This window comes from Juglans microcarpa x Juglans regia, chromosome 1D (assembly GCF_004785595.1).
Source record: "Juglans microcarpa x Juglans regia isolate MS1-56 chromosome 1D, Jm3101_v1.0, whole genome shotgun sequence".
NCBI lineage: Eukaryota > Viridiplantae > Streptophyta > Magnoliopsida > Fagales > Juglandaceae > Juglans > Juglans microcarpa x Juglans regia.
Window position 1 is genome coordinate 15,594,120 of NC_054594.1, and position 121,551 is coordinate 15,715,670.

Genomic DNA, 121,551 nt, shown 5'->3' on the forward strand with positions numbered 1-121,551 from the left:
TGTTCCATCAGTGCATTTACAGTTCTTACTGGGGTCACTGCAATTCTTTCAGCCTATCATTTACACTGACAATTCTAACTAAGACTACTTAGTGGAAATTTTTCTATTTTATCATTAATAGAAATGAAGACTAATGTCTAATTATTGAAGCCTAACATTCATAGATGATAAAATAATCACATATCTACATGTTAAATTCACATATACATGTAATCACATTTAATCTAAAATATTAAATAAAAAATCACATGTAATATAACATTATGGAATTAAAACAAAATGGCAAGAATATAACCATATATTCACATGTAATCACATTTAATCTAAAACATTAAATAAAAGATCACAAGTAATATAACATTATGGAATTAAAAAAAATAGCAAGAATATAACCATATATTCACATGTAATCACATTTAATCTAAAACATTAAATAAAAGATCACAAGTAATATAACACTATATCTAACAATAAATTAAATGATGCAAATATATATATATATATATATATTCTCTTTATAAACAAAACAAATGTATAACCAATACATTTATAACCCCCACCTAAATTAAAGGGAAGTCGCAACCCAGTAGTGCGCCTATTACCTTAATTTCACTAGGTGGTCATGGGTTTGAGTGTCACTTTTATTATTTTTATTTCTTTGCATAAAAAATGAGCTCATACTTATCTGGGCAGCAAAAAAAAAAAAAAAGAAGCCCAAACACCCTTTTTCTTTTTTTTCTTTTCTTTTTTAAACAAAGTTTTGGGTCGAAAAAACCCAGCCCAACTCTAGATTAAAAAAAGAAAAAAGAAAAAAGGAGTTGTGAGCCCAGGCCCATGTGAAAGACAGATGATTAAGATCATCTTCTACCTCCAGCTAGGGCACTGTTCACATGAATACTGCCTCTTCTTCATCAACGACTTGCAGTGGCTCAAACAACTACCCATCGCCAGAAGAAGGATGTTCGGAGTCGTCGCTGCACCCTTGTGGTGCTTGCGGGACCCATGTGGTGCGCACGACACCCCCAAGGTGAGCACAACACCCCCAGGTGCGCATAGTACCGCTGAGTGCAAGCTGAGTGGCACCCCCCAAGGTGCGCACAGCACCTCCAATGGAGGTTTTTTTTAAAAAAAAAAAAAAAAACAAATAAGAAAAGAGGGATAAAAATGACACCCAGACAAAATCCAAACAAATCTCAAGCATATGCCAGAAAATAAAAAATTATAAACTGGAAGCAACTATAAAATCTCTTATACCAATGTAAGAAAGCACAACGGAAAAATATCTCAAGCTCACTTGAGCGCCCCTCCTACCCTCTTGCTAACAGGAGGAAAGGCAGAGGAAGCAGGAAAGAGAGCCTTAGGAGGGGCAGAGAGATACAAAAAGGAAAATAGAGGAGAGAGGGGGAGGGAGTGGAAGAGAGAGAGAGAGAGAGAGAGGAGCAAGAGAGACAAGGGAGATGGAGAGAGGAAAGGAGGGGGAGCAAGAGAGAAAAGAGAGATAGAGAGTGAAAGAGGTAGGGAGGGAGGGGAGGGAGTAGAAGAGAGTGAGACAAAGAGAGAGAGAGAGAGGGGAGGGAAGAAAGACAGATCCTACTAAAATTGCAGTAAAGACATACTCCCACTATCTTAAACCTCAACCATACTCCCACAATCTTAAGTAGTCACTAGTCCTAGTCACGCGTAAAGACAGATCCTATTAAAATCGCAGTAACCTTTTGGGCCAGTCTACAAGGATAGCTACTCCAACCACAGCAACATGTTGGGCCAGTCTACAAAGATGGTTCATATAAGACCATTACAATCTATTTTTCTTGTTCCATCAGTGCATTTACAGTTCTTACTGGGGTCACTGCAATTCTTTCAGCCTATCATTTACACTGACAATTCTATCTAAGACTACTTAGTGGAAATTTTTCTATTTTATCATTAATAGAAATGAAGACTAATGTCTAATTATTGAAGCCTAACATTCATAGATGATAAAATAATCACATATCTACATGTTAAATTCACATATACATGTAATCACATTTAATCTAAAATATTAAATAAAAGATCACATGTAATATAACATTATGGAATTAAAAAAAAATGGCAAGAATATAACCATATATTCACATGTAATCACATTTAATCTAAAACATTAAATAAAAGATCACAAGTAATATAACATTATGGAATTAAAAAAAAATAGCAAGAATATAACCATATATTCACATGTAATCACATTTAATCTAAAACATTAAATAAAAGATCACAAGTAATATAACACTATATCTAAGAATAAATTAAATCATGCAAATACATATATATATATATATATATATATATATATTCTCTTTATAAACAAAACAAATGTATAACAAATACATTTATAACCCCCACCTAAGTTAAAAGGAAGTCGCAACCCAGTAGTGCGCCTATTACCTTAATTTCACTAGGTCGTCATGGGTTTGAGTGTCACTTTTATCCTTTTTATTTATTTGTATAGAGGAGAGAGGGGAGTGGAAGAGAGAGAGAGAGAGAGAGAGAAGGGAGAGAGAGAGACAAGGGAGATGGAGAGAGGAAAGGAGGGGGAGCAAGAGAGAAAAGAGAGATAGAGAGGGAAAGAGGTAGGGAGGGAGGGGAGGGAGTGGAAGCGAGTGAGACAAGGAAGCAAGAGAGTGAGGAGGGAGGGAGAGAGAGATGAAGAGAGACATGCTCTTATGAAATGTGGAACTAATGTTAGGTGTCTCTCCTTGTGATTATTTTCATGAAAATTTTGTTTGGGTTGGAATCTAAATTATAAATTTAAAATCTAATACAAGAACTAAAAATGAAAAACGTGAACCAGAAATGGAAAACAACTAGTCGTTACATGAACAATTTCCCTGTAAAGATAAAAATGAATTATACACACAAACTTAATCAATATAGTAAAGCGCATTCATCCAGAAATTTGTGTAGTTAAAAAAATCAACATAGAATGAGCAGATGGGACAAATATCCTGGTACCAGATCTACAAAAAGGTATATGTTTACTATGCAGATACTCAAATCTAATCTCATCTTTTATTTAAGGCTTTACAAATCACCAAGCCATGAATTATTCCTAAATACCCTTTTTGCAGATATTCGAATCACCAAGCCATGTTTATTATGCAGATACTCAAATCTAATCTAATATCCTGCAATAAAATTATTGCTAAATATCAAAATATACAACAAACTTCTAGCTAATGTTCCTAAATGTAGTGCAATTGTAATTGTCATCTTTCAAAAAATGGGACACCTAAGTGTCACTTTTGAACCATCATCATCATCTGCAAAACTTTCACATCATTGCACTAAGACTTTCCGAAAAAATAATGCTGAATACCTGTTTAATGACGGTAGCCGTATGTATTTAATATTGTTCATGGCTTCTTGATCACGTATGAGCGAGGTATGTGGTCAGCATCATCATCCATATACAAGATTTGTATCACCTGAATAAAGAAACAAACTTTAAAATAGACAGCAGCAATTATCTTTGTTATTTATTTTTTTATTTGTTTGAAGAATAGAATTTCTATTGGTGAAGCAGTTGAGCATTTGGTATTTAATTTATCAAGAAAAGCAAATAAGAAGCTACACAGAAAATAAATCAAACAACAAATGCGTAACTAAAATACATTTTACCTCCTGATGTTTTCTAATGTGTCATAGCCAAGTTCAGTTAAGGAACACAAACGACGATTGTACTTTAAGCATTTGAGAGTCATGACAGACCCTCAAAGATCAAAGACACCGAATCTTTGTTTTCTTTAAAACACGACCCAATTCGCAAACCCGTAGATCAAAAACAAGATTAGACCAGAGGAGAAAACGAAAACCTCAATACGAACGATCTGATAATAATAAGCTTCCTCTCTCGTTCTTTACACCTTTCTGTGAGTCCCATTGCCATGCCTTCTTCAACTTTTTGTACGCTTACATTGTTGCAAGTACACCCGCATTCTCTCTCTCTCTCTCTCTCTCTCAAACGGGCTGACGGGTTGTGAGGCAAATTACAATGTATGTAATCAATATATAGACCTTGGGGAGAGTAGGTTGGTGACTGCACCGGCTACTTTTCCCTTTTTTGTTTTATTTTAAAATTTAAATCCGATGATACGGTGCCAGTTCCCTCAATCAATTGGGCTTAAGGCTCTGGTTCTGATCGTTGGATTAATATCAAATCATACTGGTGCCAGTTCCATTCGTTATATGTTTTATTTAAGAAATCCTCCCCTGCATTCTCTTCATGTTGCTGACAACTTACAACACCTCGCTACGTGATCATACAAGTTTATTCGGCAAAAAGTGATCATTTGATGCGCACAAAGAGCTGCAGAAGGTTTCTGCTGATTGCTGTTGGAGGTCTTGCAGCTTGGGATAAGCCTTCGGGTTCTGGAGAAAAAGATGACTGGGTATCAAATTGATGGACAGAATTCCAGAGGATGCATGAATTGGTTGCTCTAGCATTGTTTGTAATGGGGTGTTTTATGTTTACTCAGAGACTGATAAACTTGCGGATATGACATATAAATGTTAGTGGATTGGCGTCCAAATGACTCCTTTCCCATCCCATGTTCAAGAGTACCACCCAAGTCTTTTATCTTGTAGTGGGCAGCTGTTCTTGCTTTCTATCTCCTGGTGTGAAGGAGAGGGTCAAATAGGGCTGGGAATCAAGGCTATTAGGACTGGAATGCTGCATTTGATGGGCACAGAATAATGATATTTGGGGTGGTTGAAATGTTAAGAATATTTGGTCAGCTCTTAGATTTCTTGATTGTATGTATGTGACTCATGAATTTGATGCTTCATCATGCACGTCGACCTATGAAGTTCATTGCAAACTGTTTCTCAATCTAACTTATTTACTATTGAATTGTAACTATAAAATCTAGTACTAGATAATATATTATAAAAATTTTGCCTCCAATTACTTATATTTGTATCAGTGAAACTTTAGCTTGATAGAAAAAATAAAATCTCAGCCCAATAAAATTGCTAAAACATTATAAAATCAAGCTTAAATAAAAAAAGAAAACGCACGAGTCTATCACAATGATGTGTCTAATTAATCTTAAGCCCAGCCCACTAAAATAAATAGCTCACTAGATTTAAATACCAATCAGATAATACTAAGCCCATCAGCATAAGTCTTGTAGTCCATTACAAGCCTTTCCAAAATTTAAAGCATGTTTTAGAAAATGAAAGGGTGGGAAGGTAAAAACAAACTCTTCTTAACTGATATACCTGATATATAAAGTTTTCCTTTTAGTAAACTATAACAGACACTAAAGAAGACTAAAACATGCTCGGCTGCAGGGGCTGACTCAAGGAGAAATCACGTAGAAACGTGCGACGACTGGACTGGGTAGGCAGTGGCGACGCGGCTAAAGAGCAGGAGTGCGACGGAGATGCCGTTCAGCTGGCTATGCATGAGAGAAAGAATCCTAGGCCCGTACTCTCTTCTAAAAACAATTTACTCATAATTTCGAGTGGGCTTTTCATGTCTATACACCCCTAAAACAGATTGAAAAGCAAGCCTACTTGGAACCGGGTGTTATGTCTAGGAGACAAAAACTAAAAGATGGGCGCCCACTGTTCCAACTCTAGTCTATGCTTAAATTAACTTCTACATTCATTGCTTTCTCATTCCACTGAAGCTGTCAAATCATGAAGTTTTTGGCTTGTATTTAGATATTGTTGCGTGCCATGTGTTCTTTTGAGGTCTCGTTTGGATTCAGAAAATATTTCATCTCATTTCATCATTATAATTTTTCTAAATTTCTATCCAAAATATAATAAACAATTCAACTTTTTCAAATCTCAATTTAATTTTTTCAAATCCTAAAAGGAGAATTAAATTATGCATTAAAAAAATACATAGACAAGAACACTTAGGGTGTGTGTGGATGTTGAAGTGAGTTGAGTTGAGTTGAGTTGTGATGATAAAATATTATTACAATATTATTTTTTAATAATATTATTATTTTGAAATTTGAAAAAGTTGAATTATTTATTATATTTTGTATTGGGATTTGAAAAAGTTGTAATGATGAGTTGAGATGAGTTGAGGTGAGTTTGGTAACCAAACGAAGCCTTATAATACATATAATCGATCACGTTTTCTATTCTGGGAATATTATATTAATATCCATATCAAATAAACACACTATCTAATATGTCCAGCCTCACTCCCCTCAATTATCACAAATCTATTAGAAATGATCATTCTTCTAATTGACTCTTCAATAACCTAAAAAGAAATGAATGGAATACATAATAAAAATAAATAAACATAACAATTGTTTCTTTCTTCTTCTAATGAGCTAAAACCTTCAACTCAAATGGTCAACTATAATGAAAAATTATTTTATTTATTAGCCAGTGTGGAGGACACCCTCTGCGTGCACTGCTTATAGGCAAAATTAATTTACAATAGATTTAATTTTAGAATTTATCTTATAAATCAAGTCATGCTAAGTCAACTATGTGAAGGGTACTGTGCTCTCTACACCATTTGCAAATAGAATTTTGCATAATAAAATGTAACAAATGGTGAAAGAAAGAAAATGAATGCTAACCTTTCTCAACTAAAAAAATAAAAATAAAAAACAATTCTAATGTTGATGGTAATGACTCAGTGACCACTAGACTACGCCTATTGAATGCAAACATAATATGTACTGTTCATTCATTTTTTCTTGTCCACAAACACTCAGTGGAGTATGAGACATGGCAATCAATGAATTTTTCAGTCAAGTTGTAGAGCATTCAAAATATTTGAAACTACACGTTCTGATCATCGACATCTCCATTAGATATGAATAAATCTTCTCCCAACACAAAATGAATTGGAGAACCAACAAGACATATAGACCTCGTACATATGGTTTCTTGATTTCTGTAACCATAGACCCACACAAAATTTAATGCCAAGATCTTACTTTTCCTACACAACCTTCAAATTGTCAGTTGAAATACCTAAATGGAATATGAATGCTGAATTCCTTTGGGTTCTTAAATGTTGTTTTGTGCGCTGTAAAGCATTTGTGTAGCAATGTGCAGTTCTTGATGGAGGTCGGATTGTTGGCTTTCAACTTTCTAGGATGGGTGTGCGAGAGCTAATGACAATTATTCATTCATGTTTTTTGTTTCGTGGCAAAAGGTGAATATCTCAGAATTGAAGTAAAATTTTTAAAATATACAAACTTTACAATTCTTCGAGCTACATGCCATATTAATTCTGTCATCACAGAGTTATGCCGCGTTAAAGGACTCTGACAGCAGGAATAGTAAGAGGGGCACGAACTCCGTGGAAACAAACACGATCTGCACCTCCCCAGACCCATGGTATAAATAGCAAGGCCCAGGTATAAGAAAGCTCTCTGATCCCTTGACTATTTACTTATTTACAAACTTCCAAGAGAATTTATTAACTTTGGCATCGGAGACTCCCCAGTCCCAAGGCCGCCCTCTCTTAATTGTCTTCTCCCATATCTTTTGCAGGCCCATTTCTAAAGACCTGAGTTGTCGGAGTCTCACTCAAAAACATGCGAACACGACGTTAACAAGGATTATTCTGACTGGGAAATTATACAAACAAAGATAAGATTGTAAGTAAATTATTGAGAAAATTTGAATTTGAGTTCTGGAACGTACAAACTAGGCTCAAATAGTTATGATAATCTGAAGTTATGGGAATTTTATCCAAAAACACAAAATCTTAATTATTGCATAAAATTAAAATACGTAATAAAATAATAAAATTTTAATAAACCTAGCACAAATCATAATTAAAATCATCTTTAAAAGTAAAAGCAAAATATTTTCATAAAAGGCGAAAATTAACTTAAACTGATGATTAAAAGTGAAAAACGATTGATCTGGGGATCAAAACATGAACTACCAAGAGATTTCTAAATTGAGGTCATATGCGCAATTTTGATACTCGTAGCCACAAGTATGACCAAAATACTATTATCTCAATCAGGTAAATCTTTACCATTTCTTATCATTGTGCTGATCTACCTTCTTAAGATAGTACAACATTATCAATGTAGAATATGTCAAATCAGCATCATCTAGGAGCAAATTAAACATATAGATTGCAAATTCATCGTTCGTATTCGCCTAATTATGTATTCCACGTTGAGAGAGAGAGAAAGAAGTTGTAGACCTTTCTTAGGAGACATAAAATATATGTTTCTTGAGATTTTTAAATATTATATAAAATAAACAATGAGATGAGATTATATGAGAAATCTATAAAGGAAAATTTTATACACTAAATTACCATCACACTTTTATCTCACTATATAAGATGTGACACATTTATCACTCATTACAAGAAAATAGATCTAATGTAGTGAATTTGTTTTCATTGTAATTGTAATCGCCGCAATAGCATACTATTTGCAACGACTTTGAATTCGCCGGTCGCTTTTTGTAGCAACTTCAACTGTTCTGATTTTATGGGTATTCATCCCTTTTTTGTAGCGATATTTTACTCTATTGCGTCGAAATAGTTCGTCGCAATAAAAACAATGATTTTATGACCTTTTTTTTTTTTTTTCGTCGGAAGCTTGTGGTTTAACGAAAGATATATCAACACAAAGCGCCATAATGCACCAAATTGTTCTTAAGCCCTCGAAAGCCAAAACGAAAATTGAAGGCACTGAAGATTCTCTTCCATTCCCGCACACTTCACAGTGCTCAAACCAAAATTCCAAGCCAGTAGACTATGGACTTCCACAGGAATCTCGTGATGGACTGGGTTGTGATTGTTGCTAGTGCCTCTGCTTCCACCCATTTCCTGAAATAGTTGACCACCACCACAACGAACTTCACTCCTCCTTTGCTCCTGGGAAACGGGCTGATGAGGTCGAGTCCCCATTGTGCAAAGGGCCAAGGGGAGAGAATGGAGGCCAACTCTTCTAGTGGACAATGAGGGATCAGTGCATGCTCTTGGCACTTAGAGCATTTCTTCCTCCAAGAGGGAGTTGGGCCAGCTGTAACCCGCACGCATCACGCGCACGGCCAATGCTCTTCCGCCCGAATGGTTTCCACAGATTCTTTCACATTTCTCTACCAGCAAGATGGGCCATTAACGTAAACCTGTCAGGCCTTGCCTTCGGGTGTAATGGCTATCTCTTGAGGGAAGTTTGAGAACTCAGCCACAAAGTCTGTCAGGACTTTCCCTTTATCTCTGTTTGGGGTATTGCCAAATTCATCATCAGGCCAAACACGTCGGGCTTTTGTAGTACATTCTTGAAGGGGACATCGATGAGTACCTTTATCGAGTGAGCCTGTAAATATGAACTCAATCGTCTTGCGGCGATGGCTAACGTAAATGCCAACATCTCCGTCCGGGGGTACCTAGCCTCGGCTCTTCGAAAGATGCAGAACGTGTAGTAGACAGGTCGCTGGTCTCCCCCCTTGCAGCAGACTAGGACAGCAGACATAGCATTTGGGGTCATTGCCAGGTATACAATCAAGTCTTCCCCCAGGCTAGTTCGGCTGAGAAGTGGTGAGTGGGCCAAATACTCATTTAGTTGACCGAAGGCCTAGTTGTACTCGGCATCCGACTCTTGTGCCTTCCTGAGGACCTTGAAAAATGGAAGGCAGCGGTCGTTCGACCTTACGATAAAACGGATCAGAGCAGCCACTCTCCCTGCCAACCTTTAGACCTCGTTTATGATTCGTGGTGGCAACATATCCACAATCACCATGACATTCTCACGGTTGGCCACGATTCCACGTTCTGAGACTATGAAGCCCAAGAACTTCCCCGACTCGACACCGTAGGCACACTTGAGCATGTTGAGCTTCATCTTATACCTTCTCAGCACTGCAAAGGCTTCCCGAAGGTTGTCGAGATGCAGCTTAGGCTTCTTGCTTTTGACCAAGAGGTCATCCATATAGACTTTCACGTTTCGCCCATTCTGTTCCCTGAACATCAGGTTGACCAGCCATTGGTAAGTTGCACCTTCATTCTTAAGACCCAACGTCAGCTTTGTAGCAATAGAGCCCCCAGTTGGTGATGAAGGTCATCTTCTCCTCATCGTCCCCGTTCATCTTCATCTGGTTGTACTCAGAGTATGCATCCACGAAACTGAGTAGGGGGTGTCCGGCCGTCGAATCCACTATCAGATCTATGCATGGGAGAGGGAAGTTGTCTTTTGGGCAAGCCTTGTTCAGGTCGGTAAAGTCTATGCACATCCTCCAATTTCCACTTGCCTTCTTCACTAAGACTACATTGGAAAGCAACATGGGAGAGTGGACTTCCCTAATGAACCCCGTGGCTAGGAGCCAGTCCACCTCTTCGATGATTGCCTCATACTTCTCTGCATAGAAGCTACAATGCTTCTGCTTGATTCTCTTTGCCTTGGGATCCACACTGAGGTGATGCTCACTGATAGATGTGTCGATCCCAGACATTTCTTAGTGACCCCAAGCAAACACGTCTCGGTGCTCGACAAGGAGCCACTTCATGGATTGGCTCAACTGAGGGGCCATTTTGGTTCTGACCTGGATAGTTCGTTCGGGTCTCTGCGGATCCACTTTCACTAACTCCGCTTGCGGTAAGGCCTCCTTATCCCTTACTTCCTTGTCCAGCTCCATCAAGGTTAGAGTCGGAGGTGGGCCTGCTTCCTCTCGCATTCCTTCGAAAACTCTAACCCCGATAGCCTCAGGCTTCAGCTCCCAAGTGTAGCAGTCTCTCGCAAGTTTCTAGTTGCTGCATATTTCCCTCACCCCCATGGGGGTTAAGAACTTCAACTTCAGGTGATAGGTGGATGTCCTCACCTTTAGTTGGTTCAAGGTTGGATGTCCCTAGATTGCATTATAGGATGAGGGAGACTTTATCACAAGAAAATCCACCATGGTAGTCGTCGTTCCCACCAGGATGGACAAGGTGATTGCTCTAATTAGCTGGATCACATCTCCACTGAAGCCCTTGAGGGGTGTCGGGGTTGGGCGCAAATGATAGGGTGTGATCTCCATCCGAATGAAAGCTTCCCAGAATTTGATGTTGACTGAGCTACCGTTGTCGATCAGGACTCTCCACGTCAAGAAGCTAGTGATTTGCATGGTCACGACAAGGGCGTCATTGTTGGAGCGCAGCATGCATTCTTCATCCATTTCGCTAAATGTTATGACAGCCTCCCTCGAGTGGCTCTTGGGGCCCGGGTCTGCCCTGTAAGTGGTGAACACTTCCTTGTATCTGGCCCCCTTGACATGGGCCCTCCTTGCCGATGAGGTGGTCCCTCCTATGTATCCCCTGCTATCGTGCGAATTTCACCCATCGGGCAGCCCCCTCTGGTCGGGCTTCTTCAATGCTAGCTTGCCCTAGGTTTCCCTCCAACCATTCTTCTTACAGGACTTTCACTTCTGCACAGCTGATCCTTGGTTCTTTGGCCATGCCACTCGTCACCCTGCAGGTCCAGCAAGGCCTCTAACTCCTCCATCTTTCGCTTTCTTGTGAACCAATCCTCCGTTTGGTGGCTATCGATTTCGTGATAAGTGCAATACTTAGTGCGGGTTGTGCATGATTGCTGCTCGCCCTGCGGGCACAGATCTCTATCGGCCTCCACTATTAGGCTGGAGTGGTTGTGGGGGCCGACCAGCCTTCACGTGGGTTGTTCCTCCACATGTTTGGCCTCACATGTCTTCTTCTTATTACCTTCTCGGCTCGTCCTACTTCCCTGTCCAATCGCTTTCCTGTATGCCTTCACGAACTTGGTCTTTCTAGGAGCCGTCAACTCCCAAAGAGTATCTTCGGCGTTGATAAAACTTTTGGCTCAGTCCATGAATTCTCTCAAGGAAGTCGGGCTCTTTTGCGCGATCTCTGTCATGAATGGGTCGCAAGGCCAGATTCCCCCCAATAGTGCTGCAAGGGTGATTTTTTCATCCTAGTTGTCTGTCCTCATACGCTCCCTGTTGAACCGGGAGAGGTAAGACTTTAGGCTTTCATTGTCTCTTTGTTTCACGGTCAGGAGGGAGGTTGCAGGTCACCTCCTCTTTTGGCTAGCCATGAATTGCGTCAAGAAGAGTCGGTCCAGCTCCGCAAAGCTATCGACCGCCTCGGGTGGCAAGGAGCCAAACCATGCTCTTGTTGTTACCCTCAGAGTGAGAGGGAATGACCTGCATGCAACCTCTCCCAGGAATTCATGTAGGGTCATGTGGGCCTTGGATGTCTCCAGATACTCCAAAGGGTCCTTTGACCCATCATACGCGTCCATCTTGAGGACTTTAAACCTTAGAGGGAGAGGGACTGCCATGACTTCTGAGCTATATTGTAGCTCCGTGCTGGTGATTAGTTGGTCCACGAACGATGCTGTGCCTAGCTATTTGACCATTTTTGCATACTTGTCCATGAGCTCCTGGAGGTTGAAGCACATTTTGTGTTGTTCTTCAGCCGTTGCTACCTCGGGGGGTCGACGGCACTCAGAGTGGTGGTTCTGCTGGTCTCCCTCTGGTTCTCTGCCGGCCCTTGGCAAGGGATAGGTTTAGAAACAGACTGCCTGAACAAATTACCTCCCTGCAGGATACCATAGGGAAAGCTACACCTAACGGTTGCCTTATCCCTCCCATAGTGAAGAGTGGGATCAGCTTCAAAGCTACCCGAATAACTTTCCTCGCCTCCGCTACCACAAAGTGTGGGATCAACGCTAGCCTGACCCAAACTTACCCTTTCAGTGAACTCAAGCGATAACCTGGCTTTTGAGGACACGATAGTTCGGAGGGAGAACTAGCTTGGGTTGCAAGTCGTCATGGGAACAACATTAGGGAGGACTAGGACTATCAAAGCAATGACTATCTCAAGGAAAATTCGAGAAAGAAATGGATGGGGACGTGGCTTGTCCCTAGCCAAACTCGATAGAGGACCTAGCCTATGAGGCCACGATCACCCCAAGGCAAACTCAAGGAAGGACCAAGCTAACCCGCAAGTTTCCCTAAAGAAAAATCGATGGAGGACTAGGATTGTTGAAGTTGCGATCATCATGATGCAAACTGAAGGAAGGATTTAGGTAATGCTAAGGGTTGTCTTAAGACAAACTCGAGAGAGGATTAGGTGAGCTCGCGAGTTTTGTACATAGGCAAATTCTGAGAAGGAACTTAGCTGCCGAGGCCAGGATCGTCTAAATGCAAACTCAAGAGAGGATAGAGCAGGACCACAATCATCCCTAGGGAAACTCGAGGGAGTATCAGATGCACAACAATTCACGCTGAGTGAAACTTGAGGGAAGACCGAGAACGGTTGTTGATTATCCTCAGGCAAACTCAAGGGGATGCTGTCATGAGCGTGCCATGGAAAACTTGTCGGGGGATCCAAAATGTTCATGGTTATCCCGAGACAAACTCAATGGAGCACAGAGATGCAACACAACTCATTTGAGGCAAACTCGAGGGGAGTTGCTTAGGTCGTTATCGGCCCGAGGAAAACTTGAGTGATGTGACCTAGGCCCCAAGTTGCCACAAGGGAAACAAGAGAGAGGACGAGATTTCATGGAAAGAGAGTCTATCGAGGTTGTGGGTCATCCTTTGGCAAACTTGACGACAGACCAGGCAAGTGGGATCCTGAGCAAACTCAACAAAGATCGGGCTGGTCCAAGGAAACCCAATGGAGGATTCGGGTTATGTAGGTTGCAATCTTTCCAAGCCAAGCTCGGGGGAGGATCATGCGAGGTCTTCCCTCAAGTTTGCCTTGGAGCGACTTACAGCCTAACTCGGTCCTCTCTTAAGATGATAGGGCCTCACCTAAGATCCTTCCCCAAGTTTGCCTCAAGATGATTGTGGCTTTAACAACCTTACTCCCTCAAATTTGCCACGGGATGACTTGCAACCCATCCTAGTCCTCCCTCGAGTTTTCCATGTGACAACCCATGACCTCACCTGATTCTCCCTTGAGTTTCCCTCGGCATGACTTGCAGCCAAGCTAGTTCCTCCATTGACTTTACCTAGGGATGATTACGGACTCAGCAACCCTAGTCGCCCTTTGAGTTTTCCTCAGATTTATTCACGACCTAGCATTATTCTTCCTCGAGTTTGCCTCGAGAAGATCTGCAGTCTTGCCAGATCCTCCCTCGAATTTGCTTTGGGGGTGACTTGCATACTGCTTGGTCCTCCCTGGAGTTTCCCTTAGGGTGGCTTGCAGCACATCCTGATCCTCCCTCGAGTTTTCCAAAGGACGACCAATGTCCTCGCTTGTTCCTCCCTTAAGTTTGACTAAGGACTATCTACAACCATGTCCATTTCTCCCTCGAGTTTTCCTAAAGATAATTGCATCCCAGCGACCCATGACCTTAAAGGCCCTAGTCCCCTTTGGCTTTGCTTCTGGGTGTCTTACGACCCAACCAGGTCCTCCCATGTATATGAACCTCAAGATGATCAAAGCCTCAACAGCTCTAGTCCCCTATTGAGTTTAACTTAGGGTGACTTGTGGCCTTGGTCGATCATCCCTCACTTTTTCCTTAGGATGAGCCGGGCTTTGCTCAATTCGCCCTTGAGTTTGCCTCGAGACAATCTCAACCTCAGTCATCGTGGGGGAGCAACATGCATTCTTCAACCTTTTCGCTAAATGTTATGACAGGCTCCCTCGAGTGGCTCTTGGCGCCCGGGGCTGCCCTGTAAGTGGTGAACACTTTCTTGTATCTGGCCCTCCTGGCATTGGCCCTCCTTGCCGATGAGGTGGTCCCTCCTCCGGCGTATTCCCTGCAATCGTGCGAATTTCACCCACTGGGCTGCCCCCTCTGGTCGGGCTTCTTTGACGCAGGCTTGGCTTGGGCTGCCCTCCAACCCATCTTTTTACTGGACTTTCACTTATGTGCAGCTGTACGTGATCCTTGGTTAGTTAACCATGCCAGCAGGGCCTCTAACTCCTTCATCTTTCGCTTTCTAGTGAAGCAATCCTCTATTCGGTGGCTATCAGTTTTGTGATAGGTGCAATACTTAATGTGGGTCGGGCCCTATTGCTGCTCACCCTGCGGGCTCAGATCTTTACCGGCCTCCACTACGAGGCTGGAATGGGTGCTGGGGCCAACCGCGTGTGGGCTGTTCCTCCGCGTGTTTGGCCTCATGTGTCTTCGTCTCATTACCTTCTCGGCTCGTCCTACTTCCCTGGCTAGCCACTTCCTTGTACGCCCTCTCCAACTTGATCTTTTGGGGAGCCTTCAGCACCCAAAGAGTATCTTCAGTGTTGATAAAACTGTCGGCTCAGTCCATGAATTATCTCAGGGAAGTCGGGGTCTTTTGCGCGATCTCTATCATGAATGGGTTGCAAGGCCAGATTCCCCCCAATAGTGCTGCCAGGGTATTTTTTCATCTTGGTTGTCTATCCTCATATACTCCCTATTGAGTAAGGAGAGGTAAGACTTTAGGCTTTCATCAACTATTTGTTTCACGGTCAGGAGGCAGGCTACAGGTCACCTCATCTTCTGGCTGGCCATGAATTGCGTCAGGAAGTGTTGGGCCAGCTCCGCAAACCTATCGACTGCCCCGGGTGGCAAGGAGCCAAACCATTCTCTTGTTGTTCCCCTCAGAGTGAGAGCGAATGACCTGCATGCAACCTCTCTTGGGAATCTGTGTAGGATCATGTGGGCCTTGAACATCTCCAGATACTCCAAAATGGGTCCTTTAAACCTTATAGGGAGAGGGACTGCCCTGACTTCTGAGTTGTATTGCAGCTCCATGCTGGTGTGAGTAGTTGGTCCACCAAGGATGTCATGCCTAGTTGTGTGACCATTTCTGCGTACTTGTCCACGAGATCCCAAAGCTCGAGGCACATTCTGTGTTGTTCTTCAGCCACTGCTACCTCAGGGGGGTCGACGAGACTCAGAGTGGTGGTTTTGTTGGTCTCCCTCTGGTTCTCTGTCAGCCCTTCGCAAGGAGATATTTTCCTGGTGAAGAGCCACCACTTCCTCTATAAGTTTCCATATCTCTTTAGTTTGCTCGTTGATTCTTCCTTCATTACATTAGTTGTTTTTCTTCACATAGAGAGGCTTGAGAGAGTGTCGTTGCCGACATACAAAGGACATGCTACTACAGGAAACAAAATCCCATAGACGGTGCCATTGTTGATGTCGTGTTTCACGGCCTGGGCAACTCCACATTATTGAGCTCAAGCCTGGTTCTTGCTAAGATGGAGAATGAGGGGCTTATGGGTCGTGGTACCTCTGATGCACAAGTTAGTAACCCCTTTCTCGGCACAGAGAGAGGGTATTTATATTTGGTCCGAGTGAGCCCTAAGGTGATAGTGACTAGTATGCGGCTTCGTACAGGGATTAGGTGTCCATGCCAATTTCCTGCCTCCCTACAGACCTGCCAAGCCTAAACATGGTTGTCGCTGGCACCTAGGGGGTTTGCTATAGTGTGCCAACCCCAGGACTAATTGAATGCAGCATGGCCCTAGCCATGGCGTGCCCGCTCCTGTTCTATTAAATGCGGCGTGGTCCTAGCCAGGCACGTTCATCCCCTTGCGCCGTCTGGACAACTGTGTCAGGAATAAGGGTGTCCCTGATAGTCAGCCAGTTATGGTCTCAGGTAGTCCTACCCACCTCCCATCTCTTTGTAAGTGTACCCTACCATGTGTCCCTCTTCCTGGGCCTCCTGGGCTAACCCGGCCCATCCAGGCTTTATATGTGGGCTTGGGCCCAGGCTTTATCACAGGCTCGGCGCACAGGGGATTTCTCCCCCCCACAATGCTCGTAAAGAAGTCGAATGGAGAATGTGCTTCCCCGACCTCAACAAAGCCTGCCCGAAAGACACCTTCCCACTTCCTCGAATCAACCTGATTGTCGACTCCTTGGCGGGTCACCGTATGCTCTGACTTCATGGATGCTTTATCTGGGTATAACCAAATCCATATGAACCCCAAGGACGAAAAGAAGACTTCATTCATCACTGACCGAGACTTGTATTGTTACACTACGATGTCTTTTGGGCTTAAGAACAAGGGTGCCACCTACCAGAGGCTGGTCAATCTTTTATTCAAAAATCAAATAGATAGGAACATTATGGTCTACGTGGACAACCTACTGGTTAAAAGTGGGACCACGAAACCAAATGAAGCTGAACCCGGCAATATGCATTTTCGGTGTTGGATTAGGAAAGTTCTTAGGATTAAAGACGTCCAAACGCGGAATCAAAGCCAACCTCGGGAAGGTGGAGGCCATCCTCAGCATGGCCCGACCCCGAAACATACATGAGGTACAAAGGCTAGCTGGGCGAGTGGCAGCTCTCAACAGATTTGTGTCAATATCCATCGACAAATGCCTACCTTTCTTCAAAGTCCTGCGGAAAGCACAGGCATGGGATGACGAGTGCAACCTGGTGTTTGAAGCCCTCAAGAAGTACCTCATGAGCCCACCACTCCTCAACCAACCTTGGTGTGGGGAAACACTAACCATGTACTTGGCAGTCTCCCCAAAGCACCTCCTCAACGTTAGTGCGCGAGGATAATGGGGTCCAAAGGCTGATCTACTACAACAGTCGAGTGTATCAAGGGGGCGAAGCTAGGTACCCTTGCATAAAAAAGCTGGCCTTTGCATTGGTAGTAACCACGCGCAAGCTGTGCCTATACTTTCAAACTCACCCAGTAAGGGTTCTCACAAAAAACCCCCTAAAAAGAGTACTACAACGACCGGATGCCTCAGGCCGCCTCATGAACTTGGCAATGGAGTTAAGCAAATTCAACATCGACTATGCATTGTTGAACACCATCAAAGGACAAGTGCTAGCAGACTTCATCGCTGAGTTTACTGATTTCCCGACAGAGAATGATGACACACCTCCCGTGAAGCCCTAGCAAGTATTTGTCGATGGCTCATCTTGTCGGGCTGGAGGGGGAGTGGGAGTGCATATCGTTATGTCCGAGGAAGAGGAATACATTTACACCATCATTCTAGCATTCAAAATTATGAATAACGAGGCAGAGAATGAAGCGTTGCCATGTTATTCATCACACGATTCCTACGGAGGACGATAATTTGTAGGTTTGACATCTGCGTACTATCATATCGGATAACGGGAGACAATTTGACTCCGACCACTGCTGCAATTGGTGCCGGGAATTGGGGATCGAGTTCCGGCACTTATCCTCAAGACACCCCCAGTCTAACGAGTAAGTCGATGGGAATGCTCAAGAAGCGGCTCGACAACAGGAAGGGGGCGTGGGAAGAAGAACTCCCTGCCGTCCTGTGGGCCTATCAGTTCACAGTGAAAATACCAATTGGGGAAACTCCCCTCCATCTTATGGCCCTATCAGGTCACTGTGAAAACACCGATTGGAGAAATTCCTTTTTCCCTCACTTACGGCCACTAGGAGATGCCATAAGTGGAGATCGAAATCCCCCACCTACAAAGTTTAGGACTTCGAGCAAGAATCCAACGATGGGCGACTAGAGGAACACTTGGATTTATTGGAAAAATTCAGACTAGAAGCCGAAATAAAAACCACAACCAACAAAAGAAGGGTCGAGAGATGCTTCAACTAGCGCGTGCACCCGAGAACGTTCAAGTTTGGGGATCTCATACTCAAAGAGACAGGAGGACGAAAGAAAGCTTAGCTCCCGATGGGAGGGCCCCTACGTGGCCACCGCCAAATATTGCCGAGGCTCTTACCGTCTCTGAAACTCTCAAAGAACGAGCTACCGCATCACTAGAACGCCGAACATCTACGAAAATTCTACTGCTAAGATTATTCATTGTCATAAATTTATATATTTCCATGCACACGTTAGAGGCCCTAATGAAAGAAGTGTTGTATTTCAATGGCAAATTTTAGGAACATAACGTAACCAGAAACGAACCATCTCCACCAACAAAATCAACTTAGTCTTCATCTGCAAAGTCAACTCCGTCAATGTGATCTACATCGAAAAAATTAACAAAATCTCTATCAACAACATACATCCTCGCCAGGCGAATGGGGCGAGTGCAATGCCTAAGGCTGCTCTGCCACTCTCGCGAGTCTGCCCTTGGCCACGCGAAAATAAAAACTTCCTCGTTAAGCATCAATAGGCGAGAACGAGTTCAATAACAGACTACCCGAATTACTTTATTCCCTGCGAGATACCATAGGTAAAGGGTAGGCCTAAAGGTTGCATTGTCCCTCCCGCAACAGAGAGCGAGATCAGCTCCACAGCTACCAGAATGAATTACCCGATTTCTGTTGAAATGAAGTGTGGGATCAGCACCAGCCTTACCCAAACTTACCCTTCCCTGTAATGTGAACGGGTGGGAGTGAGTTAGACCTAAACTACCAGAACAACTTACCTCCCCACAAAGGATGATAGGTGAGCAGGTGGCTCAACCTCCTCGTCCGGGAGAGCTAGACCAGCTTCCACGGCAGCCCGAATAACTTACCCCGACCCCTATCACAGCAAAGGAACAGACCAACAACATCATTGTCCGAATTATCTCCCCACCCCCATGGGGCACTAGAGGGAAAGTTAGGCCTAAAAGTTACCTTATCCCTCCCGCAACAGAGTGCGGGTCAGCCCTCAACTACCAAAGAAAAGTTTTTCCTTCCTCGTAAGCGTCAACGGGAGGGAGCAGATTTAGAAACAGAATGCCCAAACAAATTACCTCCTTACACCTAAAGGTTGCCTTATCCCTCCCGCAGTGAAGAGTGGGATCAGCTTCAAAGCTACCCAAATAACTTACATCGGCCTCTGCTACAATGAAATGTGGGATCAATGCCAACCTGACCCAAACTTACCATTTCTGTGAACTCAAGCGAGAACCTGACTTTTGAGGCCACGATAGTTCGGTGGGAGAACTAGCTTGGTCTGCAAGTCGTCATGGGGAACAACATGAGGGAGCACTAGGACTACCAAAGCAATGACTGTCTCGAGGAAAATTCGAGAAAGAAATGGATGGGGACATGGCTCGTCCTTAGCCAAACTCGATAGAGTAGCCCATAAGGCCGCAATTGTCCCAAGGCAAACTCGAGGAAGGACCGAGCTGACCTAAAAGTTGCCCTAAAGAAAACTCGATGGAGGACTAGGATTGTTGAAGCCACGATCATCATGAGGCAAACTAAAGGAAGGATTTAGGTAATGCTAAGGGTTGTCTTAAGGCAAACTCAAGAGAGGATTAGGCTAGCTCGTGAGTTGTGTACACAGGCAAATTCTGGGGAGGAACTTAGCTACGAGGCCAGGATCATCCAGAGATCATCGCAAGGAAAGCTCAAGGGAGTATCAGATGCACAACAATTCACCCTGAGTGAAACTTGAGGGAGGATCGGGAACGGTTGTAGGTTATCCTCAGGCAAACTCGAGAGGATGCTGTCGTGAGCGTGCCATGGAAAACTTGACGGGGGATCCAGCAAGTTCATGGTTACCCGAGAGAAACTCAACGGAGTACAGAAATGCACCACAATTCATTCGAGGCAAACTTGAGGGGAGCTGCTTAGGTCGTTATCGGCTCGAGGCAAACTTGAGGGATGACCAAGCTGGACCCCAAGTCGCCACAAGGGAAACTCGAGAGAGGACTAGATGTCAAGGGAGAGTCTATCGAGGTTGTGGGTGGTCCTTTGGCAAACTTGACGATAGACCGGGAAAGTGGGTCGTCCCTTACTTTTTCCTTAGGACGACCTGGGCCTTGCTCAATCCACCCTCGAGTTTGCCTCTAGACAATCTCGACCTCATTTGCCTTTAACCCTCATCGACTTTGCCTCGGGGCAACTTGTGTCAGCTTGGTCCTCCTTCATGTTTACCTTAGGGAAATTTGTAGCCTTATGAGATCTTCCCTCGAGTTTTCCTCCAACCTCAATAGCCCTAGTCCCTCATCGAGTTTTCCTCGAGCAGATTTGCAATGCTTCCCGAAGCTCTCTAGAATTTGCCTCGGGACAATTTATGACTTGCAGCACAATCTGGTCCTCCCTCAAGTTTTCCTGGGGATGACCCAATCCCAAGTGTCCCTCAAGACTATCACTTGGCAACCCTTGTTTCTAGTTGAGCTTGCGTCAATGCCCAACCCCGTCCTCCCTCTAGTTTCTTCAAGACAACACACAGTCCTGTTCGATCTTCCTTCTAGTGTCCCTAGAGAAGATTGCGGCCTCAATGGCCCTAGTCCGCCCTTGAGCATGATTCGAGGCACACTCCAGTCCTCCCTCGAGTTTGCCTCAGGATGACCAATGGTCTCGCCCTAAACTCTCCTGAGTCTCGCTCGAGGGAGCAAGAGCGAGAGGTAGGGAGAGAGTGAGACAAGGGAGAGAGAGAGAGAGAGAGAGAGAGAGAGAGAGAGAGAGAGAGAGAGAGATGGAGGGAGGTAAAGAGGGAAGGAGAGGGAGGGGGAGGGAATGGAGAGCGAGCAAGAAAGAGAGCCCTAAGAGGGGCAGAGAGATACAGAGAGGGAAATAAGGAAGAAAAGAGGGGGAGGGAGTAGAAGAGAGAGAAGGGAGCAAGAGAGATAAGAGAGATGGAGAAAGGAAAGGAAAGGGAGCAAGAGAGAAAAGAGAAATAGAGAGAGAAAAAGGTTGGGAGGGAGGGGAGGGAGTGGAAGAGAGTGAGACAAGGAGAGAGAGAGAAGGGAGGGAGGAAAGACAGATCCTACTAAAATTGCAGTAAAGACATACTCCCACTATCTTAAACCTCAACCATACTCTCACAATCTTAAGTAGTCACTAGTCCTAGTCACGCGTAAAGATAGATCCTATTAAAATCGCAGTAACCTTTTGGGCCAGTCTACAAGGACAGCTACTCCAACTACAGCAACATGTTGGGCCAGTCTACAAAGATGGTTCATATAAGACCATTACAATCTATTTTTCTTATTCCATCAGTGCATTTACAGTTCTTACTGGAGTCACCATGGTCTTTTGGCTATACAGTGCATTTACAGTTTTTACTGGGGTCACTGCAATTCTTTCAGCCTATCATTTACACTGACAATTCTAACTAAGACTACTTAGTGGGAATTTTTCAATTTTATCATTAATAGAAATGAAGACTAATGTCTAAACATTCAAGCCTAACATTCATAGATGATAAAATAATCACATATCCACATGTTAAATTCACATATACATGTAATCACATTTAATCTAAAATATTAAATAAAAGATCACATGTAATATAACATTATGGAATTAAAAAAAAATAGCAAGAATATAACCATATATTCACATGTAATCACATTTAATCTAAAACATTAAATAAAAGATCACAAGTAATACAACAATATATCTAAGAATAAATTAAATCATGCAAATATATATATATATATATATATTCTCTTTATAAACAAAACAAATGTATAACAAATACATTTATAACCCCCACCTAAATTAAAGGGAAGTCGCAGCCCAGTAGTGCGCCTATTACCTTAATTTCACTAGGTGGTCATGGGTTTGAGTGTCACTTTTATCCTTTTTATTTCTTTGTATAAAAAATGAGCTCATACTTATCTGGGCAGCAAAAAAAAAAAAAGAAAAAAAAAAGCCCAAACACCCTTTTTCATTTTTTTTCTTTTTTTATTAAAACAAAGTTTTGGGTCGAAAAAACCCAGCCCAACTCGAGATAAAAAAAAAGAAAAAGAAAATTGAGTTGTGAGCCCAGGCCCATATGAAAGACAGATGATTAAGATCATCTTCTACCTCCAGCTAGGGCACTGTTCACATGAATACTGCCTCTTCATCATCAACGACTTGCAGAGGCTCAAACAACTGCCCATTGCCAGAAGAAGGATGTTCGGAGTCGTCGCTGCACCCATGTGGTGCTCTCGGGACCCATGTGGTGCACACGACACCCCCAATGTGAGCACCGCACCCCCCAGGTGAGCATAGTACCGCTGGGTGCAAGCTGAGTGGCCCCCCAAGGTGCGCACAGCACCTCCAATGGAGGTTCATTTAAAAAAAAAAAAAAAAAAAAAAAAAAAACCAGATAGAAAAGAGGGATAAAAATGACACCCAAATAAAATCCAAACAAATCTCAAGCATATGCGAGAAAATAAAAAATTATAAACTGGAAGCAACTATAAAATCTCTGATACCAATGTAAGAAAGCACAGCGGAAAAATACCTCAAGCTCACGTGAGCGCCCCTCCTGCCCTCTTGCTAACAGGAGGAAAGGGAGAGCGAGCAGGAAAGAGAGCCCTAGGAGGGGCAGAGAGATACAGATAGGGAAATAAAGGAGAGAGGGGGAGGGAGTGGAAGAGAGAGAAAGAGAGTAGGGAGCAAGAGAGACAAGGGAGATGGAGAGAGGAAAGGACGGGGAGCAAGAGAGAAAAGAGAGATAGAGAGGGAAAGAGGTAGGGAGGGAGGGGAGGGAGTGGAAGCGAGTGAGACAAGGAAGCAAGAGAGAGAGGAGGGAGGGAGGGAGAGATGAAGAGAGACATGCTCTTATGAAATGTGGAACTAATGTTAGGTGTCTCTCCTTGTGATTATTTTCATGAAAATTTTGTTTGGATTGGAATCTAAATTATAAATTTAAAATCTAATACAAGAACTAAAAATGAAAAACGTGAACCAGAAAGGGAAAACAACTCGTCGTTACATGAACAATTTCCCTGTAAAGATAAAAATGAATTATACACACAAACTTAATCAATATAGTAAAGCGCATTCATCCAGAAATTTGTGTAGTTAAAAAAATCAACATAGAATGAGCAGATGGGACAAATATCCTGGTACCAGATCTACAAAAAGGTATATATATGTTTACTATGCAGATACTCAAATCTAATCTCATCTTTTATTTAAGGCTTTACAAATCACCAAGCCATGAATTATTCCTAAATACCCTTTTTGCAGATATTCGAATCACCAAGCCATGTTTATTATGCAGATACTCAAATCTAATCTAATATCCTGCAATAAAATTATTGCTAAATATCAAAATATACAACAAACTTCTAGCTAATGTTCCTAAATGAAGTGCAATTGTAATTGTCATCTTTCAAAAAATGGGACACCTAAGTGTCACTTTTGAACCATCATCATCATCTGCAAAACTTTCACATCATTGCACTAAGACCTTACGAAAAAATAATGCTAAATACCTGTTTAATGACGGTAGCCGTATGTCTTTAATATTGTTCATGGCTTCTTGAACACGTATGAGCGAGGTATGTGGTCAGCATCATCATCCATATACAAGATTTGTATCACCTGAATAAAGAAACAAACTTTAAAATAGACAGCAGCAATTATCTTTGTTATTTATTTTTTTATTTGCTTTGAAGAATAGAATTTCTATTGGTGAAGCAGTTGCAGGATTTGGTATTTAATAAATCAAACAACAATTGCGTGACTAAAATACATTCTACTTCCTGATGTTTTCTAATGTGTCAGAGCCAAGTTCAGTTAGGGAACACAAACGAGAATAGACATCGATGATTGTGGCTGTCCGTATTGAACTTTAAGGATTTGAGAGTCATGGCAGACCAAGTTAAATGTTCCAAAGATCAAAGACACCGAATCTTTGTTTTCTTTAAAACACGACCCAATTCGCAACCCCGTAGATCAAAAACAAGGAGAAAACGAAAACCTCAATACGAACGATCTGATAATAATACGCTTCCTCTCTCGTTCTTTACACCTTTCTGTGAGTCCCATTGCCCTGCCTTCTTCAACTTTTTGTACGCTTACATTGTTGCAAGTACACCCGCATTCTCTCTCTCTCTCTCTCTCTCTCTCAAACGGGCTGACGGGTTGTGAGACAAATGCAATATCAATATATAGACCTTGGGGAGAGTAGGTTGGTGACTGCAACGGCTACTTTTCCCTTTTTTGTTTTATTTTAAAATTTAAATCCGATGATACGGTGCCAGTTCCCTCAATCAAATCGGCTTAAGGCTCTGGTTCTGATCGTTGGATTAATATCAAATCATACTGGTGCCAGTTCCATTCGTTATATGTTTTATTTAAGACATCCTCCCCTGCATTCTCTTCATGTTGCTGACAACTTACAACACCTCGCTACGTGATCATACAAGTTTATTCGGCAAAAAGTGATCATTTGATGCGCACAAAGAGCTGCAGAAGGTTTCTGCTGATTGCTGTTGGAGGTCTTGCAGCTTGGGATAAGCCTTTGGGTTCTGGAGAAAAAGATGACTGGGTATCAAATTGATGGACAGAATTCCAGAGGATGCATGAATTGGTTGCTCTGGCTTTTATCTTGTAGTGGGCAGCTGTTCTTGCTTTCTATCTCCTGGTGTGAAGGAGAGGGTCAAATAGGCCTGGGAATCAAGGATATTAGGACTGGAATGCTGCATTTGATGGGCACAGAATAATGATATTTGGGGTGGTTGAAATGTTAAGAATATTTGGTCAGCTCTTAGATTTCTTGATTGTATGTATGTGACTCATGAATTTGATGCTTCATCATGCACGTCGACCTATGAAGTCCATTGCAAACTGCAACTCATGCAGAAAATGAAAGCCACCCCCTCTCACTAATGAAATCATTTAATTAATGAGACCAGAGAAAGGATCCCATGGCGAACTCTCTCTTCTGTTCAACATCCCCAACAATCGTTAGCCCATATTCTTTAAGCAAGCAATCCAGATTCCACTCCGGCATGGTTTCGTAATCGGCTTTGGTGTATCTTGGGTAATGCAACGGCATTTGGAAGTGTCCGCATGGATCCTTCCCTTGCTGTCCATTGGCTCTGCTACCTACGTTTGTTGAAGCCCAGCTTGTCACTGACTCCATTGCCCCGCCCCCAACACCAATGTTTCTCAATCCCTTCTTTCTTCTTTACTCTACTCTCTCTCTTGTTATGCCCAGTTATGGCAAACTGGTGGGCTATTTATGGGAAGTCCTTTACCAAAGGTTTTTGGGTTAAAGTGATTATAGTTTTACCACAAAATCAAGTAGATCTAGGCTACAATTTTGTTGCTTTAAGAATCGTAAATAATCATTCTCTTGATGTTATTATGTTTTATACTTTGTGAAGCATTAGATCTTTTTTTCCTGGGCATTTAATCTCAAGCGTTTCAGTCATAGTTATTACTTTTTCTTGATCCTTCGTACCTGATGTATCGTTCCGATCTCGGAGATCCAGAGAGTTAGCTCTTAATACCTAATATCAACTTCAATAGTATAACTATAAAGTCCAGAAAATTTCATAAAATATTAATTCATTTACTCAACCAAAAAATCTAAGTTCCTTCATAGGAACAACAAAGAAATTTTCAATAACATAAATTAAAAATTCTCTAAAAATTCAAAAATATCCTTAATTCATCAAATCTAAATAACCGAAAATAAATAAATTTACTAACTAGGACTCTCAAATAAGCACTTCTACCCTCAGGCACTAATTTCACTATGATCATCGCACATTGCTAAAACTTCCTACTCTTGTTCTCCAACTGAACCATCAAAATTATCTAAAATATTTGGAGATAAGAGATAACTTATCAACAACTCGGTAAGCAGAAAATATATACTAGTGTGTAAATACGAGCATTTATCAGAAGTCAGAATGCTAAACAAAATATTTTCTTTCAGAATGTAAAATCAGAATACTTGTTTACAGAATGCAAAATTATAACATATTACTAAAAATATAAGAGCGAAACTTCCAGAAAACATTGTTATGCAAAATTTCCTTTGGCAGAGCATAACTGAGCATATTCATCTTATCTTATCATATCAGAATAGAGACAATGTTTAACCCCCGTAGTAGGGTTGTCTAAACCTCGGTATGTGAATCTTCCACTTATTCATTCTCGGAGCCTTGAGTGTGCATATAGGAAAGATCATGCAGAAAATAACTTTGTTTCCAAAGTGGGTTCACCAATAACAGAAAAGTCAGTACCAACCCGAATAGACGCCACAGTTTTACACCTGTGGTAAGGTCAGATGGAACAGAAACAAAAATAGAATGTTATGCCAGATGTTTTCAGAATAGAACAAAATCAGATCACAAAAACACAATTTATGCACAAAATTACTTATTCGCTCACTTATGCACAGTTCAGAAAACAGAATGTCAAAAATAAGCTCATACCTACACCAGTCATGCCAGAAAATACTTTATTCTTAAACAGAATCTCATGAGAAATACAAAACAAATAACTGAGATTGTTGAAATTTCTTTTCATAACAAAATATGCATACTTCTCAAAAATTTAACCACAGCCCATTTTATTTTTATACAAAGAGTATAGGAACCTTGCTTACCTGGATTTCTTAGTTTTTTTCAGAATTTTTCTCAAAAAGGCCGAACAATAATTAATCGTCACCCATAAAATAATCACGTTATCCTCGTAAATTCTCAATCAATCACGTATTTTGATATTTAATCTTAAGCTTCTAAAATAACCTATTTAATTCCTCAAAACCTAAAATTTCATAACCTCAAAATATATCATTACTTTCTAAAATCATCAACGTCAATTTAATAACTTCGACTAAAACCATAAAAATCTAACTTAGTAACTATTGAATTGTAACTATAAAATCTAGTACTAGATAATATATTATTAAAATTTTGCGTTTAATTACTTATATTTATAACAGTAAAACTTTAGCTTGATAAAAAAAATAAAATCTCAGCCCAAAAAAATTGCTAAAACATAATAAAATCAAGCCTAAATAAAAAAAGAAAACGCACGAGTCTATCACAATGACGTGTCTAATTAATCTTAAGCCCAGCCCACTAAAAAAAATAGCTCACTAGATTTAAATACCAATCAGATAATACTAAGCCCATCAGTATAAGTCTTGTAGTCCATTACAAGCCTTTCCAAAAATTAAAACATGTTCATGTTTTAGAAAATGAAAGGGTGGGAAGGTAAAAACAAACTCTTCTTCTTCACTAATATACCTGATATATAAAGTTTCCCTTTTAGTAAACTATAACAGACACTAAAGAAGACTAAAACATGCTCGGCTGCAGGGGCTTACTCAAGGAGAAATCACGTAGCAACGTGCGACGGCTGGACTGGGTAGGCAGTGGCGACGCGGCTAAAGAGCAGGAGTGCGACGGAGATGTCGTTGAGCTTGGCTAAGCATGAGAGAAAGAGAAAACGGAGAGTGAGAGAGCGAGGGCCACGGCGTGAGGGATAGATGTTACCGAGAAGGAGGGTGGTGGTTTGAAGCAGAGGCAGTGCAGTCCTGTGGTGCAGGGCGTAGCAAGGCCGGGTTGTGGCCGTTTCCGTCGAGAACAACGGTTGTCACTGGAGATAAGTGGGGTCTTGTTTCCTTTGGTAGTGCTCTGTTTTTAGAAATAAAAACAGAGGTGCATATGGTGGCCAAGCAAACTAGTTTGGCTGACAATGGAGGGACATGAGCATGGAGTTGGGTAGTGGGAAGGCGACTTCTGTCCTGCGAGAGAGGTCTCATCACATTGCTCGGGCTGTTGCGCTGTGGGGTGGAGGAAAGGGTCCGAGAAGGTTAATCTGGTGGTGCGGCGACAATGAGAAATAGAGAGAAAAAAAATGGAGAAAAAGTGAAGCGGCTACTATTCTCCCACGGTGGTTGAACGTGGGGCATGCGGGTTGAATGGTTTCTCGGGTGCGGTAGTGAAAGGCAGCGTTGTGGAGGATCTCGGCACTTTGTTTCATTCGGCTGAGTGCACATGGGCGTTGGTTTTCTGCATGGGGCACCCTCCACGGCTGTGAGTTACGACGTTTTGGGTTTAGGTTGTGGAGGGCTTCAGCACACAAGAGGGATGGGGAAGGTGACGGCCGCGCTATTCCTAGGTTTCCTTCACGCACAAAGGATTAAATACAGGTCAACAAAAACAAACCCTAGAAGGATGAGAGAGTCACGTGCATGCAGGTGTATAAGGTGGATTTATATATGTGATGGAAACCCTAAGGGAAATACTGAGAGAAGAAACGTGCATGCCAAGGATGTGAGGAATAACTCTAGGGGAGAAAATAGACGTAAAGAAAACGTGCACAAAAAGGGCTTGAAAAAAAATTCTCATGACTTGGGCTTTTTCCATGAATTATTGGTCCCGACAAAATACTACAACTTTTCTTATAAATTTTCTCATCCCGCAAAAAAAATTCGATATCTGCCGGAAAAGAATCCTAGGCCCATACTCTCTTCTAAAAACAATTTACTCATAATTTCGAATGGGCTTTTCATGTCTATACACCCCTAAAACAGATTGAAAAGCAAGCCTAGTTGGAACCTGGTGTTATGTCTAAGAGACATAAAAACTAAAAGATGGGCACCCACTGTTCCAACTCTAGTCTATGCTTAAATTAACTTCTACATTCATTGCTTTCTCATTTCACTGAAGCTGCCAAATCATGAAGTTTTTGGCTTGTGTTTAGATATTGTTGCGTGCCATGTGTTCTTTTGAGACCTCGTTTGGATTCAGAAAATATTTCATCTCATCTCATCATTAAAATTTTTCTAAATTTTCATACAAAATATAATAAACAATTCAACTTTTTCAAATCTCAATTTAATTTTTTCAAATCCTAAAAGGAGAATTAAATTGTGCATTAAAAAAATACATAGACAAGAATACTTATAATACATATAATCGATCACGTTTTCTATTCTAGGAATATTATATTAATATCCATATCAAATAAACACACTATCTAATATGTCTAGCCTCACTGCCCTCAATTATCACAAATCTATTAGAAATGATCATTCTTCTTATTGACTCTTCGATGACCTAAAAAAAATGAATCGAATAGATAATAAAAATAAATAAACAAAACAACTGTTTCTTTCTTCTTCTAATGAGCTAAAACCTTCAACTTGAATGGTCAACTATAATGAAAAATTATTTTATTTATAAGCCAGTGTGGAGGACACACCCTCTGCGTGCACTGCTTATAGGCAAAATTAATTTACAATAGATTTAATTTTAGAATTTATCTTATAAATCAAGTCATGCCAAGTCAACTCTGTGAAGGGTACTGTGCTCTCTACACCATTTGCAAATAGATTTTGTATAATAAAATGTAACAACTGGTGAAAGAAAGAAAATGAATGCTAACCTTTCTCAACTAAAAAACTAAAAATAAAAAACAATTCTAATGTTGATGGTAATGACTCAGTGACCACTAGACTACGCCTATTGAATGCAAACACAATACGTACTGTTCATTCATTTTTTCTTGTCCACAAACACTCAGTGGAGTATGAGACATGGCAATCAATGAATTTTTCAGTCAAGTTATAGAGCATTCAAAATATTTGAAACTACACGTTCTGATTATAGACATCTCCATTAGATATGAATAAATCTTCTCCCAACACAGAATGAATTGGAGAACCGACAAGAAATATAGACCACGTACATATGGCTTCTTGATTTCTGTAACCATAGACCCACACAAAATTTAATGCCAAGATCTTACTTTTTCTACACTACCTTCAAATTTTCAGTTGAAATACCTAAATAGAATATGAATGCTGAATTCCTTTGGGTTCTTAAGTTAAGTTTTGCGCTGCAAAGCATTTGTGTAGCAATGTGCAGTTCTTGATGGAGGTCAGATTGTTGGCTTTCAACTTTCTAGGATGGGAGTGTGAGAGCTAATGGCAAATTCTGAGAAGGAACTTAGCTGCCGAGGCCAGGATCGTCTAGAGGCAAACTCAAGAGAGGATAGAGCAGGACCACAATCATCCCTAGGAAAACTCGAGGGAGTATCAGATGCACAACAATTCATCCTGAGTGAAACTTGAGGGAAGACCGAGAACGGTTGTTGATTATCCTCAGGCAAACTCAAGGGGATGTTGTCGTGAGCGTGCCATGGCAAACTTGTCGGGGGATCCAAAATGTTCATGGTTATCCCAAGACAAACTCAATGGAGCACAGAGATGCAGCACAACTCATTCGAGGCAAACTCGAGGGGAGTTGCTTAGGTCGTTATCGGCCCGAGGCAAACTTGAGTGATGACTAAGCTAGGCCCCAAGTTGCCACAAGGGAAACACGAGAGAGAATGAGATTTCAAGAAAGGAGAGTCTATCGAGGTTGTGGGTCATGCTTTGGCAAACTCGACGATAGACTAGGCAAGTGGGATCCAGAGCAAACTCAACAAAGATCGGGCTTGTCCAAGGAATCCCAATGGAGGACTCGGGTTATTTAGGTTGCAATCTTTCCAAGCCAAGATCGGGGGAGGATCATGCAAGGTCTTCCCTCAAGTTTGCCTTTGAGCGACTTACAGCCTAACTCGGTCCTCTCTTAAGATGTTAGGGCCTCACCTAAGATCCTTCCCCAAGTTTTCCTCAAGATGATTGCGGCTTTAACAACCTTACTCCCTCAAGTTTGCCACGGGACTACTTGCAATCCATCCTAGTCCTCCCTCAAGTTTTCCATGTGACAACCCACGACCTCACCTGATTCTCCCTTGAGTTTCCCTCGGCATGACTTGCGGCCAAGCTAGTTCCTCCAATGAGTTTACCTAGGGATGATTACGGACTCAGCAACCCTAGTCGTCCTTTGAGTTTTCCTCAGGATGATTCACGACCTAGCATAATTCTCCCTCGATTTTGCCTCAAGAAGATCTGCAGTCTTGCCTGATCCTCCCTCGAATTTGCTTTGGGGGTGACTTGCATACTGCTCTGTCCTCCCTGGAGTTTCCCTTAGGGTGGCTTGTAGCACATCCTAATCCTCCCTCGAGTTTTCCAAAGGACAACCTATGTCCTCGCTTGTTCCTCCCTTAAGTTTGACTCAGGACTATCTATGACCATGTCCATTTCACCCTCGAGTTTTCCTAAAGACAATTGCATCCCAGCGACCCTTGACCTTAAAGGCCCTAGTCCCCTTTGGCTTTGCCTCTGGGTGTCTTATGACCCAACCAGGTCCTCCCATGTATATGAACCTCAAGAGGATCATAGCCTCAACAACTCTAGTCCCCTATTGAGTTTAACTTGGGGTGACTAGTGGCCTTGGTCGATCATCCCTCACTTTTTCCTTAGGATGAGACGGGCCTTGCTTAATCCGCCCTCGAGTTTGCCTCGAGACAATCTCAACCTCAGTCATCGTGGGGGCGCAACATGCATTCTTCAACCTTTTCCCTGAATGTTATGACAGGCTCCCTTGAGTGGCTCTTGGCGCACGGGGCTGCCCTGTAAGCGGTGAACACTTTCTTGTATCTGGTTCTCCCGGCATTGGCTCTCCTTACAGATGAGGTGGTCCCTCCTCCGGCGTATCCCCTGCTATAGTGCGAATTTTACCCACCGGGCAGCCCCCTCTGGTCGGGCTTCTTTGACGCAGGCTTGGCTTGGGCCGCCCTCCAACCCATCTTTTTACTGGACTTTCACTTATGCGCAGTTGTATGTGATCCTTGGTTAGTTAGCCATGCCTCTCGTCACCCCGCTGGTCCAGTAGGGCCTCTAACTCCTTCATCTTTCGCTTTCTAGTGAAGCAATCCCCTGTTTGGTGGCTATCAGTTTTGTGATAGGTGCAATACCTAATGTGGGTCGGGCCCTATTGCTGCTCACCCTGCGGGCTCAGATCTCTACTGGCCTCCACTACAAGGCTGGAATGGGTGCTGGGGCCAACTGCGTGTGGGCTGTTCCTCCGCGTGTTTGGCCTCATGTGTCTTCGTCTCATTACCTTCTCGGCTCGTCCTGCTTCCCTGGCTAGCCGCTTCCTTGTATGCCCTCTCCAACTTTGTCTTTTAGGGAGCCTTCAGCGCCCAAAGAGTATCTTCAGCGTTGATAAAACTGTCGGCTCTGTCCATGAATTCTCTCAGGGAAGTCGGGGACTGTTGCGCCATCTCTATCATGAATGGGTTGCAAGGCCAGATTCCCCCCAATAGTGCTGCCAGGGTGATTTTTCATCTTGGTTGTCTATCCTCATACGCTCCCTATTGAGCCGAGAGAGGTAAGACTTTAGGCTTTCATCAACTATTTGTATCATGGTTAGGAGGCAGGCTACAGGTCACCTCATCTTCTGGCTGGCCATGAATTGCGTTAGGAAGAGTTGGGCCAGCTCCGCAAACCTGTCCATTCGTTATATGTTTTATTTAAGACATCCTCCCCTGCATTCTCTTCATGTTGCTGACAACTTACAACACCTCGCTACGTGATCATACAAGTTTATTCGGCAAAAAGTGATCATTTGATGCGCACAAAGAGCTGCAGAAGGTTTCTGCTGATTGCTGTTGGAGGTCTTGCAGCTTGGGATAAGCCTTTGGGTTCTGGAGAAAAAGATGACTGGGTATCAAATTGATGGACAGAATTCCAGAGGATGCATGAATTGGTTGCTCTGGCTTTTATCTTGTAGTGGGCAGCTGTTCTTGCTTTCTTTCTCCTGGTGTGAAGGAGAGGGTCAAATAGGCCTGGGAATCAAGGCTATTAGGACTGGAATGCTGCATTTGATGGGCACAGAATAATGATATTTGGGGTGGTTGAAATGTTAAGAATATTTGGTCAGCTCTTAGATTTCTTGATTGTATGTATGTGACTCATGAATTTGATGCTTCATCATGCACGTCGACCTATGAAGTCCATTGCAAACTGCAACTCATAATAATTTTGCATGATATAGTGTGTGTGTATATATATATATATATAACACAAAGTACAATTCTAATTGATGAGACCAGAGAAAGGATCCCATGGCGAACTCTCTCTTCTGTTCAACATCCCCAACAATCGGTAGCCCATATTCTTTAAGCAAGCAATCCAGATTCCACTCCGGCATGGTTTCGTAATCGGCTTTGGTGTATCTTGGGTAATGCAACGGCATTTGGAAGTGTCCGCATGGATCCTTCCCTTGCTGTCCATTGGCTCTGCTACCTACGTTTGTTGAAGCCCAGCTTGTCACTGACTCCATTGCCCCGCCCCCAACACCAATGTTTCTCAATCCTTTCTTTCTTCTTTACTCTACTCTCTCTCTTGTCATGCCCAATTATGGCAAACTGGTGGGCTATTTATGGGAAGTCCTTTACCAAAGGTTTTTGGGTTAAAGTGATTATAGTTTTACCACAAAATCAAGTAGATCTAGGCTACAATTTTGTTGCTTTAAGAATCGTAAATAATCATTCTCTTGATGTTATTATGTTTTATACTTTGTGAAGCATTAGATCTTTTTTTCCTGGCATTTAATCTCTAGCGTTTCAGTCATAGTTATTACTTTTTCTTGATCCTTCGTACCTGATGTATCGTCCCGATCTCGGAGATCCAGAAAGTTAGCTCTTAATACCTAATATCTACTTCAATAGTATAACTATAAAGTCCAGAAAATTTCATAAAATATTAATTCATTTACTCAACCAAAAAATCTAAATTCCTTCATAGGAACAACAAAGAAATTTTCAATAACATAAATTAAAAATTCTCTAAAAATTCAAAAATATCCTTAATTCATCAAATCCAAATAACCGAAAATAAATAAATTTACTAACTAGGACTCTCAAATAAGCACTTGTACCCTCAGGCACTAATTTCACTATGATCATCGCACATTGCTAAAACTTCCTACTCTTGTTCTCCAACTGAACCATCAAAATTATTTGAAAAATATTTGGAGATAAGGGGTGAGTTATCAACAACTCAGTAAGCAGAAAATATATACTAGTATATAAACATGAGCATTTATCAGAATTTAGAATGCTAGACAAAATATTTTCTTTCAGAATGTAAAATCGGAATACTTGTTTACAGAATGCAAAATTATAACATATTACTAAAAATATAAGAGCGAAACTTCCAGAAAACATTGTTATGCAAAATTTCCTTTGGCAGAGCATAACTGAGCATATTCATCTTATCTTATCTTATCATATCATAATAGAGACAATGTTTAACCCCCGTGGTAGGGTTGTGTAAATCTCGGTAGCTAACAGAGCAGAATCAGCATGTGAATCTTCACCTTATTCATTCTCGGAGCTTTGAGTGTGCACATAGGAAAGATCACGCAGAAAACAACTTTGCTTCCAAAGTGCGTTCACCAAAAACAGAAAAGTTGGTACCAACCAGAACAGATGCCACAGTTTTACACTTGTGGTAAGGTTAGAACGAAACAGAAACAGAAACAGAATGTTATGCTAGAGGTTTTCAGAAATCACGTCATATCATATTAGAGTACAAAACATCTTCAGAACAGAACAAAATCAGATCACAAAAACATAATTTATACACAAAATTGTATATTTGCTCTCTTATGCACAATTTAGAAAACAGAATGTCAAAAATAAGCTCATACCTACACAGTCATGCCAGAAAATATTTTATTCTTAAACAGAATCTCATGAGCAATACAAAACAAATAACTGAGATAATTGAAATTTCTTTTCATAACAAAATATGCATACTTCTCGAAAATTCAACCTTAGCCCATTTTATTTTTATACAAAGTTCTAGCATAGGAACCTCGCTTACTGGATTTCTTAGCTTTTTTCATAATTTTCCTCAAAAATGCCAAACAATAATTAATCGTCACTTATAAAATAATCACGTAATTCTCATAAATTCTCAATCAATCACCTATTTCGATATTTAATCTGAAGTTTCTAAAATAACCTATTTAATTCCTCAAAACCTAAAATTTCATAACCTCAAAATATATTATCACTTTCTAAAATCATCAATGTTCATTTAATAATTTCGACTAAAACATTAAAAATCTAACTTATTTACTATTGAAGTGTAACTATAAAATCTAGTATTAGATAATATAATTATAAAATTTTTGTGTCCAATTACTTATATTTATAACAGTGAAACTTTAGCTTGATAAAAAAATAAAATCTTAGCCCAATAAAATTGCTAAAATAGTTTATAAAACATAATAAAATCAAACCTAAATAAAAAAAGAAAAAAGAAAACACACGAGTCTATCACAATGATGTGTATCTAATTAATCTTAAGCCCAGCCCACTAAAAAAAATAGCTCACTAGATTTAAATACCAATAAGATAATACTAAGCCAATCAATTTAAGTCTTGTAGTCCATTACAAGCCTTTCCAAAATTTAAAGCATGTTTTAGAAAATGAAAGGGTAGGAAGGTAAAAACATACTATTCTTCTTAACCGATATATCTAATATATAATGTTTCCCTCTTAGTAAACTATAACAAACACTAAAGGAGACTAAAACATGCTCGGTGGCAGGGGCTTACTCAAGGAGAAATCACCTGGCAACGTGCGACAGCTGGACTGGGTAGGCAGTGGCGACGCGGCTGGAGAGTAGGAGTGAGGCGGAGATGCCGTTAAGCTGGGCTAAGCACGAGAGAAAGAGAAAACGGAGAGTGAGAGAGTGAGGGCCACAGCGTGCGGGATAGATGTTAACGAGAGGGAGGGTGGTGGTTTGAAGCAGAGGCAGTGTAGTCCTGTGGTGCGGGGCCTAGCAAGGCTGGGTTGTGGCCGTTTCCGTCGAGAACAGTGGTTGTCACTGGAGATAAGTGGGGTCTTGTTTCCTTTAGCAGTGCTCTGTTTTTAGAAATAAGAACAGAGGTGCAAATGGTGGCCAAGCAAACTAGTTTGGCTAACAACGAAGGGACACGAGCACGGAGTTGGGTAGTGGGAAGGCGACTTTTGTCCTGCAAGGGAGGTCTCGTCACGTTGCTCGGGCTGTTGCGCCATGAGGTGGAGGAAAGGGTCCGAGAAGGTTAATCTGGTGGTGCGGCAGCAATGAGAAGCCGAGAGAAAAAAAAATGGACAAAAAGTGAAGCGGTTGTTATTCTCCCATGGTGGTTGAACGTGGGGCTTGCAGGTTGAGTGGTTTCTCGGGTGCGGTGGTGAAAGGCAGCGTTGTGGAGGATCTCGGCACTTTGGGGTGGTTTCCGTTCTGCTGAGTGCACATGGGCGTTGGTTTTCTTCATGGGGCACCCTCCACGGCTGTGAGTTACGTCGATTTGGGTTTAGGTTGTGGAGGGCTTCAGTGCACGAGAGGGATGGGGAAGGTGACAGCAACGCTATTCCTAGGTTTCCTTCAAGCACAAAGGATTAAATACAGGTCAACAAAAACAAACCCTAGAAGGGTGAGAGAGTGATGTGCATGTAGGTGCATAAGGTGGATTTATATACGTGATGGAAACCCTAAGGGAAACACTGAGATGAAGAAACGTGCATGCCAAGGACGTTAGGAATAACTCTAGGGGAGAAAATAGACGGAAAGAAAATGTGCGCCAAAAAAAAAATTCTCACAAATTGGGCTTTTTCCTTGAATTATAGGTCCCGACAAAATACTACAACTTTTCTTATAAATTTTCTCAACCCATAAAAAAAATTTGATATCTGCCGGAAAAGAATCCTAGGCCCGTACTCTCTTCTAAAAACAATTTACTCATGATTCAGAATGAGCTTTTCATGTCTATACACCCCCAAAAACAGATTGAAAAGCGAGCCTAGTTGAAACCGGGTGTTACATCTAAGAGACATAAAAACTAAAAGATGGGTGCCCACTGTTCCAACTCTAGTCTATGCTTAAATTAACTTCTACATTCATTGCTTTTTCATTTCACTGAAGCCGCCTAATCATGAAGTTTTTGGCTTGTGCTTAGATATTGTTGGGTGCCATGTGTTCTTTTGAGACCTTGTTTGGATTTAGAAAATGTTTCATCTCATCTCATCACTACAATTTTTTTAAATTTCCACAAAAAATATAATAAACAATTCAAATTTTTCAAATCTCAATTTAACTTTTTGAAATCCTAAAAGGAGAATTAAATTATACATTAAAAAAATACATATACAAGAATACTTATAATACATATAATCGATCACGTTTTCTGTTCTGGGAATATTAGATTAATATCCATATCAAATAAACACACTATCTAATATCTCCAGCCTCACTCCCCTCAATTATCACAAATCTATTAGAAATTATCATTCTTTTTGTTGACTCTTCGATGACCTGAAAAGATATGAATGGAATACATAATAAAAATAAATAAACAAAACAACTGTTTCTTTCTTCTTTTGATGTGCTAAAACCTTCAACTCGAATGGTTAACTATAATGAAAAATTATTTTATTTATAAGTCAGTGAGGAGGACACACCCTCTGCGTGCACTGCTTATAGGCAAAATTCATTTACAATATATTTAATTTCAAAATTTATCATGCCAAGTCAACTATGCGAAGGGTACTGTGCTCTCTACACCATTTGCAAATAGAATTTTTCATAATAAAATGTAACAAATGGTGAAAGAAAGAAAATGAATGCTAACCTTTCTCAACTAAAAAAATAAAAATAAAAAACAATTCTAATGTTGATGGTAATGACTCAGTGACCACTAGACTACGCCTATTGAATGCAAACATAAATACGTACTGTTCATTCATTTTTTCTTGTCCACAAACACTCAATGGAGTATGAGACATGGCAAACAATGAATTTCTCAGTGAAGTTATAGAGCATTCAAAATGTTTGAAACTACACGTTCTGATCATAGACATCTCCATTACATTTGAATAAATCTTCTCCCAACACAGAATGAATTGGAGAACCAACAAGACATATAGACCACGTACATATGGTTTCTTGATTTCTGTAACCCTAGACCCACACAAAATTCAATGCCAATATCTTACTTTTTCTACACTACCTTCAAATTCTCAGTTGAAATACCTAAATGGAATGTGAATGTTGAATTCCTTTGGGTTCTTAAGTTAAGTTTTGCACTGCAAAGCATTTGTGTAGCAATGTGCAGTTCTTGATGGAGGTCGGATCATTGGCTTTCAACTTTCTAGGATGGGGAGTGTGAGAACTGATGACAATTATTCATTCATGTTTTTTGTTTCGTGACAAAAGATGAATATCTTGGAATTGAAGTAAAATCTTTAAAATATACAAACTTTACAATTCTCTGAGCTACACATCATATTAATGATGTGATCGTAGAGCTACGCCGTATTAAAGGACTCTGACAGCAGGAATAGTAGGAGGGACACGAACTACATGGAAACAAACAAGATCTGCACCTCCTCAGACCTATGGTATAAATAACAAGCCCCAGTTACGAGAAAGCTCTCTGATCCCTAGACTCTTCACATATTTACAAACTTCTAAGAGAATTTACTAACATTGACATCGGAGACTCTCCGGCCCCAAGGCCACCCTCTCCAAATTGTCTTCTCACATATCTCTTGCAGGCCAATTTCTAAAGACCTGAGTTGTCGGAGTCTGACCCAAAAGCATGCGAAACACGATGTTAACAAGGATTATTCTGATGGTTGATTAATCAATAAAATTAGAGATTGAGATTGGGAAAATATACAAACAAAGATAAGATTGTAAGTAAATTATTGATAAAATTTGAATTTGAGTTCTGGAACGTACAAACTAGGCGCAAATAGTTATGACTATATGAAGTTGTGAGAATTTTGTCCAAAAATACAAAATCTTAATTATTGCATAAAATTAAAATATATAATAAAATAATAATATTTTAACAAACCTAGCCCAAATCATAATTAAAATAATCTTTAAAAGTAAAAATATTTTCATAAAAGGCAAAAAATAACTTAAATTGATGATTAAAAGTGAAAAACAGTTGATCTGGGGATCAAAACATGAGCTACATGCCATAACACACTGAAGAGAGATTTCTAAATTGAGGTCATATACGTAATTTTGATACTCATAGCCACAATTATGACCAAAATACTATTATCTCAATCAAATAAATCTTTACCATTTCTTATCATATTTGTGCTGATCTAACTTCTTGAGATAGTACAACATTATTAATATAGAATATGTCAAATCGACATCATCAAGGACCAAATTAAACAAGTAGATTGTAAATTCAACGTTCGTATTCGCCTAATCATGTATTCCGCATTGAGAGTGAGAGATAGGAGTTGTAGAACTTTCTTAGGAGACATAAAATATATGTTTCTTGAGATTTTTAGATATTATATAAAATAAACAATGAGATGAGATTAGATGAGAAATCAATAAAAGAAAATTTTATATACCACATTACCATCACACTTTTATCTCACTATAAAAGATGTGACACATTTATCACTCACTATAAGAAAATAGAGCTATTCCAGCGAATTTGTTTTCGTTGTAATAGTAATCGCCACAATAGAATACTATTTGCAATGACTTTGAATTGGCCAGTCGCTTTTTACAGCAACTTCCACTATTCTGATTTTATGGGTATTCATCCCCTTTTTGGAGCGATATTTTACTCTATTGCGTCGAAATAGTTTGTCACAATAAAAACAATGATTTTGTGACATTTTTCCCGTCAGAAGCTTGTACTTTAACGACAGATATATCAACACAAAGCGCCATAATTCACCAAATTCTCTTTCTCAAGCCCTCAAAAGCCAAAACGCAAATTGAAGGCACTGAAGATTCTCTTCCATTCCCGCACACCTCACAGTGCTCAAAACAAACCGAAATTCCAAGTCGGCAGACTATGGGCTTCCATAGGAATCTCGTGATGGCCCGGGCTGTGATCGTTGCCAGTGCATCTGCTTTTACCATTTAGTGTAATAGTCGACCACCACCACCACAAACTTCACTCCTCCTTTGCCCCTAGGAAATGGGCTAATGAAGTCGAGTCCCCATTGTGCAAAGGGCCAAGGGCAGAGAATGGAGGTCAACTCTTCTGGTGGATAGTGAGGGATCGGTGCATGTTGTTGGAAGTTTGAGCATTTCTTCATCCAGGAGGGAGTTAGGCTAGTAGTACCCCGTACGCATCAAGCGCGCGACCAACGCTCTTCTGCCCGAATGGTTTCCACAGATTCTTTCACGTATCTCGACTAGCATGATGAGCCATTGACGTAGACCTGTCAAGGCTTGCCTTGGGGTGCAATGGCTATCTCTTGAGGGAAGTTTGAGAACTCGGCCACAAAGTCTGCCAAGACTTGCCCTTTGATTATTGTTCGAGGAGGTACTTGATGTCGAACTCACTCAACTGGATTGGAAAATTCATCATCTGGCCAGACACGTTGGGCTTCTGCTGTACTTTCCTGCAGGGGACATCGATGAGTACCTTCATCAAGTGAGCCTGGAAATATGACCCAAATCACCTTACAGTGATGACTAATGCAAATGCCATCATCTCCATCCAGGGGTACTTGAACTCGGCTCCTCGAAAGAAGCGGATCGTGTACTACACGGGTCACTGGTCTCCCCCTTGCTGCAAACCAGGAAAGCTGACATAGCATTCGGGGTCCCTGCCAGGTATACTGCCAAGTCTTCCCCTAGGTTGGTTTGGCTGAGAAGTGGTGAGTGGGCCAAATACTCCTTAGTTCACCAAAGGCCTAGTTGCACTCGGCATCCCACTCTCGTGCCTTCCTGAAGGCCTTGGAAAAGGGAAGGCAACATTTGGTCGACCTTGCAATAAAGCGGATCAGAGCAGCCACTCTCCCTGCCAACCTCTAGACCTCGTTCATCGTTTGTGGTGGCGACATATCCACAATCACCTCGACATTCTCGGGGTTGGCATCGATTCCATGTTATGAGACCATGAAGCCCAATAACTTCCCCAACTCGACACCGTAGGCACACTTGAGTGTGTTGAGCTTTATCTTATACCTTCTCAGCACTATAAAGGCTTCTCGAAGTTCATCGAGGTGCTGCTCGGGCTTCCAGCTTTTGACTAAGAGATCATCCATATAGATTTCCATGTTTCACCCGATCTGTTTTCTGAACATCCAGTTGACCAGCAATTGGTAAGCTGCACCTGCATTCTTAAGACTGAACGACATAGCTTTGTAGCAGTAGAGCCCCCAGTTGGTGATGAAGATTGTGTTCTCCTCATCGTCCATGTTCATCTTGATTTGGTTGTATCCAGAGTATGCATCCATGAAACTAAGTAGGGGGCGTCCAGCCGTCGAATCCAATATCAGATCTATGGGCTGGAGCAGGAAGCTGTCTTTTGGGCAAGCCTTGTTCAGGTCGATGAAGTTTATGCACATCTTCGACTTTCCACTTGCCTTCTTCACTAAGACTACATTGGAAAGCCACACGAGATGTTAGACTTCCCTAATGAACCTCGCGGCTAGGAGCCAGTCCACCTCTTCGGCGATCGCCACATACATCTCTGCATTAAAGCTGCAATGCTTCTGCTTGATTCTCTTTGCCTTGGGATCCACAATGAGGCGATGCTCAATGATAGATGTGTTCATCCCAGACATCACTTAGTAACTCCAGGCGAACACATCTCGGTGCTTGACGAGGAGCCACTTCATTGATTGGCTCAATTGAGGGGCCATCTTGCTTCCTACCTGGACTGTGCGTTCGGGTCTCTGCGGATCCGCTTTCACTAACTCCGCTTGCGATAGTGCCTCCTCATCCCTTTCTTCCTCGTCCAGCTTCATCAAGGTTAGAGCTGGAGGTGCACCTGCTTCCTCTCGCATTCCTTTGAAAGCTCAGACCTCGATAGCCTCAAGCTTCAGCTCCCAAGCGTAGCACTCTCTCTCAAGTTTCTGCTTGCCGCGTATTTCCCCCACCCCCATGGGGGTTGGGAACTTCATCTTCAGGTGATAGGTGGACGTCCTCGTCCTTAGGTGGTTCAAGGTTGGATGTCCCTAGATTGCATTGTAGGAGGAGGGAGCCTTTACCACAAGAAAATCCACCACGGTAGCCATCGTTCTTAGGGTCGTTCCCACCAGGATGGACAAGGTGATTGCTCTGATTAGCTGGATCACATCTCTAGTGAAGCCCTTGAGGGGTGTCGGGGTCGGATGCAAATGATAGGGCGTGATCCCTATCCGAATGAACGCTTCCCAGAATATGATGTCAATCAAGCTACCGTTGTCGATCAGGACTCTCCATGTTAAGTAGTTGGTGATTTGCACGATTACGACTAAGGCGTCATTGTGGGGGCACAACATGCATTCTTCATCCTTTTTGCCGAATGTTATGACAAGCTTCCTCAAGTGGCTCTTGGCACCTGGGACTGCCCTGTAAGTGATAAACACTTCCTTGTATCTGGCCCTCTTGGCATGGGCCCTCCTTACTGATGAGGTGGTCCTTCCCCCAATATCGTGAGAATTCCACCCACCGGGCGGCCCCCTTTAGTCGGGCTTCTTCGACATGGGCTTTCCATGGGCCGCCCTCCAACCCCTCTTCTTACTGGACTTTCACTTCTGCACAGCTGTGCACGATCCTCGGTTCATTGGCCATGCCTCTCAACACCTTGTTGGTCCAGCAAGGCCTTTAACTCCTCCATCTTTCGCTTTCTAGTGAAGCAATCCTCCATTCGGTGGTTGTCAGTTTTGTGATAGGTGCAATACTTAGTATGGATCGTGACCTATTGTTGCTTGCCCTGCAGGCACAGATCTCTATCGGCCTCCACTACTCGGCTGGAGTGGGTGCGGGGGTCGACCAGTCCTCGAGTGGGCTTTTCCTCTGCGTGTTTGGCCTCATATGTCTTATTCTTATTACCTTCTCGGCTAGTCCTACTTCCCTGGCCAGCCTCTTTCTTGTATGCCCTCTCCAACTCGGTCTTTCAGGGAGCCGTCAATGCCCAAAGAGTATCTTCGGCATTGGTAAAACTATCGGCTCAGTCCATGAATTCTCTCAAGGAAGTCGGGGTCTTTCGTACGATCTCTGTCATGAATGCAAGGCCAAATTCCCCCAATAGAGCTGCCAGGGTGATTTTTTCATCCTGGTTGTCAGTCCTTATACTCTCCCTATTGAACCGGGAGAGGTAAGACTTTAGGCTTTCATCATCTCTTTGTTTCACGGTGAGGAGGTAGGTTGTAGGTCACCTCCTCTTTTGGTTGGCCATGAATTGCGTTAGGAAGAGTCGGGCCAACTCTGTAAACCTGTCGATTGCACCGAGTGGCCAGAAGCCAAACCATGCTCTTGTCGTTCCCCTCAGAGTGAGAGGGAATGACCTGCATGCAACCTCTCCCGAGAATCCGTGTAGGGTCATGTGGACCTTGAACATCTGTAGATGCTCCAATGGGCCCTTTGACCCATCATACACGTCTATCTCGAGGACTTTAAACCTCAGAGGGAGAGGGACTGCCATGACTTATGAGTTGTATTACAGCTCATGCTAGTGAGTAGTTGGTCCACCAAGGATGTCGTGCCTAGCTGTTTGACCATTTCTGGGTACTTGTCCTTCGCAAAGAGATATTTTCTTGGTGAAGAGCTGCCAGTTCCTCCATAAGTTTTTGTATCACTTTAGTTTGCTCGTTGATTCTTCCTTCCATCACTTTAGGTTGTTTTTCTTCCTGTCGTGAGGCTTGAGAATGCATCGTTGCCTGCATACAAAGGACACGCTACTATAGGAAATAAAATTGCACTGACGGTGTCATTGTTGATGTCGTGTTTTGCGGCCTGGGCAACTCCATGCTATTGAGCTCGAGCCTGGTTCCTGCTAAGATGGAGAATGGGAGGCTTGGCGCCCGTGGTACCTCCGATGCTCAAGTTAGTGCAAGGTATAAGATGAAAAGAGAAAGTGAGAGCTTAGAGTTTAGAGTGTAGAAGCATTCAAGAGTGTGAGTAACCCCATTCTCGGTGTAGAGAAGGGGTATTTATACCTGGTCGGGGTGAGCCCTGAGGTGATGGTGACTAGTATGCACTCCGTACCGAGATCAGGTGTTCATGCCAACTTCCTGCCTCCCTACAGACCTGCCAGGCTTAACCATGGTTGTTGCTGGCACCCACGGGGTATGTTGTAGTGTGCCAACCCCTAGACGCATTGAATGTAGCGTGGCCCTTGCCATGGCGTGCCCGCTTCTATTCTATTAAATGCAGCGTGGTCCTTGCCAGGCATGTTCATCTTCCTACGTCGTCTGGACAACTGTGTCAGGAACAAGGGTGTCCTTGATGGTCGGCCAATTATGGTGTCAAGTTGTCCTGCCCACCTCCCATCTTTTTGTCAGTGTACCGTGCCTTGTGTCCCTCTTCCTGGGCTTCCGGGGTCGACCAGGCCCAGTCCAGGCCTTATATGTGGGCTTGGGCCTAGGTCTTTTCACAGGCCCGGCCATAAGGGATTTCTCCCCTCACAGTGCTCATAATGAAGTCGAATGGCAAATGGAGAATGTGCTTCACCGACGTCAACAAAGTCTGCCCGAAAGACAGCTTCCCACTTCCTCGCATCAACTTGATTGTCGACTCCATGGTGGGTCAGCGTATGCTCAGCTTCATGGATGCCTTCTTTGGGTATAACCAAATCCGTATGGACCCCGATGACGAAAAAAAGAGCTCATTCATCACTGACCGAGGCTTGTATTGTTACACGACAGTGTCTTTTGGGATTAAGAACGGGGGTGCCACCTACCAGAGGCTGGTCAATTGTTTGTTCAAAAATCAAATAGGAAGGAAGATTAAGGTCTACATGGACAACCTGCTGGTTAAAAGTGGGACCACAGAACAGTACATGAATGATTTAATAGAGGCTTTCCTGATACTATTACAGTACCAAATGAAGTTGAACTAGCCAAAATGCATTTTCGGTGCCGGATCAGGAAAGTTCTTAGGATTCAATGTGTTCGAACGCGGAATCAAAGCCAACCTCGAGAAGGTGGAGGCCATCCTCAGCATGGCCCCACCCCAAAACATACATGAGGTACAAAGGTTGGCTGGGCGAGTGGCAGCTCTTAATAGGTTCATGTCAAGATCCACCATCAAATGCCTACCTTTCTTCAAAGTCCTTCGAAAAGCACAAGCGTGGGATGGCAAGTGCAACCTGGTGTTTGAAGCCCTCAAGAAGTACCTCATGAGCCCACCACTCCTCAACCAACCCCGGTGTGGGGAAACACTAACCATGTACCTGGCGGTCTCCCCCCAAAGCACCTCCTCAGCGTTAGTGCGCGAGGAGAATGGGGTCCAAAGGCCGATCTACTACACCAGCCAGGCGTATCGGGGGGGGAGGGGGGGGTGCGAAGCTAGGTACCCTTTCATAGAACAGCTGGCCTTTGCATTGGTAGTAACCTCGCGCACCCTGTGCCCATACTTTCAAGCTCACCCAATAAGGGTTCTCACAGAAATCCCCCTAAAAAGGGTACTGTAATGACTGGACGCCTCAGGCCGGCTCATGAACTTGGCAATGGAGTTAAGCAAATTCGACATTGATTATGCATCGCGAAACACCATCAAAGGACAAGTTCTAGCAGACTTCATCACTAAGTTTACCATTTTTCGGCAAAGAACGATGATGCACCTCCCGTGAAGCTCTAGCAAGTATTTGATGATGGCTCATCTTGTTGGGATGGAGGGGGAGTGGGAGTGCATATCGTTATGTCCGAGGGAGAGGAGTATAATTACGCCATCAAACTAGCATTCAAAATTATGAATAACGAGGCGGATTATGAAGTGTTGCTTTCGGGGCTAATGGTAGCCAGGTCTCTACTCACCACCGAAATCGAAGTACAAGTTGATTCTCAAGTAGTGGTCAATCAAGTGCGTGGGGAGTTTGTTGTAAAAAGTGAAAAGTTGAAAAAATACGTAACACTAATGGAGGCTGAGCGCCCCCATTTTAAGTATTTTCAAATTTAGCAAGTGATTTGAACCATGGAAGTACTTATTGTAGGGATCAAGGTAATGGAAATACTGCTTGGAGTCCAGCTTGGGCCGAGGACATACTCAGGTATTTGGAAACCAATGAGGTGTTAGAGGACAGATAGGATGCTAGAAAGATTAGAAATAAAGCAGTGCGCTACACTTTAATCGAGGGATTCTGTATCAGAGGGGCCACTCGGTGCCACTTTTGAGGTGCATCTCCTTGGAAGAAGTGCAATACAAGTTGGCAAAAATACACGAGGGGATCTGTAGAAATCACTTAGAAGGAAATGCGCTGGCCAGGAAGATAATGAGAACAGGGTACTACTGGCCTCGAGTCCTGTGGTATGCCAAGGAATATGCAAGAAAATGACAGGAGTGCTAAGAATACGCCAAGGTGCCCCATTGCCCACTGGAAGAGTTGACATCAATCACGTCACCTTGGCCTTTCGCCCAATGGGAAAAAATTGACTTGGTTGGCCTGCTTCTCCTGGGCAAAGGAGGAGTAAAGTTAGTGGTGGTGGTTGTAGACTACTTCACCAAGTGGGTCGAGGTTGAGGCCTTAGCAACCATCATGGCGAACAACATCACACAGTTCCTATGGAGGACGATAGTTTGTAGGTTTGTAGGTTTGGCATTTGCGTACCATCATATTGGATAACGGGAGACAATTCGACTCCGACCACTACTGCAATTGGTGTCGGGAATTAGGGATCGAGTTCCGGTACCCATCCTTAAGACACCCCAGTCTAACAGGTAAGTTGATGGGAATGCTCAAGAAGTGGTTCAATAACAGGAAGGGGGCGTGAGCAGAAGAACTCCCTACCGTCCTGTGGTCCTATCAGGTCACAGAGAAAATGCTGATTGGAGAAACTCCCCTCTATCCTATGGGCCTATCGGGTCACACTGAAAACGCCGACTGCAGAAACTCCTTTTACCCTCACTTATGGCCACAAGGCGATGCCTTCTGTAAAGATCGAAATCTCCACCTACAGAGTTTAGCACTTCGAGCAAGAATCCAATGATAGGTGACTAGAGGAATAGCTGGATTTGTTGGAAAAATTCAGACTAGAAGCCGAAATAAGAAGCACGACCAACAAAAGAAGGGTCAAGAGATGCTTCAACAAGCGCGTGCGCCCGAGAACATTCAAGGTTGGGGATCTTTTACTCAAAGAGACAGCAGGATGAAGGAAAGCTTGGCCCCCAATGGGAGGGCCCCTACGTGGTCATGGCTACAAATTGTCAGGGCTCCTACTGTCTCCGAGACTCTCAAGGAACGAGCTGCCGCATCCCTCGAACACCAAACATCTACGGAAATTATATTGGTAAGATAATTCATTGTCGTAAATTTATATATTTCCATGCACACTTTAAAGGCCCTAACGAAAGATGTGTTGTATTTCAATGGCAAATTTTAGGAACAAAATGTAACCCACCAACAAAATCAACTTAGTCTCCATCCGCAAAGTCAATTCTGTCAATGTGATCTACATCAGAAAAATTACAAAATCTCCATCAACAACTTACATCCTCGCGAGAAGAAAGGGGTGATTTCAATGTCTAAGGCTGCTCTGCCCCTCTTGCGGAGGAGTGCGGGTCGACCCTTGGCCACTCGAAAATAAAAACTTTCTCGTTAAGCGTCATCAGGCGGGAGCGAGTCCAGTAACAGACTACCCGAATGACTTACCTCCCTACAAGATACCATAGGGAAAGGTAGGCCTAAAGTTGCATTGTCCCTCCCGCAACGGAGAGCGAGATCAGCCCCACGGCTACCCGAATGAATTTTCCCGAACTCTGTTGCGACGAAGTGTGGGATTAGCACTAGAACAACTTATCTCTCCATGAAGGATGATAGGTGAGCAAATGGCTCAACCTCCTCGTCCGGGAGAGCAGGAGCAGCTTCCCCAGCAGCCCGAGTAACTTATCCCTACCCATATCACCATGAAGGTACAGACCAGCAACATCATTGTCCGAATAACCTCCCCACCCCCGTTGGGCACAAAAGGTAAAGGTAAGCCTAAAAGTTGCCTTATCCCTCCCACAGCAGACTGCAGGTCAGTCCTCAGCTAACCGAAGAAAAGTTTTACCTTTCTCGTAAGCCTCAACGGGAGGGAGTAGGTTTAGAAATAGACTGCCCAAACGACTTGCCTCTCTACATGATACCATATGGAAAGGTAGATCTAAAGGTTGTCTTATCCCTCCTGCAGTGAGTGGGATTAGCTTCAAAGCTATCCCAATAACTTACCTCAACCCCTGCTAAGACGAAGTGTGAGATCAGTGTCAGGCTGACCCAAACTTACTATTTCTACAAACTCAAGCGAGAACCTGGCTTTTGAGGCCACGATAGTTCGGAGGGAGAACTAGCTTGGTCTGCAAGTCGTCATGGGAACAACATGAGGCAAGACTAGGACTATCAAAGCAATGACCGTCTCGAGGAAAATTTGAGAAAGAAATGGATGGGGGGACATTGCTCGTCCCTAGCCAAACTCGATAGAGGACCTAGCCTATGAGGCCGCGATCGTCCTGAAGCAAACTCAAGGAAGGACCGAGCTAACCCGCAAGTTGCCCTAAAGAAAACTTAATGGAGGACTAGGATTGTTGAAGCCGCGATCATCAAGAGGCAAACTGAAGGAAGGATTTAGGTCATGCTTAGGGTTGTCTTAAGGCAAACTCGAGAGAGGATTAGGTGAGCTTGTGAGTTGACAGGCAAATTTTTGGGAGGAACTTAGTTGCTGAGGCCAGGATCGTCCAGAGGCAAACTCAAGAGAGGATAGAGCAGAACCACAATCATCCAAGGAAAACTCGAGGGAGTATCGGATGCACAACAATTCACCCTAAATGAAACTTGAGGGAGGACCGGGAACGGTTGTGGGTTATCCTCCGGCAAACTCAAGGGGATGCTATCGTGAGCATGCCAAGGCAAACTTGTTGAGGGATCCAGCAAGTTCATGGTTATCCCAAGAGAAACTCAATGGAGCATAGAGATGCACATACAATTCATTCGAGGCAAACTCAAGGGGAGCTGCTTAGGTCGTTATCGGCCAAAGGCAAACTTGAGGGATGACCGAGCTAGGCCCCAAGTAGCCACAAGGGAAACTCGAGAGAGGCAAGATGTCAAGGGAGAGTCTATCGAGGTTGTGGGTCATCCTTTGGCAAACTAGACGATAGACTGAGTAAGTGGGGTCGTCCAGAGAAAACTCAACAAAGGATCGAGCTTGTCCAAGGCAAACTTAATGGAGGATTCGGGTTACTTAGGTTGCAATCTTTCCAACCCAAGCTCGGGGGAGGAACATGCGAGGTCTTCCCTCAAGTTTGCCTTGGAGCGACTTGCAGCCTAGCTCAGTCCTCTCTCAAGATGATGGGGCCTCATCAAAGATCCTTCCTCAAGTTTGCCTCAAGATGATTGCGACTTTCGCAACCTTACTCCCTCAAGTTTGCCACGGGATGAATTGCAACCCACCCTAGTCCTCTCCCTCGAGTTTGCCACGTGACAACCCTTGACCTCCCCTGATTCTCCCTTGAGTTTCCCTCAGCATGACTTGCGGCCAAGCTAGGTCCTCCTTTGAGTTTACCTAGGGATGATTACGGACTCGGCAAGTCCCCCTTTGAGTTTGTCTCAGGATGATTCACGACCTAGCATAATTCTCCCTCAAGTTTGCCTCAGGAAGATCTGTAGTCTTGCCTAATCCTCCCTCGAATTTGCTTCGGCGATGTCTTGCATATTGCTTCGTCTTCCTTAGAGTTTTTCCCTTAGGGAGGCTTGCAGCACATCCCGGTCCTCCCTTAAGTTTTCCACAGGACAACCTGCGTCCTCACTTGTTCCTCCCTTAAGTTTGACTTAGGACTATCTGCGACCATGTCCATTTCCCCCTCGATTTTTCCTAAGGATAATTGAGTCCCAACAACCCACGACCTCAACAGGGTCCTCCCATTTATATGAACCTCATGACGATCATAGCCTCAACAGCTTTAGTTCCCTATTAAGTTTAACTCATGGTGACTTGTGGCTTTGGCTGATCGTCCCTCACTTTTTCCTTAGGATGACCCAGGCCTTGCTCATTCCGCCCTCTGTCGCCTTTAACCCTCAAGAAAATCTCAGCCTCTGTTGACTTTAACCCTTATCGACTTTGCCTCAGGACAACTTATGGTAGCTCAGTCCTCCTTCATGTTTGCCTCGGGGAAACTTGTAGCCTTGTGAGATCTTCCCTTGAGTTTTCCTCCAACCTCTGTAGCCCAAGTCCCTCATCGAGTTTGCCTCGAGGTGATTTGCAGCACTTCTCAGAGCTCTCTAGAGTTTTCCTCAGGACAACCGATGGTATTGCTTAATCCTCCCTTGAGTTTGCCTCGGGACGATTGCGGCCTCAGTAGCCTTAGTCCCCCTTAAAACTTTACCTCAGGGTGACTTGCAACACAGTTTGGTCCTCCCTCAAGTCTGCCTGCAAATGACCCGTGATGTCACCCAATCCCAAGTGTCACTCAAGACTATCACTTGGCAGCCCTAGTCCTTAGTTGAGCTTGCGTCAGTGCCCAACCCGGTCCTCCCACGAGTTTCTTCAACAAGACAAGCAGTCTTGCTCGATCCTCCTTCTAGTGTCCCGAGAGAAGATTGCGGCCTCAATAGCCCTAGTATGGCCTTTGAGTATGGTTTGAGGCCCACTCTAGTCCTTCCTCAAGTTTGCCTCGGGATGACCAATGTTTCGTCCTAAGCTCTCCTAAGTCTCGCTCAAGAGAGCAAGAGCGAGAGGTAAGGAGAGGGAGAGACAAGGGAGCAGAAGAGAGAGTGAGGGAGCACAAGTTTCTCCAGATTGACAAATCCCCAAAGTTTCCTCTTAGTGATGAAGTGAACTACGTAGTAAAAAACTAGAGTAACACTTAACAAATCTACAGCCTAAATATCTTATCAATAGAGAATAAAAAGAGAGAGCTTTTGTGTATTTCAGATGATGCCAAAACCAAACTGATGCAGACTATTTATAGTCCACCAACACATGGTTGGCCTTCAAGGCCAGCCATTACACTACAATCAAATTGCAGACGTTGCAAGCTGCAATGTAACGTATGGCATGTGGCATACGTTACTCTAAGAATGAAGGGAGGGGGTCAGCTCACGTGGGCGCCACTCCTGCCCTCCTGCTAACATCTCCCACTAGCACAGAGTGGGCATGACCCCAGGTCTGCATCTCTCTAATCTTCTCTCCCAGAGAAGACCAGCATAGTGACATCCCTAAAGTGTCTGGTCATGTCCTAGACTCATTCGATCGCATCAAGATCAAGCATTTTCGAACCCTCTTGAGTTAAAAAACTCAAAACAATGCTTGACTACCACCAAATCATTTCAATGTGTTCACAACCTTTAGCCGCTACCAAGATGTAGCATCATAGTTTGACGACAGCAAATACTATCAAAGAGCTGTTTTCCCAGCAATGCCTCTTTAGACCGTTTCAATCATGACCCTAGACAGCATGTCAAAGTAGAAGACATCACAACCTCCATCTCGTGACATAGTCAAAAGTAAAGGATAATTAAAAAAAATGAGATTCTCACTTACTCATATGGTCGTATAAGCACATGTAGTATGAAAGAATTGCTATGATGGATTTCTCTTTCTCAAAAAGCATATGTCTATATCAATACCGTACAGATCTTAGTCTAGCCACTCCTTAAGCGTCTACTTGCTAAAGGACACAATGTCTCATCTCTACTCGCTACTCAAGAGCTAGAGGCGATCGGTCGTGTGAGTGAGCCGATCTAAACCTATTGGCATATCTTGTGTGTGTATTAGAAAAAACAATACGATAAAAACAAAAACTGAATTCTATTGTATTAATATCCCAAAGGAATGGTTAAATCTCAATGTCATTTGAAACATAAATTGCATTTACAGTCTACACAATCTTAGATTCATAACATGAGTCTCAAAGACATCTCTTGCAATAGGCATCGTTAAGGGATCAGCAACCATCCGACTCATAGAAAGGTGTTTTAGAACCACTTCCTTTTGCGCTACCATGTCTTTGATGTAGTGATATCTGATATCTATGTGTTTAGTTCTTTCATGATACTTTAAGTTCTTAGCATATGTGAGAGCTGCCATGCTATGGCAGAATATCATCACCGGATCTGAAGTATCCATGCGAATGTCTAAATGCTTAAGGAACCTCCGTAACCAAGTAGCTTCTTGAACTACTGCAGAACAAGCTATATATTCTGCCTCCATGATGGATAAAACTATACAGAGTTGTTTCTTACTGCTCCATGTAATGGCGCCTTTGTTGAGCAGAAAGACATACCCAGTAGTTGATTTGCATTCATCTAGGTCACTACCCCAATCGGTATCACTATAACCTCTTAGCGGCAAATATGAACCCTGATAGCACAGCACATAGTCTACAATTCCCTTGAGATATCGCATAATCCTCTTGACTGCTTTTTAGTGAGCTAGTCTGGGGTTAGATTGGAATCTACTCACTAAGCCAATGGCATAGCATATATCAGGTCGAGTACACATCATTGTATACATCAGACTACCCACAACATTAGCATAAGGGACACGGGCCATCTTTTCCTTTTCTCTTTGAGTCTTAGGACACAACTCTTTGGACAAGTTCTCACTTCTTGCAACAGGGATGTCAATGGGTTTACTTCCACTCATTAGGAAGCACTCGAGAACTTTCTTTATGTAAGTTGTTGGGACAAATACAAAAGTCTCTTTGAGCGATCTCTATAGATTTTAATTCCCATAATGTATTATGCCTCATCCATATCATTCATCTCAAAATTGAAGGATAACCACTCTTTTGTGGCCACTATCGACCATTTATCATTTCCAGCTAGTAATATGTCGTCAACATACAATGACAATATAATGAAACTCTTCTTAGACCTTTTGACATAGACACAATGATCCTCTGTGATCATCGTAAACCCATTCGAGAGAATGGCTCGATAGAATCTGAGGTACCATTGTCTAGATGATTGCTTTAGGCCATATATAGATTATTTGAGCTTGCACACTTTGCGCTCTTGACCTTTGACCACAAAACCCGTTGGTTGATCCATATAGATCTTTTCATCTAGTTCTCCATTGAGAAATGTTATCTCAATATCCATCTGGTAGAGTTCCAAATCCATGTTTGTTACTATAGCTAGAATCAGGCGAATTGAGGCAAACCTCACCACTAGTGAAAATGTTTCCTCATAGTCTATACCCTCTTGCTGAGTATATCCTTTCACCACTAAGCGAGCTTTGTACTTATCTATTGATCCATTCGACTTGCGTTTGACCTTAAGAACCCATTTGTTCCCAATAGTCTTACGCATTGTCGGTAGATCAACCAGATCCCAGACCTGGTTAAGTTTTCATAGACTCAATCTCATCATTAAGAGCTTTCATCCACTCATCTTTAGTAGAAGATGAGAGAGACTCATGAATTGACCTAGGCTCGTCATCATCATGCGAAGCTACCATAAAAGCTTCCCCTTCAATCTCAAAAAGACGACGGAGAATACTTTCACATGTGCTTCTACGCGGCTGAGGTTGTTGCGATTGATTGACAAGTGGTGTGCTCCCACTCGGATTCAAATCCATTTTATAATTTGTAGGAGCCTGAAGAATTTCTTCCTTATTCTCAACTAAATTCCTTGGAGCACTTTCCTCTTGTTCCACAATCTCATGAAGTTATAAACTTTTATCAACCTCACCTCTACTTGGAAACTCATCTTCAATGAAATCCACATCTCGTGACTCACTCTCAGTCACACATCCATAAGATTGTTCACCTATTAACACATATCATTTAGAGTGTTCTGAGTACCTTATAAAGATACTCTTCTTCCCTCTAAGGCCTAACTTCTCATATTTACAAGAAAAATCATGAACAAAATTCGTTGAACCCCATGGCCGCAAGTTACTCAAATTGGGTTTCTCGCCGGTCCATAGTTCATATGGGGTGGAAGTTATTGATTTGGATGGCACTCGGTTAAGAATGTAGACAACTGTCAAAAGTGCATCCCCCCAAAAAGAAATTGGTAGGTTTGCTTGCACCATCATTGACCTCTAACCATCTCAAGTAGTGTTCAATTTCTTCTTTCCATCACGCCATTTTGCTGCAGCGTACTCGGCATCGTTAACTATTTTTTTATTCCTTTTTCATCACAGAGCTTTTTAAATTGGTCAGAAAGATATTCTCGTCCTCGGTCAGTTCTTAGAGTTTTTAAACTCTTGTCTAACTGATTCTCAATCATTCTTAGATATCACCTAAAACATTCCAATACTTCGGACTTATGGGAGATTAAGTAGATATGACCGTAACGTGAAAAATCATCTATAAATGTGATTAAGTAGACACCTCTGTCCTTACCCTCACACTCATTCGACCACAGATGTCTCAATGAACTAATTGCAGTGCAAAAGATGCCCTAGTAGCTTTTCCAAACGATTTTCTCTTAGCTTTTCCCATTATACAATGTTCACATGTGGGCAAGATGACCTTAGCGAGATTGCCTATTAGGCCTTCTCTAGCTAACAGAGCCATTCTATCTTGCCTTATATGGCTAGCCTAGCGTGCCATTTATATGAATCTCAATTATCCGATGCAGAAAGAAAAGCAATAGACTCATTTATATTTGAATAATCCAAATCCAATATCATAAAACACATGGCCTACATAAAAGGAAACATAATTGTTTTCAAATACAATTTGAAAACCAAATCTTAATAGAATGACTACAAAAAGTAAGTTTCGTCGGATCTTGAGAGCGTATAGCACATTGTGGAGGAAAAGAGTGCGGCCACCCCGCAAGCCCAGCTTGTAGGTACCAAGTCCCAGTACCTCCATGCTAGCTCCATTCCTCACCTTGATATCACGGCTCCCAGCTAGAATTCAGCAATACTCCACAAATCCGACTTTGTCTCGCACTATGTGTTCAATCGCTCCTGAATCAACAGTCCACATAGGATAGAAGTGAGCAACCATCGCATGGCTAGTTGAAACACATTAATTTTGACTTGTTCTTCCCACGCTTGCCCCTCTTGCTGCGCTAAGAAGTTCCTGACACCTTCTTAATTTGTCCAGCAGCTACCACATTCTTGGACTTCTTGCGTGATGCCTTGCCCGAATCTGATGCGAGACATTATCAAAGTCTTTGATATTCTCGTTTGCATCAGGTTCTGGCTCATATTTTTCCAAGAATTAGGCAATGATCTTATCAATGTCTGGACTTGCTGTTCATCAGTCAGGTTTTTTCCTGTTGACTTAAGTTCACCGATCATGGTCGACATAGCCCTAAGATGTTGTTTCATCGTGTGATCAAAATGCATCTTGTAGGAGTCAAATCTCATGGTCAATTCCATGCAACCTAGTGGCTGAAATTCCACCAAACTTCAACTTCAAAACTTCCCACATGCTTTGGGTAGTGTCATAGATCTCAAACTCACACATTAAATCATTGTGCATGCTGCTTAACATTACTATGCCAACGCACCGACTTTTCTTAGCCCATTAAGTATAGGCTAGTTGATCTATCTTGTAATGTTCTGAGGTCCCTTCCACGGGCGTAGTAAGGGAGTGAGATAAGGCCTCCAAGACCTCTTGCTCATCTAAGACATATTGGATCTTGCGATGCCGATGCCATATGTCATAGTTTTCCCCAACTAATTTGTCCCCTTTGTTTAAGTCGGCAACAATCTCTTGGATGACATTTTACTACAATACGTAAAGAAGGAATATTACACACACACACTTAAGAAATATGCCGCGTCCATCCAAGCTAGAAGAAGAATAATTTAGACATGTCGCAAGATCAAAAAATTGCTAGGCTTCAGAATCATCTCTTACACCACAATATCCAATTATTAAATTTCTAACCTAATTCCCGCTCAAATTTAAAACAAATATGGAAGAATTAATCATCATAAATTTCAACCATACTCCCACTAGCTTAAGTAGTCACCTAGTCCTAGTCATGCATAAAGACAGATCCTACTAAAATCGCAGTAACCTTTTGGGCCAGTCTACAAGGACAGCTACTCCAACCACAGCAACCTGTTGGGCCAGTCTACAAAGATGGTTCATATAAGACCATTACAGTCCATTTTTCTTGTTCCATCAGTGCATTTACAGTTCTTACTGGGGCCACCATGGTCTTTTGGCTATACAATGCATTTACAGTTCTTACTAGGGTCACTGCAATTCTTTTAGCCTATCATTTATACTAACAATTCTAACTAAGACTACTTAGTGGGAATTTTTCTATTTTACCATTAAAATAAATGAAGACTAATGTCTAAAATATTCATAAATTTTAACATAATCACATATCCACATGTTAAATTCACATATACATGTAATCACATTTAATCTAAAATATTAAATAAAAGATCACATGTAATATAACATTATGGAATTAAAAAAATAGCATGAATATAACCATATATTCACATGTAATCACATTTAATCTAAAACATTAAATAAAAGATCACATGTAATATAACAATATATCTAAGCATAAATTAAATCATGCAAAAAAAAAAATATTCCCTTTATTAAACAAATGTATAACAAATACATTTAAAACCCCCACCTAAATTAAAGGGAAGTTGTAGCCCAGTAGTGCACCTATTACCTTAATTTCACTAGGTGGTCATAGGTTTGAGTGTCACTTTTATTTCTTTGTACAAAAAATGAGCTCATACTTATCTGGGCAGCAAAAAAAAAGGCCCAATTAAAAAAAACAAAGTTTTGGGTCTAAAAAACCCAGCCCAACTCCAGATAAAAAAAAAAAATGAGTTGTGCGCCTAGGCCCATGTGAAAGACAAATGACTTAGCTGTCGAGGAACTTAGCTCGTGAGTTTTACACAGGCAAATTCTGGGGAGGAACTTAGCTACCGAGGCCAGGATCGTCCAAAGGCAAACTCAAGAGAGGATAGAGCAGGACCACAATCATCCCTAGGAAAACTCAAAGGAGTATCGGATGCACAACAATTCACCCTGAGTGAAACTTGAGGGAGGACAAGGAACGATTATGGGTTATCCTCAGGCAAACTCGAGGGGATTCTATCATGAGCGTGCCATGGCAAACTTGTCAAGGGATCCAACAAGTTCGTGGTTATCCCAAGAGAAACTCAACGGAGCATAGAGATGCACCACAATTCATTCGAGGCAAACTCGAGGGGAGCTACTTCAATCGTTATCAGCCTGAGGCAAACTTGAGGGATGATTGAGCTGGGCCCCAAGTTGCCACAAGGGAAACTCGAGAGAGGACGAGATATCAAGGGAGAGTCTATCGAGATTGTGGGTCATCCTTTGGCATACTTGACGATAGATTAGGCAAGTGGGGTCGTCCAGAGCAAACTCAACAAAGGATCAAGCTTGTCCAACGCAAACCTATTGGAGGATTCAAGCTACTTAGGTTGCGATCTTTCCAAGCCAAGCTCAACGGAGGATCATGCGAAGCCTTCCCTCAAGTTTGCCTTGGAGCAACTTGCAGCCAAGCTAGGTCCTCTCTTAAGATGATGGGGCCTCACTGAAGATCCTTCCTCAAGTTTGCCTCAAGATGATTTTTAGCAACCCCCCTACTCCCTCAGGTTTGCCACGGGACAACTTTCAATCCATCCTAGTCCTCCCTCAAGTTTGCCATGTGATAACCCCCGACCTTGCCTGATTCTCCCTTGAGTTTCCCTCGGCATGACTTGCAGCCAAGCTAGGTCCTCCTTGAGTTTACCTAGGGATGATTATGGACTCGGCAACCCTAGTCCTCATTTGAGTTTGCCTTAAGATGATGATTCACCACCTAGCATAATTCTCCCTCGAGTTTGCCTCGGGAAGATCTACAGTCTTGCCTAATCCTCCCTTGAATTTGCTTCAGGGGTGACTTGCATATTGCTCGGTCCTCCTTGGAGTTTCCCTTAGGGTGGCTTGCAGCACATCCCAATCCTCCCTCAAGTTTTCCAAGGGATGAACCTGCATCCTCTCTTGTTCCTCCCTTAAGCTTGTTCTCCCTCGAGTTTTCCTAAAGACAATTGCAACCCAGAGATCCACGACCTTAACAACCCTAGTCCCCTTTGTTTTTGGCTCTGGGTGTATTAGGGCCCAACCAGGTCCTCCCATGTATATGAACCTCACAACAATCATAACCTCAGCAGCTCTAGTCCCCTATTGAGTTTAACTCGGGGTGACTCGTGGCCTTGGCCAATCGTCCCTCACTTTTTCCTTAGGATGACCTGAGCCTTGCCCAATCCACTCTCGAGTTTGCCTCGAGATAAGCTCCAGCCTCAGTTGCCTTTAACCCTCATCGACTTTGCCTCAGGGCAACCTGTGGCAGCTTGGTCCTCCTTGATGTTTGCCTCAGAGAAATTTGTAGCCTCGTGAGATCTTCCCTCGAGTTTTCCTCCAACCTCAGTAGCCCTGGTCCCTCATCGAGTTTGCCTCGAGGTGATTTGTAGCGCTTCCCAAAGCGCTCTAGAGTTTGCCTCGGGACAACCTATGGCATTGCTTAATCCTCCCTTGAGTTTGCCTCAGGACGATCACGGCCTCAGGTTCACTTGCGGCACAATCTGGTCCTCCCTCAAGTTTGCCTGGGATGACCCGTGATGTCACCCAATCCCAAGAGTCCCTCAAGAATATCACTTGGCAGCCCTAGTCCCTAGTTGAGCTTGCATCAGTGCCCAACCCGGTCCTCCCACGAGTTTGCTCAAGACAACAAGCAGTCCTGCTCGATCCTCCTTCTAGTGTCCGATCGCAGCCTCAATAGCCCTAGTCCTCCCTTGAGCATGGTTTGAGGCCCCTCTAGCCCCCCTCGAATTTGCCTTAGGATGACCAATGGTCTTGCTCTAAGCTCTCCTGAGTCTCGCTCGAGAGAGCAAGAGCGAGAGGTAGGGAGAGGGAGAGACAAGGGAGCAAAAGAGAGAGTGAGGGAGGAAAGAGAGAGAGAGATGGAGGGAGGTAAAGAGGGAAGGAGAGAAAGGGGGAGGGAAGGGAGAGCGAGCAGGAAAGAGATAGGGAAGGAGGGGCAGAGAGATACAGAGAGAGAAATAGAGAAGGAGAGAGGGGGAGTGAGTGGAAGAGGGAGAAGGGAGCAAGAGAGACAAGAGAGATGGAGAGAGGAAAGGAAGGGGAGCAAGAGAGAAAAGAGAAATAGAGAGGGAAAAAGGTTGGGAGCAAGGGGAGAGGGAGTGGAAGAGAGTGAGACAAGGAAAGAGAGAGAGGAGGGAGGAAGAGAGAGATGTTCGTATGAAATGTCAAAATCACGTTAGGTGTCTATCCTTGTAATTCTTTTCGTGGAAATTTTATGAGAATTGGAATCTGAATTGTAAACTTAAAATTTAACACAAGAACTGAAAATGACAAACGTGAACCAGAAATGGAAAACAACTCGTTACATGAACAATTTCCTATAAATATAAAAATGAATTATACAGACAAGCTTAATCGAGATAGTAAAATAATATTGCACTAAAATCTTACGGAAAAATAATGGTGAATACCTGTTCAATGACAGTAGCCGAATGTCTTTAATATTATTGTTCATGGCTTCTTAAACACTTATGAGCAAGGTATGTGGTCAGCATCATCATCCATATACAAGATTTGTATGACCTGAATAAAGAAACGAACTTTAAAATAGACAACGGCAATTATCTTTGTTATTTATTTATCAAACAGCAAATGGGTAACTAAAATACATTTTACTTCCTGATGTTTTCTAATGTGTCAGAGCCAAGTTCAGCTGGGGAACACTTAAACGGGAATTGACATCGATGATTATGGCTGTCCTTACTGAACTTTAAGGATTTGAGAGTCATGGCAGACCAAGTAAAATGTTCCAAAGATCAAAGACACCGAATCTTTGTTTTCTTTAAAACACGACCCAATTCGCAACCAAAAAGTAGAATCACAATAATTTTTATTTCAGGTCAAAAAGTAGAATTGAGAAACCAAAAAGGTGACAGCAATATGTATCACATCAAAAACTGCAGTATTGAGAATCAAAAGGTTAAAGCGCATTAAGAAACTTAAGAAATCTCAAAGAATCCATGGTGGGAATCCAAGAATGCAATACCTAGATCAAAAACAAGATTAGATAAGAGGAGAAAACGAAAGCCTCAAAACGAACGATCTGATTATAATACGCTTCCTCTCTCGTTCTTTACACCTTCCCGTGAGTCCCGTTGCCCTGCCTTCTCCAACTTTCTGTACGCTTACATTGTTGCAAGTCCACCCGCATTCTCTCTCTCTCTCTCTCTCTCTCTCTCTCACACACACACACACACACACACACACAGGCTGACGGGTTGTGAGACAAATTACAATGTATGTAATCAATATATAGACCTTGGGGAGAGAAGGTTGGTGACTGCAACGGCTACTTTTCCCTTTTTTGTTTTATTTTAAAATTTAAATCCGATGATACGGTGCTAGGTCCCTCAATCAAATGGGCTTAAGGCTCTGGTTCTGATCGTTGGATTAATATCAAATCATATTGGTGCCAGTTCCATTCGTTATATGTTTTATTTAAGACATCCTCCCCTGCATTCTCTTCATGTTGCTGACAACTTACAACACCTCGCTACGTGATCATACAAGTTTATTCGGCAAAAAGTGATCATTTGATGCGCACAAAGGGCTGTAGAAGGTTTCTGCTGATTGCTGTTGGAGGTCTTGGAGCTTGGGATAAGCCTTGGGATTCTGGAGAAAAAGATGACTGGGTATCAAATTGATGGATAGAATTCCATAGGATGCCTGAATTGGTTTCTCTGGCATTGTTTGTAATGGGGTGTTTTATGTTTACTCAGACACTGATAAACTTGCGGATATGACGTATAAATGTTAGTGGATTGGCATCCAAATGACTCCATTCCCATACCATGTTCAAGAGTACCACCCAAGGCTTTTATCTTGTAGTGGGCGGCTGGTCATGCTTTCTATCTCCTGGTGTGAAGGAGAGGGTCAAATAGGCCTGGGAAACAAGGCTATTAGGACTGGAAAAAATAAATGATATTTGGGGTGGTTGAAATGTTTAAGAATATTTGGTCAGATCTTAGATTTCTTGATGAATTTGATGCTTCTTCATGCACGTCTATGTAGTCCATTGCAAACTGCAACTCATGCAGAAAATGAAAGCCACCCTTCTCACTATTGAAATCATTTTGAGCAGACATTACGGCTGGGAAATATCTGTTTCAAATTCTTTAGAGTATGCTTTTCTCATGTAATTTATTTTTGTAGTGTATGAGGAGACTTTGAAATTTGTTTTCAGATCAAATTTTTTATTTTCAAACAGAATTAATTGAGAGAGGGCAGTTTTCGTATTCGCCTAATCATGTATTCCGCGTTGAGAGTGAGAGAGAGAAGTTGTAGAACTTTCTTAGGAGACATAAAATATATGTTTCTTGAGATTTTTAAATATTATATAAAATAAACAATGAAATGAGATTAAATGAGAAATCTGTAAAGGAAAATTTTATACACCACATTACATCACATTTTTATCTCACTATATAAGATATAATACATTTATCACTCACTACAAGAAAATAGAACTATTAGCGAATTTGTTTTCGTTTTAATAGTAATCGCTGCAATAGCATAATATTTGCAACGACTTTGAATTCGCTGGTCGCTTTTTACAGCAACTTCCACTGTTCTGATTTTATGGGTATTCATCCCCTTTTTGCAGCGATATATTACTCTATTGCATCGAAATAGTTCGTCACAATAAAAACAATGATTTTGCGACCTTTTTTTCCATTGGAAGTTTGTGCTTTAACGGCAGATATATCAACACCAAGTGTCATAATGTACCAAATTGTCTTTCTCAAGCCCTCGAAAGCCAAAACGCAAATTGAAGGCACTAAAGATTCTCTTACATTCCCGCACACCTCACAATGCTCAAACCGAAATTTTAATCCCCTTCTCCATCTTTCCAAACCTCGAATCGTTACATCCACTCCATTCTCGCAACCTACTAAAACTCACCTTCTCCCTAGCTTTGATTCCTCATCCATAGATTCCATTCCTCATCCACTCCATTTCTCCTCCATTGGACAAAACCTTCGGCGAAAGGCCCTTCGATTCATCGCCTCATCCTCAAGTTTGGCTCCTCCTCTTTCAAAGTCATCGGTGGCAATCTCCATCTTCTACTATTTTCAGAGAAAAACCCAGTACAAGACATGTTGCATGTGATACCTCTATTGTGATTTTGACAAACACACTTCCAACTCGCCTCCTCCCCGTCCACTTTTCCAATTCCTCCCAGAGTTTCATTCCGGATTTGGCCAATTCCGGACACCGACTGAGTGGTGGTGGGCAGCCCATATCGGCAGTACATGTCTTTCAATCGATGCAAAAGGCCTGACGGTTTGGTGGCCTAGAAGTAACTGTGTATCTTGTGTGCATATCTCTCCCCTTCACCCTTGCAATTTCTGATATTGTCTTGTCATATTCTGCAAGAATATGGCTTTAGTTGGGGCCTTGAATCTTTGTCATTTCTATGATTAATTAATTTTATATATATACCTTTTTGTGTGCTTCATGTCATTCTTATGATGTTCGTATTATATGTTGAGGAATTTTCCTAGTGTTGATAAGCTTTGTTCACACAGCATAGATGCATGAGCTTCATAAGTCGGCCAAACATGCATGACCATCCATCCCTATTGTCAGCTCTTTTCACATGTGTTTTAATACGGCCATATTGGAAAATCGACTATAGGCAATTGGACAAATGATTAGCTTATCATGTAACATTCAACAACCAAGGCTCTAAACCGCAAGACATAATGATAGAGTTTTTCAAGCCTCTTTGGAGCCTAAGAATCTATGACCGACACAAGCTACTGCTTTGAAAGTTACTCTGGAACATCCTCTCTACCAAAACAAGGATTAGCACAATTGTCCCTCAACTTGAATCAACAAAATGTTTACTGTGCAACCATGTGGAAGAAACTTTGCTACATATTTTCATACAGTGCCCAATAAACCGAATACTATGGCAACAAAGCAACTAGCCATTAAATCTAGCAAACTTGCTCATCAGCTCCATCTTAGACTAGATAAGAATGATCATATATCCTGAACAAACATTGGGACTACGAGCCAAGGAAAAACACCACTTCCAACTATTTGCACTACTTATCATGGATTTTATCTAGAGGTAACGAAAGGATGTTGTCCATAATCACACTACCCATCTCTTGGAAAAGTAAATAGTCATCTAAGTCAAATTTATGAGGAATACAAAGAAGCATGGAAAAAGAAACAAAACAAGCAAGAAGAAAATTGGAAGCCTCCTTTTCCAAATTTTCACAGCTTCTCCTTGATGCAGCAGTCAAAAATAATTTCTCAGTATTATCAGTGGTTTGTAGGAACCATGAAGGGGATATCCTGGAAATTAGAACAGAAAAAATTCAAACTTCAAACCCACTGATAGCTAAAGCTTCAGCGGCATTACTAGCTTCCAAAATGGCCACTCATCAAAATCTAGCAATTATTGAAGGCGACACCCAAAACGTCATCATAGCTATAGAAAGTCTTGACTCCTCACTGTTCTGGCAAGTCTCCCCCATTATTGCAAACATTCAACAAATCCTCCATCATCATCAAGGATGAAAACTAGCAAAAACTCATCAATCTCAAAATCGATGTGCGCACTCAATGGCGCAATGGGCAGCAACCAATCTTGTTTTTGGATGCCTACCCCTAGATAAATTTCCTAGATGTTTTATGTTTATTGACAGTGAGAAAGACCCACCTTAAACTCTTGTAATTCTGTTTTTATTATATTATATGCTTGATTAGGAAAAAAAAAGTGTGATATGTATATGTATATATATGTAACACCTACAAACATGTCATTTTCATTATTTGAAATTGTAAAGATTTAGGGAAGTCACGTGTTCTTGTACTAACAAGTAAAGCAATTCTGTACAAGAGCTTGTATGAGACTTGACTATTAAAGAATTATACAAATTATTTCTCATACATATACATATATATATACACATATATTATATATATTTCGCGCGCCTTCGGTTTCTTTTGTAAAGGGGCATTTTGTAAAGCAACATTGCTAATATTAATGAAAGTAGGATTTTGTGTAAATATATATTATGTCTTTGATGATTGTGAATATGTTATATGGTAGTTTGGAGTTAGAGTACTGTCTTTCCTGATTATCTAGCTTTAACTTCTGCTGCAAATACTCTACGGTGGAATAAAATGTTGTGGTGACAGATCGGATCGTCAATCTCCAAGCCTCCACGGGCACGTTTCCGGCCGGGGTACCACAATTGATGATATTTAATATGTTATGTTCTTATTAGATAAAATACCTAATTTTATCTTAGATTATGAATTGTTAATTATAAGTGTTTAGCAATTATTATTTATATCCTCTGCACATTAGTGTTTAGATGTTTTGGGGAAAATCTCCAGATCTTAATCATGTTGTGAAAGATATAGCTGCAAATGCTCCACATCTAATGGTATACATAGTTTTGCTAGTACCAAAGTCCTTTACCTCTGCCAATAACAGCGCTGCATTTGAGCATTCTCAAATAAACATTCCCAGTACTGCAGCCATGGATGATATCCCATCAATGCTGTTTTTCGTTAATATCCATCCCTCCGTATATATGAGATTTACTTTCTAATGATTCTTTAGTATTTGTTACATAAAATCCAAGGAAGATCGCCTCAATGTTGTAGTCCTCATATCTCCATATCCAAACTCAAGCTTTTCTGGTGTACAAATGCTAATGCCATCAGTAAACATAAGTTGAACTCAGCCCTCATCATTCAAGAGGTTGAGCTTTGGTAAACACGAATACTCCTCCACCGCCAACGGCACGACCCAAAAGAATTTTATCATCCAAATAAGAAAGATAATACAGTCCTCCTACTGATTGTCTGCAATTCAAACACGCTTAGCATTCACACTTAAGGTACAAGAAGCACTGTAACTTACATAATGAAAATATAATGAACCCGACCTACCTTCCCGGATCTCTTACAGGGATTTGAGCTCTGAAAGCACGGATAAACTGCAAGATCTGCACAACAACCAAGTGCATAATTTCTCAAGTAGTTCACATAATTACTTGCGTCAACAGAGTCATCCAGGTAAAAAGTCAAGAAAAAGGATAGGATATAACAAAGACCACATCCTCTTAATAGTAAGCTTGTGCTTGGCATAGCCAATTATTGGCCAAAGGTTTCGGAGATGAGACAAACTGGATTTGGGACCCATTTGTTCGATACATGAAGTTGCAAACAAAACTGGTTATCAAAGATTGAAATAAAATGTGATAACTTATGTGGATGGCTTACTTGTAGGCTTAAAAATGACCGTGGTAGTATTGCCGGAGCTATTAAAGCTTGCAGCTCTTCACTGATATTTATATTTTGAACAGTTATCTGCCAAAAATAAATAGAAAGATTTAGCTTAATTCAGAACAAGCACACATCAAGTAGTTTGTCCGAGCAAGTAAAGAAGTAACAGATTATCTTAATGAAGTATCACCAAAAGGAACAAGGGCTCCACCTTTTTGTTGATATGTTAAATAAATAGATATTAATTTTTTGACAATCTTAGGCGATGATGAAGCGATCACAAGAGCTTCATAATCTCCTTGAATAACCAGCCATTTTATATAATCTGATTGTAAAGATATCATACCTTAATGCTTGGTTTCAAGCTTATAATCTAAAGCAGTAAATAGCAGTAAGATCTGGAAATGAAGTGTGGCGATATAAGTCAAGCACGAGACACAAAATGGTTCACATCAGAAATTTGGTAAGAATGCTTACTGATAGCAGGTCTCTCTCTAAATCAGTCTAAATTGAACAATAGATATTTTGACTAGCACATTTTGAGCTAGACCAAATGGAATAACTACAGATCTAATTAGCAACAAACTTACCTAATATGCAGAAATCTGCTGTTATGTTGGGATGTGGAGAACAAATACACACGTCAACCCAATGAACGCATCATAAAATAAAATATTAATCGTTTCACGTTTATTCCTCCATTTTTGTTCACAGAAACCAATGATGCTCTAAGAGGAATTCAGGACTATCAGAAGAGGATTGAGGGAAATAAAAACCATTGTCAGCTGTGAGGCAAGACAATTGTAGGTGGGAGGTTATTACATATGATGCTCAGGCTCCCATTAACAACAAAAGGAGTTTAAAAGGATCACAGTAACCAAGACAGGACCTGACATTTCACCTTAACACTAACTGCGAACAGAACTTCGGGGTGGCCAGTTATAAAATTATGGGGCTAGATACTCCAACAAAATTGAATATGAGAACAAGAATGGAACACAATAGTTTAATCTTTTTGGTCTTACAACCAAAATAGCTGATGTCTTCTCATAGGCAATAGAAGCTGAACTGTAGCTTCAATTTTCATTTTTCCTAACAAATTTTCCATCAAGTACGGAATAAAGAAAAATAATTGACAAAACAAATAAGATGATAACATATGGAAGGAAAACACAGAGCATATGCCACATTAATCTTTTAATAATTTTAACAATATTCCATGAAAAGTCCATCACAATAATAGGAAACAATCACAACTGCTATACCTCTGCTATTTTAGAAGCCATGTTTCATGAACGGTATGAAAACTAACCTCTTCAAACTGAAGGTATATATTGCGCAAAGAAACTCTGGTAAATTTTGCTGATACAAGTAGAGTGGCACCTTCTTGTTCCTGCAAACATAAGAACCATGAAATCAACTCTAAAGAACCTGCAGAAGTTTTGTTCCATCAACGAGGGAAAAAAAAAAAAAAAATCAGTTTACCACAATCTTGAATACAACCTCAAGATTTGGACTATCTTCAATATTCTTCCAGAGTTTCCACACAAATGAAACACCACAAACTTAACAATGTCTTAAGCTAACAAAGATCAGTTTAAATTGATAATCAACATAATGTGTTAGAACTCTATGAGTACATCAAAAGTTATGGCTTATAAGACTTAACGAAGATAGATGATATGAGGGAAACAAGACTATACTCTTACACAATCAAGATTGACTAAAAACATCTGACCAAAAAGTAGTAGAATACTAGAATTATGTATGTATTTGCATAATAGATGTTATTTGTTTGCATATATGCGTGCACACACAAGTTCTTCAAGATGAGGTTGCCTCTTTATTTTGTATTTTTCCATTGTTCCCTCTTCCCTTGGTGTTTTAGGTGGCTGCTCAAATGCTTCAGAGTTTCCTTGAGGCATGGTAGATGAAATGTTCGAGCAAGAGGAAAGGGGCCATACCTGGGTGATATCATTTGACTTGAAGGAACTTTGAAGGGATCAAACTAGTGCGAGCAAAATAAAAAGGAGAAAAATAGATAAGCACATTCTCCAGGGATCTTTTTTCTTTAGCCTACAGTTTTGCAGATTTTAATGTTTTTTGGTTTATTCTAGTTGTACCATTTCTAGGAAAAAAGCCACATCTGATGGTGTCTGTTTTTTCTTCCTCTACGTTCATATACTTGGCGTCACATTTTGCCTCGCCTTTTGTTATATCTTAGTCATTGTCAATATGAACGGGATACAGAGTTTGGCAGAAGTCATCCTCAGTACCAAAAACAGAAGTGCAAGTAAAGAGTTTCTTTGCAATATTCAGCACGGTCATAACATATTTGGGTACCTATTAATGCACATAAACTATTCAAATCATATTGATATTGTGTGCTTGTGCGTGCCCGCAGTGCGTATGTGTGTAGGTGAGAGAAAGAAAACTTAAAAAGCAAAGAAGCATCAGATAAAAAATCATGTCAAAATGAAGTTTCCTGGCATCAGATCTATAACTTGATTACTTCCCCAATGGGATAGTTGGAGGGAAGAAAGGCAGATGTTTACCTCTAACAAAGTTGGAATACTCCATCGAACAACATTCCGTACAATGCCTCCATTTGATTGATCCCGACATTCAAATTTTTGAAAAATTTGCCCAACCTAAGCTCCGCATTTATGCAGAAAATAATTTAAATGATGTAATCGGGGAAAGGCATCTAGAGAATGAAATGAATAATTCATGTGATTGATATGTCATAGGCATAGAGATGGAATAAAAACATCATTATTTTAGACATGAAGTATAATACCCCAGATTGAGCATAAGAAGGTAGTAAATGAGATCCTATATTATTTGAGACAGAGAAGTTCTTGCTTTTTATAATGATTCGAATAAGACTATACGTCCAGATGCAGTTTGGGCTTTCCTTGGGTCCTTACAAGTGGTATTAGAGCCAATCCTATCTAAAAGTGTGGGACTTGAGTCATGCCAACTATGATGGAATGGCCTAATGAGAACTTCAGGGATTAAGGGGGAGGAGATTATGATAACCAGAATGGGTATATGAAGGTGGTGAATGTGATCCCACATTACTTGAGTGGGAGAAGTTCTTGCTCTTTATAATAATTTTAAGTGGCTCAAATTTTAACATTGATTACTCCTTTTTGAATATGGAACTAGATGTGGTTTGGGCTTTCTTTGAGTCTCTACATGAAGTGCTAACCCAAGATGTAGAAATAGAAACATCTTCAGGCAAACAAAGATCATTAAAAGTTATTTTCATATTTAACAAAAATAAAATATGGCAGACAAGTTATTTTTCATTTTTCAATACCCATCATGTAATTTGGTTACTGGTAATATTCATTTTTTAACTGAAATAGGGATTGCATAAGAGCTACACGAGGGTCAGAAATATAGCTGAAACAAGTTGCTTAATTGCATACTTTGGTAAGGGAAATGCACATTAGATTCAATTCTTAGTACCTGAAAGAAAGGAAGTCTAGCAGCAGCTTCAAAAAGAACAAGAACATCAGGGGCAGAAGTATATTGCAGGCGCCATGTGCCATCCAATTTCACCATGTCAATAGGAGAACCCATGTTATAGCCCTCCACACTCACCTGCCAATTGTGTATCCATAAATTAGTATCTGAACGAATCATCTCTTATATACCAGCTCCTAACTGTCATTAAATGAGCATCCAATGTTGGATGTAGAATTAACAAGCAGGAGTATGTTGAAAACAAAGATATTGAGCAAAACCATACCAGGGCCTCCTCGATGGAAGAGCGTTGGTCAGCAGTGGTAGCGAGGCCCCGTTGCGTGTCTTGAATAGCTCCCAATAGATCATGCTTTCTGTTCTCCAACACAAAGTCATATGCCTGAAAACCAAACCAAGACATTTACTATGCAAGAACAATGACTTGGAAGAGGAAAACAAATAAGTAACCGAAAAAAGAGGGTTGAGAAGAGAAACCTGACTGGTTTGGGCAGCAACAGTTGCGAGACATGGAGATATTTTCTGATAGGACAGTTTTCTACGAAGGGTAGAGCTAAAAGGCTTCACCTCAGAAACGGCTCTCCTTCCATTCGACGGGCACAATGAAGACGCAAAAGCCAAGTCCATCACTTCAAATATGGGGTGCAAAAACTAATATTATGAGCAAGTTAGCATTAAGCTCAGATGAAATTCAACCGAATGAATGAGTTCATAGGCATCCCAATTGTTGATAGGCTCTAAGCGCACTGTGGGATTCACACTATGAAGTCTCAAAAACACTCGCCGATAATCATATTTCTGAAATTCATACTAAGAGTAACAAGTGAAGTCTGAACGGTTTGATTTGAATGAATAGGCCTATCGAGATTTCTGTGTGCTAGGATCAAATCCCACTTTGGCATGACATTCAAGCTTTAGAGTCCAAGGGGGCTCACATATGCAATTGCTAGAAGCAAACTTTCAGAGCTCGGTGCCATGCCAACATTGGGTGAGCTCTAAACCATAAAAGGTATCAAAATTTCAAAAAGAAAAAAAGGAAAAATTGGCTATTTTCCTCAACAATTTGGTTGAAAACTTGGGAAATCCAGTGAAATGTGGCCACCGAGTTGAAAACTTGGGGCAACAAACAGCTTACCTGCCGAAGTTTGCTCCACACTAATGGTGTTAGCTTCGTTGGTGTTACCGTTATGACCAGTTAACTCTATCTCGTTCCTTGTCTTGTAAAGCAGAACCGGTGGTCGTTGCGGTCGAAGTGCGCGGGACCCAGTATTCACTCGGAAGTTGGGGCTGAGGACGGGCGAAATCCGGGTCGGGTCAGCTAAGGAAATCTTACTCCAAATAGAATAAACCTGCAACTTTATACAAGCAGGAAATGTAATTGTCTTTTATTAAATATAATTTTAATTTTATATGATTATCCTTAATTTAAAATAGAGTTCTAAAATTCAAAAAAAAAAAAAAAAGGAAGGGAGAGACTCTTCAAATTATCACTGGCCTCGTTTGTTTTCAGGAAACGTCTCATCTCATCTCATCTCATCTCATCTCACTTCATCATTACAACTTTTCCAAATCTTTACACAAAATAAAATAAACAATTCAACTTTTTCAAATTTCAAAACAAAAATAATATTAAAAAATATATTCTAATAATATTTTATTCAACTTTTTAACTTTAATCCCATCTCATCTCATCTCATCTCTGAAAACAAACGAGTCCTGAATTTTATCTTTTTAATTCTAAGTTACCAAAATTGACATATTATATTTTCAAGCTATCAAAGTTGACAATTTTCACCAAGGGTGGGTAGCGGGGCCTGCACCCCACTACTCTAGCCCCTTCCGCCTTACTTCGCATGGGTGGATGGGCTGCTCTGCACCGCCTATGCAGGAACAGGGGTGGAAGGTGAGCTAACCCCAACAGGACCCCACCCCGCCCGCTCCACTATACATAAAAATAAATAAATTTTAAATATTTATATAAATAAATATGTTGTATATAGATATATACAATTTGTTGAAAACTTGAAATTGTATTCAAGTTATTGAATTGTTTTGGCCTCTTAAACCAACCTTTATATAGGAAGTCAAGACAATATAATAATCATACTTAAATAACATAACCTGCACCATACGAATATCACCCCTAATTTTCAACCTAATTTAATTATGGCCTTTGAGGTTAATGAAAATTACTGGAAGTGGTACACGTCTCACCCTACCATAACTTAAAACACTTTTCACCCATTCCTCGGAAGTTGCAAAATGTATTAATTTTACTGGCCTGATGGTAAAAAGGGACCTAACTCTTATTAGTTTGAGTGTGCAAAAAAGTATTTATCCCTAAAAAGGACAGAATTTTCTTTTGTATTATCAATAGCCACTAAGCTACCCACCTTGCCAGCTTGATCCATGCACTATTTTAGTTAAATTTAGGAGCAGTTTAGATAGTGAGTTGAAATGAGATAAAAGTTAAAAGTTGAACAAAATATTATTAAAATATTATTTTTATTATAAGATTTGAAAAAGTTGAATTGTTTATTTTATTTTATTTGAAAATTTAATAATTAGATGAGATGAGTTGAGATGTTTTCTGAATTCAAACAAGACCTAATTTTTTTTAATTAATTTTAAGAATGGTATTTAGACATTCACTCGAAAATCTTAGGGTTTTTTTAGAATTAAGGGAGCTATTGAACATAGGGTGTGAATTGATCAAAGAAATTGGGTTAAGAAGTTAAGTTTGAGTAGGGGTGATACCTACATGGTGTGGGGCAGGGTGGACCCATCCCAGCACCTCGCACCCCGCCCCACACCATGCAGGGTAGGGTTTTCATCCCCACCCCGGTGCCTCGGGATGGAATCGAAACTGCACCCCACCCCACCCCCTGCCCAAGCCACACGACTAGGGGTGTAACCCGTCAATTTGATTCGATTTTGGACAAACCGATATTGTGCCGGTTTCCCTCCTAAACTAGTACTTCTGGTTTTACTGGCTCTGGTTCGTTTCGCTCCGGTTTTTCAGTTGTTAATATATATTAAATCTCTAATCTCTTATACTTATATATATTAATATATATAAATATTAGTAATACTAATATTATTAGTATATAGTAATACTATTAGTATAGTACTATTACTATATGTTAGTGATAATATAGTAATTAATATACTAATATATATTAATATACTAATATATTTATCAAAATGAATATGTTGAGAATTTATTAAGCTATAAAATGTAATTAATATATATTTTATATTTAAAACATATGATCAAATAAATGTTTATGTTTAAGATTAAAACTTTATGTTATAAATTATAATACAACATTATTTCAGATATAATTATAATTTATAAAAATTATATAAAATATAAAAAAAATTATATATAATATTAGAAATTAATTAAAAATATATAAATATGCGAACCAGTCCGGTCCGGTTCTATAAAACATAAAACCGAGATCGGACCGATTATGACCGATTTTTAAAATGGAGGAATCGAATGGGTCCAAAACCGAACCGAACCAACTTGCATGGGCCAATTTTCTGGTTTTTTGGTTTATTTTTACAGCCCTACACACAACCCATTAGGTCTAAAAACTATTTTTTAGTCTAAAAAGAATGTTTGGACCCAAATTATAATATAATTAAAATTATAAATTAAAATTTATAAATACAAAAAGAATTTAAACTCATTAGAGTTGTATTTTGTATTGTCTTGACTTCTTAGACCAACATTTATATAGGAGGCTAATTCAATACAATAGTCATACTTAATCAATATGGGATAGGGGCGGGGCGAACGGGGTCAGCCCACCCCTCGCTCTCACTGGGTATTCTCTCTGCAGGGTAGGTAGCCGGGAGCGGGCCTCCACTACTCACCCCTAGGTTTGAGGTGGTTAGTATTAGAGTCAATGTTGGGTTTAGAAATTAAATTTGAGTTGGTTTGTACTTGGTTAGTGATCCAAGCCCATCTTTAAAACAAGGACCCAAGTTAAAGCATAAGACCCATGATCCAACCCAACCCAAGACCCTTGAAATGAGTCCAACTCGTTCACCCAAACCGATGACCCAGTTCACTATAAGCTACAAAGAAGTGAAACTACATATTTATATAAGAAAAAAGATTTATACACAACATTTTTTACCATACATTTCACAACAACGTGTTAAATGAGGGGTAATTTTGTAAAACATTTTATAAAAGTAACATTACTTTACAAAAATATCCTTATCTTACAACATTATTGTGAAATGTGTTGTGAAAATATGTTGTGTGTGTATCAATATTCTTTATATAAACCTGCATGGTTTAAGCCCTCCACGCATGTAACGCATCCTCTCCAACTAAGGTTGCTACAACCTCCAGTGTTCTTCTCTGGCAAGTCCTCCACCCAACCTCCACTAATAGGTAAGCCCCTGCATTGCTGCACCACACTTGGTTGTTTCTACATCGCACAGATAAAGGCAGCTTCTTGAGTCGTTGCTCCTTCACCGGGTTGTTTCTTCATCCATTAACACTCTTTGGTATATTTTGAAAACAACATTACGCCCCCCAGCTCAGCCCCTATGCTATCTGGCATCGTCGTGAAGTGTGAACAATTGTAGTTTCGTAAGACTTTGGTAGCTCTATTTTTATGTGCAATGCTGCACCACTTTACTTTAGCCCTCCCTTTTGAGTTTCAATCACTTGTATGCCTTGTAGTGTAGTCAGCCCTATCAACCACCAAAAGACCAGGCCGAAACCACCAGCTCAGCCAATGCACCACACGGTTATGTTTGAAGTTGCCGACGAGATCACTTCACCACTCTCTATTAGGGGTGTAACCGATTCAGTTTTGGATAAACTTTGGAACCGAACCAGTATACACCAATTTTAAATTTTGAAGAACCGATACTGCATCGGTTACACCCCTAAATTGGTATTTTATCGGTTCCGGTCCGGTTTGGTCCAATTTTTCGATTTTAATCATCTACCATAAAAAAATCTACTATTAAAAAAACTGTTGCCATGTAAAAAAAATATGCTATAAAAATATAAAATATGCTTTTAAAAAAAAAATCTTCTACAAATCCATATAACAAGCTTCCATAAAATGATATATAATTTATAGCATACATATAGTATATATAATATATTATATATATACATATATATGCTAATACTATATATTATAATATTATAGTGATACTAATACTATATACTATACTAATACTAATATTATATATAGTTATGGTGATTTATATAGTTTCTTATATATAATTTAATACTAATACTAATATATTATAGTGATAGAGTATCTTGAGAACTCTCCTCAAGGCTTCTCTAAAGAGCAAGCAAGGGTGGAGCGCGACTCGCGCGACTCTTAGATTACTTATATTATATATATACATATATATGCTAATACTATATATTATAATATTATAGTGATACTAATACTATATACTATACTAATACTAATATTATATATAGTTATGGTGATTTATATAGTTTTTTTATATATAATTTAATACTAATACTAATATATTATAGTGATAGAGTACCTTGAGAACTCTCCTCAAGGCTTCTCTAAAGAGCAAGCAAGGGTGGAGCGCGACTCTTAGATTACTCTGTGAGTAAGGAAGAGGAACTGTTCCTAAGTCTGGTAGCAGACGAGGAGGGTAGGAGTGATGAAGGAATTGAGGGGGAGATGGGGCCAACTGAATTTGACAAAAGAAGAGAATGAGGCTATTGATATGGACACAGGTATTATGGGGAAGGTGTTGGAGGAAGGGATCGAAGTCTAGTAGGGAAACTGCTATTGGAAAGGAAGATAAGCAAAGAAGTAATTCAAGCTACGATAAGGAAGATCTGGTGGACGGAAGGGTCTTTTGGTTTCCATGAGATCAGTGTGAACTTATTCGTTATAACCTTTGAAAGTCAGAGGGATAAGGAGAGAGTTCTTAAAGGAAAACCATGGTTGTTTGACAATCACCTTCTAGTGCTCAAACCTTTTGATGGGTTTGTACCCCCTCAACTGATGCAATTTCAAAGGGAAGAATTTTGGCTGCAGATGTATTATCTGCCACTAGCCTGTATGAACCATGAAATTGGCCAACGGATAGGAGCTTTTGTTGGGATAGTTAGAGAAGTGGATGTAAGCAAGAACGGATGGGGCCAATTCTTGCAAGTTAAAATTGACATAAATCTGAAGAAAGTGGTGGCTAGAGGAAGAACGGCAAACTTGTTAGGGAATAAAATCTAGATCACATTGAAATACGAAAAGCTCCCTAAGTTTTGCTTCAAGTGCAGATTAATTAGTCACGAGGATGAAGGATGTTTGGGTTTGGTGGGACTTGATGCAAGGGGGAGGGAAGTGGACCTCAATTTGGTTCGTGGCTTCGGGCGACTCATAATCCACAACGTAGGATGAAAACTATACAGACTAAGCAACAAACTGATGAAGCAGAGGAGGAAGCTGGAGGGATGGGGAAGGATGTTATGAAAGAGTTTGTGAATTTAACTGCTATTGTCACCTCAGGCCAGGAAGGAGGAGGGTTGAAGGGTGAGGAAGAGGTGGATTATAAAGAAGAAGGGTCGAAGAAGGGACTGAATGAAGGGAGGAGTGTAGGATGGAGGGTGTTGAATCTACTGATGACATGCTAGAGAAAATGCCAGAACGAGGAAAGGAAGGGGATTGAGAAGAAGACATAGCATTGAGGAGGGGTCGAGTGTAATTTTGCTTGGTTCCCAAGGTGCCATTGATGTCAATGCAGAGAAGGCCCAAAGTCAAGATCTGAGTGTGGTTGAGGGTGGAGTGAAGGAAGCAAGGGGAAAATGGAAGAGGGCTAGAGCTGTAAGTAATCATGCTTCTGTCCATGTGGTTTCTGGTAGCAAATGTAGTGTAGCTCATGTTGCCTCTGAATATGGGATGATGTGGTTGGGTAAAAAATGAAGGAAATGGGTGGTTGAGAATGTAGCAACAGATTGTCTGCCATTGGCGGAGGCTGCTAGCCAGTCCCGCCAATCATTATGAAAATATTAAGTTGAAACTGTCGGGGGTTTGGGAACTCCCGGATAGTTCAAGATTTTCACCTATTGGTGAAAGAAAAGAGACCTAGTGTTGTTTTTCTAGTAGAAACAAAGTTGATGGCCAAGAAATTTGAAGGTATAAAAAGGAGGATGGAGTGAGAAGGTTGTTTTGTTGTTGAATTAATTGGGAGAAAATGGGGGATTAGTGCTTCTGTGGAAAGGAGAAGTGAAAGTAGAAATTATTAACTATTCTTAGCACCATATCAGTGTCTATGTTGGCAAGGAGGAGAGATGGATGTTAACTGGGTTGTATGGCCATCCCGAGGCATGTAGAAGAAGGGATACATGGGATTGTTGTCCTTGATAAAGCCACCAGATCAGATGCTATGGTGCACAATTGGAGATTTCAATTAAGTGATCTGTCAAGAAGAAAATGAGGGTGGTAGACCTAGACCCGAGAATCAGATGAGAGAATTTAGGCAGGCATTGGAAGATAATAGATTATCTCGGGTGGAAGGGGAGTAGATTTACCGAGAGTAACAAACATGAAGATCAAACTTTCACCAAGGAGAGGCTTGACAGGGCAGTGGCCAACTGTAGGTGGTCAGAGTGTTTTAAAGATAGAGAGGAAGAAGTCTTAACAGCAAGACAATCTGACCATAAGGCACTTCTGTTGAGTCTAGATAAGGGTGGTGTGATAAATAAAAGAGGAAAAAGGGTTATCGGGTTTGAAGCTGAGTGGACTCTTGAGGAAGATGGTGGGGGCAGTAATTGAAGATGTGTGGAAGATAGGAGTTGCTGAGTAGAGTTTGTTGGGGTAGGTGTAGGAAAAACTAATAAGATGCAGAAGAGAGCTCCTGCATTGGAATTCTCAAAAGAGTCATAATTCAAAGAAACTAATAAAAGAGAAAACAGAAAAATTGAAAGAGGAACAAGAAAATGAAGGTCCTCACAATGCTGAGATTATTAAAAACCTACAAAAGGAGTTGGGTTTACTTTTAGAATAGGAAGATTTGAAGTGGAAGCAGAGAGCCAAGATGAATTGGTATCAAATGGGGGATAGAAATACAAAGTTCTTTCACTCATGTGCTAGTCAGAGGAGAAATAAGAATCGGGTGAAGGAAATTATGGGTGCAGAGGGCAGGGTGGTGTCTGAGCAAGGATAGGTGGAGAGGGTGTTCTTTTGCCATTTTCAGAAAATGTTTGAATCTTCTAGTCCTACTATGGAAGCCATTGATGAATGTTTGAGAGACTTAATGTCGAGGGTTACACCTACTATGAATGAGGAGCTCCAAAAGGTTTTTACTATGGAAGAAGTTGAGGAAGCCTTGAAGTAAATGGCACCACTAAAATCCCTGGGGCCTGATGCTATGGGGCCTGTTTTTACCAAGCCTATTGGAGCACAGTAGGTGAAGAAGTGTGCAAGGCCTTACTCTGTTTCTTGAACGGTAAGGGGGGATTGGGGAGTAGTATTAATTACACATATATAGGCTTGATTCCAAAGCTTAAGAATCCATCAGTAGCAAGTGAATTTAGGCCAATTAGCCTTTGCAATGGCATCTATAAGTTGGCTTCAAAGGTTTTGGCAAACAGGCTAAAAAGAGTGCTTCCTATTCTGATTTCCAGCAATCAAAGTGCTTTCATCCCAAGAACGTTGATAACTAACAATGTGATAATTGCATATGAGGCCTTGCACATGATGAAGACTAGGCAAAAAGGAAGGGTGGGGAGTATGGCCTTGAAGCTGGGCATGGCAAAAGTATATGATAGACTTGAGTGGAAGTTTGTGGAGTGTTTGATGAGGAGAATGGGATTTGGTGAAAGGTGGATTGGGCTGATTATGCAGTGTATATCCTCTGTTACATATTCGGTAATATTGAATGGGCAACTTGGAAGGATGATAAGACCTACTAGAAGGATTAGACAATGGGATCCTATTTCCCCTTATCTATTTATTCTTTGTGCTGAGGGACTTAGTTCCTTGATTAATGTGGCTAAGAATAGAAGAAGAGATAAAAGGGATTGCAATTGCTAAGGGAGGAACAAGGGTCAGTCAACAGATGACTGTGTGATTTTTGGGAGAGCTAGAATGGCTGAGTGGAATAAAATCCATGATTTGTTGGAGAAATATGGCAAGGCCTCGGGACAACAGCTTAATCTGCAGAAAATAACCATCTTCTTTAGCCCCAACACTGTAGAAGTTATAAGACAGCAAATACAAAGAGTAGCAAGGGTACCCGTGAGTGGGTCTTATGAAAAATACCTTGGCCTACCTAATATGGTTGGTAGGTCAAGGTATAATACCTTCATAGTAGTTAAGGAGAAGGTTTGGGCTAAATTGCATAATTGGAAGAATTTATTTCTTTCATAAGTTGGGAAAGAAGTATTGTTAAAAGTTGTGGTACAAGCCATCCCAACCTTCTCTATGAGTGTATTCAAGTTACCAAGGAGAATTTGTCAAGAGATATCCTCACTCATGGCTAAGTTTTTGTGGGGGTACAAGCAAGAGGTGAATAAAGTTCAATGGAGAAGTTTGAAGAAAATGGGAGAATCCAAAGAAGATGGGGGATTGGGGTTTAGAGATATCGAAGTCTTCAATATGGCAATTCTAGCAAAGTAATGTTGGAGGATGCTTAATTCTCCTTCTCTTTTGGTGGCAAAGATAAAGAAGGAGAAGTACTTTCGAAGGGAAAAGCTTACTGAAGCAAAATTGGGCTATGGCCCGTCCTTCATTTGGAGGAACTTGTGGTCTACTATAGACCTTCTTAAAGATGGTATTTTCTGGAAGGTAAGGGATGACAAGACCATTAAAATATAGGAAGATAGGTGGTTACCTGTCCCCAATTCTTTCAAGATTCAATCCCCTTTAAAGAACCTACCTTATGATGCCTATGTAAACCAACTTATTGATGCTAATACTGCCTCTTGGGATACAACTTTGATCTATGACTCTTTTGATAAAATGGAAGGTAAGAAGATTTGTAGCATGTCACTGAGTAGGTGGGTGGTGGAGGACAAGATGGTATAGGGCCCAGCCAAAAATGGCAAATTTTCAATAAAAATTGCTTATTATCTAGGTAAAGAGAGAGTGAAGAGGATGGTGGGTGAAACATCAGAGAAGAATAAGCCTGCTGACTTATGGAGGCAGATTTGGGACTTGAAGGTGTAGGGTGTTGTGAAGTTTTTCTTGTGTAAAGCTGCGCTTGAACTTCTACCTACTAAGGCAAATTTGTTTAAGAAACAAATCACTAATTCAAATATGTGCCCCATATGTGAAAGAGAGGTTGAGACAGTTATCCATGTGCTGTGGAGCTACCCTGCTACTACTGATGTGTGGGCAGAAGATGAGAGCCCAATGAAGAAATGGAGCAATACTGTGCTGGACTTTGCTGAATTATGGAATATTATGCAACGGAAGTTGGCTAGGAAAGAGGTGGAGCTTGTGGCCTACATCATGAGAAGGATGTTATATACTATACTACTACTAATATTATATATAGTTATAGTGATTTATACAGTTATTTATATATAGTCGATTACTAATAGTGATATACTAATACTAATAGCTATTTAACTACTAATACCTTAGTGTCTAACTTATTTATAATTTATGTATGTCAGTGATAACATGCTAGTGTCTAACCTATTTATATATTTGATTATATATGTTAGTGATAATAATTAATATGCTAGTGGTTACATATATGCTAGTGATAATATATTATATGATGGTTACAGACACTTTTTAATGAGTGTATATGATCAAATGTATAGAAATGTATTTATGAAAAATAATATATATTATAATATATTATGCCATAAAATATATTTATCCTTGATATATATAGTTTATATTAATAACATATGATCAAACAAATTTTCATGTTTAAGATTAGAATTTTATGTTATATTAATTTTATGTCATAAAATTAAAATTTTTAATGTTATATCAAATGTTATATTAAGGTTTATAACATTAATTTTATGTTATATCAAATGTTATATTAATTTATGTTATTTGATTATAATGAGTAATTTTAGTCTTATATTAATTAGTAATTTAGCATATAATATAAAATTATTTTATATATAATTACATATATTATATATAAAAATTATATAATATAAAAAATCATATATATATATACACACACGAAACCGGTCTGGTCCGGTTTAGTCTGGTGCTAGAAAAAAGAAAACCAGAACCAGACCGGTTTCGACCTATTTTTCAAAAGGTAAAACTAGTACCGGACCGAATCAACCAGTTAGGTCCAGTTCACCGGTTTTTATTTTCATCCCTACTCTCTCTATAACCCTCCCCACCTTTCCATCTTTCCACCAAACCATCCAGACATGACCAAGGCATGAGTTAGGACACTACATGAGTCACATGCATAAGGGGAGTCACATGCAAAAGGGGAGTCATCACGGTAGTCATCAAGATACATCAGTTTAAGGTGTTTCGGGTGGATGACTAGGGGCCTTAGGTTGACAATTTGTGGCACGTGCATTAAGCTTATTATTGCATAATGCTTCGGATAAGTAATTATAATCATGCCTTTTGTATCATTTTATATAACATAAGACCGTGTAATACAAGTGTAATATGCCATACGTGTGTGTAGTATCAAGTATGGGCCATAGGTAGAGGTGTAAAAAAAAGGGAAAATCGATTAAACCAAACAAACCAGGTTCATACCTGGTTCAGTGTGATACCTGTTCTTAAGAATCAAAATGGATCAAAACCGTGTCAGTATCAATTTTCATATTTTGAAAATTAGTTTGAACTGAACTGGACCGGTATATATATAATATTTTTAATTTTTTATATTATATATAAAATACTTTTATATAATTCTTTATATTATATGCTAAATACTAATTAATATAATATGAAATTTTAATCTTATACATGAACAAAGTTATTAATATTTAATATAAACTTACTTTTGAGGAGAACAAACATTAGAGGAACCTGCTTTCAAGTTTCAACCTATGTAGTGCCACAAGTGTAAACAATAAATCGAAAAACTTGGATTGGATCGAAACCGAAAAAACTTTTTTCTGCTTTGGTGATGAATCGGTTCGTATCGGATCTTAAATTTTCAAAATTGCTATATATCGGTTGGGTTCTAAAATTTGTCCAAAGCCAGATTGAACCGAACTGATTACACCCCTAGCCATAGGTCGGTTGGATAGATTGTGTTCGAAGTGATTTTTTTGCATTTCGTGTCTGTGTAAAGTATATGTGATGTATAGTTTAAAGATGGTAACATTTTGGATATGCATAAGTGATATTAAGTAACATAAGAACTGTATAAGGGTACTCTTGAAAGATGGACAGATTTCTATACATCAAATATTTTTATTTTTATGGATGCAGCTTGTAGATCAATTAATGTTTACTTTGATAGATTATATGTTGACCTTAGGTGATAAATGGATAGGGTACTTGTGTATTTTAGTTGGTTATATATATTAGACGCATTTGATATGAATTATGTATTCATGGAGGAAAGCTATTGAGTATTCTGTAGTTGAAATAAATGGAGTATTCATGAAGTTGGATGCATGTTGGAAATGTGACCTTAAGGGAGGGTTACAAGCTATGACTTTCAAATTAAGAAAAATAGTGGTAAGGGAATGTAACTCATGGAGGATTGATTGGATAATTTAATGGGTCTAAGTGAAAGAAGTTTAAGGTAATGGTAGTTTTGTGCAAATTTTAAATTTAAGTTGCATATACACTTGAAAAGGAAATGATATAAAACTATGTATGCATATAGGTTACTATCAGACACGCACACGAATGGATTGCATGAAATGAAATGGCATGGTATTTGTAAGTATTATATTCATATTATTCTAGAGTTTTTTAAATAATAGGAAGATGAAAATGAAATGTTTCTTTTTATGAAAATAAAATGAAATACTTTTATGAGAAAAATATTCTTTTTATGTAATGAAATGAGGAAATGAAATCTTTTAGAAATGAAATGATGTCTTATGGACCTATGATAAGATATTAATGTTTTGAAGCATATGTATGTAATAACCTTTTTATGTTAACCCTTATTTATGCATCTTTATGATAAATATATGCATGATGAAATGAATGTTATATGTATTAATTATTGTCTTTATGATTCATAAAATAAAATAATATGTTTTATGCTCAATGTTATGAAATAAAATTTTATGAAATGAAATGGACTGATAAATAAACAGAATGAAAAGGAAAATACTGAAATGAATGAATGAAATGAATATAATGAAAGAAAATGAAATAAATGTTTTAATGTATGAAGCTACGTAACAGCCACCGACAGAATGAATGATGATATCAATGGACTGGGTAGATTACAATGTCGGGTAAGTAGTACTGGTTGTGCACCCAATGTTGCCTCCTAACTGAAAGAGATTCTCAACATGTGGCCATGGGTAAAGTCTGGGTCTAAAAGACTGCTAACCCTAACACACAAGATGTAATAGTGTAGACTTGCCAATGAAAAGTGATAAGAGTTAAATTGAATGCTGTGAAAGCATTTAGCTCTTTATGAAGGAATGTGCAAGGTGTGGAAATATTTTTATGAGGAATGAAAACAGTTTTTTTTTTTTTTTTTTTTTTTTAAAAAAAAGAAGAACCCCTTATTGTAATGTTTTCTAAAGAAATAAAATGTTTTATGTAAGGTAGGTAGAGAAATGAGGAATATATAAATGAAAACCTATATTGGAATATGTTTACAGTATAAAATAATACTTACTATACATTCGACTTATTTTATTTTTATATATGACCCACTCATGAATGAAATGAGGAAGAAGTGTCTGGATAGACATAGGCTAAGGAAAAAGTGACAGAAACCTAGACATGTTTTATGTAATGTGTGAACTTATATTTTGTAAAATGATTTTTGTAATTCAATTTAATGATCTAAACTGCAAACTCTCTTTTAAATTTACCAAGCATGTTTCAATTTTTAACTTAAAGAAAGTGTAAGTCTTAAAAAGTTCGTTAGTTTCCGTCTCATTTTTTAATACTATTTTTTAAATTCCTTAGGGACTAGTACCAAAAATTAGTTTAGAACCTATGTTGACCATCTTAGATTAAAAAAAGGTATATACATTTGCCTATAAAAAAATTATAACATTAACAAAAAAAAAGAAAAATCTTCACGATGACCGAATTAAAAAAAGAAAAAGTTTATTTATCATTCTTTTTATCATCATCCTCTTAACATCTTTTGATGTGGTATTAAATGAAAAGCTTACAAGTGAAACATAATAATCGTCTCAAATCATTTAATATCATATCATGAATTAATGAGATGATGATGATAAAAGAGATGATGAGTAGCATTACTCTTAAAAAAAGTTAGATTCAAGTTCCACTTCTCTAGGCAAAGAAATTTTCTATTTTTTTCCCTTTCCTTGAAAAATTAAGTGGATTATATCACAAGAAAAATAACTATTATCCATTAAAAGAATTTTTTTAACGGCTCTTGAAATATAAAATTAACTAAAAGAGTGATTTCTATATTTGCTTTTTAATTTTTATATGAATATAATATTACATTAAAAGTTGAAAAAATATTTTTAGGAAAATGCTTGGAGACCGAGAATGGTGCCCCCAAAGTGACCAATACGTTTTTTTTTTAAACAGAATGATTAAAAAAGTGACTTTTAGTGAATTTATGAATTTTTTTTTATATTTAAAAAATAATTAAAAAAAATACATTTACACTTATCGTTACAATGTAGGAGCATTGAGAACAATGTATAGGTACCTTTCTCGATTCTCCTAGTCTCAACTTATGGAGTGGCTTGGAGCACGACGAGCAGCGTGGTGCGTGAGCACAGTAACTTATTCTAAATCTCGAACTTTTGCATAGCTAAATTTGGCTAAAACTTATTAATCATTTCACTCTTTATAATTATAAAATAGTATTATTATTTATTTATTTTTATTGTATATTTTTATTTATTTTTAGATAAATTTTTATTTCTATCTCACTTTCACCCCCATTATGTTGTATATGGTAGATTGAAAAGTGAAAACAATACATATGAAATAAGATATTTTCTAATAATAATCACATAATTCAGTATGCATAAAAAGAATAATATATATATATATATATATATATATATATATAAAAGAATGCTTAAGTAACTGTATTATATATGTTGAATTACTATTACTATAAGCTAAGATGCATATAATCTGGCTATTTCAATGCTGATCTATTTTGAGTTAAAATATGCATAATTTGGCCTTTTAGGTCTGGTTTGGTTACACATATGAGATGATATTTTTGTAAATAAAAGTTAGATATTTAAGTTAAGATGGGATTAGTTGGTTTACAAAAATGTGTGTATTTAAATAGTAAGATGAGATGAAATGACTTTAACTTTTTAAAAATTTGATAATGTGGTGGGTCCTACCAATAATTGAAAAATGTTTTGAATTATTGGATACTAATTATGAATATATTAAAAAGTATATTAATATCTATTATTAATGTAAATACCCATAAACATATTTAAATTCCAAAATTTATTTTTTTCTGCGTTGTCAAAATTTATATTATTCAGTATTCCCAATATCAATTTGCTGTTAAAATATATTATTCTAATTATTTATTATTCTATATATTATAAAATTTGAATTATTTTATTGTAATTATATATATTAGAATAAAATTTAGCTAAGAAATATATAAAATTTTATATTGGAAAATTCTGGACGTTATTTTTTTTACTAAATTTATTAGTTTGAAAAAATCTAATAAAACTTGGGCTCGTCGAAAGGAGCCTGCGGTGGACAGAAGTCAGAATGCTTTTTATTGGAATAATATTTAGAAAATATATTTGCATCAACTCATAGTCGTAGGACACCTCATGTGATGCGGTAAAAAAAAAAAAAATATTATGAGGTGTGCTGCGGTTGTAGGCTGATGCATAGAAATGCTCTAATATTTATCCCACGTAGAAAAGCAATAGAAGAGGCCACTGATTGATTTTTTTTTTTTTTAACTTAATAATTAAAGAAACGGTTTTTTAATGATGTGATTTTTAAAAAAAAAAAAATGTTTAACGGTATAAAAAATATGTATGGACAAAAAAAACAAATGGCCTTTTGAGTGGAGAGTCTCTATGACTGTAGCGGGGTCCTTTTTATTGTAGTGTGTTAGGGCGTGGTTGTACAATGTAAAAAATTTAGAGATGAATTCATGTTATCTCGCACTTGGAATATAAAGCAAAAAAATGAATAAATATATTATAATTTAATTCTCGGTCGTCATGGTAAATAAGATAGAAAATAAAATAAAATTTATCGTCTTAAGAAAAGAAAAAAAAGTTCACATTTTATAAAAAAAAGTGATCCTAAAAAAAAGTAATCTTTTACATTTTTTGCATTGACATCCACTTTTAACGAAAGATGTACTCAAAATTTATACACTTTAAAAGCATAATTCAAATTATTCTACTAATAAAAATAAATAAGAGAAACGCTTTACAACAACCCTATTGGATGTAATCGATAGAGAGAGGTCGCTGCTGAATCTTTCTCTTCAGATAAAATCCAACATGCTCCTCGTTAGTTGGATGGAAGCAAACCTTGGAAGCAAGATTTCGTCTAGTTATCAGCATCACCTCTGTCACATCTTTCGTCCATATATTTCTCTCTCTAATTTTTGAACCCTAATTTTCCTTAGTAACAAGATAGAGATCAAACGGTATTATTTATGGAATAAGAGATTTTTTTTACAACTTTCTTGTTCAGAACGGACTTTTCGATTCTCACTACAGATCTTAAAAACAAAACATATTCTTGGCAATTTAAGTTTATGGAAACTAAGTCAAACCCGAAAAGCCCCAAGTCAAGAATCTCAAGAAACTACCAAATATGCAGTTATGGGGATTGTGAATCCATGTTTAATATCCCAAATATCATATTAGTGGGGTTGGGATGGAGTCGAGTGGTGTGGGTTCAAATAGGAAGAAAGGGGTTTACGCCCTTAGGGGGAATGTAGTATGTTGTTCGGGTGTAGTGGAAAGCATGGTAATGGTGCTAATATGCTGATGTGTCACATTTAAATTGGAGTGCTCGTTTTATGAGATAATCAAATAGACTGGTCACTAGGTTTTCTCAATAAATAAAATTTGAAATTAATAACACGGAAGGGAAGTTGCCGTAAATTGTATTGGCAATAACAACAAAGACCAGACGGTCCCCACACTTGTATAAAGTACAGTGGAAGTTTGTCCATTGCCAAACCGCAGCTTCCTCTCTCTTGCCACACAAATAATTATTTTAGCATATCTTCCCATGATCACCAATCCTTTGTGGATTGGAATTATGCGAGTTATAGACATTAGACGGATTGAGAACCATTTTAGTATTTTTAGATTGCCTTTAGATGTTGAGTTGAGTTAAGTTGAGTTAAATTTTTTATGAATATTAATGAGTTGAGATGATATAATAAGTTTTGTAGAGTCTACTTAAGATGAATTTAAATGTGTTTAAATGTTAAAATGAGTTTAGATATGTTTATGAAAATTTGAAAAAGATTGTGGATCTTGCGTATAAATAGGTGTTGAATTAAAAAAAAATTATAAGTTCTAAGTATAAAGAGGTTTTAAGTTGAGATGAGTTTAGCACTTTGAGGCTTCGTTTGGTTATCAAACTCACCTCAACTCATCTCAACTCATCATTACAACTTTTTCAAATCCCAATACAAAATATAATAAACAATTCAACTTTTTCAAATTTCAAAATAATAATATTATTAAAAAATAATATTCTAATAATATTTTATCATCACAACTCAACTCACTTCAACATCCACACACACCCTGAGAGTTGAATATTTAGATGTTAGATCCAGTTTAAAATTAGACTTAATTGAGTTGATGTCAATATTGTCTAACAACGGCCTAATATTTTTCTACAGTTTATAGAGAGAGTTTGTGGGTTAAATATTATAGCAATACTATATGATTAGACCCACACGTTGAAAGTGTTTTGATAAAACCATTCTGATAATCTTGATGCGCTATAGACCCCATAATGTATCTCACAATACTCAGGTTGGTTTGGATATTTAAAATACTTTAGAATATTTGTAAATAATAGTAAAATAATTTAAATTAAAATATTTTATTAAATTTTAAAAAATAAGAAAGAAAAAATTGAATAAAAATATTATAAAGTTAAAAATTATTTGAATATAATTTTTTAATAGTATTTTTGTTTTGAAATTTAAAAAAGTCGTATTATTTTTTACTTTTTGTTTGAGAATTTAAAAAAATTATGATGATTAGATAGAAAAATTAAAAATTTGAAATTAAAAGTATTGTATGTTCGGAAGTCAAGTATAAAATATCTGTATAATACCTGAGAAGGCTTGTTCTCCCAAAGCATCAACATTAAATGAGAATATCGTTGTCGAGATTAGTACTTTGATCAAAATTAAATGGTATAATATAATAATATAAAGAATAAGGAGTTGTTTGGAAAACAAATCATTTCATTTCATTTCATTTCAAAAAATTTTCAAATTTCCTTTCTATACATCTCTCAAACTCAAACATAAATATTTTTTAATTTTTAATTTTTAAACTTTTTATTGAATCATTATAACTTTTCTAAACTTCTAAACAAAATCTAAAAATAATTCAATTTTTTTAAATCTCGAAATAAAAATAATATTAAAAATAATATTCTGACAATATTTTAATTTTATAATATTTTTATTCAAAATTTTCTCTCAGTTTTCAAAATCTAATAAAATATTTTAATTCAAATTATTTCATTACTATTTACAAATAATTTTCTTATTATTTTGAAAATTGTCATCTGATTTCATTCCTCAACTGCTCAACATTCTCTGAATAGACTACCATTTAGGTTCCGTTTGGATATAGAAACGATTTCATCTCATTTCATCATTATAATTTTTTCAAATTTTCATACAAAATATAATAAATAATTCAATTTTTCCAAATCTTAGAGTAATAATAATATTAAAAAATAATATTTTAATAATATTTTATTTAATTTTTAATTTTTATCCAAAATTATTTCATCTTATCTCACTATTCAAATGGACAGAGTGTAATATGCTGCACTGACTGTATTCCATCTTAAACCATCCGGCCAATCATAAATCAATAACTGCAGGGATTTCACAGCAGGAAATCGAAAGATCAGGAACAGAGAGGCAGTATGTGTCTAACATAGACTGTTCCGCTGAGAATCATTTCCTTCCCCGAAACCAATCCCAGTACGTGTCCTACAAATTCACCCCTCGCATCGAGATCTCTCTCGCAGACACAGTCTCTATCTCTCTCTCTTTTAAGTCTCTGTCGTTTTGCATATAATTCGATCGGAAACGCTTGAAGGGGGGAGTTTTGAGTTTTTGCAGAGTCTCTGAGATCTTGATCGAAGAGCACAAAAATGCCGGCGGTCTACGGATCTCGATTGACTACCTTCGAAGATGCCGAGAAGGAGAGTGAGTACGGTTACGTCCGCAAGGTTCGTACTACTTATTTCCGATTGAAACTTGGATTCTCTGTTTTGCCACAAATCTGGTGCGTTTTGGTTGTTTTGGATTCTGGATTTTTTTTTCTTTTATTGGATTCGCTACGTGCATTTTAGGATTGATCTGAGTATTGGTCTGCTATCATTTGGGGTAAACTTTTTTGCGAATTATCCGTCGTTCAGCTTTCTGATTATTGAACTTAGGTTATTTATTTATTATTATTATTATTTTTTTATAATTGCGTTATCGATTGGAGTCATTGGCCTTTGAGAGATCTAATAATGCGACTGACGAGTGGGGTTGCGTCGTGATCCTACCTCCAAATCTTTGTTTCGAAACTGGAAAAATAAAAGAGTGAAGAACTTATAGGATATTCGAAGGTGAAAAGTGTTTAGCATTGAGGGTTTTGGATATTTGTTTGTATGTCTGCTTAAAGATAACTCTGTTTTTTCATTGCTTGTCTTAGCCTAGTCCCCTGAACCTTAAAGTTCTTACAAATTATAGACTTGCAAAGTGTTGCGTTATCTTGTTACTCTTCTTTCTAGTTATACTTTTGTGGTTCTGTTGGGAGCTATGCATCCAATCAAATGATTTTCTTATATACTTTTGATATCGAGTGAAAGAAGATATAAATTATGTGGATCGGTTACTTTATGGGTTGAACTTATTGCTAGCTGAATTTGTTGACCATATTGTACATAATGGATTTTGCTATGTATTTATGTCTTCCCCGTTCGCGAGCCAGTCGATCTACAATGGTTAAAGTCATCGAATTGATGTAGTGTTCACTGATGGTTGCAACATGGAATATGTGTTTGCGGCATGTATCATGTTTGTTTTCAAACTTCTGCTGGTTTTACTAAGTCATCATCTTACAAAGAGTCTTAATGTTCTGACTTATCAAAACAAGAAAAAAAATCCTAATTTCTGGTTGGTCATTGGTTATAGTTGTGGTCACTGCATTGGAATGTAAAGGAACTGGATGTGATAACTTAGAAAAGGTCTATTTGTGTTTTTCACTTATGACTTGACAGGTATCTGGACCAGTCGTCATTGCAGATGGCATGGCAGGGGCTGCAATGTATGAGCTGGTCCGTGTTGGACACGATAATCTTATTGGTGAGATTATTCGGTTGGAAGGAGATTCTGCTACAATCCAAGGTATTTATTACTATTTCAACTCATAACAATCTCTCTGTTGCAATTCTTTAATTATTACATTATCATTTTTTCTTTATGGTTTCTGGCGGCTGTCCATGTCTATATATCCAGCCTACTAAATAAATTGTTAAAAGTGTAAGAATAATCACTTTCATCATTCTCATCATTATTAATATTAAATTCTGCATTCTATAGTTTTTATATGGTGGGTATTAATTATCAAAAAAAAAAAAAAGTTTTTATATTGTGGGGATTATTCAGAGAAATCAAAACCAAACGAGAAACTTGTCTTCTCTTTTTCAGTTTATGAGGAAACAGCTGGCTTGACGGTAAATGACCCTGTGCTACGAACACACAAGGTGAGCCTACCATCATGTCTTTTCCTGGTTTTCTGATGACGTTTTAAAAGCATCAGCTAACAAAAGTATGCAAACTTTATAGCCTCTATCAGTGGAGTTGGGACCTGGAATATTGGGAAATATTTTTGATGGCATTCAGGTATGCCTAAATTGAAGCTTAAACCTGGTCTTAGTTAATTTATAATTTTGCTTTAGGTTTAATCACCCTATTTCCTAGCAAACCTTTTGAACATTACCCTTGCAGGCACAAAATGAATTAGTGGTGTTTATTGTTTCAGTTTTATTTGTTATTGACAGAGGCCTTTGAAAACTATTGCAAAAATATCTGGTGATGTCTATATCCCTCGCGGAGTCTCTGTCCCTGCTCTTGACAAAGATATACTTTGGGAGTTTCAGCCTAAAAAACTAGGTGATATATTAAATTATTTATACGCTGTTTAGAATGATTGTTAAATTGATGCTGTTTGATTATGCTAAAATCCAATGTCATCCACTGGTCACAGGTGAGGGAGATCTTCTCACAGGTGGAGACTTGTATGCTGTAAGTTCTTCAGGGTTACCATTTGTTTTGCATTAGCGCTCTTTTTGAATTAGCACTTGACTCTTTTGACTTCCTTTCATTAAGGTTCTTCTGAGCCCTAGCTCTGATATATTTCACAATGCAGACCGTCTTTGAGAACAGTCTAATGCAACATCATGTTGCACTTCCTCCTGACGCAATGGGAAAAATTTCTTTCATTGCAGCACCTGGTCAATATTCATTGAAGGTTTGTCTGTCTAATTTTTATTGCATCCTATTTTATGCGCCTTTATAGTCCATCACCATTGCCAATTCAAAATTTTCTGAATTTTTTCACACTGATTCTGTGTCTATCTTGCATTTGGCTGTTTAGCTGTATATCTAGCAATGCTGGGAGGACATCTCTTGACTTATATTAGGATGCTTTAAGATGAGATTTTTCAGTTTTTTTATTTTTTTTATTTTTTTTATTTTTGGACTTTCTGCTAATTTTTTTGTTGAACCTGATCAAGGGCGAATAAAGGAATATATGTACACACACATGCAGTGCACAAAAATTTTGTTTTGAGATCTTTCTTTTGGAATAGAATTTATCGACTATTCCTAAATGTATGTGCAGGATACTGTCTTAGAGCTTGAGTTCCAAGGTGTCAAAAAGAAATTTACCATGCTTCAGGTTTCTAATTTTGTTCTTTTGGTTATACTTTCATGGTTGTATCTTTATTGTACTTTCCTGAAATTTTACATCTTTAATTTTACTTTACCCCTATTCTGCAGACTTGGCCTGTACGTACACCACGACCTGTTGCGTCAAAACTTGCTGCTGATACCCCTCTACTTACTGGGCAGGTGGATTGGTGAATTGTTAGTTGCTTCATGCATAAAGTTTTAGTTGATGATTCTTCAGTTCTGACGAGTCTGTTTTCATTTCAGCGTGTTCTTGATGCCCTTTTTCCTTCAGTTCTTGGCGGGACTTGTGCCATACCTGGGGCTTTTGGTTGTGGAAAAACAGTCATTAGTCAAGCACTCTCGAAAGTGAGATTTTCATCTATCTATCAAGGATCTCTGTATGCATTTGTGATGCTGTAATATTCTTAGTCATTATTTATCTAATGCATTTTTTTTTTGTGCAGTACTCTAATTCTGATACCGTAGTTTATGTTGGTTGTGGGGAACGAGGGAATGAAATGGCAGAGGTCTGTATTTTCTAAACTTGATCAGCAATCAATTATTTTTGTTTTTGTTTTTTGTTTTTTTTTTGTTTTTGAAGTTGATTCATCCAGTAATGCTCATTATGCAGGTTCTTATGGACTTTCCTCAATTGACAATGACTTTGCCTGATGGCCGTGAGGAATCTGTTATGAAGCGTACAACACTTGTGGCCAATACTTCAAACATGCCAGTGGCAGCTCGTGAGGCTTCAATTTATACAGGTATTTCTATTGGTTCTTTTCACACAATTTAGTCCAGCTTGTTAAGGTTTAACATTCTCAATTGTTTTCTGGAATGACCTCTCTAGTGAATGCTAAGTATTGTATTGATGCTTTCCTGTTGGATTATAATTGTTATTTATTTTTCAGTAATGGTCATCTAGAGTTACAACAGCAGAAATTTCTGAACCTGACATCTTTATTGATATCATATTTTATCTGTAATACAACATGTTCACTTGTGGTGAAATATTTTCCGTAATTTTCATGATGATGGATTTCTAGATTTGTTGCTATTGTATTTTCTTTTATCTTGTTTCTGAAGTGCTTTGATAGGAAGATGCTGTTTGAACATTGTCCTATTTGCTCTCAAATTAATGTCCTTTTTCGTTTATGATGTTATCTTTGAATTAATATATTCCTGATGATTTTATTTTGTATCCCCATGAAGTTTTCAGTTTTCAGTTTTCACAGTCCCCAGTTCAAACCCAGGCTCAGATATCTCAATTTCTTAATTTACTTAACGAAAAAGAGTTCTCAGTTTTTCACATTTATACTTGCTTGTACATAGGTGTGCTTTGTAGGAAAAATAACATGCATAAGGTTCTCTTATTGTGGCTCCTATGACAGTTTTAAAATTATGATTACGAATTATCAGGAATCACAATCGCTGAATATTTTAGAGACATGGGCTACAATGTTAGCATGATGGCAGATTCAACATCTCGATGGGCAGAAGCATTGCGTGAAATATCAGGGCGGCTGGTTAGTTTTGCTGATTAATTTCAACTCAAGAAAATTCTCTTAAATTTTTGAAGTAATTAATTTGATGCTTTATGTAGTGCTTATTGTTGTCTCACTATTCGCCCTGAATTATCATATGGACTCTGTTTTTGGAATCTCTCCATCTCTCTACACAACTGTATTCCCTTACTATTCTTTTTTTAAGTTGCAAAGTGTTCTCTTTCTCAACTTTCTCAAGTTGTGGAGGGTGACGTCCAGCATCCATTGTGAGTGAAGTCAGGTTCACATATATCTTTATTACTCTTTTGATTTGGCTGAGATTTGTGTCCGTGCTTCCAGTCTTATTCTGTAGGGAGTAATAACCTTTCCCTCTTGCTTTTCTCTATTCCGTGATTGAGAGGTGGATCCATGCTTTACCTTTAGGTAGAAGTGTTCACATTAGCCTCATAGGAAGGATATATCTTTCATAAATTTTGCCATTCAATGAATCTTTCAATGTTGTCACGTGCTTAATCTTTCAGCCGAAATTTACTATTTGTTTTTCTTGTAGGCCAGAAATAAGTTAATTAGTAATTCTTTGCATTATGGTTAAGTGTTGTAAGATACATGATTTATTGTGTTTTAAAGCACATTTTACGATGGATGGTGTGTTTCGTATTTTCCTTAGCCTACTCTAATGATGTTGTCACGATTTCTCTCATACAGGCAGAAATGCCTGCAGATAGTGGATATCCTGCCTACCTTGCAGCACGTTTAGCCTCATTTTATGAACGTGCTGGTAAAGTAAAATGTCTTGGGAGCCCAGAGCGTACTGGTAGTGTTACAATTGTTGGTGCTGTTTCTCCTCCTGGAGGTGACTTCTCAGATCCTGTGACATCTGCAACCCTTAGCATTGTCCAGGTAAAAGATTTATTAGGTTACATAATGAGTAATTATCTTATTCATCCTAAATTTTATCATCCCCAATCACACTTGTTATGTGGTATATTTTTTAGGTAGTTGTCATTTAAGTAGTTGATAGAAGAAACCAATTGAAACGTGCCATATAATTAAGTGTGACCGAGGAGGACAAGGTTTAGGATCATTAATTGGTTCAATTGTTGACCCACCTATATTTCTGTATGGCATATTATTTTGAGATGTGTGCTAGCCTGAGGTGGGCAGTCTCTCCTTTCATTGTCATTCAGATGCATGAGTTTTGCTTGCTTTAATTATTATGTAGAAGTTAGAACAACTTAATATTTTATGCAATCTGTTAGTTTCATTAATTTGATTTATCTCGTTTTTTTCCTACAGGTTTTCTGGGGTCTGGATAAAAAACTTGCCCAGAGGAAACATTTTCCTTCTGTAAATTGGCTTATTTCCTATTCAAAGTACTCATTGGTATGTTTTTGAACTGTTTCCTTGTCTCCTGTATAACAAAATCATGGTAGTCCTATACATTTATAGAAATTTTCTCCTGTTTCAGGCATTGGAATCTTTCTATGAGCAATTCGATCCAGATTTTATTAACATCAGGACAAAGGCCCGTGAGGTGCTGCAGAGAGAAGATGACCTGAATGAAATCGTTCAGGTATGCCTTTTTTCTTGGTGATTGAGCAATTATATTGAAACGGAAGATTAGTCATATCCATCCCTGTTCCTATGGCTTTGGTATATATACATACATATATATATATATATATATACACGTGTCAATTGTTTCTTTTCGAGCAAAGCATGTGCAGCCAATGTTAATTGTTTCTTTTCTTTTTCCACAAGTATTTAATTTCTTTTTAGTAATTACTGAACATCCTTACCATCTGGTTTTCACAGCTCGTAGGAAAGGACGCATTAGCTGAAACAGACAAGATAACCCTAGAGACTGCTAAGCTTTTGAGGGAAGACTATCTTGCTCAGAATGCTTTTACTCCGTGAGTCCCAGCTTTTCTGGTTTTTCGTTCAAAAAACTGTTTTGAATAAATTACACTAATATGACATGGTAGCCTTTACCTCATCTCTTATAATGATGTCATTTATGGGTTTGGCAGATATGACAAATTCTGCCCATTCTACAAGTCTGTTTGGATGATGCGCAACATTATCCACTTTTATAGTTTGGCCAATCAGGTATATTTTAGTTGGGTTAATTTCTTCTATTTCCCTAAAACGACGGATCCTGCTTCTTCCACCATGCATCAATAATTCCTTTTCTTTTTATTCAAGAATTATTCCCCTGTTCACAGAATTATCTCTTTTTTCTTCAGAAGTAATGAAATTCTTAAATTGACTCCCTCTTCATGTCTCTACTTCCCTTTATTTTTAGAAAATTAAATGCACGGCGAAGAATTCGTCATGTTTTATTTTTTTCATTTCCGTTTGATTTTTAAAGACTTGTGTTTTTCCCTTTTCCTTTTTATCTCAAAGTATCGCAAGAGCTAAAGGAAATAAATAGAAAGTGAATGGTGTAATCGGACCAGATTTTGTTTACCTTTGCTCTCTCTGTGTCTGTCTCACTGTCTCTCTCATGCTTTTCTTGTGTTAAATGATTGGAGCGTTAGTGCAAGCTAGCATTAATGTAATGCTGACAAAATGCAGGCAGTGGAGAGAGGAGCTGGTATGGATGGTCAAAAGATAAGTTACAGCCTGATCAAACATCGATTGGGGGATCTCTTTTACCGTCTAGTGTAAGTAATTAAAATGGTGCTAAAATACTGATCATTATTATGTATGAGAAGTGGTAATAAATGAGAAGGAATGTCTTAATATTATTTTGATTTATCAACATCACAGGTCTCAAAAATTCGAGGATCCGGCAGAAGGAGAAGCTGCTCTTGTGGCCAAATTTAAGAAGCTGCATGAGGACCTGTCCAATGGTTTCCGCAACCTTGAGGATGAAACTCGGTAATTAAAAAGTTCTTAATAGGAAAGATGTTTTATATAGATGGTCTGAGTGGCGGCGAACTCCAGCATGACTGACAGCACTTGGATTATTGATTTTGTATGGTGAATAACAGTGTTAGGTCTATGGTTGCCAATTTCAGTGCTTGTTCGGTATTTTATTTTAGGTGGGGTTTGTAATAATCTTTTATTATGTATTGCAATGATTCTCTTGTGCTATTTATTGGTAATAAGAAAAAGATACGTTGTTTGTTCTTATTGGGCTTTACAACTCATGTTTTGTTATTGTAATTTTACATGCGAGAAACGTACTAATGCTCATGCTGAGAGAATTGTGGCTGCAGACATTTTCTGCTACTCTCTTTGACCTGTCCAAGGAACAAATGGTTTTTAACATAAATGTTTGGTTTCCTAATACATCATAAAGCCAGAAACTGGTGTCTTGTTTTAGACGTCTAGAACCATCGTATTGCAAAGCTTTTTTTAGTATAAAATGTATCTAGTATGCTATATTTAATTACATCAATTTGTATAAAAAAATTATATGCGGCTAAAAAGAGGTTTCTTCAACCTGTCCTCAAAGAGCCTTTATTTTTGTTTGGTTAAGTACTTCAGATGAGATGAGATGAGATATTTTGTTGAAAGTTAAATAAAATATTGTTATAATATAATTTTTTAATATTATTTTTATTTTAGAATTTGAAAAAGTTGAATTGTTTATTATATTTTGTGTGGGTGTTTGGAAAAATTGTAATGATTATATGAGATGAGATGAGATGAAATAATTTGATTTAGTGTAACCAAACCAAATCATTATAGTGATGTGATGATGAAATGCTGATATCACGATAACAGGACGGACATGAAATGTGTTGATAAAGCTTTTGCTAGTGCAGTGCTTGTCCAGGGGCTTAGAGAGCCTTTTTTTTGTTTTCTCTCGTGGCGATTTCACTCTCAACCAAAAAACCTAAACATTCCATCTTATTTGTCGAGAGGGGGTCCTCCTCTTGTGTCTCGAAGCTGTCCAATTCTTTTTTCTTTTTCTTTTTTTTACTTTGTTTTTCATCCATAGCAAGGAGAAGTGTCGATCTGCTTTTCGGCCTCCCGCGATCGCCACGCGCCTCACCGCAGAACTCTCCAGTCGCCGATCTTTCAAACGGCTGAAGCAAAATGTCAAACAGAGTGACACGTAGGTCTCACGTACAGCTCAAACTGCGCATAAGATCTATGTGCTATTGCAACGATGAGAGCCTGTCGTAGCCACGCACGACTTTTTTTGGGCCAGTGGCCTTCGATCTTTTAGATCCGACCAACCTCCACTCTCCTACTATGGCGCATGGTCTCCAAACGTCTCAACACCTCTATACCAACAAAATGTTTTCGCTTCTCCTAACTAATGATCGTGGAAAAGAGGTAGTGAAAGTCTTTTTCAGTCAATCCAGACCAGCAAAATGCAACACAAAATATCTCATTGTGGCATTTAGTAGTAGTATTACAGTTCGTTTATCAGACTGTATCAAAACCGCTTCATGCAGCTTCCTCTTGTGGGAAATGGGTGGGGGTCAAATCATTGACCCCATATCTTCTTCTTCTTCTTCTTCTTTTTTTTCCCCTATTTCTTGTGTTGTTTTTGCTGGTTTGGGATGAATGTTAGGGGCTTCCCACCCTGTTGACTCTTTTATTCTGTAACAGTTAAATATATCTATAATATGCTTGCTTAAACGAAAAAAAAAAGAAAAAAAAAGTAAACTTTTGCTAATGAGCATATTCCAGGTACAATAAAGGTCATAGTAGGGATTATCATCTATGCTCGATTTACAAGTCTCGCGCTCTATTTTTTTCAAAGAAAATATGCAGTGCTTATACATTTTAAGACTGTATCTAGCGTTACTCTATTTATATACGTCTGGGGTTGGGTATGTAATAATCAATCTTTTGTAACCATGCTAAACGCTTGAAAGTAGAAAGAAGAATTCCAATGCAAAATTCTTAAAAAAGCTACCGCAATTTTATCGTCTCCTACTAAGAAAGGTTTCAAATTATTTTTGGCGCAACGTACACATGTTGAGGATTGTTGTAGCGACTGACAAAATTGTTGCCCCCTTACAAGAATCTCATCGGGCACATTATAGGTGTGCCATAAATTAACTTTATGTGCTATCTATAACTCAGAATGGTGTTTTCCGAACACACTTGGTGCTATGACTCCGAGTGTTAAAAATGTTTAACTAAATTAGTATTCAAAAATTAGTATCCATGCCTCAGGACCACCATGGAATGCCCCATATGGTGGCCCACCATAGTGATCCTGAGGCATGGAGGAAGGGAGTCATCGCTCCCCATCCCGTCTGTTTGATTTTTAAATAAAAATTAATAATTGTACACAAGGTTGTCTTACGTCTTTTTTATTATGTCGGAAGGGTTGAATTAGTAACGGATGAAATTAGTAATAGATTAGGCAAATATCAAGTTTGTTATAACACAAGGGGTTATTCCTAAAAAAAAAAAAAAAACAATTGCACAAGGGGTGAATCTCAAGGGGTTATTGACCAAAATTTTCTTAAATTTATTCTATTAGAAGGTAGATAAAGATAGTCTTTTTTATTCTAGGGTAAAGAATGACTGCAACACTTCAAACTCTTGTTTCAGTGGAATTCTATTAAAAACTCAACTATTGATCCAAAAGTCTTAGGATGTTGGATACTAATTTGGTTAAACCTTTAACCTTTAGGATCATAACATTCTACCATGCTTTCGAATCAGTCGTCCAGGGAGGCTCACTCTGTCGACACTGACCCGGTAGTAGACCTTTCCATTTTAGCGGCTTCACTCATTTATCAGTATTTAATAACTTAACACCATGCTCATACATAGTACCAAGACATTTTAATACAGTCTATAGGTTTGCCCACTCCGTGACTTGAACGCGTGACATAATCCTAATTGTTAAAGATCCAATCATTGATCCAAAAATTCTAAAACTACTGAATACTAATATAGTTAAACTTTTAATCCTCACATCATAAAAAACTCATCATTAACATAGATATAACAATATTTGTGCTAAATACCTACTCAGTTCTTCTTTGACTACTTTGGACCCACTCAGTCTCAACATTTTCCTTTTTGACCTTGGACCTACTCAAGCTGGGTTTGTCCTAGAGAATCAGGCGATGGGTCTCGTGGTCATTTAGAGCAGATTTCCAACGTACACGGTGATTACTCTTGCTTGAATGTAAGATTGAGGGATACATATGATTAAAGCGTAAAATGCTATATGTACTTATAATTTTACTAAAACTTTTGCTTATAAGATTCATTTTATCAATTTTCTTTTCAAATTCAAATCCAAACTTTAAATTTCAAATTTCATAATGTTTAGCATATCAATAGCTGACACGTGGACAATTAAGTGTTTTGTAAGTTTTTTTTTTAAGTACACTTACTATTTCTCCTGATTAAATGATATTTTGAAAAAAGATTCATTATATTTATTGCCCTGCATCTGGACTTGTGATATGTTGAAACCGTTACTTATAAGGTGATATGACCGAATATGAAGATATATAACTCATACCAAATTCTTGGGTATGAAAATCACCATGTTAATAGCTTAAGGTACATATTGAAAGCCCATTTTAATAAAGGAGAAAAGATATTTATAAACGTGAATTGTGTAATCGCTGTGTAATCGTTTTGAAAAAAATGAATAAAATATAGAATTCACATGAAAAAAATTAATTTTTTAATAGTGGATCCCACTCTTTTTCAAAGTGATTACGCAGTGTTTATACACTTTAGTGTATTTAAATTTTTTTTCCTTCTATTTTTTAACTTTTTTTTAACATTCTTAACTATTAAGAAAAAAAATACATAATTTTACTAATAGTCAATTTTTTAATCATTAAATAATCAAATTAAAATAATCAAATGATAAGTTTCCACTAATATTTTCCTAAAGTAAATAAGGTTGAGACACATAAGGCTCAAAGATTAACTAAAGTTGACCAAGGAAGTGATATGAAGGAAAGAGACAGCTGCACAAAAGGAGAAAGCTTGACCATAAAGGCGAGAGACATCTTCACTTCTGTAGAACCTAAACTTCATCTTCAACCTCTTTTCTCCATATTTTAACCGAGAGTAAAAGATGTTTTGAGAGCATTTAAAATCATCAAATATAATAGACTTTACTCCCAAAATATTTGTTAAGAAAGTAATGGGTAGAATAATTTTTCTTATTATTCATTGATTTCATATACAAATATATAAGCATGAGTAGATGATTTATACATGGAAAGAAAGACAAATTAGCTATACAGAAATTGTATAACGGTCAATTAACTAAATCGGTGGGATTGCTAAAATTAAGGGATTATGTGCTGTAATATTCCTCCTCAAGTTGGCGTATGAAGGTCCGTAATGTCCAACTTGCAAGACAAATGATGAAAGAGATTAGAACCTAGTGCTTTGGTGAAGATGTCGGTGATCTGCTTGGAAGAGGGAAGATGAGTGGTGGTGAAGAGACCAGAACGAAGTTTATCATGGACAATGTGACAATCGATCTCAATATATTTGGTACGCTCATGAAAAATAGGGTTGTGAGCAATGTAGAGTGCAGGCTGATTGTCACAATAGAGGGTCATGGGAGTAGAATGTGAAATGCCAAGGTCATGAAGAAGTTGTTGTGGCCAGACGAGTTTATAGGTAGTAACGGCCATAGCACGGTATTTGGCTTCTGTAGAGAATCAGGCAACTGTGATCTGTTTTTTAGTGCGTCAAGAGATAGGGCTAGAACCAAGTGTGATGAAGAAACCAGTGGTAGAGCGTCGAGTGGTAGGACAGTTGGCCCAATTGGAATCAATGTAAGCATTGACATGAAGATCACAAGAAGAAGAAAAGAAAATGCCTTGACCTAGAGTGCCTTTAATGTAGCGAAGGGCTCGGGTGGCAGCTGTCATGTGAGGAATCCGAGGAGCATGCATGAATTGACTGAGAATATTCATTGCAAAAACGATATCAGGTCTGGTGATGGTGAGATAAATGAGGCGCCCAACTAACTGTCGATAAGGGGTGGGATCAGGTAGAAGGTCACCATCAGTGTCATTAAGCTTTAGATTTTGTTCCATGGGAAATGGAGCAGGATGGGAGCCAAGTTGACCACTATCATCAAGAATGTCTGGGGCATATTTTTGCTGATTAAGAAAAATGCCGGAAGGAGATCGAACAACTTCAAGTCCAATGAAATATTTTAGGGGTCCAAGATCCTTGGTTTTGAAGTGATTGGAAATAACAGACTTGAAGTGAGAGACCTGAGAGACATCATTGCCTACAACCAAGATGTCATCAACATAAACGGGAACAATTGTGAGATTGTAGCAGTGATCAAGGTGAAGAAAGCATGATTGGCTTGAGATTGAATGAAACCTGCATTAAGAAGAACATATATTAGTTTAAAAAACCAGTTCTGGAGGCTTGCTTGAGGCCATAGACTGATTTCAGGAGGCGGCATACACGTGTCTCCCCTTTAATACAATAGCCGGGTGGGGGGATCATGTAAACTTCCTCATCAAGTTCGCCATGCAAGAAAGCATTGTGAACATCTATTTGGTGAATAATTCAATTTTTTGTGGTGGCAACGGCTAGAACACAACGAACCTTGGTTATCTTGGCTACTGGAGCAAAAATTTCATGATAATCTCTACCTTCCACTTGAGTGTAGCCTTTGGCCACAAGTCGAGCCTTGTAACACTCAATAGTACCATCTACACGGAGTTTGGTCTTAAAAACCCACTAGCAACCAATAAATTTCTTACTAGGAGGGAGAGGTTCGAGTGTCCAAGTGGAACTGTCATCAAGATCCCGAAGTTCAAAGGCCATAAGCTTCAAGCCAGTGAGAGTGGCGAGTGGCTTCTGAGTAACAGGTAGGTTCAACAGATGCAGTAATGGCAGTTAAGAAAGAATAATGAGTAGGGGAAAAACGAGAATAGGACAAAAATAGATAAGGGTGAGATGTACCTAAGGACTGTGCAGCGGTTGAAGAAGCAATGGACTCCGTGGGTATGATAGGGCAAACATAATCAAGAAGATATGCTGGTCGAGTAATGTTGTGGCAGGGACGAGAATGAAGTGAGGGTGCAGTGTCAAGAAGAGGTATGGCCAGGGAGGGAGTAGGAGGAGAGTCAGATTCGGGAATGGGTAAAGGAAGAATGATATAACTAGGTGTAGGTGAGACGCAAAATTTTGGAAAGGAAATTGGTTTTCATGAAAAGTGACATCACGTGAATAAAAAATATTTTCGGTGTCAAGATTAAATAATTTATAAGCTTTACGGTTGCTAGGGTACCCGAGAAAGACGCAGCGGGAGGCTCTAGGTGAAAATTTGTCACGATGAACGGTAAGAGTCTGAGCATAGCAAAGGCAACCAAACACACGTATATGGGTGTAGGTGGGAGGAGATTTGAGAAGAAGTTGAAAAGAGGTTTGATTCTGAAGGGAGCGACTGTGAGTTCTATCGATGAGGTAGGCAGCAGAGAGAACAAATTCACCCCTAAAATTAAGGGATTATGTGCTGGATTATGTGTTGACATACCTTTCTTTCCCTGTCTCCATGGCTTCCTCTTCTGATGCTTCCTAACTTTCCTCCCCATATCTCCTTCATCATTTTGATTCACCTAGTCTCGTCCTTGTCTCTGGCTTTCTCACTAGAGATAATTTTCCCAAATGACAATGTGCACTTCACCGAGCCCTCAATGCCAAATGGTACTCTCAAAGCTCCAGCCACCACTTCCACCGATTATGCCCAATGGAGCAAGATCAAAGATATGATCCTTTTCCCCTTTCAATTTTTTTTCTTATTATTATTATAAGAAGTGCTACAGACACAAAGTAATTATACAAAATAAACTCAGAAAGTCAGGGACGAAGCCACGATTATAAGTTTGGAGGGGCCAAGTATTTTAGGTTGAAATAAATAATTCAAATGAATTTTTAAAGGAACACCACTAACAAAATGATGATAATAATAATAAGAAAAAGTGATTAAAGAGTAGGAAATAAAAAATAAATTCAAAATCTAAAGAAAATAGGCGTTTCACAAAAACCATAACCAAAAAAAAAAAGTTTATAAAAATTTTTTAATTATAAAGTGTATACATAAAGTTTAAGCAAACATTAAAACAAAAATTATGATTTAAAATCTCCACAAAGTTTTTAGAGAATATAAATAATGACTACAAATAAAAAATACTTTATTTATCTTTTTCTTATGTTTTAACGTGTTTAAAAGTAAATATTACTTTTCTAAGAAATGAAATTTTCTGTCAATATTATATGAAATAAAATTAAATGGGAAATAATATAGCTGAATTGTTAAATTTTAGTTTGTTCGGAATAAAGCAGTATAGTCAAAAGTTGCATGGGGAAAAACAGGGGTGTCAAAAGCAAATGCGTCATGGAGTTGTCATTAGTGAGATTGGTCTTATAGATAAAGGGTAACCTGATGGATGAGAGGTTTTACCTGAAGTGCAGAAACAAGCTGGAATTTACAATGGCCAAGGCAAGGAAATAGACGATGCTTGATGATAAACAGACTAGCAAGTTGATTATTCTAGGAAAATTTGAATATGCTGGGGGAAATCTAACACACTTCTTTTGGGTTATTTTTCCCATTTGTGTTTCATTCAGCTGGAAATTAGTGTGAAAATATATTTAATTCAGAAAGAATATAAGATCTTTTAGTCAAATCATTAGTGCACGAAACTCTCTGCTTCTGACTATCAGTTCATCGTCCTCATCTATGAAGTGGAAGTAACATATGACAGACGATCTGTCATTGGCTATGTAGAAGAGGTTTGCATGTTGCAAACTTCAGAAAAAGCAATTGGTAATTGAAATTCACAATGGGAAAATAGGGGAAAAAAGATAACCTGGAGTGTATCAACAGTCACTGAACAAAAGCATAAATCTAGGGCAATAGGTAGTCGGTACCACAATGTGTACATGTAGCATTGACATTACAGTGACAAACAAAAGGTTGATGATCCCTTGTTCTTCAAACTCATAAACTTCCCCAGATCATCCTGGACCAACTTTGGGAATGTCATAATGTTCACTCATATTTGCCAGATACTGGTTGAAATCCTGAATCCGGTCACGGTGAGATTTATTAGCCGTCTTGGCCAATCTATGAACATCAATTCTCTCCCTCTGCTCTATATACCGCTTTTCTACGGGAGTGAGATGAACATCATAACGACCAGCCTTTCCATCCTCACTCAATTTGTTTCCATCATTTACATCATCCTCATTGGGATCAGCTGATAGCTCTGCACTTCCACCTGCACCAAATAAAAACAAAATTAATGAGAAAATGCCTTCTTGCATTCAACACTTTGGATGGGAAGATGGAAAAGAACAGGATCAAACAAGACAGTCGTATAATGCAAACTGTCGCCAATTTTACCACAGCCCAGTTTTGATCTTTAAAACCCCATCTTTGGGCAACAAACATGCTCTACTCTTAACGGAATTCGGCATTTCATTGAAGTCTAATATACAAGCAGTGTTTCCAGATTTCAAAGCATGACAACAATAGCATTTTCTTGGCAACATTTAGGATATCAAACTTGCATCAAATTAAAAGTTCTGACAGTGACCCAAAAGGTACCACTGTTACCATTTATAAAGTAGGAAGAAGCTGCTCTTAGTAAAACACCCAGTGCACTTGGTTACGCCTATTTATATTAATATACTTTTACCAAAAAACAAAAAAAAAAATTATAAGCCTCGTGTAGATGATAGAGAAACAAGTTTGGCTACAGACTGGAGCAGCTTCCACTGCTTCACTAATCGTATTATGATTCCAATAGTTCAAAACAACTAAATTATAAAGAATCACAAACGGAATAGTCTCTCAGATTAGAGAGTAAGCAGCCACTAATGGATCCAAAGTTCACCAAACTAATTCATCTAATTATACCATGAGGTATGGAAAGGCTGCCTTTCATGTGCATATTCATCCAGCAATAATCTAGTGGTAACATGCAGCAGTCCTATATGCTCATGAGCTGAAAAACTGCCCTTATATATATGTTTACTTTATCCGTCAAACATAAATAAATATTTGACATTTGACTTCTAAATTATTATATTTATATTCAAAAAGTTTTTGTAATTCTTATATTTGTCTCAAGGTAGCTTCTTCATTTTTACTTTTCAAGTGGACACCGCCACTGCGCTACCAATAAAAGCATTATATGGAATTTATCTTGGACTCTACTAATGAAAACAGGAATGATCAAAGAGAAACCTGATCAAGGTCAGTAAATCATTGTTGTTGGAACAGCAAAGTTAATCAAAAGCCCGGTATGTGAAAAAAATCCTAGCATGATCATCAAATGAAACGAGAATGGAATCCCAGTTTCCAGATGAAGAATTTTTCTAATCTAGAAAGACTTATCTTAAGCAAACAAACACATGAAGAGAGATATTGGTAAATGATGAAAACATTTTTTGATAAGTAGCTAAATGATGCAAATATTAATCTCTGAGCAAAATAATACTAATAACAATGGAGAACTAATTATCTTAATTACTAAAACAACAGCTACAGGCAGTCAGAGAGATAATTTAAAGAACTTCAGAAAACGATTTTTTTTATTAACACGAGGTGTCCAGGAACAGTATCCTGACTAATCCCGAGGGTGCATAGGCCCTTGGCAAAGAGTTTCCTGCAAGTCCAATGGCCCCTAAAAATTGTTTGCACCTAATGAGATTCGAACCTTGGATCTTGGAAGGACCATACCACCAGGACCAATGCCTTCACCACTTGAGCCAACACCTAAGGATTACTTCAGAAAACAATCACATGCCATAAATAACAACCCACCTGCTGGAGGTTTATTTTCTGTAACTTCAGAAAGCTGATCCTGATGTTTCTTATTTTTCTTTTTCTTCTTCACCCCCCCAGCCTTGACATCCAGGGCTTTTCCCTTGAGCTTCAGCTTACCCCCAACAACATTCTCATACCCTGACATTTTCTCTGTCAAGAAATTATAAATTATGGAGCTGAAGACTTGAAAAGATAAGAAATGTGAAAAAATACATATTAGAAAAGGACGAGGAGAAGAAATGGAAGTTCGGCAAAGAAGGGCGAATCAACCTACAGCCATAACAATCCTAACTATTAGGACTACTGCTATTGTAACATACGAACCCAAATAGGACTCAAAATCTATTATTTTATTTTATCTTCAAAACAGATTAACAGATCAGATTAAACAGAGTTTATATCTCATTAGGTTGCTTCCCTTATCAGCATTTCCCTGTAGTTATCCCTTAGGCTCCAGTTTAAATAAGATCCCTAAATCGAAACCAACTCCCAACTCCAAACTCTATCCAATCTCCAGAAGACTCACGTTATTCCCTCCCCCTCATCTATAAAAAAACCCACAAGACCTCAGAATTAATCACACATGAAATTTAGTTTACACAGAGAAAAACTCACTCGCACAGCCCTGTGTTTTTGCCCAGCCACCGCCGACCGCCAAAAAGGACGTCAGAGCACCACCACGCTGCCCAGAAATCGCCGACCAGCCCAACCCCGTCGAACCCACTCCTTTCCGGTAAGCCCACTGCCGTCTGCCACTCTCACTCTCTCTCTCGTGTCGCACGTTGCTCTTCCTTGGTGAGTCTCAGATCCCGTCGCATGGCCCTTGTTTCTCCAGCAAATGATTCTTTCCTAATTTCCTTTGTTCATACCTTTTATTTCTTTTACTTTTACTGAAAAGCACATGCAAGTTTTTGTTATTACACAAATGCCCTTCATCCATGCCCATTAGGGTGTTTTCCCTTAATGCCCTTGAAACCCCTTGTTTTGTAGACTTTCGTAAATCCTTCTGAAGGTAATTTGGAGAAGTTATTACCCTCAAGTAACTATGCTGACTTCATGTTTTAAACCTGGTCATGTACGTGGGTTAATTTCCTTGTGGGCTGGACTTGAGGTTACTTAGACATGTATTATTAAGATGGACTTGTGTTTTAAATTAGGCTTTATTTTATTATATTTCAGCAACTGTTTTAGTGATTTTTATGGGGCTAATTATATTTTCAGAAAAATATTACATTTACATGAGTTTTATCTACTTAAATAAATATATTAGTCATAGAATGATTTTTATAGAAAGTATTTAAGGAATTTTAAAGCATAATTTTAAAGTATCCTTTTAAAACTATTTTTGAGCCTATTATTTAGTTAATATTCCAATTGACTTTTTAACTAGATTTTTATAAAATTATTAAGTTATTATTTTAAATAGAAGTTAAGGAATATGTTATGAGTTTTAAATAATATTATTATGTATTAATTTTAGTGTAATTAAGTTATCTCTATATATGATTTTAAGCATTTAGAATGTTACGACACGTCTTTCTAAAAATGTTAGTGACAATTAGTGCCTCGTATAGATCACGAGCTATGACAAGAGATTGTGGAAGCAACACTAATAGGTAATTAGTATTATCATATAATTGCATGTGTATTGTAAATGTTCTAATTATATATGAAAATGTGATGTTTGTCTACGCTACGCTACGAGCTAAGTCAATGTTAGATCCATTTCATGATCTTTAATGAATTATAATGATATGCATGTAAGTGAGCTGATGTATGTTATGCTATTATAGATTGCAATTTGATGGATGATATATTATGAAAATTATATGTATGCCATGCAATGTAATGTCATGAAATATTTAGATCATATAATGTAACATACTAGTCATAGATTTGGGGTATATAAGTAAATCTTTTCGTTATTTTTTTCTATTATTATTATTTTTATAATCTTATCAGATTTTATATTTATTAATTTTAATAATTACTATAATCATTTTGTTTGAATTTACTAGAGTTTTGTTTTATTATTAATAATTATTACTAGATTTCATCAGATTTTACGTTCCACTAGAGTTTTGGTTTGAATTTAAGTTTTATTTCTTCCTATTCCAACCCGTAAGCATCATCCCTATCTCTTGATTTTACAATCGTAATCTATCTTCATCCTTACCTTTTAGTTGATTATCCTAATGGGAAACCAACTCTAGAATCCTATCAGCAAACGTTCCTTTTCACTCTTTATAAACCCACGAAGCCTCTAAAATAAACACAAAATCTTTTTAAGCCCTCGTATCAATCTCCTGCAAGCTGCCAACCCGTAAGCCTTGTTCTTCAGAACCACTACAACCTTCCCCCCATTCACAGCCTTTGCCAACCACAGTCGAGCAGCCACAAAAAAAAGGAGAGAAAATCGCAACTACCACTGCCCAGAACATGTCGACTTCCACCAACCCGTCGCACCCACTCCATCCCGAAAACCAGTCAGGTCGCCACCCTTCTTTCTCCCTTTCTAGGCGTCGCACCTCCCTACCCAAAGAAACAGTCGTGTCGCCCACCCACCTCCAGCCACCCAAAGCTGGCACACATCTCTCCTCTCTCACGGTAAGTTTTCTCCGTCTGCCATTAACCGCTCTCTCGTTTTCGGTAATCAATTCTCTCTCTCTCTCTCTCTCTCTCTCTCTCTCTCTCTCTCTCTCTCTCTCTCTCTCTCTAAACTTGCTCTCCCTCACTCGATGTCACACCACCACAAAGAAGCCGCTAGTTGCGCTGCCAATCCTTCCCCAGCTGCCTGAACCATTGCACCGTGCAACCCCTCTCTCTCGGTGAGTACATCGTAGAACTTTCCCCTCCCTCGCGATCCCTCTGTTTTTGGCCCCGTATGTTTAGATTTCTAGAGAAATCCTTACGTTCTTGATGGGCCCTTGGGCCCTAAGCCCTTATATGCGTATGCTAGGCTTATTTAGATGAACTCATGTAGTAATGTTATTATGGGCCAGATTTCAACTCTTACAGATTTTAATGATCTTTAAATGGACTTGTATTTTAAATTGAGTTTGATCTTATTTTATTTCAACAACAGTTTTAGTAATTTTATTGGGCTTAATATTTTAAATGTGAGTTTTTAATTAAATAAATATATTAGTCAAAGGCTATTTTTATAATGAAGTGTTTAAAGAATTTGAAATATATTTTAAAGTATATTATTGAGCCTAATATTTTGTTAATATTCCTTTGTCTATTTAGTAGAATTTTAATAAAATTATTATGTTAAGAATATTTAAACAATATTAATATTTATTAGGTATCTTATAAGATTTAATAATTATGTTAAGAAAGGAAACTTATTTTAAGAATTGAAGTTTTATGACTTATTTTAAAATAGCTCAAGTATTTGAGTAATTTAAATACTAGGATTTATTGATTATGGTGTTAAACAAAAGATTTATTTGACGATCTTTTAGATTGTGAATTTAATTAAATAGGATATTAGTACATATTGTTTCCAAACAGATTTAGCGATAGTTATTATTGCGTATAGGTGACGAGCTACGAAGTGATATTCAAGAAGAAGCACAACGAGGTAAATAATTTGATCACAAATTATGATCATTACAATTTAGCTTATATATAAGTATTATTCAAGCCAGTTCATTACCAGCCATTATTTATGCACCACTCATGTCATATGCAAACATATTATCTAGCATAGCATACGATTATGTCATTTCGCATCATGTTCAAATTCAGAAATTATAATTATGTATGTAATATGTCATGTATCTCATGTATATAAGACACATAAGCTATCTTAAGTTTCAAGTGCAAGATAAGATAAGATCAGTTAATTAGATGATCATTCAGATGCATGGTACCAATGCAATTCAGTTTCAGGGTGAATGTGCAAGCCACGGGCTCAAGCGTGGTCCACCATAGTATGCCAAAATATTATCAGTGGCTCCACTCACGGCCGCGGGACTTGGGGCGAGTGCACAACCTCACACATAGGGTTAAATGTGTTGGCCACTCAGATCAATCAGTTAAATCAAATAAATCAGTCAAATCAGTTAGTTAATTTAGATAAATCAGTCATGCATAGTATAAGCATCAATATGAACAATCATAATTTTTTTAAGCTCTCATCATGAAAGCTTTTATGAAAATCTTATGTTTATTATGTTTACGTTGTGATGAATTTCTTACTGAGTCTTTGATTCATTTCAGTTGTTTTCATATTTCTAATCACCCAGGTGAGGATGATGAATACGAGCAGGCAGCCCAGGATTAGAAGGAGCAGTTGATTTAGTTTCAGACTTTCTAGAATAAAATTTGTTTTTATAACTTAAATTTATTCAGTTTATTCATTTAATATTTTTGGAAGACATTTTATTAGACATTTTTCTACAAAATCAATTCTAATTTCATTTATTAAATATGAGGTCTCTTGTCAGGTTTATTTTATGAAAAATACGTGACACTCTTAGCCTATGGGAATGGGGTGTTACAATTTGGTATCAGAGACAGGTTTCGATCCTGGGACCTGTGGGTTATGAGTGTCACATAGGTTAGGAGTGTCACGTGTTTTACATAAAATAAACCCAGCAAGAGATCTCATATTTCATAAATAAAATTAGAATTTATTTTGTAGAAAAATGTCTAATAAAAATGTCTTCCAAAAACATTAAATGAATAAACTAAATAAATTTATGTCATAAAAGTAAATTTTATTCTAGAAAGTCTGAAACTAAATCAACTGCTCCTTCTAATCCTGGCCTGCCTGCTCGTATTCATTATCCTCACCTGGGTGATTAGAAACATGAAAACAACTAAAATGAGTCGAAGACTCAGCAAGAAATCCATCACAACGTAAACATAATAAACATAACATTTTCATAAAACTTTTCATGCATAAAAGTTTTCATGCTGAGAGCTTAAAAAATTTATGACTGTTTCTACTGATGCTTATGCTATGCATGACTGATTTATTTGAATTAACTGACTGATCTGCCTGATTTATCTTATTTAACTGATTGATATGACTGGCCAACACACTTAATCTTGTGTGCGAGGTTGTGCACCTGCCCCACGTCCCGCAGTCGCGGTGGGAGCCGCTGATAGTATTCTGGCATACTAAGGTGGACCACGCTTGAGCCCGTGGCTTGCACATCTACCTTGAAACTGAACTGCATTGATACCATGCATTTGAATGACCATCTAATTAATTGATTTTATCTTATCTTGCACTTGAACTTAAGATAGCTTATATGTCTTATACACATGAGATACATGACATATTACATACATAATTATAATTTCTGAATTTGAACATGATGCAGAATGACATAATCGTATGCTATACTGTCATATGACATGAGTGGTGCATAAATAATGGCTAGAAATGAACTAGCTTAAATAATACTTATATATAAGCTGAACTCTGATGATCCTAGTTTGTGATCAAATTACTTATCTCGTTGTGCTTCTTCTTGAATCTCACTTCGTAGCTCGTCACCTATACACAGTATCAACTATCACTAAATATGTCTAGGAATAACATGTACTAACATCCTACTCAATTAAATTCATAATCTAGAAGATAGTCAAGTAAATCTTTTGTTTAACACCATAATCAATAAATCTTAGTATTTAAATTAATTAAATACTAATAACATATTATAATTTAGTAGAATACTAGGGCTATTTTAAAATAAGTCATAAAAATCTCAATTATTAAAATAGGTTTCATTTCTTAACATAAAAAATCATAACATATTACTTAATTTTTCTATTTAAAGTATAACATAATAATTTTATTAAAAATCCGACTAAATAGACAAAATATTAGGCTCAATAGTATAATTTAAAATATATTTCAAATTCTTTAAACACTTTCTATAAAAATGAGCTTATGACTAATACATTTATTTAATAAAATTAAACTCAATTTGAAATATTAAGCCCAACTCAGCTACAAATAAAATGAAGTAATAATATTCATAATTAACATATACTTAAATGTAAGGTTATAAATGTAATTATACTTAAAATACTCCTTCAAGATACCATGAAAAGGGATTAAAAAGGGCATAAAAGTAATCTCCCTTTAACACCTGCTGAGCTGTGCGAGGCAAGGGACTCACCGAGTGGAGGAGGAGCACGTGGCTGAGCTGGGTGAGACGACGGTAGCTCTGGGTGGTTGGGGAAAGACTTGTGATGCGATTGGGTGGTCCTTTAGGCAAGGAGGTGCGACGCTGAGAGAGGAAGCGCGCGACGAAGCTGGGGCTGAGGTGAGGGTGGCGGCGACAGTTGTGGGCTTATCGTGGTTGTGCGAGGTCGAAGGAAGTGAACCATACGACATTTTCTGTGGATTCCCGAGTGGGTTTTCGACATCCTGAGGTGGCTACTGTGCAAGAGAAGTAGAGCTTTGGGCTTCACGTTCATGGCTGTAGTGACATGGTGCTTCGGCTGGTGGTGCGAAGTAAGGTCACGGTGGAACGACGGTAAATTCTGGGCTATCCGAAATAGTGTTCCGATGTCTTCTGTGCTGGCTGGCGACACCACTTGGATTGGATGCGTCGAGGTGCTCATCTTCGGGTACTACAAGAGGCCGCAACATGGTGCACGTGTGACAGTGCTTGGAGGTCTTCGCGGTCATGCATGTTTGGGCAGTGGAGTTGCCGCATTGGTTCCGTCGTCGAGCGGAGACCCTTTATGGCTTTTGCTGATGGTGCTCTGTTTGATGGGTGCAAAACAAGGCTGCGTTCATGCATGTTTTAGGCTCAAGCGGCAGAGGTTTATGTGCATGGGGGAAGGTCTGTTCATATTTTGTGTTATATTTAATACAGAGGCTTCGTAAGCTTTTATAGAGGAAAAATGGAGGATATATGGTAGGGTTTTTTTTTTATATGAGTTGGTCTTCCAATAGCATTTGGATTTATCAATTAGGGGATAAGGATAAGGCTTACCAGATAGGAAGAAATAAGGCTTAAAATTCAAAATCAACTCTAATGGCTATTGCAAAATCGGGTCATAATAAAATATCAATAATAAAATGATAATAATCTTATTAAAACGAACAATTAAAATCTGATAATAATAATAATAATAATTATATATTAATAATAATTATATATTAATAGTTATATAAAAAAATACATAAAACTTATCTTATGGCCTAATCTCAAGATCAGGTTGTTACATATAAGTCATGTAATGTGCATGTTAAGTGAGTCTATGTATGGTATGCTTATATAGATTGTTGTTTGATGGAGTGAATGTTATTAAAATCACATGAATGCTATGTATTGTTCACGTAGTATTCAAGTCACGTATGCCATGTAATGTTCATGCAGTAGTTAGATCATGTATGCCATGTGATATTTATGCAGTAATTAGATCATGTATGCTATGTAATGTTCATGTAGTACTTAGATTATGTATACCGTAGAATGTTATAAAATGTTTAGATCATGTTGTGCCTTGTCATGTTATGTTGTGCCATGATTAATAAGCCATGCTAAAGAAGGTCATGAAGTCTAATAATGTTCTCATGCATTAAGAAAGATAAGATGATAAGCAATGCTATAGACACAAGCGTGGTTCACCACAAGTTAAGTGAAACACGGACTCGAGCATATTTCACTCCATGTTATGACAAGATATACGAAGTTAAGTGAAATACGGACTCAAGCGTGTTTCACTCCATGTTATGACAAAATATGCAAAGTTAAGTGAAACACGGACTCAAGTGTGCTTCACTCCATGCTATAACAAGTTATGCAAGTTAAGTAAAACACGGACTCAGACGTGTTTCACTCCATACTATGACAAGATATGCAAAGTTAAGAGAAATACGAACTCAAGCGTGTTTCACTCCATGTTATGATAAGTTATGCAAGTTAAGTAAATCATGGACTCAAGCGTGTTTCACTCCATGTTATGACAAGTTATGCAAGTTAAGTAAATCACGGACCTAAACACGGTTCACCATATGTTAAGTGAAACACAGACCTAAATGTGTTTCACTCTATGATATGTTAAAGGGTGACACGGATCTAAGCGTGTTCATCACAAGTTATGATAAATGGTGCCACAGACCTAAATATGGTTCACCATATGTTAAGTGAAATACGGACCTAAGTGTGTTTCACTCCATGATATATTAAAGGGTGACATGAACCTAAGCATGGTTCACCATATGTTAGGTGAAATATAGACCCAAGCGTGTTTCATTCCATGTTATGACAAGTTATGCAATGCCACAAACTCAAGCGTGTGTCACCATATGATAAGTGAAAGAAAAGATAAACAAGCCATGTATGATTGTTATAAAATGCATGAAGCCAGTCATTTATGCATTCATGTTATATGTTTGCCATGATTATGTATGATCCCACTCATGCTAATGATGAATAGATATGCTATGGAATCTGTGATGATATATGTATGTATTAAAAAAAATTTCAGAAATTAAGCCTATGTTAAATTAAGTTATGTTTACGATATGATTGTGAATCTATGATGATGTATCTATGTTATGAAGAATGTTTCAAAAAAATTGTGAATCTATGATGATGTATGTATGTTATGAAGAATGTTTCAAAAAATTAAGTCTATGCTAAGCTAAGTCATGTTTACGGTATGATGTGCTATTTACTAAGTATTTGACTCATTTTTATTTGTTTCTCTGTTTTCTTCTATGTTTATCTATCACAAATGGAGATTGTGATGATGTAGAGCTGGATGGCCAGGATGTAGATCTAGTAAAAAGGCTTAGAAAGGAATAAGTGTTATTACATAAGGATTAGTTTCCTTTTATGTTATTTGAATAAAAGTCGCACATAGGACTACTATATGTTTTTACTTTACGTTTTCAATTTCATGTTTCAAAAACAGTTATGTTCAGTTTAGTAAAAGTTTCAATAAATAAGGTATTTCAGGATATGAATCTCTTTACCGAGTATTATGTTATGAATGTTTTATAATATTCATAACCTACAGGAAGAGGTGTTACAATTATAAAATATGGTGAATTGGCCAAGCGAAATAATAAAACCAAACTTTAAATTCATAATATGAACTAGAATAAACCATTAATTTCCATTCAACTTTTAGATGATGGGAAAATAACAATCATCAATGGCATGTTGTCTTCAGAGCCCAGATCAAACTAAAACTAAAATAGCATGATCCTAGAGAGTCAGAACACCAGTTACCACATAATTGGCTTCCCCTTAAGGAAAGAAAGAAAAATAAATTATAAGGAGAAAAAAATAGAGATCGTGTTTTCACAAAAAAACAACATAATAAAATTGGGACTTCGAATCTATTTCCTCTAGCCCCCGCCCCCAACAACCCTAGAAAAAAGAAATGAAGGAACGCGTCTCCATATATATAAGCTAGAAAGTGTGTACATACTTCAACCAAAAAAATACTTTACAATGTGAAAATTTCTTTTGGTACATAAACATATACACGGGTCCAAAATTTTTTTATTGGCATAATCATATACACAGATCCAATTGAAAGACACATATTCAAAAACTGTCAAAAAAAGATTCAAACACACCCATATATAGATGACAATAAACAAGATAAAACACAAAATAGTAACAAAAAAAAAAAAAGTTCAATAAATCATCAGAACATGAACCAATAAAAAAAAAATTATCAGAACACAAACCCTAAATTGCGTACCTGTAAAACCCAAAAACTTGTAAAACCCAAAAACTATCTCTGGGCTTGGTTGGCAGTGCATCTAGGACTCAGGGTGTTTCAGAGATTCTATTTTAATTGTTCTAAAGAAAGTTGTAATTCAAACTTCAGGACATTATTATCTGGAGAAAATATTTTTGCAGGATGTGGTATTAAACACCAAAAAACACCCTCCAATAGGAGGATGCCACGTAGTCATCTCATTTGTCTGAAATCGTTTGGAACTTAGATTATCTAATTTTAAACTGAGTCTGACATTTAAATGCCTAACTCAGAAATCACTAAACTTCTTTCAACTCAAAACTTTTTTACACGTTGGACCCACAACCTTCTTCAAACTTTTCATAAATACATCTAAACTCATCTTAACATACAAACACATCTAAACTCATTTTAGGTGGACCCCACAAAACTCACTCAACCATCTCAACTCACTACTATTCATAAAGAACTTAACTCGTTTCAACTTAACATCCAAACGGGGCCTAAACCGCATAACTCAGGAATTCTCTTGTTTGACCCTCTCTCCCACAAGACTCGTGACCCCAGAACCTCATCTTCTCTCCCAAGACACTGGACGAACATGTTGTAACCCTTGAGAAGTCATGAACCTATCAGCCAACGATGCACAACACAGGTTTTCTCTTGTTTGGCCCTCTTTCCCACTCTTCCTTTACCTATCATGTAATGAGCTTGGGCTTGGGATAGGAAATGGCCTTGTTGAGGTTGGCCTTGTTATGTAATGGCCCATGCAAGTATACTTCAATTAATTTATTTTATCTGTAAGTGTCCAATAATCTGTAATGGGTTTGTGGTTAGGCTTTGTTTAAGTCTTGTGCTGCAAATTTAGGTCTACGATTGTTTTATTTCTAGTATTTTGATAGGTCTTATGGTAGTTAATTCGAGTCTTGTGTTGCAAATTTGTGTCATTTTTCTTTCAATACTATTGATTTTATTTTCTTTCTATATATTTTATTTTATTTTCTTGGATTTGAAGGAATGAGAAGATTTAATGCGAAAGAAGAGCATTTTGGTACAAAAGAAGAGACTACAGATCCAGACTGATGAGAGGCAGCGAAATCTAAAGAGAACTGAGGAGATTTAGGTGAGAAGATACGTGACCAGAATTGGCAATAAGAGTTAGGCGATAAGTGAGATATTTTACCTTCTTGGCGAGAAGACTTGGCGCAAGGTTTCGGGCAACTAGATCGGGCGACTAGTCTAAACAACTAACCTAAACGACATCGTAGGCACATCTAGCAAAGGTGAGCAACTTTACCACTCGGTAGGTTGGCAAGAGGGTTCTATCATCCCAATCGGGAGTCTTTCCTCTTGGTTGGTGAGAGGTTTCTATCATCCTGATCAGGAGTCTTTCCTCTCGAAAGGCAATGAGACTAGTTATATTCATCACACACAACATCTACTCTGTGGGACCCTTTCGAGTTCCGCAATCAAGCAATCTACGGACCACCAAATCCTCCTGAACTCTGTAAATCAAGCTGCATATCACTGAATCTTCCATTTTAGATAATTCTTTTATTCTCGGGATAATTCCTTTTATGTTAGCTTTTATCTTTAAAAACTATTTTCTGAATCTTTAGGCTAGATTATAGTCGTATTTATCTTGTCTCCAGATTTGAATTTTGACATCTATTTAATCTCATCTTATGGGATGAATAGAGGATTATGAGTTTTTTAGAGAATCTGAATTTTAGATGTCAATAATCTAGAGTTTATCATTTGAGTTTATTTCAAGGAGGCAGATCTGGAGAGTAGAGGCGAGAGCCTCATGCTTCATCAACTAACTCCAACCAAGAACATTAGTTTTATTTTTTTTTCTCTTTAGTTTCATTATGAACTTATTCTATTTTCTAGAACTTTGATGTAGTTTAGCATTGAACACATGATTTATATTCGAAGTTATTTTATTTCAATATTTTCATAATTGAGTGTTTATTCCTTGTTCTTAATGCTTACAATTTTCTAGCTAATTATTGTTCAATCATAATGAGACCGATAGGTGATTTGTGATTAAACTCTAGGATTAAACGTCATTAGTTGAGCGAAAATAGAGATATTTTACCACGATTAGTGTGATTTTCAAGAAAAATCCAAAACACCTAATGAGTCTCCAATTAGTTAAATGCATATAGAGATATGAAGTTATTAGTTGGAGATATTTTTGGTATTGTTCAAGAGAAAATATTGAATATTAAGAGATTTTTATCATCAACTTGGGATAATTGAAATTCTATAACAAGGAAGAATAAATTGTGTAAGATTTGTTAGGTGAAATAAGACACTCTAGATCTATTCTTATTATTTTTAGAATCTTAATTTTGATGCTATTTTCTTCAATTTAATTTAGATAATCCATTCTTTAAATTTTAGTTTTCCAAATAGTAATTAAGTTAGTAAATTTCAATACTAAATAGCATAATTATTTCCTGTGGGTTCGATAATCATTTTCTTAAAAACACTTTACAACTTGTTACGATTTTGTGCACTTGCAAATATATTTTTATGCGAACAAGTTTCTGGCGCCATTCCAGGGGATTAGTTATTTGTTATTGATATTAACACGAGCTAGATTTTTACTACTTTGAATTTTATTTTAGCTTAAGAAAAAAAAACATTTGGTTTAAATTATATCACAGTTTGGTTTTTGGTTTTCAAGAACAGAAGTGCATGTGTCGATCTAAATCATTAGAACATACACTTTTCGATTCCAAGATTGAAAGAACCTTACATCAGATCAATAAAGAGAACAAGAAAGAGGTCGCTGCCTCCAAAGTTAATATGGTTAACCAGGAGCACAAGGCATTAAGAGACTATGCAATGCTCTCTATCAATAGGGCGACATCTAGTATAAGGAGGCCAACTATATAAGCCAATAACTTCGAGATCAAGTTAGTCATCATTCAAATGATTCAACAAACTGTCCGGTTTGGGGGTTATCACAAAAGGATCCTAATGTCCATATTGCAAATTTTCTAGAAACTTCTAATACTTTTAAACACAACGAAGTGATAGATAATGCGATTCGATTGAGACTTTTACTTTTTTCACTTAGGGAAAAAGCAAAAGCTTGGTTGAACTCTTTGTTGCCTAGCATCATCACCCCCTGGGAGCAGTTGGCACAAAAATTCTTAACAAAATATTTCCCTTCGGCCAAGACAGCGAAGTTAAGGAATGATATCACTACCTTCACCCAATTTTAGGGTGAATCATTATATGAGGTGGGAGAGATACAAGGATGTATTGCGCAAGTGTCCACATCATGACCTCTTAGCCTGGCTTCAAGTACAGACATTTAACAATGATTTGGGACCCACAAATCGATCTGTGGTTGATGCAGCCGTAGGAGGAGAATTAATAAATAAGACCCCTGAAGCCGCATATGAACTTCTGGAAAAGTTGGTATCTAACAACTATCAGTGGGTCGCAGAGAAAGCAATGCCAAAGAAGGCGGCCATCGTCGTTGAGCTTGACTCTATGTCCGTAATTGCGGCCTAGTTAGCAAATCTATCCAAACAATTAGGTAAAATGAACATTAATGCTATTCAAACTAATGTTGTTTGTGATCAATGTGCAGAAAATCATTTAAACGTAGATTGCCAAGTGGGGAATCCTTTGCCCAACCAAATTATGAAGAAGCCCATTACGTGTCTAATTTCCAAAGTCAAAATAATCCTTGTTCAAACATGTTTAATCTCGGATGGAGAAATCACCCTAACTTTTCATGGAGCAATAACCAAGTGTTGATTAGACCACCTCAACAGTTTCCATAACAAGAGAAGAAGCCGACACTTGAAGATATGCTTATGCAGTACATGCATATGAATGATATGGTAGTGCAAAACAGCTCGGCTTCAATCTGCAATCTTGAGGCGCAAATCGATCAGCTCTCAAACATGTTTACCGAAAGGACAGTAGGGACTTTACCGAGCAATACTGTGACCGATCTAAAGGAACATGTCAAAGCCATAACATTGAGAAGTGGGTGGACATATAACCAGCCACAAACAATAAATACCAAGCAAGATGCAGAAGTTGTCAAAAATATGGAGTCCGAGAAGAAAGAAACCGAGTACGAGGTGAAAGAAGTAGAGCGGGATGCGATAGACCAGCAAGCTGAAAAGACTAAAAAGAATAAAGGGGTTGCAAAACCCAAGAAATCTAGGGAGTTAATTCTGAAATTTATTCACATTCAATTTATGATCCACCAATTCATTTTCCGCAAAGATTAATAAAAAATAAGATTGATAACCAATTCTCTAAATTTTTGAGTATATTTAAGCAACTGCATATTAATATTCCTCTCATTGAGCCTTTAGAGCAAATGCCTAAATATGCAAAATTTTTTAAAGATATATTATCAAACAAACGGAAGTTGAAGGAGCATGAGACTATAATGCTGACCGAGGAGAGCAGTGCAATTTTACAAAAGAAGTTGCCACCTAAGTTGAAAGATTCGGGGAGTTTCAAGATCCCTTGCACTATAGAAAATTTATACTTTAATAAAGTTTTATATGACTTAAGGGTAAGTATTAAGCTAATGTCTTTCTCTATTTTTAGGAAACTAACTCTTGGAGAAGCAAAGCTGACCACCATCTCTCTACAGTTGGTGGCCAGATCTATTAAATACCTGAGATGACTCATTGAGGAAGTATTGGCGAAAGTTGATAAGTTTATTTTCCTGGCCAACTTTGTTGTACTCGATACGGAGGAGGACGAGGAGATCCATTTGATACTGGGCAGACCTTTTCTTATGATGGGGAGAACAATTGATGTCCAGCAAGGGAAACTCATTTTGAGGGTCGGTGAGGAGCATGTCACTTTTGACATATTTAAATCTATGGAATTCCCTTCCGAGATACATTCTTGTTTTCAAATAAGCAACCGAGAGGTGGTCAGGGCCAACGAGACTTATAGAGCTGAATTTCCAAAGCTATCACTTGAGGTATGTCTTACTCACTCTACATCTATTGAATTCAAAGATGAGGAGTGTGAGAGATATTTGGAAGCTACATCATCCTTTTCTCCTTCAATAAAATCGAAAGTGGAAGAGCTAAACTCATCTCAGCCAACATTTCCAAGTAAGGAACCACCCAAGTTTGAACTCAAACCGCTTCCATCAAATTTAAGATACGTTTTCTTAGGCCAGGACTTTACTTTTCCAGTTATTATTAACAGCTCCTATATTGATGTAAAGGAAGAGAAGTTGCTGAGAGTCTTGTAGGAACACAAGATGGCCTTGGGTGGGATCATCTCAGACATTAAAGGAATTAGTCCTTCAATTTACATGCACAAAATTTTAATGGAGGATAATTTTAAATCGATCGTCCAACCCTAGAGGAGACTGAACCCATCAATGCAAGAAGTGGTGCATAAAGAAGTATTGAAGATTTTAGGTGCCGTTATCATTTATAAAATCATAGATAGTACATGGATAAGTCCAGTGCAAGTCGTCCCTAAGAAAGGAGGGATAATCATGATCAATAATGACAACAATGAACTCATACCGACGAGGACGGTCACGAGATGACGAGTATGCATAGACTATCGAAGACTGAATAATGCAACTCAGAAAGACCATTTTTCCTTATCTTTTATTGATCAAATGCTAGAAAGACTTGCAGACCACGCTTACTACTGTTTTCTAGATGGATATGCCAATTACAATCAAATAACCATTGCACTCGAGTATCAAGAGAAGACCACTTTCACATGTCTTTATGGCACTTTTGCATATAGGCGCATGCCATTTGGTCTTTGCAATGCACCAACAACTTTCCAAAGATGCATGATGTCCATCTTCTCGGACATGGGGAAAAAAATTTTAGAAGTATTCATGGATGACTTCTTGGTTTTTTGTCACTCTTTTGACGATTGCTTATCTAATTTATCTTTGGTTTTGCAAATATGCAAGGAGATAAATCTTGTTTTAAATTGGGAAAAATTTCACTTCATGGTCAATGAGGGAATAGTGCTCGGCTATAGTATTTCCTTCAAGTGAATTGAGGTCAACCTAGCAAAGATAGAAGTTATTGATAAACTCCCACCACTGAACAATGTGAAGGGTGTAAGGAGCTTCTTGGGTCATGCCGGGTTCTATCGTCAGTTATCAAGGATTTTTCCCAA

General features: G+C 38.6%; 4 protein-coding genes and 1 non-coding gene across 8 annotated transcripts; 1 reads left to right on the plus strand and 4 right to left on the minus strand.

Annotated features, from left to right (window-relative positions):
- Positions 1 to 7,401: 7,401 nt before the first annotated feature.
- On the minus strand, positions 7,402 to 70,436 carry LOC121239204 (probable plastid-lipid-associated protein 10, chloroplastic). 4 transcript variants are annotated; one of them, XM_041136376.1, is made up of 9 exons: positions 70,280 to 70,436; positions 69,622 to 69,795; positions 69,413 to 69,526; positions 69,130 to 69,264; positions 68,208 to 68,303; positions 66,965 to 67,045; positions 65,650 to 65,736; positions 65,317 to 65,372; positions 7,402 to 7,552 (listed from the first exon to the last, which is right to left on the minus strand). In XM_041136376.1, exons 2-9 carry the CDS (start codon positions 69,769 to 69,771, stop codon positions 7,417 to 7,419), a joined length of 855 nt encoding a protein of 284 aa, XP_040992310.1. In that variant the 5' UTR covers positions 69,772 to 69,795; positions 70,280 to 70,436; the 3' UTR covers positions 7,402 to 7,416. The 4 variants fall into 4 exon arrangements, with proteins under 4 accessions (XP_040992310.1, XP_040992304.1, XP_040992318.1 ...); XM_041136370.1 differs by having other exon boundaries at positions 69,622 to 69,890; XM_041136394.1 differs by lacking the exon at positions 7,402 to 7,552 and adding an exon at positions 64,729 to 65,229.
- Positions 70,437 to 88,409: 17,973 nt separating this feature from the next.
- On the plus strand, positions 88,410 to 96,057 carry LOC121265670 (V-type proton ATPase catalytic subunit A). The gene is made up of 20 exons (XM_041169359.1): positions 88,410 to 88,700; positions 89,742 to 89,868; positions 90,172 to 90,227; positions 90,310 to 90,366; positions 90,525 to 90,636; positions 90,731 to 90,768; positions 90,893 to 90,994; positions 91,367 to 91,423; positions 91,525 to 91,596; positions 91,681 to 91,782; positions 91,881 to 91,943; positions 92,048 to 92,180; positions 92,836 to 92,942; positions 93,627 to 93,821; positions 94,218 to 94,304; positions 94,390 to 94,494; positions 94,737 to 94,834; positions 94,952 to 95,030; positions 95,499 to 95,587; positions 95,694 to 96,057. Exons 1-20 carry the CDS (start codon positions 88,623 to 88,625, stop codon positions 95,806 to 95,808), a joined length of 1,872 nt encoding a protein of 623 aa, XP_041025293.1. The 5' UTR covers positions 88,410 to 88,622; the 3' UTR covers positions 95,809 to 96,057.
- Positions 96,058 to 100,576: 4,519 nt separating this feature from the next.
- Positions 100,577 to 102,410, minus strand: LOC121268820 (uncharacterized mitochondrial protein AtMg00810-like). The gene is made up of 2 exons (XM_041173117.1): positions 102,391 to 102,410; positions 100,577 to 101,225 (listed from the first exon to the last, which is right to left on the minus strand). The coding sequence occupies exons 1-2, from the start codon at positions 102,408 to 102,410 to the stop codon at positions 100,577 to 100,579; spliced, it is 669 nt and encodes a 222-aa protein (XP_041029051.1).
- A 1,256-nt stretch (positions 102,411 to 103,666) lies between these two features.
- On the minus strand, positions 103,667 to 106,543 carry LOC121251746 (protein FAM32A-like). Its single transcript, XM_041151087.1, has 3 exons — positions 106,306 to 106,543; positions 105,688 to 105,840; positions 103,667 to 104,137 (listed from the first exon to the last, which is right to left on the minus strand). Exons 2-3 carry the CDS (start codon positions 105,833 to 105,835, stop codon positions 103,875 to 103,877), a joined length of 411 nt encoding a protein of 136 aa, XP_041007021.1. The 5' UTR covers positions 105,836 to 105,840; positions 106,306 to 106,543; the 3' UTR covers positions 103,667 to 103,874.
- Positions 106,544 to 118,589: 12,046 nt separating this feature from the next.
- LOC121243758 lies at positions 118,590 to 118,694 on the minus strand. The gene has a single exon (XR_005936251.1). It is a non-coding gene; the product is annotated as a small nucleolar RNA R71 (small nucleolar RNA).
- Between the last annotated feature and the right edge of the window lie 2,857 nt (positions 118,695 to 121,551).

Bases quoted from the DNA above. Each gene is read 5' to 3' on its own strand.
- LOC121268820 (XM_041173117.1), bottom strand. From the start codon at position 102,410: ATGGAGACAGGGAAAGAAAG. The intron at 101,226-102,390 runs GTATGTCAACAC...TTCTTAATGCAG, and splicing joins ATGGAGACAGGGAAAGAAAG to GTTTCATTCAATCTCAAGCC.
- LOC121239204 (XM_041136376.1), bottom strand. From the start codon at position 69,771: ATGGACTTGGCTTTTGCGTCTTCATTGTGCCCGTCGAATGGAAGGAGA. The intron at 69,265-69,412 runs GTATGGTTTTGC...CACAATTGGCAG, and splicing joins CTTCCATCGAGGAGGCCCTG to GTGAGTGTGGAGGGCTATAA. The intron at 7,553-65,316 runs GTAGGTCGGGTT...TTTTTGAGTGAG, and splicing joins CCTGTAAGAGATCCGGGAAG to ACTCCGACAACTCAGGTCTT.
- LOC121251746 (XM_041151087.1), bottom strand. From the start codon at position 105,835: ATGTCAGGGTATGAGAATGTTGTTGGGGGTAAGCTGAAGCTCAAGGGA. The intron at 104,138-105,687 runs GTGGGTTGTTAT...TATTTGGTGCAG, and splicing joins AGAAAATAAACCTCCAGCAG to GTGGAAGTGCAGAGCTATCA.
- LOC121265670 (XM_041169359.1), top strand. From the start codon at position 88,623: ATGCCGGCGGTCTACGGATCTCGATTGACTACCTTCGAAGATGCCGAG. The intron at 92,943-93,626 runs GTTAGTTTTGCT...TCTCTCATACAG, and splicing joins GTGAAATATCAGGGCGGCTG to GCAGAAATGCCTGCAGATAG. The intron at 94,495-94,736 runs GTATGCCTTTTT...TGGTTTTCACAG, and splicing joins ACCTGAATGAAATCGTTCAG to CTCGTAGGAAAGGACGCATT.